Genomic DNA, 144179 nt, shown 5'->3' on the forward strand with positions numbered 1-144179 from the left:
TGGTCTGTGTTTCTGTTCCCTTTGTCACTTCTCGTTAACGTTTATGCTGAGTTTGGTTATGTTTTCCTTCTGTTAATAAAGTCTGTTTGCATTAATCTTCTTCATCTGTTCCTGCATACACCACGCTTTGCTAAACTGTTGTAACTAAAAGTAATCAAAAAGTAATCAATTATATTATTATATACCGGTAATATAATATACAGGCAGGGTATAGCTATTTAACAAATATAAATAGATATGAAATATTTATTGGTTTGTGAAACATTAACTTCTAACTACCTTTCTCCACAGTCTATTGACCTGCCTAAAGCCCAGTGTGTAACACTTATTCTCTTTTACAGCCAAAATCAGGTTAAAAACAATCCATAAACAAATTATGCGCTTGTACAAATAGAGTTATACGATCTGTTAGGGGCACATAAACAGATCGCTTCCAAAAGTGCTGTGTCATTTGCAACCTACCTAAGCCAATCACATGGATAAATGTGGACAGAGTACACCGGGATACTCCAGCGATGTTAAAACCCCTTAAAAAATGCAACCAAACAAGTAAAGGGATCACTGCAGGGGATATGGCACCAAAGAGGAATAAGACACTATAAAGTTATAAGAAAACTGTTTTAGGAATGCTTCCCAAGTCTCAAATCAATATCGAAAACCCAAATATGTGTTAATGAGTAATGGCAACATCTTGATACTTATCAGCAAAACCAATAGGCCAGTGAATTACTGCACTATAACTACAGTAAAGTAATATAAGGTAAATCCAAGTATGCTTATAGTTATGTGGAATTACACCTGAAGCTAGCATGCCTCAACTATGTGAATTTTTCTTCTGTAGTGTTGATGCCAAAACAAATATGACTTGCCCCTCAGATACTTGAGGAAGTGTTGAACCTTGCACAATTATAGGTGGAATTTGTAAACAGGATACAGATTAAATCTCAACAGATTCTTTCCAACACCACATTTCCAGTCCATCTTGCTGGGGGTTTATTTTTTATTTATTTTTATTTAATTTTTTTATTTAGAAATATCACATTACAGGTGTGAAATTGTATTGATTCAAGGTCAATTGCTGTATAATTTGTGCACTGTCAGAAACGTACCCAAACTTTCCTTTTAGTACATTAGATACCTTAGCTAAAGATGCTCAAGTGCCATTGAAGGAACTTGCAGCCATTCAAAACTGAATGGATGGGCACACAGACTGTCCTTCAGTCCCGTCATCATCAGGCTCTTTTCTGGTTTCACTGCACTCATGTTAAAAGTAGCCTGCAAATAGGCCAAATAGGATGAGTAGTGAGTTAGTATATTTACGAGCATAAAACAGACTATTATAAACACCAACCATTTGCAGTTCATTATACTTGAGTTGAGGCTCCTGTTGACACTTGAAAGGAAACAGATTAACTTGTTGGCTGGAAGCCTTAAATTTGCGCATGTACATAGTGTTCGGTTGTTTGGCTACCAAGTACCAAAAGCTGAAAGAATCCTCTGTGCTTATGTAGCTACAGATTTGGGTGCTATTTCAATTTGGGTTGAAAAGGTTTCAGGGCGGTCAACTTTTTGGTACCTCAAATGTTTTTTCCCCAGCTTTTCAAATTAAAGCTTTGCATTAACATATGGCTAGATCACATACTAATAAACAAGTAATAAAAACTCGTTGAGTGTTTTAGCGCAATTTTCTGACCTCATGGGATCACAACACTAAGAGATAGTAAATCTTTTCCCGGATTTTTTTTGTGCGTTCCCGAGATTAGACCTTCCTTAACATAATGCCGAAAACCCGAAGTCTCTAGGTGGTCTGGTTGAGGAGTAGATAGAAGTGCAAGATTGGTGCGCACAGACAGAACAGAAATCATGAGTTAACAATCGCAATTTTGTCCGGTGGAAAATTGTGCTAAAAAGTTAGAGACCGAGATAGAGGACTTGTAAAGAGGATAAATCTGACAGCATCTAACATGCCAAAAAATGCTGAACATTTTTCTTTTATGAATAGTATTACTAAGCAAATCTCTGATCTACCTGTGCTTTTTGGTATTGCAATCGAGTAAATGAACATTCCAATATTTTCAAGTGATATTAACTGGTAAATAAGTCCATATCTAATTTTATCAGAGTAAGAAAACTGAAGCGGGTGAAACAGGACACTGTATGTAATACGAGTAAGCTTATAAATTAAGTTTAGTTGACTACAATCATTTTGTTTGTTTGTTTACAGACATACACAGTTTTTACCATCTTCAAATTTGAGATGTCCTATTTGATTTGTTTGTTTGTTTTGCTAGCAGTCTAAAAAGAAGCAGCGTTGTTTCTGTGAAGGTGGATAAATAGTTGTTCTGTGAATCATATTCTTTTATAAAAGCTTGTACAATCCTGTCTGATATGTCATCCAGGTACCCAAGTGATAGCAGACAGCTTGTGATGGATGTTATTAATTATCAGATACTGTACCCGTTTGTGATCTATTTGTTCTCATATTTTTCAAATGCTTATTAGAAAATCTAATTTTAATGCCAGAAAGTCATGGAAGATCATTCATGTGTATCTGTCTGTTCTTAAAATATGTTTACATAGAACTTAGTTGATCTTATGTTTTTAAAATGACTGTTACCATTGGCTTAGCTGTATTTAATAAGCTTTGGCATCCTCTGAAAAAAAGAAAAAGAAAAAAAAAAAGCCTGCCGGGCCACCTTGGAGATTTCCATGGAAAGACAGCAAGAGGGCAAAGTTTTTTCGCAAAACCTTCTCAAAGGGAGTGGTGGAGGGAAAGAAATTTGTTCTCATAACACCAATGTTATGAACTATGAATGCATAGAAAAGGTCTGAATAGGCCTATCAGCATCAACAGCTCTACTGTAGGCCATGTCTTTTTCTTGTTTATCTTTTTAATTATGCTATTTTGTTGTGGTTTGTGTGTGTGTGTGCGCGCATCTGTGTTTTATTGCTGTTGTTCTTATTTAGTCAATACTTATTTAGTCAATACTTCAAAGTATTCTGATTGTTTTTTTAGTTCTTCTATGAAGAAAACATTATTAGAAGCACTATATACTTTAAATAATGGTGACTTGACTTGTTTGAGATTTCACTGCCAAATGGGACGACATTCAACAGAACACACAAAGAGCCAACTTTCGTTTCGCTGAGTAACACTCAATTCCAAGTGAGTTAGGGTGCAAATTCTCACTATATGTGAGGTAACCATTGCAACAACAGGCCACTTGAGCAATTTCTTAATAATAATAATAATAATAATAATAATAATAATAATAATAATAAACAATAATAATTAATATATCTTAATTATTTTATATACGATTACCACCAGAAAATGTAAAACCATATAAATATTGTCAGTATTTGACAAGTTAGCATATTACATTTGTTTAAAAAAAAATTTATAATTGGTGATGGTCAGAAATCTTGGAGTAACATTTGATGACCAGCTGACCTTCACAGATCACATTTCTAAGACAGCTCGATCATGCAGGTTTGCACTGCACAACATCAGGAAGATCAGGCCTTTCCTAACTGAGCATGCAACACAACTTCTCGACCAGGCCCTGGTCATTTCTAGGCTTGATTACTGCAATGCTCTTCTGGCTGGACTTCCATCATGTGCAACTAAACCTCTACAAATGATTCAGAATGCTGCAGCTCGTCTTGTCTTCAACGAGCCCAAAAGGGCCCACGTCACTCCTCTGTTCATCTCTCTGCACTGGCTACCACTCGCTGCTCGCATCAAGTTCAAGGCATTGACGCTTGCTTACAGATCTATCACAGGCTCAGCTCCCTCCTACTTTCACTCACTCCTACGAGTCTACATCCCTACCAGAAGCCTACGATCGGTCAATGAGCGACGTCACTTTCCAGAACATTCTCATTCACAGTTCCATGCTGGTGGAATGCTCTCCCCACCCTCATCCGGAATGCAGAATCCCTGGCAACATTCAAAAGACAACTGAAAACCCATCTCTTCTGTGAGCACTTAACCTCATAAAAAAAAAAAAAAAAAAAAAAACTTTCCTTTTCCTTTAAATCCTCGCTTATCGGGCTTATGCTACTCTGAACAATGCCTGAACTTCGTATTTTGAGCACTTCTTGGGTTGTTTTTTGCCTCTTCACGATGACTCGTAGCTTGGCTAACGTCAGACCTCTTCTCATTGAGATGTGGTCTGGGAACCACATGTTCATTTTATCGTATTTGAGGTGTGGTTTACGAATGCCCAGAGCCGTTTATTGGGCGCTACGAATGTCTATCAAATGCGCCTGCACGTAGCTCATAGCCAATCGTTTCAATTATACCAGATGACGTATGTAGAGCGACAGAAATTCGACGAGGAAGAAGACGAAATAAACTTGCGTTCTAAACTACTTAGAACACTACCTAATGGCGCTTATACACTACACAGTACCAGCTCGCCTTGGCTCAGCTCGGCTCGACTCGACCCACCTTTGTTTGGTTTTCCACTGTGTAAAAGTTGTACCTGTACCTGCTTCCAGGTACTTTTTTTCGTACCACCTCCGGCGAGGTTCTAAGCGAGCTGAGGCGATACTAAAATGTGACGTGAAAACACGGCAGACTGCTGATTGGTCAGAGAGAATTGCCACTATTCACTGCGTCATCATTGCACGCGCCAGACGGAGTATCCTGAATAAAAAACAGCAAAAACAAAAACATCCAAAAACAGCATACACTTGATTTCCTCCATTGTCCTGGGTGTTTGGGTAGCGTGCCTCGCGTAGAAGATTAAGTCACGGCAGTTTCCTGTGGCGTCGCTATGATGACCAGGTACTATTGTGGAGGTACTATCTGCAATGGAAAACGGAGCGAAAAGCGAGCCGAGCCAAGCTGGTACTGGTAATGGAAAAGCGCCATAAGGCTGCATCGAAAGGTAACTTCGCGTCTGATGCCATGTTGGATCCATAGATATAAACAAACTGCTTCGGTGTGTCGCATAGACGTCGTCATCGTCTTGCTGCTTCCTCCCCGTTCTGTGATTGGTTCCCTTTTTGAGGGGAAAATCTGGTCCATGGTATCCAGGCTGCCTAGCAGCGTGAATAAAATCGTGCTGCGCTTAAGGCAGCATGGGGAAACCCAGGCTAGATGACTCGCTTAATTTAGTCCTAATTTGTACAATAAGTTGCTTTGGACAAAAGTGTCTGTTAAATGACTAAATGTAAATATGAATAAAAAAGTTTTTTGCACATTTCCACTGGGATTTTAGACACTCCTCTTTTGCATTGATCTCCAGATCCTTGAGGTTGGAAGGCTTCCTTGCCATTACTCTGGTCTTCAGTTTTCTCCACAAATTCACAAATGAACTGGTTTGGCCACTCCAAAACATTCATGTCTTTGCCACTTTTGCTGTGCATTTTGGATCGTTTTCTTGTTGGAAGGTCCACTGCGTCCCCTGGCCAAGTTTTTCTGTTTTTGTGAAGTCATTTACTTTTACATGGTTGCCTGGCTCATTGGCTGAACCCTTTATGTTTCCACCACCATGAAGTTCTTGGGGTTGAATGCTTCTCTTTTTGTCCAAACAAAACCCACTAAACAGACCACACAATCAATTACCAGCTTTTCTGTGCCTGTCTTGAAGAAGTGGAGTCCTCCTTGGTCATTGTCCATGGAGGCCAGTCTTGTGCAGTGTCCGCTGGAGTGTCTGCCTTAAAATGTTGGCGCCAACATGTCTCAGATTATTCAGAATGGCTTTGCTGGTGATCCCTAGATTCTTCTTAGCCTCCCGCACTACCAGTCTTGCCAGCGCAGGGGTCACTTTTGGCTTCTTACAAGTTCCAGATATTTTACTGAGTGAAACTCATCTAATAATGCTTCACCACAGTGGCCACTGGTACTTGAAAACATTTGGAAATACATTTGTATCACCCTTTCTTGTGAGCAGCCACAATGCACAACCAGAGGTCTTCACTAAGCTCCTTTGTTTTAACCATGACTTGCAACTGACCAGAAACTGACTAGCAAAGGTGTATCAGCTGCTGAATTTATTTGATTAGAATGCTCTAGTAAAACATGTTAGAAGTTACCAGGAGCATTTAGAATGGTGCAGACGATTGCATTTCCTGAGAATTTTGTGATCAGATCTGGAATATGAATATTTTTGGACATGGAACATTGTCGAAATACACAAAAAACAGCTAATATTTTTCATTAATGTCTCTAACACAATGTCTTATATCTTTGCCTACTTTCTTGTGTCATTTCCAGTTAGAATATCCCTGTTCATCAAATAAAAATTAACTTTAACTCAAAATTTGGCCTGGGTATGAATAATTTTGGGCTTAACTAATTCTTATTAATATTTATATATATTTTTAAAGTTAATTAATGTTAAATACTAAATCAATTCTATTTTAATTTTCATTTTGACAATTTAGTTGAATAATTGAATAACTGATGACAGACAAAGCAGAATCCCAGTAAAAGAGATTTATCTGAAAAGTAAAATTATTCTAAGACTTGTGAATATTTATAGGCCTATTTATTTTGCCCATATTTTGCACCTTGCAATCAAATTTAATTTAAAATGAATTCATCTTTTTAGCGAAATTTAGCGAAAATTAATTTATATTTTTACCTCAAAATAAAGCCATCTCTGTTGCTCAGGCGACGTCATTTCCGCATCTGCCCCGCGCCTGCCTCGTCTTTGTTGCTGCCTGCAAATTACCTTAATTGATTATGCCTGGGGAAAGGACAACAGCAGTCTAAGCAGAGAAGCCGAAAAAAAAAAAAATAAGAAAAAAAAGAAGAGATGAATCCCGTGTACCACTGTCAGGTAGGCCTTTTCACAAACATGTGAAACATATATTTTGGCTATTAAAGTTAATGGGGATATATTAATTAAACGTCGTTAACCACCAACGCATTCCTGGTTTGATACTAATGCAATTTGTCATTTCCCAAACCTGTCCTGGAGTACCCCCAACACTGCACGTTTTCTTTGTCTCCCTAATCAAACACACCTGATTCAACTCATCAGCTCATTAAATGACATCAGCTCAGCTGCATAATAGCCTACAGATAAAATGTCACGCACTGTGCAAAGCAACAATTGAAACCTGCTAATTCACTGGCTTGTCATGACATGTTGCTGAAATAATGTAGGCTACTAGCAAACCTTATTTAGCATTACATATCGCTAGAATAATTACTTGCATACTGTAACGTTAGTTACCATTATATTATCTTACTAGCTATTTATAACTTATAGAAAGAGTGCAACGTTATAAAGTTGCATTACATGTATTGCAAAATACGTAATGATTGGAGGACCAAGTTTGTAGTCAAAGTATGGGCAGGCCATAGTCAATGTAAAGCATATTGTTGATGTTTCGTCCCTACCAGTGAATGTGCCATAACTGTTTATCCGCCGTCATCGGTGGCCCTGCAGACTCCATTGTGGGGGAGGAGCTGTGGAGGGAGGGCTGTAGCGCAGCAGAGAGCAAGGGGGAGTGACCTGTAAGCTGTGCTTGTTCAAATTTTCAGGCTAAGTCAACGTTTTCTAAAAACTCCCTACTGCAGCTTTAATTAATATAATATGGGCAGATATGCAGTGGTCTGATTTAACTTGTCCTCATTTGCCCAAAACTATTTTAGAGACTTTTTCAACGACATATGAAAGATACAGACGCAGAATTTGGTTAATTCAGTTCATTTACTATAGAGCACAAACAGCAAAAACAGTATGCAAACAGGTTTATTAACATTTAAATGAACAAGGTTTTCCCCAGAAGCTTGAACATCAAACTACTCTTCCACGTCTTCATTTTGGTGGCCCTAATAACAAAGCAATAATAATAAAAAATAAAAAAATAAAAAGAACAGGTGAGTGTTTTCCCATTTAACATTTAATACACAAATCAATTTGCACTGAAAGATAGAATCTGCATAAGCAGACAGTTTTGTTTAAAAATCGCTCATATATTTTTATAAACATTGTCACAAAGTTATGTTGTGGCAATGAATACGGGAATGGGTCAATGTGACGTGCATATTTTTGTGTCCAAGTGCATTATTTCCTTTTAAAATAATTTGATAAATTCATGACATGTATCACTATATTCTATAAAACCTTAGTTTGAATTCATTCGTGATTACAATGTCCATTTTTTTTTTTTTTTAAACTAGGAAATTAGCAGGCCTATTTATGATAATTCCTGAAGGCAGCATTAAACCCCCGAAATGTCAGGTGGTGGTGCAACTGTCCGAACACATGAACAGACTAAGAAAGTTCTTAATAACTTCCGTTAATTTTGTATATAATCATTTATAAGTGATATTTAATTGTTAATGAGGACACCTTTATTCAGGTGTGCATAATTAATAAGCAGGTTTTCTTTGACAGATAAAATGGGCCAAAAAAAGAGATTTATACTGAAAAGTCATTATTAAATGCCCATGAGAAGGATGAAATTAGAAAATTAAACTGACCGACCATTGGACAAAAAATTCTGATTGGTTCAACAGGGTCCAGCCCTTGTTAATTATTAAATATCACTTGATTATACAGTACAAGTCAGAAGTTTAGAAACTTTACAATTATTAATGTTTTTGAAAGAAGTCTTTTCTGTTCATCTGTATTTATTTGATCAAAAATATAGAAAAAACAGTAATATTGTGAAATTACAATTTAAAATAATAGTTTTCTATTTTAAAGGTGCCATTGCATGGATTATTTTATTATTTTAGAATGTTTCCTGGGGTGCCCTTATAATGTTAGTATGTTTTTTAGATCAAAATTTGTTATAATTTAGAAATAAAAGGCATTTTTCCTAGCCTGATTTTAGCCTCTGATTTGAACACTCTGTTTGAAGGGGCGTGTCTGTGTGAGACTTCAATGTAAACGCCCACTGCTGTGATTGGCTGCTGTGAGACTTCAGTGTAAGCCTGTTGATCACGTGAATGAAGATCTTATCATTGCAATGCAGTTTCTGCACTCTCACTAATGATTTCACCAATGCAAACATGATGTACATACAGTAAGAGCTTCGTTGTGCAGTGTAACAGCGTCATTGATTTCATAACAAGTTTTGGCAAGTGTCCAGATAAACTCGCGCTGTGTGATTGACAGCTTGGGCGACTGGAAAGGGATTGTTCTTTGATCGCTATCTGTATATTAATCACAGTTTAAGTAAGATTATTTTCATCCTACTAAGAGAAACGACGTGAAGTTGATCGTTTAGTCACTGGCTTGATTTACTGATGCATAAACAGTATTGAACGACTTTGAGAGAAAGATTATCTGTCTGAACTTGAACAATTACACATCAGACATTCACATAACCCACTGGTTCTTCAGAGGCTCGGATGAAGGAACTAAAAAAATACCTTTGTGTTCATTTGTACATCTAAACACTAAGCAACTGCCATGCTTCGCTCGTTCGCAAGCCATGATGTCTCTCGAGGAAAAACGATTCGGACGATGATTCGGCTGCGCAGTTCCGCCTGGCCTTGAACATGGGCTGGCATATGCAAATTTTTGGAGGCGTACATATTAATGATCCCGACTGTTTTTTGGACGTTTTTTGGACGTAACCTTGACGTTAGGTTAACACAGTCGGTGTTATGTGGTGATTCGCCTATTTTTCAGGGGTGTTTTTCAAAAACGAGATTTAAATAAGAAGGAGAAAACAATGGTGTTTGAGACTCACTGTATGTCATGTCCATGTACTGAACTCTTGTTATTTAACTATGCCAAGATAAATTCAATTTCAAATTCTAGGGCACCTTTAATATACTTTAAAATATAATTTAATCCTGTGATGCAAAGCTGAATTTTCTGCATCATTACTCCAGTCTTCAGTGTCACATGATATAATATTATACACAGGAATAAATTACACTTTACTATATATTCACATAGAAAACAGCTGTTTTACATTATAATAATTAGGGCTGTGAAAAGATTAATCGCGATTAATCGCATCCAAAATAAAAGTTTGTGTTTAAATAATATATGTGTGTGTACTGTGTATAATTAAATTTGTATATATAAATACACACACATGCATGTATATATTTAAGAAAAATGTGTTATTTATATATAAAAAAATTATATTTATATATAATATAAATTATATATAAATATATACAGTATATGTATGCAAATATTTCTTAAATATATACATGCATGTGTGTGTATTTATATATACACAAAATAATTATACACGGTACACACATATATATTATGTAAACACAAACTTTTATTTTGGATGCGATTAATCACGATTAATCTTTTTACAGCCCTAATAATAATATTTCACAATGTTTTTTTTTTGTTTTTTTTTATGTCTGTATTTTTTATCAAATAAATGCAAGCTTGATGAGCAGAAGAGACTTCTTTCAAAAAATATTGAAAATAGTAATGTTTCCAAACTTTTGACCGGTACTGTATATTGATTAAATACAATAAATAGTAGTTAATAAGATTGATGTGGTTTGGCATTGATAAATTGTGCTTGGAATATCGACTCAAATTATGCATACACTGTATTATATCTAGTATTATTGAAGCAAAACAAAGTCCCTATAACAGTGCAATTTGTAGATGTTAAGTCTTCGAGGAAATTTTTCCTTTCTCTCTCACAAACACAACACATCAGTTACACCTTTTTAAATTCTTCATTGCAGGTGCACAAATCCTATTCTATAAATTACTAAACTCATAGGGTCATATTTTTGTTAAGAACAGTAAGATTTTGGCCAATCATGCACATTTCTGTATGTATGATTTTGTGAATCATCTATACTGTTTGGCTATTCTCATGTGGTAACAAAAAAAATGAAGTGCTAGCTAGCACTTATTGTTTAATTACCATGGCTGCGTTTCCCGAAACCGTCTTAACACTACGTCGTTCTTAAGTTACACCTTAAGCTGTACCTTATCGTTCATACGTGTTTCCCGAAACGTTCTTAGTTAAGTATACCTTCTGTAAGTCATGCGTTCGGAAGGTTGGTCTGGACCACTCTTAGCTTTACCTTATCACTGTTGCAGGGCTATATGAATATAATTCTGAAGTTGTAATACAATAATTCTGATGTTTTCATGCAAAGAATAAAATGTAAGGTCAATAAGCAGCGAAAAAGAACTCAATTTAGAACTGAGAGGCGGCTTTATCTGCGATCACTTTAGGTGTGAACACAGAATCTTTTTACTTTTAAGGAGTAAAAAATAATGCACAATACACACCATCCCATGCCAAAATTCAAGCCCTGTAATGGCAACTATATTTATCTGGAGCAAATGAAACGAGTGAGTGAGGTGGGTTTGTGTGTCACAAGCTGTCGGAGAGATGAGAGCGCGAGAAAGCGGTATCATAAAAATTATATTTTTGTTGTAAAGTCAAGTAGATAGTATATTTTTTGAATATATTAAAAAAAAAAAAATATATATATATATATATATATATATATATATATATATATATGAAAATATTACTATTTGTTATATGTTGAATTCGTGTTTCTAAAAAAGACGCTGCAGAGCGTGACGTCATATGCTCAAACCCCTTGTGTGACCGCGCCTTAAATGTGAGCATATGAATTTCTTACTTTGTGATATGTAAAATAGTATTTTTGGACTTCCGGTTTGCAGTTGCATGGAGTAGAAGCAGCTTCGAGGGGCTCCAACAACTTTTCCCTTTTAAAACTCTTAGCTCATCTTAATGTAAATCAAAGTGTGACATATAGTGGCACATAAGATATTTTACTCCGCGATAGCATTAAAATGGCTGCTAAAGGCTCCAAAACGTCTAAAAAAGAAACTTTGGCCGGCTCTTTAGATGCAGAGAAAGCATTCGATCGGGTGGAGTGGACATACCTTTTTGCAGTTTTGGAAAAATTTAACTTTCCACCAAATTTTATCTCATGGATTAGATTACTGTATTCATGCCCCACTGCATCAGTACTTACCAATTCCCAGCTGTCCAGTCCATTTACCCTTCACAGAGGAACTCGCCAAGGGTGCCCTTTAAGTCCACTACTTTTTGATCTTGCTATAGAGCCACTGGCGGCTGCCTTTCGTGACTGCAAGGAGATCTCGGGAATGTGGAGGGGAGGAGAAGAACATAAGGTGGCCCTGTATGCTGATGACCTATTACTTTTTATATCAAAGCCTAATATCTCCCTGCCTCATGTACTGTCCCTGTTCAGAAATTTTGGCCAGTTTTCAGGATATAAGCTAAATTTAAGCAAAAGTGAACTTTTTCCAGTGAATGAACCAGCCCTTAAAGCACAATACAATAACTTCCCATTTAAAGTTGTGAAACACCACTTTACCTACCTGGGTATTAAAATCACAAGAAAGCATAAGAATCTTTTCCGAGAAAACTTCCTAACTTTGTTAAATAAGACAAGACATACCCTGACGCAGTGGTCACCCTTGTCGACTTCCCTAGTTGGCCGAATCAATTCCATTAAAATAAATATTCTCCCTAAATTCTTATATCTTTTTCAAACTGTGCCAATCTTCATACCTAAATCTTTTTTTGAGACGTTAGACTCAGTTATTACATCATATATCTGGAAAGGCAAGCACCCTCGATTGAATAAAGCCCAGCTTCAAAAATCCAAAAATAAGGGAGGACTGGCAATGCCCAACTTTCGGTTTTATTATTGGGCGGCTAACTTGCGGTGTCTAACCTTTTGGTTCCAAGATCATCAATCTGGCTACCCATCATGGGTTAAGATGGAGCTTAACTCCTCAGAAAACGTTTCTATCCCTGCACTACTTGGATCCCCACTCCCTTTACCACCAAATATTCCCATATCTAACTTGGTTGTTAAAAGCACTGTGAGAGTGTGGGCACAGTTTAGAAGACACTTTGGCCTCCTTGACTTTTCAATCCTCAGTCCCATCCATAAAAATATCTTGTTTCAGCCCTCTCTACAAGACACTGCTTTCGAAAAGTGGAAAAAAAAGGGCTTGGTGCGTTTTAAAGACCTCTTTATTAACAATTGGTTTCCCTCATTTGAACAACTCTCTGCACGGTACAATTTATCCAAAGATAATTTTTTCAGATACCTACAAATCAGACATTTTCTTGCCTCTCAGCTGCCCAGCTTCCCCAATGCAAATGATGCAAGCATGATCGATGATATTCTCTCTCTAAACCCAACACGCAAACGCTTCATATCCATCATCTATGATAAGCTGGTGGAAATCAGACAAGCCCCTCTTGATAAGATCAAAAAGGCCTGGGAACATGACCTAAACACCTCACTATCAAACAGTGAATGGGAATCTATTTTCAAACTAATCAACACATCATCTCTCTGCGCCTGCCACCGTTTGCTACAATTTAAGGTAGTACACAGAGCTCACTGGTCTAAGGTTAGACTCTCGAGTATATACCCAAATGTGGACCCCCACTGTGATAAATGTTTGAGCGATGAGGCTTCCCTCATTCATATGTTTTGGACATGTCCAAGCCTGGAAAATTTCTGGAAGGAGGTCTTCCGAACTTTATCTGTAATCCTTAAGATTGACTTAAAGCCCAACCCTCTGGTTGCCATTTTTGGTGCCACTGGGGGGGCTAGTACCCACTTCTCACCAACCCAACGTCGTGTTCTGTCTTTTACCTCTTTGTTGGCTCGGCGTGCTGTTCTGGTCAGATGGAGGGATGCTGCCCCGCCCACCCACACTCAATGGCTCAGAGATGTTATGTCTTGCCTTACTCTTGAGAAAATTCGCTACTCAATAAGTAACTCAGACAAGAAATTTCTTACTGTGTGGGGACCCTTTCTGAACTACTTCCATCACTTTCAATGGAGCTAAAGATATTTCTATGTCCTGCCTTCTCTTTAATGTTCAACTTGATTTCCAGCTGTTTAGTTTTTGTTTTAATCCAGGAATAGGGACTGGCTACACCATAATCACTCCGGCTGGTATGGGTTTGGGGCTGACAATGTTGTTATATCTTTTTTTTCTTCTTTTTTTTCTTTTTTTTCTGTACACTTCAGATGTTGATACATATACATTACACTGTACAATGTTTATTTGTAAATTTGTAATAAAAAGCTGTAACTGCTGTGTTTGTGAGAGAGAAAGAGAGAAAAAAGTTTGAAACTTCTATTAAAAAATAAATAATTCTCTCTGTGACTTTAAATTTACTGATGTGTGACTTTACACCTACAGATTCCACTATCACAGGTGCTCAGTTTTGCTTTAACCCTCTGGGGTCTGAGCTGTTTTCTGGCCCTGGAGGTGTTCTGACATGCTCTGACATTTGTGCTTATTTCTGTTTCTTGTGACATTTTCATGGCTAAAGTCTGATTACACTGTATTCAGCACAAACTCTGCTACAATAATATATCAGCAGCATGTATGTAAAAGTTTGTAGTTTTGAGATAATGACATTTATGCGTGGTTTGTGAAAATACAAAAAAAATTGTCAATGAAATAAGGCCATGAAACCCATACTGATTATTTCTTCACAAGAAAATTGTATGACGTAGCCTAGAATATTTGCTTCAAAATCATGTGAAAATCATCCTGACTGCTCATTCAGATAAGACAATATATTGATTTAAAATTTGTAAGACGTGTTTTGTGTAAGAACGCTTTATGCGGGAGGCGTAAACACATCATTAATATGTATGGCTTTCACACCTGAGAAAGACAAAGACCCTCCCTTAATGGCCCTATTAGGAGCTATCAGGCCCTGTCATTCTGAGCAACCTTGCACAAAGAATGAGGAGATTTAAAAAAGAATGGCTTTTAGATTGTTTGGATTTATTTACAACACAACATAATCCAAAGATACAAAACAAATGACAAAAAAGCACATTATTGAAAACAATGATCCAAAGACAGAGACCTTTACCCTCTAAATTATTTGTAGAGGAGTGAATCTGCATAGAAAATTATAAACAAATTACAAGCATAGAGAAAGAGAACTGAATTCGGCATTCACGTGCTGTCTGCGCGGCTCTGTGTGTGCGCGCGGGTCCTCTTGCGCTTGATGCCTGATTCGACTTCAGTTGAGTTTCAAAACAAGCTTCAATTTGTTCAAAACAAATGCAAATGATAAACTTTCACTCTATGATGGTTAAACTTTGCAATTAATCCGCGAATCCCCGAACCGATAACATCCGAGTCTAACATTATCGATACTGCGGTCTTCCATAATTTGGCCCCAGGGCCCGTTAAATACCGGGTTTCGGTACCCATTCCTACATATGGGTGAGTTCATATGGATGAAAACCTGTTGTGTTCTGTCTCTTGATTTGTGATAGTGGCAGCTATTGTGAAACACACCTTCTTCATCTGCTGAGTGTGGATGGCATCAAGGTCTTGTCCTGAAGAATCACAGGGCCAAACGCTAGGGATTTTATCTCATCTGGTAACAAGAGCATAGCCATAAGAACTCATTTAAGAACTCTAATGATATCTTTACCCCCTGATATTGCATTGGGGATATACATTCAAACATTTTAAAGGCTAAGAATATGAGCCACAGCTGGCCAGATATCTGTGAAAAATTACTTGCGTGCCTAAAGTTGTCGATTATATAAAAAAAATAATTTCAGTATTTATCAGTAAAATATACATACATATAAATAAATAAATAAATAAATAAATAAATAAATACCTTTGAGTTGGACAGTATGGTGTCTCATTGGCCAACATAATTCAAAACTGACCTAGAGAAATAAAATTAAATAAAATATACCAATAGACCTTGATATCCTGTTATCATAATAGTTAAATTAATTATTATTATAACTATGACCATTATAACATTAAATTTGTCTACAGGCTTCTCAAGGACAATCTGACCGAAAAAAACTGGAGTTAATGATTTTAAAATGTGAGACTTCTTTCAAAAGCATAAATCTTACAGAACTCAGACTTTTGAACACGGCACTGTATGTGTGAGGTTTTGCTTACTAGTCATATGGTTCATAGCCGTGGAGATTGTCTTGGACCCCGGGGTGCAGAAGGCCATCAGCATGATGATCTAGGAACATAACATGCAATTTGTCACAGAGCCAACAATATTACATAGGATTTACAATAGAACAGGGTTTATTATGAGGAACCAAGCTAGAGCAGAGGTGAAATGCAGAAATATATATATATATATATATATATATATATATATATATATATATAATATATATTTCTTATATATTTCATTCTTTTTGCCATTAATTGTAATAATCCAGTGAGATTTCTGTATGCACAAGGAGTCTGACAACAGCCGGTCTGATCTCACCATCATCGAGTCCGTCTGTGAGTGATTTCATGAAGAAACAGAAAAAACTGAGACAGACTAAATCCAGAAGAACTGCGGGAACGTCTCCAAGATGCTTAAAGAAACTTTCCTGCAAAGCTACCTGAAAAACTATGCGCAAGTGTACCTGGACAAAAGCCGTTTTAAACGCAAAGGGTTGTTACACCATATATTGATTTGAATTAGTTAATAGAAGTTAAATCATAAATAAATTCAATTTATGATTTTATTTTTGAAAGCATTCTCACTTTACAGCATTTTAACACAAGTGCCAGTACTTTTCACAGTACTGTAGCTTTGCAGGAAGGTTTCTTCAAGCATCTTGGAGACGTTCCCGCAGTTCTTCTGGATTTAGTTTGTCTCATTTTTTTCTGTTTCTTCATGTAATCACAGACGGACTCGATGATGGTGAGATCAGATCATACCGGCTGTTGTCAGATTCCTTGTGCATACAGAAATCTCACTGGATTATTACAATTAATGGCAAAAAGAATGTTTGGAAATTTAAACTGATATTTCCTTACTGACACACTACAGCAAAAGATATAAATAACTGACTTAATAACTGGGATATTAACATAGGGACGTAGCAAAAGATCCCGGGCCCTATGCATAGGCAGTCATCATGGGCCCCCATCAGTTACCAGTTGTTTCTTCTCATTTTGTTTTCTTTCCTTCTCCTGTCTTTTCTTTCTTTTTTGGTGGCCTGATTTGGCTTTCTTTGAGAAAGACATTTGTACAGCAGAAGTTTGCGCTCCACCAGATGCTCAACTAACTAACATAAACAAAATGCGTGCAGATGGACTAAACAATTTGGCCATTAGCAAGGGGTGGGACCGTGAGACCTTAGATAGTCTTTACTTTTTTGTATACAAAATCAATGATTGTCAGTCAATCAACCAAGTTATTCAGCCAATACACTAACTTTACATTTCATCTGACATTCATTAGGAAATTTAATTAGGAAATGAAAATATCCAGGTAAAATAAATTATATTCCAGACTTTTCAAGGGCCCTCTATCCCCTTGGCGCCCTGGTAATCAGTACTGGTTTTACCCCCAGTCCGACGCCCATGTATTAACATTTCTAAGACTTTTGCACAGTACTGTGCAAATATTATATATATATATACAGTACCAGTCAAAAGTTTGGAAACATTACTATTTTTAATGTTTTTGAAAGAAGTCTCTTATGCTCATCAAGCCTGCAGTTAAAAAAACAAACAAAAAAACAGTAATATTATGAAATATTATTACAATTTAAAATAATGGTTCTCTTTTTTAATATATTTTAAAATGTAATTTATTTTTGTGATGCAAAGCTGAATTTTCATCAGCAAGTACTCCAGTCTTTGGTGTCTTATGATCCTTCAGAAATCATTCTAATATGATGATTTGATACTCAGTTATTATCAATGATGGAAACAGTTGTGCTGTTTAATATATTTTTTTGGAATACTTTTTTCAGGATTCATTGATGAGTAAAACGTTAACAGCATTTATTCATAAAAACAGCATTTATTCAAAATAAAAACATTTCTAACAATATAAATCGTTACCATCACCTTTTATCAATTTAACGCATCCTTGTTGAATTAAAGTACTAATTTCTTTAAAAAAAAGAAGTTATTGTTCCCAAACTTTTGAACGTATATGTATATTGTTACAAAAGATTTCTATTCTAAATAAATACAGTTCTTTTTAACTTTTTATTCAGCAAATAATCATGAAAAAAGTATCTCAGGTTATAAAAAAAATATTAAGCAGCACAACTGTTTCCAAAATTGATCATAAATCAGCATATTAGAATGATTTCTGAAGGATCATAAGACACCAAAGACTGGAGTACTTGCTGATGAAAATTCAGCTTTGCATCACAAAAATAAATTACATTTTAAAGTATATTAAAAAAAGAGAACCATTATTTTAAATTGTAATAATATTTCATAATATTACTGTTTTTTTTTTTTTGTTTGTTTTTTTTACTGCAGGCTTGATGAGCATAAGAGACTTCTTTCAAAAACATTAAAAATAGTAATGTTTCCAAACTTTTGACTGGTACTATATATATATATATATATATATATATATATATATATATATATATATATATATATATACAAGCAGTAACATAGCCTACTTTACATTCTTATTTGATCACCACGTTTACTGTCATTTTCTGTATGTCTTGCACATCCACAGATGTACAAAAAAAAGAAAGAAAAAAAAAAAAACTCCAAGCTAGACGTAAATATTGAACTTCATATCTACATCCAAGAGGGGTAATTCAACGTCCAGATTTTACCGTCGTGTATGTCCTGGACTTTTTTTTGTACATTTAAACTTGCAATTGTCTTTCAAACGTACGGAATACTAAACAAACAATTGAAACAAATAAAATATTTCATAAAAATATTTCATGTTTAATGGTAATTTGATGGTAATGCAATTGCAGAAATGTGACGGCGAGACTAGCCTACGTTGTCAGTTGGTAAGTCATGAAATTACCAAAACATCACGAATATAGTAGCCTAGCCTACACAGGTGCTGTTGAAGAGATTATTGGCTGTGACTTGATGACAAATGACAAACTATAAGACACTCTTCTCCTCTCCTCAAACGCATAAAACACATTAGAAATCACCGCATTAGAATTAACACGGTTACATGTTTGTGGCGTTGCTGACGGTGTTTGCAAAGTCTGCGCCAGAATTGCAACTGAATTACCAAATGATTCCAATATTAACCAATAAATCACTGAAATGTAGGCTACCGAATACAAAAAAAATAACATAGTTGAAAACAACAACACTTTCCTAGAATTAGGATACTTTGGAAGGTAGGCTATGTTATTGATCCTGTGACGATCTTTTCTCCTTCCCAGCTAACACACTACGTAGGCTACCAGTTACGTAATTTATTCGTACTTTTTGGTAATTTCATGATACCAACTGACAACGTAGTCTCGACGTCTCATGTCTGTAATTTCATTGCCATCAGATTACCAACTGACAACGTCGTCAGTAGCCTACGGTCTCATAAGGTTACAAGATAACCAATACGTCCCAGTTACGCACTTCATCTGTAATAACATGAGATTTTGGCCAAATGACTGAAAAAAAAAAAAAAAACCTTCCCGCATACTAAACTTTATAACCTGTGCCTTACGTTGATGAAAACGTAATGCATGTAATTCATTCGTTATTTGCTGTTTTGTAACTTGAAACTGTGCTGCAGTTTTTTTGTTGTTGTTGTTTTTCTGATAATTTAACATGCAGTTTTATAAAAGCTACTGTCATAATTGAACAAAAGACCTAATCCTGGTTTAGTCTTGTCTGTAAAAAAGACCCACAAACCCCCACCCAGTCTAATCGATAAATCCATGAAACACCTTTCCATAATGGAATCTGTTTCAGAGGATTGCTAAATGAAAAAGCGCAGTCATCCTGCACCTGACAGTCAGGTGTTTTTGTTTGTTTGTTTTTTTGCGATAGGAGTGAACGGAATTTCTTAAACATGTGGTGCGCGATTAATTTTTTATTATTATTATTATTTTGGCATTATTGATAGATAATTACCACAGGCCTTGTGTTAGTCACGCACTTGACGTCTTCCTATATAATGCGATCAAACCAGAATGACTCTAGCTGTCACCAGCTGTCATGTGGAAACCGGGAAGGCCCCTCCTTTCGGTAACTCGCACTCTCCGCTCGGTCCGAACTCACACGGAGCATGGCTTGAAGAGGTATAGTCCAGTCATACAGAGAGAAAACGAAAGCGATGAGATCCACCAGTGACGGAAGTTTAATTCCCCTGGACTATGAGCGTTTTAATGACTGAGAGAAGAGGAAAGCATTCGATTCATTTAAACAACTGACCATCAAACAACTTGATTCACGTGGAAAATCAATAGGAAATGGGAAAACATGGATTTCCACCTGTCCATTTTGATACGAGTTTGCAGTGACGGCTTCGGTCTGAATGTGAATATGGCTCAAAAATGACCAATGGTAAGTTCACGCAAAGCAAAAGTTGACCAAAGTGTCCCAGTCCCGCCTCAGTGGAGCATGAGGACACGAGCAGAATATTAATGCATTACTCTTACCTTCATGCGCACCGAGTGTCTGCGGCTGGCGTTTGAGTCGGACTACAGGAAAACCTTGTATTTATAGCTATCGTTACTTGGGGATTCCCGATGATTATAGCCAACAATCAAAACGAAACTCGCAAGTGATTTACAAGAAAGCATGTTTATTACGAAAGTGAATGTTCACTGAGGGCGTATTAATGTGGGAATCCCGAAATTAAGTCCAAATGATGCTTCAGAAGTAATGACTGATTCGAGTGGCGCATACGATACGCATAATGTGGGCTTTAGAACAGTGTTGTGTAAATCCTTTATGACTCATACGGCTGAATGAAACTGTCTAACACTTAGCCTACATATTTTGTAGGGTTACCCATGTGCATTTTTGTATCCGCAGCATCGTCTTGGTACTTCTGTTTTGATGCTTATTATTCTACCTCTTGCGATTTCCTGCGAAAGTGGCCACAGTAAAAATCAAATCACCGAGGATTACCGCAATATCATTGAGACACAGTTGAAGCACGTTGTAAGTATGACCTACTATCAGATGTATGGCCTACCACCATGTGAATAGATTAAAACAGGTCATGTTATAGGCCTATTTCCACTTGTGTGCATATAGGCTACATACTGTAAAAAAAAAAAAAAAATAACAATAAAAAAATAAACTGTTAAAAAGGTGGTTTCAGGCATATACTTTATATTTTACAGTTCATAATCATACATTTCATTAATGGGGATCAGTTGATACATTGAACTTCAGCTACTTATCTGTTTTGTAATAATAATATGGGTGATAAAATACATGATAAATTAAAGTTAAAAATTGGCTTTTCCAAGAACCATAAACATACCCACAAAACATCATCATGGTAACACTAAAATAATGCTTTAAACATTAAAAAAGTAACAAAATGAACATAACTGACACAATGTAACTGACTACATATTTACATAATCATTTTAACAATATCCTGTGAAAATTCTTGTATTGTGTTGTGTTTTTACTACTAGTTATTTATTTATTTGTTTGTCGATTTTTCAGGTGGCCAGTATTGAACAACTATATTCAAACTGCACAATAAGAAATGTCTGGAAGTCGAAGGAGCCAAAAAATGTGAGTCTAATCTGTTTCCTCGTATGTAAATCTGGTTTCTCTCTCAAACTGACACACGTGACAGCGTCTTCTACGTGGCAGTAAAGTTACTTTCACTAAAATGTGACACTGATGTGTTTCTTTCACTTTAGTATTCTGTTTGTAAATGTTACGACCTGGCTTTTCCACTCATTCAGAAAATTCTCAATGTAAAGTTCAGGCATGTGGGTTCTCATTAGACACAGATGGAACTTGTTAGTTAAACAGCCATATTTAAAGTAGTTTCTCCTCCATACTGCATGTATGATCAATCATCTCTTGTCATTATTTTGAGTTCACTGATCTGCTGTTTTTCCTTAATTGGTCACAGGCACATAACATCCACAGAAGAATCTGCAGGGTTAACGGAAAACTGAGGAGATTTGGGAGCGAATCGGATAATAAAAATGGACAGCTGAAAGATGATTTATATAATCTTGTGGAAAACATAAATGGGTCCTTGAGATGTTGGTCCCATCGAAAGGTAGCTGAAACAACCTATTTCCTACGTTCAGTTTTCTTATGTATCATTTTAATTATTGAAACCTCCCTTTTGTCTCATTTGTGGATAAACAGAGAGAGGCGCCGACACAACAAATACGAAAGTGGAAGCCTTGCAAAGTGAAAGACATTCTTGCCAACTTACAGAGACACTTTGAACAATACAATGCTTACCACTCACTCAGCAATGACTCTTCAGAGCGTGGGAAGACTTCAGAGTAAACCGGTATATAATACTTGGCCTCCATTCATCTCATAGCTCTATTGCAACAATTGAATATACACAATATGAAGAACTGGATGCACCATGTGCCATTCACACTATTCAGTATTTGACTGAAGAAAAAAAAAAGCCTTCCAATACCATTTTTTATGGGAAAAGAATATGCTAAGCATAACCATGAACATACTACTTTGCGTGAAAATGTTTTAAAACTTGGACATTGCTTTTTTTTATGACCAGGAATGTTATATTTGTCACAGATTGCAGAGTTAAATTGCACATTTCTGTAACTAAGCAAAAATGAATTCTCTAGGCCTCAAGTTACAGACTTTATGGTCTTCTTGGGGGAGTGACACTATTCAGCCCACCCAACTCCAAATCTTTTATGCTTTCTCACAGCTTTCCAAAAAAGTCAAATATTAATTTCTCATAGAAACACTTGTGTTTTCTCATCAACTGACCAATATTCTATATTCTATAACTATATTCCAAAAACACCCACTATGGTTTTTGATGTAAACTCGTAGCACTTTATTAAACAGTTTAGCTATTAAAAAAAACAGCTTGTCAAACCATAAAAATATCTAGTTCAGTCATGAAACTCTAGAGGGTGCAGGCTAACAGGTCCTTTACATGCGATCTGCAAGCAATCACATTACCGCATGGCACAAGCTGATTGGCCTCTGCTTATCCTGCAGCCAATGAGATTATTTGCTCAACATTTAAATAGTCTGGGTCAGTGTTTGCTGTAGGGAATACCTAAAGTGCATTACTCAGAGAATACCTCACATTCAGAATATATTCATATTCAGAGAATACGTGTAGGGAATACCTCAGAGTTACTCTGAAACCCTACACCTTCCCCAGCTCCACCTGCCTAGATCATCAACAGCAGCTGCAGCGTTGCAGATCAAGTCCGCCAATACCAAATATATTAGCTTTGCCATATTCAATAACATGCTAAAACTGTTCAGAGAATTGTCATGATTGAAATATGCTTTTGTATAGATTGTTTTTTTCAGCACTTATTTAACAATCACCAAACACAAATAGTTTCAATTTCAACATGACTCTCTACCTTATTCTTAATAAAGTCATCAAATGTCTCTTTTCTTTGGTTGATCATCTTTCAGTACCCTCTTTCAGGTTCTTTCTATCAACTCCATGTATTATTCTTTGCCAAAGAAGCACGTGAGCCTTCCCCTATTTTTAGTAAGTAAATTTGATTTATATAGTACATTTTAACAAAGTGCTGAACAGAGTAAAGAAAATTAAATTGAAAACAGAATAAAACAAAATACAAGACAGGCAATAAAACAATACTAAAATTACAATAAAATGCCTGGGAGAAGAGATACGTTTTCAGACTCTTTTTAAAAATGATAATAGAAGGTGCAAGGCGGATGTCTAGTGGCAGTTGATTCCATAAACGAGGGGGCAGCGACTGAAAAAGCTCTATCACCCTTAGTTTTTAAAATAAACCTATCTGAAGATCTTAAAAATCTCCAATATGAATGTGGAGGAAGAAGATCTTTGAGATAAGAAGGAGCTTGATCATTAAGAGCTTTAAAAACAATCAACATATATTTAAACTGGATCCTCAAATGGACTTGGGAGCCAATGGAGCGATGCTAAAATTGGGGTGACATGTTCATATTTCTTTGCCCTAATAAGACCAGGCAGATAGAGGACTAGAACAACTATATGAATAAATAATATATACAACTATTAATAATAGTAATGTTAATAAAATGAAGATACTAATATAAATGAAAATAAATATTGTTGAAAAGTCCTAAATAGCACTTTCAAAGCATGGCTCTTTATGGAACCTTATAAAAAGGGTTCTATTTACCACCAAAAAGGGGTTCTGCTTGTTACAAATATAAGAACCCTAATTTGGTACTGTTTAGAACCAGTGAGTGATAGAAAACAGCCTTGCAGCTGCATTTTGAACCATCTGGAGGCGAGCAAGAGATGACTGAGGAGGACCTAAATACAGTGAATTACAGTAATTTAAACACAATGTGACGCCTCCCAAGTCCCAAGAGGCTCGCCAACTGTACGCACAGGGCCTCAGTCAGCAACTGTTGGGCCTGATACCAAAAAATATCAGGCATGAGCAGTTGCGATCGCTTTTCAGGTCCCCCTCTGTGGTAGCTAACTCTACCTTTGATTTTTACTCAGCATGCACAATTACCCATAATGAAAGTATTTGATGGGTGGGTAAAGTGCACGAACTGCATGTTCTAAACCGTAAATTCAGTTAATTGTTTTTGTATGAGGTTCCTTGTTTTGTGGGTTATTAATAGAGCAGGTCCTTGTAAACCCTCGATTTTAAAAGCTAATTTAAATTTGCTTTTAAATACCAAGCAAATCTTTTCAGGTTGCCTTTTATTTACCAATGTCTTTAAAAGTTATTTATATTTGAAAAAATATATATAACAGTAGGTGGGCTTATATGGTACATAATCTATTTAGGGTCACTTCCCCTATACAGGGCCGTCACTAGTGGGGTGGAAGGTGGTGACAACCCCGCTGCCCCACAAAATCCAGCAGTTATACTAAATAGGCTCCTGTTGTATGAATAATTCTAATATTTATATTAGTTGTATGCCTGAGATTTAAATGAAAACCACAAAAACATGCAATTTGGTTAAATATTTTTTCCAAATATCTGCTTCTCTTACCTCCCTAAAAAACGGTTTAGTCTGATCTAAAGTATTTATTAATTATTCAGTCAGTGACAAACATCAGATGGACCCTATAAAATTGTAAGTCCCACCCCAGCTCGTGAACAGAACCAATCAGAGTTGAGTCGGCAGCTGCCCGAAGTTAACGATGAACTTGGTGGAAGAGCAGGAGACTGACTGACTGAAAAATGTTGGGAAAAAGAAAACATAAATCAGGGTACCAGAAACGCCATGAAAAGGAGATGCATCCCAGAAAAGTCTTGTGTAATGTCTTTTAATACTATTATTTTGTTGATGCTGTGTATTTTACAATAGAATCAATGGTCACCTTTACCATGTTTGGTCTCTATAAATGTTTCCTATGCATGTATGTATGCATGTACGTGTATGTGTGTTTAGATTAGTTATGTTTGTGATTTAGTTGATAAAACTTGTGCACAATACGTATTTGGTTCTGATTCTCTGCTTGCAACAAAGTTTATTTTACGATCTTGATTTTGTTACATGCTCTAAGCGCTGTACAGGCTAAGAAATAATTAGTTTTCTGTGGCCATGAAAGATACGCTTTTCTTAGAATAAATGAATAATCAAAAGAGTTTGTTGGACGAACTGATTAATTGATTGTATTAATTTAGCTACATCAAGTTAATCCAATTACAGTTTTTCTCCATTGGTTTGACTCATTTCTTGAAACAGAAATGACATTCTCAAAACAACATGGACAAACCTCCAAACCACTTGGCAATTGTTCACAACAGAATTTCTCATTCATTTAATCAAATTGCAAATGTCTAAGTACATGTCTCAATGTCTCAGTACATCTTTGCAAATGATTAAGTACAGGTAGCCTACATTTAGCACAATTTCCAAGTGAATAGATCTTGTTAATCTAAACTGATTGTTGATTCTAAGTCTAATGGTTGTTCACTCCAAAACGTGTCAGCGTCATTTCATTGTATAAGTCATCACATGCACAATAGTCTGTTCAACTGTCAAAATTAGTCAAGAACATAATACCATGAATACCATATATATATATATATATATATATATATATATATATATATATATATATATATATATACAGTCGTGACCAGAATTAATCATACCCCTGGTAAATATGATCAAAAATGGCAGTAAAAAATAAATCTGCATCGTTTATCCTTTTGATCTTTCATTCAAAAAATTGGCAAAAATCTAACCTTTCATTGAAGTAAAAGAATTGAAAATGGGGGGGAAATCACATTATAAAATAAATGTTTTCTCCAAAACACGTTGGCCACAATTATTCATACCCCTAGAATTTTTTATGAATAAAATATCTCTGAAGTATATTCCCATTAATATTAACCTTTTTTAGCACACCAGGGTGACTAGGAACATGAAATTGTCCAGCTATGACTTCTTGTTTCACAGGAGTTTAAATATGAGGAAACACAAAGGCCAAATCCCCTTAATCATCCATCACAATGAGTAAAACCAAAGAATATAGTTCTGATGTGCAGCAAAAGATTGTTGAGCATCACAAAATAGAGAGTGACTGTAAGAAAATAGCTAAATAATTGACAGTTTTTCTCCATTGGTTTGGCTCATTTCTTGAAACAGAAATTACATTATCAAAACTCTAAGATCATTTGGCAAAACAGTCTTACAGTTCAGCACAGCACTATAGCTCACTTGCAAAAGCTCATATCTCTCCCAAAACTGTTCACCCATGCTTCAAAACTAAATTCCTTTCCCATATAATGTGTCAGTGCCACAAAAATGGCAAATATCCTTCTTTGGCTCATTTCTTGAAACAGACCGGACGTTCTCAACAATCTTGGTGCTTTTGCCAAAATAACGTGGATGGTTCGGCACAACACCATGGTTCACCTGCAAAAGCTCATACCTCTCCCAAAACAGTTCACTCATGTGTCAAAACTAAATTTCCTTCTCAAAACAGTCAGTGCCCCCAAAATGCTTCGTCCCTTTGGCATTGTGTAAGCACTGCAAGTCAAAATGTTTAGATGTTTTGTCGCTATGGCAGAGGACCATTGAAATATCCCTCATGTCCACCTTTCAGTCTTAGCCCAGTCCTTCATTGACAGTGGTTACTGTACTGTTTTTTGTCTAGCTAACAGAATACAATTGTGTATAAAACTGAAAAAAAAGAAATAGGATTTTAGGGTAAGAGTAGCCTCCAAGGTTTGACATCACACATTACACTCATACTGCCAAAGAAAATGTAACCATTATCATTCACACACATTAAGTAACTTCCATACATCAGAGTAAAAAGAAAATGTATACAGCATAATATACCCTAATATAAACACACAAACAAAAAACAATGAAAATTATATGCAGCCTACAGTGCTGTAAATAAAGCTGGAGTTTCACAACTAACAGTTCTTCACTGGTCGCTGTCCTCACCCTCCTGGCCATCCACACGCTGCTGTCTGTCTGGCCACAGATTCTCGTCCACATCACAGCGTATATTCTCCCTTGTGATGCAATGAGGGAAGAAACGGCGTGCATGTCGCAACCATCCCCTACACTGATCTCCTGTAATATCCGCACATGGAGCAGGGACCTCTGATCTTGAGCCTGATGCTCATACACTCTCCACCTCCAAGCGGAGAAATACTCCTCAATAGGATTGAGGAAAGGAGAGTAAGGTGGTAGGAACACCATGACCATCCTTGGATGAGTAGTGAACCCGGCCCTGATGAGCGGGCCACGGTGGAAATTCACATTGTCCCATACAATGACATATTGTGGTAGGTGAGGCCCTACGAGACCTCTCTCATTTTCAGGGATCAAATCAAAATGAAGGCGGTCCAAGAAGATGAGGAGCTTCTGTGTATTGTATGGGCCAAGACTGGGGATGTGAGTGGCCACACCATTCTCAGATATGGCAGCACACATAGTTATATTGCCCCCTCGCTAGCCTGGGACATCCACCGTGGCCCGGTGGCCAATAATATATATATATATATATATGTGTGTGTATTCAAGGTATTATGTTCTTGACTAATTTTGACAATTGAACAGACTATTGTGCATGTGATGACTTGTACAATGAAATGACGCTGACACGTTTTGGAGTGAACAACCATTAGACTGAGAATCAACAATCAGTTTAGATCAACAAGATCTATTCACTTGGAAATTGTGCTAAATGTAGGCTACCTGTACTTAATCATTTGCAAAGATGTACTGAGACATTGAGACATATACTTAGACATTAGCAATTTAATGAAATGAATGAGAAATTCAATTCTGTTGTGAACAATTGCCAAGTGGTTTGGAGGTTTGTCCATGTTGTTTTGAGAATGGAATTTCTGTTTCAAGAAATGAGCCAAACCAATGGAGAAAAACTGTAAAATCCCCATTTTGACCATCAGAGCAATAATTAAGAAGTTATAATCAACTAAAGATGTTACGAATCTGCCAGGAAGAGGACGTGTGTCTATATTGTATTACAGTTTTTCTCCATTGGTTTGGCTCATTTCTTGAAACAGAAATGACATTCTCAAAACAACAAACCTCCAAACCACTTGGCAATTGTTCACAACAGAATTGAATTTCTCATTCATTTCATCAAATTGCAAATGTCTAAGTACATGTCTCAATGTCTCAGTACATCTTTGCAAATGATTAAGTACAGGTAGCCTATATTTAGCACAATTTCCAAGTGAATAGATCTGATTGTTGATTCTCAGTCTAATGGTTGTTCGCTCCAAAACGTGTCAGCGTCATTTCATTGTATAAGTCATCACATGCACAATAGTCTGTTCAATTGTCAAAATTAGTCAAGAACATAATACCATGAATATTATGCTCAAACACTCTCCACCTCCAAGAGAGTGTATATAATCCAAGTCCAAGAAAGAATATATAATATTATTGGCCACCGGGCCACGGAGACCTCCTGCCTCCCCAATGGCCCGGAGGCCGTCCCCTCCGAGCAGCCCGCTGTCATCCCTGAGATCGTTTCCCTTTTTTATGCAGTGGCGGTACTGCAGGCGTGGAGGAAGCACAGGACGTCTGCCGATCCAGAGACTGTTCCTGAGCCTGTGTCTTTGGACAAGATGGTCGCTGCCGAGCCTGTTCACGTCACGCCTGCCGAGCCAGTGTCTTCGGACAAGATGGCCGCCGCCGAGCCTGTTCACGTCACGCCTGCCGAGCCTGGGTCTTCGGACAAGATGGCCGCCGCCGAGAGTGTTCACGTCACGTCTGCCGAGCCTGTGTCTTCGGACAAGATGGCCGCCGCCGAGAGTGTTCACGTCACGTCTGCCGAGCCTGTGTCTTCGGACAAGATGGCCGCCGCCGAGCCGGGAAAGTCTCCACCCTGGCTGTTAGATGGACTGACATTCCCGCCCTGGTCTGTCCCTCCCGTCCCGCCCTGGTCTTATGGAGCGTCTGGTAGCCGCTCCGTAGGGAGCGGGTAATGTCACATGCCTGTCCTGTCTTGTGCTGCACATAGGTGTTTTGTTATTTTGGGCCATGTGCTCATGTCATTGTCTGATCCCTCCCACTTGTTATCTGATTATTGTTTGAGTTCTTCCACCTGTTCCCTCCTGATTAGTTTCCCTTTATAAGTCCCCTCTTGTTTGCAGTCTGTGTCGGTACATTGTCTTATGTTTCCTGTTCCCCGTTATCCTCCAGTAAGTTCATGTTCTGGTTTTGTTTTGTATTTACTAGTTATGTTTCCCCCTCGTGGGTTTTGTTTTGTGTTTGTTTTTCTTTTTGTAATTAAACTATCATTCTCCTGCACTTGAGTCCTCGCACCTTTTTGTATTATATTCAGCCGTGACAGATATAAGCTTTTGCAAGTGAGCTATAGTGTTGTGCTGAACTGTAAGACTGTTTTACCAAATGATCTTAGAGTTTTGAGAATGTAATTTCGGTTTCAAGAAATGAGCCAAACCAATGGAGAAAAACTGTAACTGACCCAAATATTCATAATCATAAGTTATGAGTTATTAATATTTCCCCTTTGAGCTAACTCGTTACAATTATTTCGCTGGGAATAAAAAAACACGAATACAACACACTGCACTTGGATGAATACATTTATTAGCTTTATTTAATATTACCAATTCCATATTTTTATTAAAATAAGACAATGATTTTTATTTTATATATTTGACTGCATTCTTGTTAATTTCTAAATGTTTACTTCTTGATTTATGAATAACAGACTGATGATGGTTTTATTATTTAACAATTTCTTGCTTTTTGTTAGTTTTTATTAGTTGTAATTTTTATATAAACTTAACTTTTAAAATAAAGGTTTTTCAACATCATCTTCTGTTATATAGATATGCTCATCTATTGTACAGTATATGATATTGATGGTGGGCGTTGACAAACACATCAAACAGGACACAACCTGAGCTTTGTTTACCAGTTTATTTATTTAGGATCACTTCAACTCAGGAGCCATTTTTACCAGTCAATTAATGGTAAATTTTCTGTCCATATAGCATGTATTCATAAGCTGTGACGTGGTCAGAGCAGCAGTAGTACAAGCATAATAAGGTGCAGAGTGATGCTCAAGATACATGAGTTTGAGATCAGCACAAACACACACCAGCTCCTTGACTTCACTCACTCTGAACAGCAGTTCAGCACTCTGAGGCTATAAAATACCATAGTAAAGTCTTTTTTGAGTATTGTAGTATGGTGTGCACGCTCTGGTAGGATGTGACATGACATGACATTTCAGTTGCCTTTAAGTTTTGAATGTTGCGTTAATGTGTGAATATGTTAAAGAGATTAAATAAACCAAGGTTGAAAAGATGTGATGAATTGTATGTCTAATAAATATACAACAATGGCAATTTCTACAATATGTTTTCATGTTGAATACTGTTAAAAACACACGAAACAACACGTATAAAAACTAAGTGAAATACAAAACTGGATTGCACAGCAAAAGAACTGTAGTCAATGCATTTAACAGGAAACATTTAACCGAATTCTTTTTCTAATAAATAATTAACTCAATGACACTACAATAAGATATTGCCCTGTTAACATCAGAATGGTTGGATTTTGTGTTATGGTCCCATTTTAAGGCCTAGATCAATTAAAGTCAATTTAAACATTTAAATCATAACTTTAACTGTGATAATACTCATTTTGTAGCAGTAACCAATCATATTGCACTTTCATTAAAAAAAAAAAAAACTGAGCAGAAGGGTGAGATGGGGTTCAATCTATATAAACAGAAGCAGATTACAAGGGAAATTTTTGTACAGCACATGGATTTTGCCAAGTACACTAGTAGGTTGGAAAGGAACGCTCAGTTTTATGCAGCTACAGTGAGTCAGTCTTTCTATTATTTGTACTATTTAAATGTACATTCGTTTCACTCCGCACTCGCAGCAAAACTTGGCCCAGTCCACGGGGTACTTGGTCCCACACTCATGGCAAAACTTGGTACCAATTGTAGAGTAATTGTTTTCATGTACTTTCTTCACATCATTCCTATAAACAAGATCAAGATGTGAATGAGTCAATGTCGACTATTCAAAACAAAACTACAACCAAAAATGATTTAGGAAAACTGGCCTAAAACATGGACAACTATAGACCATTTGTAACTGATGCAGTGAACTCAAGTGTTGTGCTTGAATAGGGACCATTAAGGAGATGATGGACCAGTTAGTCCATTTCATTTGGATTCGTCATCAGTCCCAAGAATGTAGCAGTGCAGTACAGGAATACTTGTAACATCATACCTTGAATTATCTGCATTTTGGACTTTCTTCTTATTCATCCCTATACCAGAAGGTGGACTTCTCAGGGAGTTTTGCAAAACCATGCCCTTGGGTTTCACGTTCCCTCTGCAAACACAAGTGCAATGATGGTCTTAAAAGCCTAGAGATAATGTAAAAAAACAGGATTAGTCAGTGACTCTGTGCCTTACTCAGAGGGAGGGCTGTTCAAGTCGAATGAGTTGTTCTGTAACGGAGAATATCCTGATGATGAGCTCCTCACTGAGCCAGTGGATGAGGTTTTGCTGCTGGGAATCCCTGTGGAGGGAGAGGGGAAAAGGGGTTTTGATGTCCTTATTTTAATATGATTATATAGTATAATTTCTACATTTCATGTTCTGTATTGCAAGTCTACAGCAACCATAAAATTGCTTTGTGTTAGGAGCAGGTTCAGGCCCTTACATATGTCATTTTCTAGGAGCCAGTATTATTTTAGTATCACTGAGATACTGTAATAATTTATTTATTTTATATATCAGTACTTCAACTTTTTCATTTCAGTTAGTTGCCGAGGCAAGATTTCAAATCTTTGTTAGTTTTTCGAAAACATTCAAATAAAGAGACACGATCGTTTTATATGCTGAATAGATTGAATTTAGGCTTTTATTCACATATAAACCTTCATGAACCTACACATCAGATATGATAAACAGAAGCTCAATGCTAGCTTCAGGGTCCCCGCGGATCCTTAAAAAGTCTTAAAAGGTCTTAAATTTGATTTTTTAAATTTAAGGCCATAAAAAGTCTTAAATTATTATTTTTTTTAAATGTCTTATTTTTACTTATGAAAGGTCTTACATTTTAGATGACACTTTGACTTAGACTTATCTAAATGCTTTCGAAATTAAAACTATCTAATTAGCGTAGGCCTACGTATTTTTTTTAAATTCTATCTTTGTGGATTTGCTTGTTCACGTGACAATTCGCGTCACTTACGGCAGCATATTAGCCTACGTCTGTCTCCTGCACGCGAGAGGAGTGAAGAAAAAGAGTAAATGTCAGTTCAATTGTAAGTTCATTCTTTATGTGCTTAGGAGTGTGCGATAGTCTATGAACTATGATGATATTGTAATCATTGTTTTAACTATGTACGAGGCACTGCGAGTGCGAGCTGACATCGCGTTTGTCTCTCATGCTTGCTTTCACTACGTGATGTGTCAGTGCAGTTATAGATGTCCCCAAATGAGTTTTTGTCTTATATTTATATCATATTATGTTGTTATATTAGAACATCACATGAGCAAGAGTGCCGTTTTCCTTTGCACAATTGCAAATGTGCTATTTATTTTATACAACAGTTAAATTAACAATAAAGTTAACATTGTGAGTTACTTTTTGGACACAATATTGTCAATTTTCACTTTATGTCGCCGACAAGAATATCATAATGAAGTCGTGGTCCAACAGACAGCGATGATTTTTTTTTTTTTTTTACTGAAATCCGCGTTTTGAACGAATAATTTTAACGATTCAATGAACAATCACTTGTTTTTTGAATGAATCAGCCGTTTGAACAAATCGGTTGACTCCAACAACTCGCTTATTAAGACAATGACTTGCCGCCACCTACTGGTGGTTTTAGTTTCATATTTAAAGGTGCATTGCGCAACATTTCATGTTAAAAATATTTTTCTAACCCATACATGCTTAAATAATTGCCTGATGGGCTGAATGAGCCCTTCTCTGATCACTGCGATTGCCTCTATAATCCTGTACAGTAAAATAAATAAGAGGGATTCGGGACGGAATTTGAGACTGGGCGTGACGTCATGCGCGTTCACTCTCACCTGGCTATGTCCTATGGCTATGTCTGGCAGGTTTGTGTATTCGCCGCCATTCTCCGTATCAGCGAAGACAACTTGAGCGACAAAACTTTAGTCAACTTTCGACAAAAGTAGAAGATGGATTCAAAGAGACCGGCTTGTAGTTCATTTCAAACCCCAACGCAAACTCCACGTAAGACAAAGAAAATAAAAAATTTGTCTAGTGCCACAGGCGTCGGAATAAGACGAGAGTCAACATCGGGAAGGCTTTCAACAAATGGAGAGATCTCCGGTCTGCTGCACACACTAGGAAGCGCCCGCGCCCGCAGATCACTTGGACGTGGCTGTGTACAAAAGGTAAAAACGATATAAATACTGTTCGTTGGAATCTCCGGTCTGCTCTAGGGCTCAAACGGGATCCTCAGTTGGCTTTTTTTCTTTATAAAACGGTAACATATAGCCCAGTCTCTAATGTCTGATACGGCAAATCTATGACAACAAATGATGTAATAATCTATGAATATTACCTTGAGACATTTGAGTGTACTTTGTTGACCAACTGTGTATGATATGATTATTATTTTGAGCCCTTACAAAGTAATAACTTATATTGTTCATGAACGTGTTTCCATAATAATACAATCATAAGTGGATACAGTAAACACATAAAACAGTTCAACATGGAGATAGATGGAAACAAAAACCGAAGTTTTCTACTACCACATAAGTGTGTAATTTACTCAAATGCCTTTCCTTTCACATATTTAAAATTAATTGCAGATTTATAACTTTATTACCTCTGAAGACATTATGACTGTAAACAAAAGATTTGTGCAGCTGATGCTCCTTTGGTTATGAACAGCTCGTGCTCGTGCAAGCGGTCCATGAGCGTGCACACCTCTGGTTGCAGTTTTGCTTGTCGCCAGAGGGGGCATAGTTCTGCAAAAACCCAGAGACTTGCGCAATGCACCTTTAAAGTATCCTTTAATTAAAACGTTACAATTATAAATCATTTCATATTTAAATATTGAATAGCTTTACTTATGCAATTGTAAATGAAGTGTAAATATAGTAGGCTAATGCCAGTTTTGATGCCGCTTCTGTGTCACCTCTACACTGCAAGGATGGATTTTAATTTAATGATTTAATTTGACATTGGTACTGTGTTATTCTAATATGATTTAATTTGAATGTTAGAATTTGACATAAAAGGTGATGCATACCTCTAAATACATTTAGAAACAATGTCCATATATAGGTGAAAATGCCCCTGGAAATCAATTTAAAGTGGCAAATATTGCCCCTTAATAAAAATGTTAATTTCGGTCACTACTGTGAACTGACCACTGCATAGAATATAAAAAATATGAATATCTTTGTGGGTCTGCTGTCAACAACAGGCCTAAACCAGCCAGGATACCAGTACAAAAACACAATCAGTAAAATATCATTAATTATTATCATCAACAAAACTTTGGAAATATCTAGACATATTTTTGTCAATATTGCGCACCCCTAATGTACGGTATTAATTTTGATTTCTTCAGGTCTTAAAAAGCCTTAAAATTGACTTTAAAAATTGTGCAGATACCCTGTAGCTTGACATGCGAGAACCAATGAGGTTCATTCTTGTGTTACGCAGCACGTTTGAGCTTCCGCAAGAACCAATGAGGTTAATTCTTGTGTATTAGGCAGAACATTTGATATTTCATATGAAATTCATATGGATTAATTTTATGATCTCTTTATGAATGTCAAAGTGGTAGATGCGTAGCTGTTAATGGAGGAACAGAAATCTCTCAGATTTTATTTTAAAAAATCTTCATTCCTGTTCCAAAGATGAACGAAAGTCTTACGGCTTTGGAATGACATGAGGGTGAGTAAATGACGACAGAATTTCCATTCACTTTCATTCACTACAACTGAAATAATGTTAGGAAAACATTGAGGGATGCATACCTGTGCCAGCACCCTGCCCATAGGCTGAGCGCTGAGGTAGACGAGAGGACACAATAGGTACAGCGGGAGAGTTTGCCTTCTTTTGTGGTGGAGGTTTGTACTGCAGACACAGGAACATGCAATGTTTATATAAACCCACTCAAGGCACTGTTTATTTTCCCCACTAAATAAACTTAACAAATAAACCACTGGCTGATCACAAGGAATGTTCACAGTGAGTGAAACCTCACCGGAATCCTAGCAGGGGGTTTGGCTTTCTCACTTCCAGGAACCTTGCTCTTGTTGGAGATTCTGGACGCTTGCTCCTTACAGAATTTGATGTGGCGATCTGCTGCATTCTCACTGAAGCGTCGCTGGCAATATGGGCACTGGATATAATCTGAAGAAGTCAATAGCTGTTAATGTTTTTATTGATATTACTGTAACTATTTCAAGTGTCAATAAAAAGTTTTTTTTTTTTTTTTTTACCTGGATCATAGGATGGAGGAGGGGGTGGAGGAAGGGGTCCACCATCTTTTATGACTTGATCTAAGCCTTTGGCAGCGCGAATGGTGGCAATGAATTCTTCATGCTTTCGGCGCCAATTCGACTGTTTCTTGGGTGGTTCAGGCTGTTTAAAAGCAAACATTTAGTTTAAAAGGATAATATAAATTTCCTATATCACTTACTACATAACCTCCAAGGGGGCCATAAATTAACTAATTACTTACAATGTAGTTATGTACCATTTTTAAAATTAATAAAATATTTTCATGCTTTGAAAACGATATAGGGTCAATATGGTATTCTATACTTTTTGTAAATTGAAAATGGAAAACAAAAACACTTAAAACTAAAAAAACATAAGTGTAAAAATTAGATATACATTTTAAGATTGTGATTTATAATGCATTACATTATAAGTATTTAAAAAATTAAGTGTTAGATAATGGCAACAGTAACAGTAAAATGTAAGAATAGGGTAAAGGTGAATGAACAATAAATATCCAAATATTGGCTGATATGCATCCACTAATGACCATTAAATTCAAATAATAATAATAATAATATTGTCTGATAACTGATATGGTACCTATACATTGTGAATGCAAATTGAAATCAGTTAAAAGTGATAAAGTGATTAAAACTTTATTTCATTTATTTTATTGAAATCATAATGTACAACATGTAACCAACATTTCTCAATTTGTCCCCTCAACTGTTGGTTTTACAGAAGAACGTGTAGTTCTTGAAATATCTGGAATCACAAAATTAATCATGGTTAATTATTTTAATCTACTGAAATGCTTAGTTTCTAGTAATAAAGAACTTTGAAAGCAGGCAGCTTTTGTCATCATTACAACATGTAACGCCTCAGTTTACGACAGTAACCATGACTCCCTGAGAAGGGGAACGAGGTGCTGCGCAGGTGTTGTCACGATACCAAAACTTTGACTTCGATACAATACCTAACTTAAATAGCACGATACAGATACTTAAACGATATTATGGCAAAAACCTAAAATAGCAGGAAAAGTAAATAAATAATAGATAACATAACGTTTTGTTGTTGTTATTAATAAACAAAAAGCTTCTCAGTTTTTGATGTCAGCTACAGGGTCTAACAAAAAAATATTGTTGTTGCAACTGCTGAGATTTATAGCTATGTTTAATTAAACAAACATTGGTTCACAATATAAAGATTTTTGTCACTAGAAAAATGGATATGTGAAAACCTGAACCTTTGTTTCTGTCATATGGACTTCTGGACAGTTCTTTAGCCATTTCCAGGTTTTTAGCAAGGAAAACAAGAGTGCTCCCTCAGTCAGTCTAATGATAAAGTCTGATGTGCAGATAAAGCATGATGTGCTCAGTCTAATGATAAAGCCTGATGTGCTAAACACAGCTTGAGGCTGGACTGCACATGTACTTGCTGGCTAAATGTGCAAGACATGGACAGTTGGCAGTTGACATGGGGGCTGCATGGTTCTTCCACCAGCTAAGTGTGTATTCAGAAGCACTTATTCCTGCCATTTGTTTGTACAACAAGAATTCACTTGTAAATTGGTCAGCAGGGGAATCCCTCAGCCCCACCTGCTGCCAATAATGACTTCATATTTTCAAACTTGATGGTGGAGAGCAGTTTCTTTTGCCCCTCCTTGATCTTGTTTCTGTGCTTAGGCCTCATTCTTTTGCTGTAGTGAAGCTTCAACAGATTTCTGTAAAAGTACTGCTTTCACCTTTTCCTCCATGGTAAAAAAAACCTCTCCTTAAATCTTGGGTCTAGAACAGTGTCTATAAGTCTGCTTTCATATCTTGCTGTGAAGTTTTAAGTCTTATTTTTCTTCCATTTCACATGAAAGAGTGCTTTCTCCTTCCTTCACTGTCGGTAAGGAACGTAGTTTCCAATTGAGTGGCAACCCAGATGACAACATGGGGTCTTTCTCTCCACTTACAACATTTACAACATCGGTAAAGCTGCTTAGAAGCCAAGGACCTCTCTAACAAATTCTAGTGTTGCCATTTCAGAGTCTTTAGGCATCAGATGCTACTTCTTCCGATTTTCAGCCAAAATGGCACAGACGGCTTGTTGCGATATACAGAATCCTTCCACCATATCAAAGGTGGAGTTCCAGGAAGTAGGCTCATTGTGAATTAGCTTTTGCATAGGTAGATTTAAGGTATTCTGCTTGTCCATCAAGGTCCTACTGCTCTATTTAATCTTTTGAGTCTATATCATATTTGCACATACAGCTGTCACTCTTAAAGTACCAGTACTAATAAAATTAAGAATCATAACATTTTTAAAAGCAGGGTATCGTGATACCTTTCTATGGGGAACACCAGTGTAACCGGTGTCTGAAGCATGTGTGTAAACATGACTATTTCATTGGACGAAGACAGTCCATGACGTCATCACCGGACGAGACGCAGGAGGCTCCCTTTCCTGATGCGTAACTTGATGCGTTCCCTTTCTAAGTGGAACTCAACACTGCGTCTTGGGATTGATGCTATGGGAACAAATACACACTCCTCCATGCTGCACCAGGCGCCCCAGTGATGACATCATGGACTGTCGTCGGCTAATGAAATTGTTGTGTACACACGTGCTTCAGACACCGGTCACACTGGTGTTCCCCATAGCGTCAATCCAAGGCACAGTGTTGAGTTCCACTTCGAAAAGAAATGTCTTGGTTACGTATGGAAACCCATGTTCCCTGAAAGAGGGAACGGAGACGTTTGTTGGAGGGATCCAACAGAAATAGGATCTTCGCAGAGAGACCAATCTACTTCGAGAGAAACTAAACTAGCCAATGCACATTGGCATGCGATAATTGCGCCAGCTGCTTCTATCACACAGTGCGGGTATATAATGAGCAGAAGGTGCAACACATCTTTGGTTTTCGCTGAGGAGCTGAGCCTGGGACCCGGCCGTCTACAGCGATGGTACAACAACATGGCGACGGGACGAACGTCTCTGTTCCCTCTTTCAGGGAACGTGGGTTACCATACGAAACCGAGATGTTCCCTTTCATGTCGGTCACTCCAATGTTCGTCGAAGGGATCCAGAAATGGGATCCCTAACAACACGCCATGTTGTTGGCCCTTCCAGTGCCCTGCATGCTAGCTTATGCAGGGAGTCCTGGCCACTTATGTTCCGCAAAACCCACTCAGTGAGAACATTGGATAACACTGGAAAAGCGTGCCCTTCATAGGGGAAGGAGAACGCTGCGGAAGCCACGACCTGCCCGGAGGGAGGTAACGTGAAGAATACACATATGGACTAGCCAAGCATGGTATAGAGGGGGGACAAGATGGATTTAGTCTCCATGCCCCCCTCAGGAACCTGACTATCAGGTCATGCTTTACCAATGACTTACCTTCAACTGCATCGTGATGCGAGGCAATAGCGGCAACATACACTTTGAGGGTGGAGGGAGACAGCCTTCGCTCCAACCCATCTTGCAGGAAGGAAAGCTGGCATCTTTAACATCTAAAACTTTAACCGGGCAACTTCGGGGGTCTTCCCGTCAGGAAGAACACCACTCAACGAATAGGTTCCACTTCAATGCATAGAGGCACCTTGTAGACCGCTCAGCTCTACTGTGACGTTCCCTGTGAGGCTCAACATCACTGTAGAGCTGGCTGTGGCAGAGTCCCCCCTTTTTTTTTTTTTACAGGGGCGCCTTGGCCCTTGGCAACGATCAGACTGAGGGGCAGCCCACGAGTGCTCTTGAAGCACAAAGGGGCAAGCACTTGATTGCCTCAGCCTGCTTCTGAACTGCAGAGAACTGCTGGGCCCAGTCCTCGACAGTGTCGCCGAAAAGGCCACCTTGTGAGATGAGAGCATTGAGAAGGCACACTTGGCGATATCTCGCACCTCTGCAAGGTTTAGCCAGGGGGCGCTTCTGGACCACCAGGGTGGACATCGTCTGGCCGAGGGTCAACGCTCTGACTTAATCTCAGTCAACATGTGCAGCTCAACACCGGCTCAGAACTACCCTCCTGCATTATGAGTGTTTTGGCCTTTCATAGTTTCAGGGTGGCCATCACATGCAGGATGGAGGCGGCATGCGCTTAGCACTGCCACCCCGCCAACGAGGATAGTGAGAGAGAAAAAACTTTTTATGCAGACTTAGGCATGTTTGGCTTGCCATATTGGCGCCAATATGCTTCCATACTGCCAAAGTTCTTCACGCACATCCGGGAAAACAGCACGGAGGCTGTTGAAGCCTTAAATAGGCTTTAGAAGTAAGACTCCTGGAACAGAACATGAGTCAGCTCGCCTCCGAAGCGAAATGCAAAGATGCGTTGCACCTTCTGCTCATTATATACCTGCACTGCGTGATAGAAGCAGCTGGCGCAATTATCACATGTCAATGTGCATTGGCTTGTTTAGTTTCTCTCCAAGTAGATTGGTCTCTCTGCGAAGATCCCATTTCTGTCGGATCCCTCCGACGAACGTTGAAGTGACCGACATGAAAGGGAACCACTGTTTTTAACAAATATTAAACACTGACGCCTTAATATCAGAAGTGACATGTTGAGACACAAAATTCAGTTATGAGAAAAAAAATAAACAAAGTCAAACATTCAACTTACTTTATCAGACTTAGAGCTGCTGGAAGAACCTTGTAACTGAAACATAATCAAAAGGGGTTTCAGAATATTTTAGGACATCAGGGTAGATATGTGGGTAGCCGTGGAGGAAAAGTTTCTGAACAGAGGCTCTTTGTGAGACCGAGGTCTTTTTCACATTTGATATTCTTGCTTGAGGCCAAAACAGAGTTTGACTGTTCCGAACCAAGGCATGTTCACTTAACATTTCAAACAAGCAAGCTGAGAAACAACTGTCCTTTTTACACTGCCCAAACAAACATGAGGGTATGGGTGCAGTCATACATGATATTCCTTTAGACCAACTGATAAAGAATGACGCTAGCAATTCCCAGGAAACACACACACTGGCAAAAATCAGTAATAAGGAATCTTCACACCAAATCTATGGTAATAATACAAAAAATGAACAATTAATGGAGGACAAGAGGCTTGTAAATTGAGGTCTATGGTCACGGACGGTTTATATAATATAGAAAAATACCTTGAAAGTGCTGCAAGTCATTTTGGATAAAAGCATATGCCCAAAGCGTCAATATATTTCCTCCTGCCCTACCGATTAACGCTTACTCTGTCTAAATGCGCTTAAATCCACAATAAGGACGTTTCCTGTCACATATCACACATGCACACTTCAATAAGCCAATAGAATGCAGGTTAACGTGTTTACATTCCAGGCAAAATCGGGGTAAGAGGCAAAAATCTAGTTGTAAAACAGGAAATCGTTTACAACCATATGCATTGTCAGCTTATTAGGCAAAATCAGGTTAAGAATGTGCAACTAAACGCACTCTTTGTCAATGACTGACAATGACTGTCAATGACTCAATGGTTCACTATCAAATCTCATTATAGAAACTCATTATACCAGACCACCCAAGTTTCGAGAGACTCATTGGATGTTTGTGTGTTGGAGCAGTGTAAACTAGCCTTACAAAATACCTTTATTAGTAGTATTATTGTTAGATATTATTAACTAGTACTGGAAACTGCAATGAAATCCAGTAAAATGAATGCATTATTTGCCTTTTTACTTATGTTGTTCTAATAATACTAAGATGATGTGTAGGGAATGACACTTTTGCCATTGCAGACGGATTTTATGTTGACAGCAACTACACTATTCCTGAATGTGCATCAGTCTTAACTATATACTGCATGTAATCACTCACGGTTCACATCTCATCATCTGTGAACATAAGGGGGAACATGGTGTGGTTGTTTCCTCACCTTTGGTTTTATGGGTTTGACTGTAGAAATATCGGTCCCCTCTGCCCTTTGCCTGCTGGAGTCAAACACCTTCCTTCTCTTTGCCACTGTCTTCTGGCAGATCGGCACATGTTTTTTCTACAACAGGTAATAAGGTTCGCAGATATGAAATAACTGTAACAGCACTGCGTTGACAGGGTAATAATACTAGAATTTGTGTTTACATAGTGACCTGTGAGAAATTCATGCCTTGTTGCTAATCTTGATATAGCAACAGCACAACAATATAATTGGTTAGTATACTGCTAGGCAACACGTAATGGACACTAAGGTTTGGAGTCAGTAACAAAAATTTTTTTTTAATTAATAATACATTAAATTATTATTTTTTTTTTTAAAGACAGTGAAGACCTTTATAATGTTACAAAAGATTCATATTTCAAATAAATGCTGTTCTTTTGAACTTTCTATTCATTAAAGAATCCTGAAAAAAAAAAATCATTGTTTCTACAAAATATTAAGCAGCACAACTATTTTCAGTATTGACAATGTTGAGCATTGTCATTAACATTATCAAAATAACAGACATACTGTCTGACTGACAGACAGACAGACAGACGTTTCTGTAATTTATAGATATATATATATATATATATATATATATATATATATATTATTATTTTTTCCAGTACCAAATCAGCATATTAGAATGATTCCGGAAGGATCATGTGACAATGTAATGATGCTGAAAATTCTGCTTTACTGTCACAGGAATAAATACAAACTTGAAATATATTAAAACAGAAAAGAGTCGTTTTAAATTGTAATAATATTTCACAATATTAATATTTTTACTGTATTTTGATAAAATAATTGCAGCCTTGGTGAGTATAAAAGACTTTCTTAAAAACACTTTTGCGTACGTACTGTAGGGCAATTCCGCGCAAAACTGTCACATCCATAACGCCAACTAAATACAATGGCATTGTGTTGGCGTTATGGATGTGACAGTTTTGCGTGGAATTGCCCTGTAACATACTAGTACCTTGCTAGGCAACGCATAATAATGCACATATGATAACATATAGCAGAATATTATTTAATATATTATATCCTGTAGGGATTTTTTGAAATGTTTGCAAGCACATTTGAATGGCAAAATAATCTATATCAACCATCAGCTGTCAGTTCATCATCTATAAAGACATACTTACAATCACCCTCGAAAAAAAACTTCTTCCACATATTTTGCAGGGCACCAGGTCTTCAGAAACAGGAGGAGATTCTGAAGACAAAACAGAAAATATAAATAGAAACAGATCATCATGATAACACAGAAATAACAAACACAAAAATGATAGAACAAAGAGTTAGTATGTTTGGGTGTGTCTATGCAACCAGTTTACTCAGATACTGTGGCTTTGGATTAGCTAAACAAATGAGAATAGATCAAGCAGCTGTATGTGAAAATAGGTCAATCATGTCAGCCCATGCAAAACAACAGAGCGGCTAAAGGAAGGAACTGAAGAATGACAGTTTGTAGGGAGAAAGAAAAAAATGATCCTGAATGGTATGTAAAGCATTTGACCTTGTTTTCTCTTATGTTTAAACAGACCTAACGTTACACCAGAACAATTTAGTGAAATGGAATCAAGTTTGCTGAATCAAATGTCACAATATATATATATATATATATATATATATAAATAATGTGTGTGTGTGTGTGTGTGTGTGTACCCTATAGCCCCTAAAATAACAGTTAAACGTCATTATTTTCCTACAAACCGTCATTCTCTTCCGTGGTGATAACCCCAAACAACAGCGCTGAATAAACCAAAGCGGCTCTCCATTATACAAACACACGGACTGAGTGTTAGAGGTTAGATACACAAAATACAATATATTTACATATGAATCTTTTGCTTATTTAAAGCCTTACCTTCTATTTCCTCCATCTTTCCTGCTTGGTAAGACACTAAGGACGATGCCGTAGCAACTTGGCTCTTCTAGGTAGCCGGCCCCTCCACATGCTAGTATCCTTGTTTTTGATTGGTCTTTTCCCGTTTCCCCGTTTCCATGCAGAAATAAACGCTGTGTAGTACCTGCATCTAGCCGCTAGGTGGAACGTGGGAGGCGACCAGGCTGTGCATTACAATGTACATAAAGATTAATAATCTTCCACTAACATTTTATATTATATATGGCTTTTTTGAAAAATATTTTCTAAAGGTATAATTACTTAAGCATATATATATATTTTTTTTTTATATATATATATATATATAGGGCCTAAGTTATTTTTCTTCTTCTTATCTACTGGCAAACTTCCAGACCAAAACTACACTTTGCAAAAGCAAAAGATTCAATTGAGTCTATTGCAATTGAGATGCCATATTGCACCATATTCCTCTGTTTTTAAACTCTGTAAGTGTCTTATTCACAAGCCCCTGGGAAGCAACAATCAACATGTCTGGAAGAAATCTCGAACAATAGAGCCCTTTTAAATACTGAACTAGTTGGGTTAGAATCCCAGCACATCTGCTGTGTGTGATAGGAAATGCATGTCAAACAACAGCTGCACTGTCCAGAATTTACTCAATGAAATGTTTTATTTGAAATGACATGGTCTGCTCATAGGCGTAACACCACTTACTTTTTGCCAGGGTTGATATTGTCCCCACGCTATTTCAACATGGCGCTGTGTCAAATATTACGGTGACCGGGAGGGGACATGTTCGGTTCACTTATTTTTGTCGTGGCCACAACATATAAACTCGTGGGAACGTGATATTAAGTCGTGGCCACGAGATCATTTTGTTGAGGTAACGACATCATTAGGCCGGTGACACACTGGATGCGTGGCGTAAGCGTCTCAGCTGCGTGGCGTGTCCGTTTTTATTTCGGCTCCCATGTTAACAGGTTAGAGCTTGCACACTGCCTGCGTGACCACGCTCGAGCCGCGCGGAAAACGCGTGCATGCTAGAAATAGAACCGACGCCTATTTTTCACGCGACACGCAAGCGTCTTGGAAGCGTTTCCATGCAAAATTGAATAGGAAAAGATGTTTATATGACATTTTGACACGAATACATATTAATAAATGTCATTTTGATGTTTGAAAGTGTCTAGGGTTTGACATAAATGCAAATATAAATGCAATTTAAAAAAATATTATCGATTTTCAAATACTGCACCTGTCAATACAGAACGAAATATTATGTTGCCTATTTTGCCGTCAACACTGCCGACGTTGCCTTTGCTGCTATATATTTATGTTTAATATGAAGTATAGGCCTTCCACAACTCTCTCCCCATATGTCAAATATATCAATGAGTGTGGCCACGCGTGGCAAAGTCGTGGCCTCGAGATCATATGTTGAGGGAACGATATATTTTTTCTCGTGGCCACGACTTCATATTTTGAGAGAGCGACATATCTATTTGTCGTGGCCACGAGTTGAGGGAGCCACAGCGGCCAATACTGTAACCGTACCATAGCATAGACTGGGCTACAGCAGAGATAGAGATGACAGAAGAAATAATTATTTTACTTTAAATTAGGAATGTCATATAAAGATATAGTGCGGTCTTTGGCATTAAGACATGGGTACGTTTGTTATAAGTGAAAGACACATGAAGCGCATTCTTAAGACTTTTTTGTCGCACGCATATTTAGGGACCGTCTCAAAATTACATGCGACATTGGCATAAACGTTTCTAACTTCAATAGCATTTGAAGACAATGACTTACAGTCATAAAACCAACTGTACATTGTTCACCCAGGTCTCATGTATGATGCACACCTTTTAGATTTTTTATATTTATGACAATAAACTGCTAAATCATATGCAAATATTGGCCGTATTGGCCGCTGTGGCTCCCTCAACTCGTGGCCACGAGAAAAATATATCGTTCCCTTAACATATGATCTCGAGGCCACGACTTTGCATCGCGTGGCCACGACATAATGATGTCGTTACCTCAACAAAATGATCTCGTGGCCACGACTTAATATCACGTTCCCACGAGTTTATGTTGTGGCCACGACAAAAATAAGTGAACCGAACATGTCCCCTCCCGGTCACCGTAAAATAGCCTTTTGATTGTTTTTTCTTTTTTCTTTAATGTAGGCTACATTAAGAAAAGAAAAGAAAAAGTTAACAAATCTTTCTCGTTCACTTCTATACGATTAATCTCATTAAATAAATTCCCTTTTGACAGCGTGACTTCTCGAGAACTAGAATCAGTGAATCAGGCATGACATGAAAAGCAATTAGTTTCAACAAGGAGAGAAAGTTATTTATGTATGTAAATAAATAAATAAATAACCGATACACGTTTAAAAGTGAACGAGTTACAAAACAAGACTCACTGTCGTCACCTACTGGAGTAACCTAGTCTACGATGAAACCCAAAACAAAGAGTCATGTAAATCAGTGAACAGGTTCGAAAGATCCGAATCACTGAGATGAATCAAACTCCTCACCACTACTGAGCGTAAGCAGATATGATGGGCTTTGGATAATCCTCGCATATCATCAGCACTCAGGAACGCGCATACGTCATCCCTTTCTTCTCATGCAGACTCATGAACTGAGGCAGCAGCACCACTGACACTGACAGCACCGTCGCATCCCACTTAAGTATTAACAAGAACGACAAAACTGCACAGCTTTGACGAGAAGAAAAACGTCTAGCCTAAAACAGGTACGATTTTCGGATTCGCTCGGCTTTATAAGCTTTCTTAATCGCATTCTATGATAGATTTAGTCGCGCGACCCTGTTTTATTAGCATCTGTGCTGTAGCCTGTCAGATTTATATAACCGGTGCATTCATATAAGCTCAAACGCCGTATGTTGTGCTGTAAATGAAATAATTGCTCCACTGAGATTTGCACTTGTAGCTGTCATATTTGGATATGCCATGTTGATACTATGTTTTGATGTTATTGTCTAATGCACGTGACATGTCAAGGACGAGACGAGTTTCCCCACAAACGTTTATATTTCTGTATTTTCTAAAATCGTTTTTTATCATATAAACTAGTGCATTTTACGCTCTAATAATACATAAATCTGTCAAATTGTCATGAATAGATTGTGTGTTCCTTTAAACATTGGAAGAACTAGAATAGCCTATCACAACAATACATTTAGCCAGATATGTGTTTTAGTTTCAGTTTGGTTTCAATTAATAAGGTAATTTATATTCTGAGTTTAGGGCATTGAAAGGTATAGTTATGAATGAAGCAATTTTTAAGATTATCTCACCCTTATTATGTTGCACATTGTAACATTGTGCTCTTATAATTTATTAATATCATACTACTGTGTAGTTGGTTCATTTGAAGAGTGCTTGTTGGAGGACAAAACTGGATTTGTGGAGGCCTTAGTGGGACTGATTCCTGAGACATAGGAATAACAGGACAGGTCACGCAACTTGCCTTTAGTTTTGAAAACCGCAAAAAAAGTTTTCAAATTAATCCAAAATGATAACTACAATGTAAATGACTATTTCATATTGCATTATCACTCAGGTTTACCACCTGTTCTCAGATCATACCTCAATACTTCAATTAAAATGAGTTGCACTTTAAACTGAAATATAAAGAAATGCATATTTTACCATCAGATATTTTTGAAACCATTTATAAAATTGTGTGAAATCAAATTCGGTGTTCATCCTCAATAATTTATCTTGAACACTAATATATTTTATATATCAAGTTAATTCCTTGGTACATAAACTTTTATTTTCTAAGTTTTGCAACCTGTTCTATCCCAGGACTCAAGCATCAGTGGTGTGCACCTTATGCAAAAAAAGAGGCACACCCATCTCTGCTCCCGATCTTCTTCAGCTCTGTCTTGTTCTTTATGTACAATGTGTAGGGTTGCTGTACATGGCAACCTTTATTGCTATGTCGGTTAGTTTGGGCTGTTTTGTCCAAACTGTTGCACAAACTTTTTCAGAGGGTGGGTTGGTGGATTCCACAGAGGTCTCTGAGGCATAGGCAGGGAAAGTGTGTGACAACTCTTCTGCAAGGTTGTCAATGTTGCCTTGAGGAGCTGCTCACTCAAGTCCATATTGATTTTTTTGGACTTAGACCTGAACTCCCGTGCCAAGTGAGCTTTAAATGACATCTCTTTCCCATTAATACATAGACAATTCATTTGGTGTTTACAGACAGACACATTTTAATAGATATGGTTAGTGTAGTGGTGATAAAAAGTATGTGCACCCTTAATGTGCGCCTATTATGCTATTTTAAGGGTTCCTAGTTTTATTTTGGAGGACTCTTACAATAGAAAAATAAACACTTTCATTTTCTCAATATGGCAGCATTACCTTTTTTCTCACAGTGCCTGAAATGGTCCGATTAAAGGATTCAGTCTCTCTAAACCCCTCCTTTCTAAAAGACTACTCTACTCTGATTGGTCAGATGGCCTAGTCTGCTGTGATTGGTCTACCGCTTACGTTGTTGGAAACTAAACAGCCATTACCATATCTGAATTTCAGCTCTGGAAAGTTCTTCAGCACTTGTATGTAGTGAAATGAACAGTAACAATGGCGTCAGTTTTACCATTTCAGTTTGAGCCACTTCCATTTCAGTCCTCATCCTTTGGGAAGTGCATGCAAAGTGGATTTGCTTTCGCAGCGCAGAAAACAGCGTCTTCTCGACATTTTGACAACAAGAAACAAACTCTTCTAGGCCTCAGCTACAACTACAGTGTTTGCGGGCAGGTCAAAGTGGGCGTTGTTTGCAGGCAGCCAATGAAGAACATAGGCATAGAACATTATGCAGATGTGTTGCAAACATGTTTGTGCAGGAAGTAAGATTGGAATTACTGACAACTTGTTTCAGGCAGTTCAGAATCAGTTCTTTCTTTTGGGAAACAATAACTCCATTTATCAAGCACTTTGATATGTAAAAAATTGCAGACCTTTTCACAAACAGCTATATTACACACTACATGAAAGGTATAATATCTGAAAAAGCATAATAGGGGCACCATTTTCTGTATTTATGCATACAGTTAAAATAATACACATATTGTTTTATTATTATTTCACTTATTCAGCAGCCAAAATCTGGAGAATCAAAAAGTAAATATTTTAGTTGGAGAAATGGAGTATGTGAAAACCTGTGCTATTTTTTAGTACTGTGAAACAGCCCTGTAATGATGACCTCATTATGGGTGTTTCACCACACAGTTGCACCATTTTGAAGGCAACACCTGAGAATGACTGTACTGAGATGATAGCATGGGCTAAATATAACTCTGAGCTCAGGGAAGACTGTCCTTGCATCTCATGAATGATATTTAGTTCCACAAAATTCTAGATAATCTCGCAGATTTGTGCCACATCTGTTTTGACGTGTTTGACTCAGGGATCAGAGCATTTTATGGGACTTTTTCCCCAAGACAACATATAGAGGAGTCTCAGATAAGAAATCCAGAAGGACAATTTAGAAATGCATGAGATCGCAAATGTGTGACAGAATAAACAGTCCCTTATCCAAGCTTATCTTCTTATCTAGGACAGATTATGGCTCCTTGTATAGTCTTTACATCGTTGTTTGGGATTACTAATAGTTAGAACAGTCTTTGTTCAAACACTGATTAGTAATTAAATCTAAGGAGTAACACTTCCATTCAAAGGTTTCCAAAGGTCTCTTATGCTCACCAAGGCTGTATTTATTTGATCAAAATAGAGTACAAACAGATATATTGTGAAATATTATTACAATTTAAAATATATTTTTCTATCTGAACATATTTTAAAATGTAATGTATTCCTGTAATGGCAAAGCTAATTTTCAGTAGCTATTAGTTTACAGTGTCACATAATCCTTCAGAAATCATTATAATTTGGTGCTCAGGAAACATTTGTCCTGCTTAATATTTTTGTGGAAGCCATGATTAATTTTTCCAGGATTCTTTGATTAATAGAAAGTTCAAAAGAACAGCATTTATTAGAACATTTTAAAGTTATAACTGTTACTTTTGATCAATTTAATGCTGAATAATAGATTTAATTTCTTAAAAAAAAAAAAAGTATTAACTTTTAAATGATAGCGTACATTGTAGCTGTATAATTTCTAGATTGTTGCATATTTTCTTTTGGAATGAAGTGCAAAAATTTAGCAAAGAAATATTTTAAACATTTGAAAACAAGTAAAATATTTACAATTATAAATAAATTATTAAACATTTATATATACATTTCATAATTTACACTATATTTTAAATTATAACCAAATGTAAAAATGCATTGCTAAAATAAAAATGCATCATTGCATAAAGGCAAATAAAACATATTTTGAGAAACACAGGCCGAATATAGTATGCCAAGAAATAATTTTAATAATTATGTTATAATTAAAAAATCATTTTAAATCAGCACTGAGTGTTGTTTGTGTTCCTTGCGCTCAAGAAAAAAAACTAGATTCAGTTAAAGAGTTAGTTTACCCAAAAATGTCCCATACTTTACTCACTCTCAAGCCAGGTGTATTTGACTTTCTTCTTTCAGCCAAACACAATTGGAGTTATATTAAAAAATATCCTGGCTCTTGCAAGTTTTATAATGGGAGTGAATGGGACCTTCGATTTTGAAGCCAAAAAAACCCTGCATCCATCCATCATAAAAGTAATCCATATGGCTTTAGGGGGTTATTAAAGGCCTTCTGAAGCGAAGCAATGCGTTTTTGTAAGAAAAATATCCATATTTATTGCTTTATAAACTGTAATCTCTGGCTTCTGGTAATGGCCGAACGTGAGTCTATTTTCGGCAGAAGACCTCGACTCAATGACGTATTGAGAAGGCCCTGTCACCCTTTGATTTTTTTAGGAACATGAAGAATCATCTGACTAGAAGATCTCATATTTCTTGTATTTTGATAAGGTATCAAAAGGTCAACAATATATTTTGGGCCAATACCATGGAACACTTCAAAAACCATCAACAAAACCTTAAACTCAATTCTGAATTTTACAGGGAACCAGTGTAAAGAAACCAAAACTGGGGTATTTCTCTCTCTCTTCTTTGTACAAGTCAAAAGTCTGGCCGCAGCATTTTGCACTAATTGTAGACGAGATAATTGACCCTGTGATATACCTATATACTATATATAGAATTTGAGTAGTCAATTATTGATAATACGAATGCATGAATAACAGTCTCCAGGTCCTTAAAGGAGAGAATTGGTTTCAGTTTAGAAATAGTACGAGTTGATCAAACCCAGCCTTAACAACACTTGTAACCTGTTTATCTAAAACCAAACCCGAATTCATGATAACGCCCAAATTCTTGACATGATCCGAAACACTTATCGACATAGAGTCCAACCTACTTACAATTCCCTTAGAGACAGAAGAGAGTCCCAAGACAACACACTCAGGCTTATTAGTCTTAAGATGAAGAAAATTGCTCGCCAACCAGGCTTTAATCTCACCTAAGCGCTGTACAAGTGCATCAAAAGATTGAGAGCCTTTCGGATCTATTGGAATATACAACTGAATGTCGTCTGCTTATAAATGATACATAATATTGTATTTACGAAAAATTGAGCCTAAAGGGTAGCCTGACATCGTCATACTCAGATTCTAGTCAGAATATGAGTCTGATACTGCTCCATTGGGCTGTGATTAAGGGGCGTGTTTCAACCGAACCAGGAAACAAAATGCCTCTGCACTCAATTGGATAGACCTACAACCAATCAGAGCAACGGAGTAAGTGACGTATGTTCTTCATTCATCTTTCCGTTCGACAAATGCCTTGATCGCGGTTCTCTGTTCCTCTTTTAAAAATAATGCGCTGTCGATATCTTCTATAACAGACATGATGGCGGAATCTACACATGATGTTTCATAAACAAAGTCCGGGAGGAGCACGTTCAAATCAATCCAATCAACTTGTCATCAAACAATTGCCATGTCTACCCTATCAGCATGAGAGGAAGCATATATTTATAAACTCACCTAACATTCCTTGACAGTTTTCAGCATCCCTCCACTCACTCTTGGCTTGTTCTTCCACAGTTAGGAATACGGGGGGAGTACTTTGGGTTCGGGCCGAATACCAAGCACAGAGCCTCTCCTCAGACAGCACGCCAAATATGCTGACAATATCTGACTTATTTGTAAGTGTGAACTCGTGAAATCTCAATTCTCCAGCGGCAGTCATCTTTGTTGTAAACAAACTCAACCCAAACGCTCTTTGGTGACGTGGATGATTACGTTACTGTTGAACATCTGTCCATCATCGTATAAAGCCCGCCCTGACAATTTGATTGGTCCGAGCAGCTCTGGTTTGCTCCACAACGGATCAAGTCCAGACCTAACTTCCCGACCTAAAAATGTTGTGGGCGGGGCTAAGTTTGGCTGGCATCCAGGCTACCTAAAGGGCACATGTACAACGAAAATAAAATAGGCCAAAGTATGGAACCCTGTGGCACACCACTGTGCAATTTAGCTGATGTAGAACACAAATTTTCAATGCAAACCGAAAATGATCTTTCCTTCAAGTATGATTTAAACCAGTCTAAGGCTGTACCCTTAGTGTCAACATCTTCCAAACGCCGCACTAAAATTTCATAATCAATGGTATCAAAGGCAGCTTTGAGATCGAGATAACTACTTTTCCAGAATCAACTACTAATAAAATATCATTAAACACCTTAAAGGGATACTTCACCTCTGGAAAGATGAATGTGTATTTAAAATGAGTCATTTATGTAGAAGAAATGTGCAATTATTTTTGAATTTGGAGCTTTCTAGACTGAGAAAAGCCAGAAAATGTATTTTTGGCTTATGTGGATGAAAGACAACAACTCCCAGAATGCACTTGCTTCGCTGCCCTAGGAGGCCACTCCCAAGCCACACCTACCGGTAAGAGAGCGCAGCAGTTAAACAACAAGGCTAGCTACTAGTGAGTCTCCGTGACGACTCGAGTCTGCCCGGGATTTCGAGATCGCCCAAAATGTCCGGGATTCGGCTTTTGCGTTCTACAGTCGCCATTCATTATGTTTACTGTGGCGAGCAGGACGAGACTGAGGGCCGTGGGAGAACGGCGCGAGGCCGGTGGCGTGATTACCGATGAGCAGGACGCGCAGCAGTCAAAGACGCACCGTCTGTGAGACGCACCGGTCTCGTATCTCTCACGGAGGAGCGGGAATTTTCTTAGCAATGTTAAAACGCACATCAACACTGATCACTTGTTTAGCGTTCATGTAAACACTACATTCAGATTCACCAATCGGAATGAATTCAGTAGATTGAAACAAAAGGTGTGCATGTAAACAATGAATGGCGACTGCAGAAAGCAAAAGCCGAATCCCGGACATTTTGGACGATCTCGACAGCCGGACATGTCCGGAAAAAAGAGGATGGTAACCCCTACTACTCAGCTTTCTCCACAGAAGAAGAGCCTGCTAGCTTAGCTTCCAAAGAAAGACGGCTTACACTATGTGTACATTCTGTGAGTGAGATCCCACCCTCTATGGGCTGGTTGAAAACATGCGGAACAGCCCCTACTACTGGCTGTAGTCTTTAGCCTCTGGCCAAAAAATCCTCCGATGACGCAAAATTACGATTTTTGCGTCATTGGAGGATTTTTTCCAGACAAAAAATACATAAATCTCTCGTCTCAGGGGGATATGAGGGTAGAAAGCACAGTAATTCGAAAATACTACAGGTTTTCTACTAATACAAAGCTTAATGCTAAATCCTGAAGTATCCCTTTAAGGAGGGCAGATTCTGTACTTTGAAGGGACTTAAAATCTGACTGGAACATATCTATAACAGCATTCGCATATACGGAACAAGTTGGGATAAAACAACCTTCTCTAAAACTTTAGGTAATTTTGATATAGAAATGACCTAATATAAATATAAAAAAGGTAATTTCGTTATAGGTCTGTAATGACTGTACAATCTAAATTAGGTCCAGTATGCTGTCATATATACCTAGAATGGCTTGAGGGTGAGTAAATTATGGGATAATTTTCATTTTTGGGTGAACTAAGTGCACTTATTTCTTAAAGTCACTTGAGTTTTTTCTACTTAATGACTTGCAAGGCATCTGCATGCCACAGCAGATCTGTGTTTGACCGAATAAAACCATCTCTGTCTGTCACAGGCACTGCTATGTTGAAATGCATTAGATATGACTGATGTCGAGGTGACATATGAAGACTTCATCGCCTCTGCAAGGACCGGCAGACGCAATGCTGTGCACGAAATACTGGGAACCTCCGGCGGGCTGGATGCTAGTGGACTCTCCCAAACTCTGTCTGAGCTCAATATCAGCAAAGCAGGTGAGTAAAGTCCCCTTAACTTATCACTGCTCCTTCAGAAAGAACATGGAGTGTCATCAAAACACTGCAGTAATGTAATATGGCACTGAGAGGCAGGCTGGCCATGAATAATGTATCACACAAACCTGCGTTGGGCAAACTAGAGAGTTTAGAGGGCCTGTTAGTGGCTTCCCACTCCAGTTTTTAGCTCAAGATGGATGTGCTTTATCAAATATAGGCCTGTTAGCTGAGGGCATCCTTGAGAAAAAGCATTGCAGCAACTGCTAAACATCCTGCCCTGCCGTAGGGTGCCGAGTATCCGCTCTTGTTGGACAACAGCTCCCTAGTTTTAATTAAAGGGTAACTCTCGCCAAAATGCAACCTAGGGTCGGGTTTTAAAACGCCACTTTTAAGTTTGACCGTATTTTCATTTTCGGTCAAATTGCCTTTTGAATGGGAGTGCTTGAGGCACTTCTATGATAGCATAAAAAATCGCTATTTTTAAAACTAAGAAGGCTCAACACAACATGAAACTTTGCTCGAAGTATCACCAGGGGCTCTACACATGAACTCGAGCATTGAGAACATTGTTTGTGTACACAGAGTTTACTAAAAAGAAAGATTTTGAACAACTCACTGTAGCTGTGTCCGCCGCCATTTTGACAGTCAAAAATAGTTGATCTCCGAATGCAACGTAACAGGGAGGAGAGTAAAGATGGAAAGCCCCTAAAGCTTAGTTCCATATAAATTCACGGATAATTTGTTGTTTTGTCGTTAGTGAAAATTAATATTGACCTTGTATTTGAAAATGGATGCTCATATAAGAAACAATACTAAAATTCAGAGTCAGTTCATTCACATTCGGAGATCGACTATTTTAGACTGTCAAAATGCCGGCGGACACAGCTACAGTGAGTTCTCAATGCTCGAGTTCATGTGTAGAGCCCCTGGTGATACTTCGAGCAAAGGTTCATGTTGTGTCGAGCCTTCTTAGTGTTTTAAAAATGGCGATTTTTGATGCTATCATAGAAGTGCCTCAAGCAAGGCAATTTGACCGAAAACGAAAATATGGTCAATCTTAAAAGTGGCGTTTCCATTCTAATTATGCTTTTAAATGAAAGTTCGCCTTGAGTAGATTTACAAAAAGACCCTAGGTTGCATTTTGGCGAGAGTTACCCTTTTAAACCATCTGTCTTTTGTTTCTGTTTTTGCTTTCACTAACAAAACAATTTTTTCACTCTCAGAGTCAGGGAATGATGGAGAGAAGAGCCAGAGCTTTTCAGACACCGAACCGAAGCAGGAAGAGGGAAAAGGGGAAGAAACATAACAGACTTCAGTGAGAGAATTAGTAAAATACCCCCTCTAGTGGCTGATTTTTATAAGCATGGAGGGGTTGACACTGAAAATAGCACAGCATCCCTCTCTCTGAAGGATCCGGAAGGAGGAGACTTTGCTTTGAGGAAGCTACTGTGAAAGGCTGGGCCTTATGAATCATAGCGCTGCTGTTTTACCACAGCGATCGCTACTTTAGCTGATGTAGGTATGACTTTTACTTAGATATTCACTCTAGTTGGTTGGTACCTAGAGCGACTGGTGGGATTTGAGTCAGAAGTAATCACATTAGAATGATGAAGACACACTTGGGAAATGAACAACACCCACTGAACTTGTGATTTTCGATTCACCAAATAACTGCCAGTGTAGTGCAGCTATTACGCACTTAAAATTCAGTCATTTTATAGGTGTAGTGTTATAATAGTAATATCAGATTTTGATATTAAATTGTGCTTTATGTCTTTGATATCTTCAGTTTATGTTTTCACTGGGTACACATTGGTATATTTACATAATATAAGTGCTGCACTTTTTGTAAACACTCACTGAATTCTGATAAAATGTGTATGATGGTCTTGCATGACACTGCTCCTGACAGAGTCTGTATGTATAACTGTTCACATCCCACAAATTTGTGACCCAATCATTTGCAGTGTTGCGATGCTAATTTGTGTGTTTCATGATGAGAATTCTTATTATATTATAAAATTTGGCTCGATTTGAAGTCTTAATTACACTGCCTATTAATCCATTTGAAAATGTGTTCAATAGAGCTTGCCTTACCAAACCTTATTTTGTCCTAAATTTTGCATAAATATATTTGATATTTTCATCTGTGGTTACATACAAATGAAATTTGAATAAATTCAAGAAATCTTTGTGAAAAAGGTGATATATTTTTAAATGATTTATTTCGATTTCTGCATATATTTATTTATAATGTATTGTATATGTATTCATTTATTTATCGATGATTCATGAATCGATTATTATATTATATTGTATTAGTCAACAACCATATGTGTGCTCTGTACTAACTTAGACACTGATTAATACAGTGATACTGATATTCCACTGGATGGCACTGTTCACTCACTAATCTATTTTATTCTAAATGCAGCTCCACCTAATGAGTGATTGAAGTCAGTGAACATCATCCATTTTGGAGTTTTATATTATTTCCTTTTCTTATGTCAGTTATATGTAATTATATTATATATATTTAGGTCACTATAGCTGCACCATTTTTGCTACTTTTTCTACTTAAAGGGATAGTTCACCCAAAAATAAAAATTCGGTCATTATTTACTCACCCTCATGTTGTTCTAAACCTGCAGAAAATGATGTAGGAAGGAAACGAATGTTGGTTTTCCCAAAAGTTCACTTGCTAATAATCTCTTCCTGTCAGGTTCTGGTCCCCATTACCTTCCATAGTAAAAAAAATAAAAATACTATGGGAGTCAATGGGGACCAGAAATTCTTCAAAATATAGTATTTTGTGTTTAACAGAACATAGAAACTTGTATAGGTTTAGAACAATTTGAGGGTGAATAAACGATGACAGAATTTTCATTTTTGGGTGAACTATCCCTTTAATATATGGCAATATTTAGCAATGCAATTTCATTTCACATCATTAAAATTAATTTATTAAAATATAAATAACCGGAAGAAATGAATTGCAGGTGGGACAACCTTTGAGAAGACAACCTTTCCTTCCTTCCATTTGCCGTGTCATTTCTCAGTAATATTTTGAGACCTCTTACCCTTTGGCAGAGCCGCTGACCTTTTCTGTCTTTTAAGTGGCAGAGCTGCACATTAATCATTAATCAGCTTACAGCACACTGGAGTTATCAGCCAATTTTCACAACCAATGAATCCATGTGGCTTTTCTGAGAGATCAGTTATGTAATTGTGATCCCTGTGCATGAGCAATAGAGACATACGGTGGTTTAAAGGCAGACAGGACCACAGCCTTACAACTTTGATCACACACTCCAGTTGTAATTCCAAATCTGTCAAGCGTGTCCGTCCACTCAATCACACTCCATAGAGGTGGCATCTGGTGCCCCCTGTAGTTGGTGTTTGATTGGAAACCAAACAGCATTTGTGGATGTAATCATGGGCCGGCATTATTATAATATACAATCAATGTTGGGGGTAACGCATTACAAGTAACGCGAGTTACATACTGTAATCAGATTTTATGTGACAAGTAAAGCATTACTTTTAAATTCACAACTTTTTCAAATAAGTAATGCAAGTTCTTCTCATGTGGAGAGAAATCATGAGTAAGATGCAGAGGCGTTGTGTGCGACAATGACAAGAATACGTATTCTCTAACAACATAAAGGAAGACTCTGCAATGTTGGTCTAAAATGACTGAAAACATGTTAACCCCTTAAAATGAATTCTGAAGATCTTTTCTATGCAGTTACAATTGGAGCTGGACTCCTATGAACTTGCACATGCACACACTAACAAATGAGTTGTTTACATTTTAATATATTGTTGTGAGAGAAGGGGGATGTGTAAGAACAAAACTGTAAATGTTAGACTTGGACTATGGCCTTGCTCTGGAGTGCAGAGTGAAAATTCAAATCTATGCAGAGCTATTATTCAGATGGAAGGTGTCTGTACGTGTGGGCAGGGCTGAATGGCTCAAGGGAGTGAAATTGAATCTGTGGTCTTGGAGCTCTGCTACTCTTAGTCTGCTACCTCTGACAGTGATGGATTTTGTCCTGATGGGAGAGTGTCATACCATCATTTCTAATCTCTCTCATTCTTTTTCGCACACACACTCATACATTCGCACACAAGTACACTGTTGCTTCATCTGTGAAAACCTAACTACAAACCGCATTTAACAATGGATAGTTCAACCAAACATGAAAATTCTGTCATCATTTATTCACCGTAATTTAAAAATAAATAAATCCGTATGACATTCTGTGAAGCATAAAAGGTGAATTTTTACAAATTTCCTGCTGCTTTTTTCTCTTTCCATATAATAAAAGTGAATGGGGACTGGAGCTGTCAGGCACCAAAATTACCCCCCAAAAAAGGTCTTTTCAGGTTATACAAAAACTTTGTCCAAAGAACAAACTGAGACTTAAAATTGTATTTGCTAAAATCTCAGCTGCAGCTCTTAAATCAAATGTGGCACCATTGACGTCAATGACTTCTGGTCACATGACTCGCGAGAGCCAATGATTTTTTGGCAAAAAGATATTGGCTGTGTCCGAAATCGCATACTCTCTTGAGTAGGTACTTATTTTGAACAAGTAAATACTTCAGGGCCGCTAAAAAGTATGTTCCTTATAGTATGAGTGTGTAGTGTGAATGTAATCTGGACGTACTACACTCGCCATGTTGTCATTATCATGTGACCAGCGTCAGTTGCGTCGCGTCACTGCCATTCATAAATCCTCTCCCTTGGCCTCATGGGATAGTAAAGTGTCCATCGTATGCAAACTTTAGAATGAAGTATGTCATACTTTTAGCTTTATATTTACTGTGCATTTTGACATAGGCCTACTTCTTTTGTCATGTAGGCCTACTGTATATAGGTATGCGATTTTGGTGCAGCCATTATGGCTTCAAAAATGTTGAATATAGTTGTATGGACCACTTTTAAGCTGCTTTTTTTTGGGTCATTTTGGAGCTTAATGGACTCACTTCTATAATAAAAGAGCACCCAAGACATTCTTTAAATTTAATTTAATTTAATTTCATTTAGTTCCATAAATTAAAATGTATTGGGTGATATTTCAGTCACATGACTTTCATCTGGCTTACATAACTATAATTTTAAATATTAACAATAAATCAATGAACCTGACAAATTATAGATTGCATAGAACAAAAGCTATTAAAGAGGAAAAACACACCAAATTTTTAGTCACACGGCATTCATCAGGCTTACTTGACCTTAATATTAAATATGAAATAATTATTTAATGATAATTTTGGTGATTAATTCCTTTAAGATAAATAAATAATTAGTTTAACTATAATTTTGGTGTTAATAATTCCTTTAACAGTCTTAATGAAGAAAGCTAGAAGCATTTATACTCACAAAAACACATCACCCTCAAATACAAGCCTAAATATATTAATTTGCTGCGTAATTATGAATTGATTCCTTGAAAAACTTGGAGAAGCAGGCGATTTAGAGTTTTAAATCCGATGAACTTGTGCCCACCTGGCCTCGCGTTTCCTTTGCCACCCACGGCGTGTCACTCACACAGGAAGTGATATTGGCTGTCCTGTCTCTGCTTGTTAACAGCTGGTTCACTAATGATCCTCCGCCTGTCGGGAGAGCCGCGAGCGAAGCGTCGTCCTCATCAGTCCTGTCGGCCCGGCTCAGCACACCGCCTGCGGGGGAAAGACCCTCGGCACTGCACGCCAGTGAGCTGCAGGTCTCGCGTCATGATCGAGCAGATCAAGGGTGATTGTAATTAGACAGTGACATCGGGTGGCAGTGGGATGCTTGTAATGAGGGCCATTGGGTGGTCTTACAGAGTGAGTGAGTGTGTGAGAGAGAGAGAGAAGCGGAGATATCATGCATTTATGTTTTATAAGGATTACCGGCAAAGGTCAGGCCGGAGTCTTGCGGATGCTCAACAGATAGAGTACAGAGTGCTGAAAAAAAGGAAGACAGAGGAGACACAGAAACTCAGGAGGAGACAGCTTGACTCTGACAGGCAGGACTGGCTGCATATGGGTGAGTGAGTGGCCCATGCAGGGTGATTGGATGTACAGTAAGTAGGATGGCAAAACTTTGACATGTTGCGCTTTAATTGTAAAGCACTATCATCGCAAAATGTTTTCACTAAAAACAATTATATACAATATAAATTATTAAACAATATATAAATACATATATAAACCTTTCATCAAAGTTATACATGAATTTTGAACAATACCTGTTCTTGTCTATAAGGACAACTTTGATTAACTCTTTTTTAGGGGTGTGACGAGACGCTTACTCCACGAGACGAGACGAGACACGAGATTGGGTTCACGAGAACGAGACAAGACGAGATTTTTACACAATTTTTAAGACATTCTCAATGATGAAATATGAATGGAAAATAGTCTTTTATTCAACTGAAAATCACAAAATGCAAAACAATTTAGGTGCATTTTGAAATCAACTTGTAATGAATGTTATTTTACTTCTATTTTAATGAATTCTATGCAGTAAAGGACATGCAAACACTGCAAAAATGTTTTGCTATAAACTCTACCGTCTGGCTTCTCCCCTGTACGATTTCACATGAGAAATCGAACTCCTTTCCACAAATCGAACATAAAAAAATAAAACAGTATAAATAAAATAAATATAAATAACTGAAATAACACTTTAAATGCAAACAGTAAGTGTGTATCCATAATAAAAGTACTGCTCTCTCAAAACTACAAGTTCAAACAGAAACAAATTTTTTCTTCAAGCATGAAAAAGAGATAAATTAACTACACAGACTAAGATTATGGTCATGTTGTTTTTCAAGAATATAAGCATGTCGACGATTTCTGGCAGCAGTTGAGACCTTTGGGCAGTAACTAGGGCTGCACGATATGAGGAAAAGCTGCGATGTGCGATAATATGACTTGTGATATGTGAATGTTAGCTATACTGTTCCCATGTCTTAGTGCTTTAATAGGTTCTTTGCGTGATAGGTCAAATGTTTATTACCTGCCTGGTTCAGATTACACTATTTTAGCGCGATTTTGGCACGATCCGTTTCGTAGAGATTCGTAAAGGACAACGGGCGTCGGGATAGTGTAGTTTCATTTCGTATAGTGTGTCATAGTGGGCGACAACCTACGCGTCTGCGATGCTTCAGGACATCACGACAGAAAGACTAGCATGTTTAATTTTAACGGTCCTCCACGACGGGTTGAGTGTGAGCGAGAGTGAGTGTGCGCGAGTGAGTGAGAGTGCGAGCAACAGTGAGTGAGCGTGTGTGTGTGTGTGTGTGTGTGCGAGTGAGACAGTGAGTGTGTGTGTGATTGGCCCGGCACACAAATGATTTAAAAGTGGCAGGGGCATCTTCAATATTTCACCCTCACGCTCCATCACGCTGACATCACAACAACTCACGAGACAAGTTTCACCTCGACGAGAAATCTCGTCGCGTTTTAATCTCGCGAGATCTCGTCACACGAGATCTCGTCACACCCCTACTCTTTTTTGATCCACTTCAGATGTTGACAACTAATATATGTTTATTTGAAATGTTATCATAATCCCCAATTAATCAATTCAATATTTCAGTCATATTCTGTGGAAAGGAGACATAGGAGGATATGAGACCAACTTTCATTTAAAAAATGAAAATTCTGTTTACTCATCCTCATGACGTTCCAAATATGACCTTTTTTTACTTCTGTCTAACACAAAAGACAAAAAAACTTTTTTTTTCCTTCAATATAATGGAAGTCAATGAAGTCCAAAACAACACCGGACCCTATTCAATTTTATTGCATATAGACCAAATTTTCTCTTTTGTTTCCATTTTTATGTAATCAGTCCCTTTAAGTTCTATCCCACTCTCCCCTATACATCAGTCATAAACAATGAAAAACGGTGTCTATATAATTATCCAAATAATTTACTTCCATTGTTTATTTTTCACACACTTCCTGACTGAAACAGTTAAAGCGACCCGTTGGCTTGTACATAACGTCCAGTATTAAAGAGCAGAAACACAACAGGACTCAAACCTGTGTCTCAGCTGGCTGTGATATATCATTCTCTCCAAAGTACAGACCATGCTCTAGTCTACACTCACACAAATACATACATTGTTTAAGCCTTCCACCTCACAGATTACAATATTATTTCCTGGCAGATTGCAAAATGATTCATATTTATTACCGCTTAATATAACAATTTTTCTTATTTATCTGTCAGCTGGAGCCAAAATACATAAATCAAATATACAGGGATGCAGACTGTAACAATATGTAATTACCACAGTGTCTGGGCCCTCTCCCAATAAACACAATTACAGTGACGCATATTGCTCATATTGGGTCAGATTTTACAGGGCGGCAGACTTTTATGATTCTCACACAGTCTCCGTGTTTATGTGCCGCAGTGTCTCAGAGTGACCGGCTGTTGTTGTTGTACGCTTCTGTAACAGAATCCAGAACAGTGGATTCAAACAAACTAATGAACATCTCTAAGTCACTAAGTATTTTAATCGCGTGAATTATAAGTGTAATTTGCATCTGGAGACGACAAAGCGATCAACTTTAGCTTCTCTACCTTTATGCTAATGTCTTGTTTATTCATCAAGCACCATTCACTCTCAGAGTTTTTTTCTTCCCTCCTTGAGAAAATAAAAATGCCCAGAGGGAATTTCTGATCTTGTATATGTAAACATGTTATGCCTTGTCTCCAACTCTCTATTCACTGCATCCAATAACATATTTCACAACGTAAACGCGGTCTATTGACAGAGATAACACAATGCGGTTGCCTTTGGCCTCTTAAAACATAAAAATAAACATTTATATCAGGGGTCCTTCTGTGGAATTCCAAAGAATATGTTCCCTTGTTGAATTCTGAGCAACTCTGTGGTGTAATATGAGGCAGCGGGCGACCTATGAAACAGATATATTGCTGTAGCTCCAGTTTTCGCTTTCAGGAGACTGAAGGGCATTTCATGCTATTAACCTCCGGTCTGGGAGAAAATTCAGCTGGGTGCGTGATTGAAATGCTTCTCATGGCAAGGGCCTTGTAGTGAGGTCCCTGATTGTTTGCCTTGTTCATTTCTGTAATTCTCTTCATCACGGGGCTCTCAGAGAATCTATTAAAAGCACATGGCTATATTTTTTAAAGGTTAAGCTCAGCTTTTCAGACTCACCAATCAAGAAAGATGAGTTTTAGATGAAAAACCGCCATTATTTGGAGGTTAGCTGCTTCTCAGGGAAGTCGCTCCCTTTGAATTTTTATGTGCTGCTTCTGTCCTTTGGAAGATGGCTATATGGGCCTATTTAGGGCTTAACATTTGCCACTTAAATCATTTTGAAAACATTAAGTCTAAACACATTTCTATTAAAAACTATAATCAAATGTCTGCTTTGTAACTGTGAAATTTAACCCTTGGTGTCTCTTATTCAGTACTGTATATAGGCTATATAAATATAACTCGCATGAATCAAAATGCAGTATCATATAACAACAGTAGGGTGCGATGTTGCATAACTAAACTGGCACAAATGCTCATGATGTCACTTGATCAACATCTGCTCCCTCTTGTTGATGACATGAAATGTTTAGTTTTAAAAGTAACTATTTTTGCCTGGTTTTGCCCAAATGTTTTATTGCTAACATGAAAATTGATATAATATAATCTCATATAATTGTTTGGAATACACACAGTACCGGTCAAAAGTTTGGAAACGTTACTATTTTTAATATGCTCATCAAGCCTGCATTTGTTTGATAAAACCCAGTAATAGTGTGAAATATTATTACAATTTAAAATAATCTTTTTTTATTTTAAAATACTTTAAAATGTAATTTATTTATGATGCAAAGCTGAATTTTCATCAGCCACTTCTCCAGTCTCCAGTGTCACTTGATCCTTCAGAAATCATTAGGCATTTCAAACAATTATATAATATTATTATTATATCATATTATCATCATTGATTCAATTTAACCAGCATTGAATCTTTTTTCTTTCTTTGGACATGTCTCTTACTGTCTCTCTTTTCCTCTCACTTTTCTTGCTCTTAAGTTGTACCCTGCATATTTGTGAAGTTTGTGGTTATTTTTCCAGCATTAAACGTTTAATTAATGTCAGGGTGAAAGGGGTACGACGTCCATAAATTAAGCAAATGAAGAGTAAAATAATATGCAGTTAGGTCCAGGTTTACAAATCTTCAAGGCATTTAGTAAGAACACTAATAAAACGTTGATAGTGTCTAATTTTGACTATTTAAAGGTACATATTTTATATTTCTCATGTGACACATCTATAATTCTGATATTTTACTTTGCCAACCCTGACCAGACAAAGATTTCCAATAATACACTGCACCGCTCCTGATTGCTGCTGGAAAACTATTCGCGTTTATAAGGAAAATCCATCTCTTTTCAGGAATTTGTTTTCAACCACACACATTACAATAATTGGTTGCTTTTTAAAGAGAAACTTGATCCAGTGTGTGTGTGGATAATTATACAGCTTTTGGTTTCTCTCTAGAAGATTTTTCTTCCCCCCTCTTCCCTTCTCATGTACTCAGTCACAAACTCAGCGGCACACCCACATAAACACACAGACACAGAGCCACAAACTCACACACACTCAGCCAGAGACACTAATCAATGTAACCACAGTGAGGCTGATTGGTTTACAGACACACATTTAGAGACCAGCCTCCACACTTCACAGTATGTCTTATTGGCCAACAGTATTTAGTTTGTTTGGACAGCTAGCAGTCTTGGCTAACCACTGCTAATTAGGCCCCATAAAGCTGTACTGGAACAAACAGTGCATGCTAGCTGAGCTTTAAATCAACACTCGGCGTATGCTGAAAGGAAACGTAAATTACATTTTAATTGCTCCCTCTAATTCCACGAGGAACATGTTTGCTGAGATCAAAATGATCATAATTAAAAATGCTCCGTTTCATTTCATTTCTCATCCCCTTTTTTGTACCGTCATGCAGGGTAAATGAGAAATGATGAAATATCCCTCTCATTAAACCTTCTTTCTATGTTTCTTGATGAAGTGTAAGGTAAGATTAAATTGCTTTATAAGAATTATGAAATAAACCTACTTAGCCAAGTGTAGACCAATTTACAGCCACTGGCGCTATAAGATTATATGCAGTTATCTGAGAGCATACCATGACGGTTAGATCGACTAAATCTTAAAAGTTTGCAAAAAAACGAAAAAAACTAACTTATACAACAGCTGTTCATAGTGATCACATACGACAAGGATAAAAAAGCACCATTAATCCACCATAAATGAGTCTTTACAACTCATAAAGACTATATTAAAAATAATCAAAATAATGGCGTCAACCTCTCTGATACTAAAACAGCATTGATTCTCAAGTGTATATACAAGACTGATTTATGATGTGTTGGTAAATAATGACAGAATTTACAATTTGCATGAACTTTCCCTTTAAATTCTGCTCAAGCTCTTTAGGTCAAAAAAAAAAAAAAATGGAAACTCACAGCCTGGAAAATCTGATAAGCACAATGAGCATTCCAGATACTTTAAATGTCTTTATTGAAACACGTTATAACAGTGAATTTGTCTATTCTGTCTGGAGTCACTGCGAACCACATGGAACATGCTGGAACCATTACATATCTAAATTTACAGCACTTTCTTGTCCAAGGCCATATTTTGTAAGATATCTATCCGTAAAGCTGCCTACAGACCCAAAACACCCCCATAAACATACAGCATACATATACACAACCGACTGCATGTAGAGACTGCATCCACGCCAAGCTTTTTATTGACAACATATCCACACATAAACAAACAGCAATTCACACCACTTTACACAGACTTCACTGTTGTCTGAACATGTGCAGGCTATGATATCTCTCCTCTGCCAGTGGTATTCGTCTGTAACTAATATGGAGAGAAAAATTCTCTCCGCTGGCTGGCTCCCACAGCCAGTTGTTTTCCATTTGTAGAAATGGCAATGCGGTCTTTTTCGTTTTCCCCCCATTTGTCAACTTTTGAACGCACATCTCTCATCACAGTTTGTTAATTGTTCCACATGTTACGGCTGAGCCAGCGAAAGCACACCAGCCTATCCTGAGCCATGAATGCGGCTGCTGACTCTGTATATTTAGGTGGAGCGTAAGGCGGTACACATCTGGCTGAACGCACGGCGCTGGCGTGTAACGCAGGGAACGGTTGCAGCGGGTGATTGTGGGGAGTTTGAACATGATGGGAGGTCTGGGAAAGGTCAGGAGAGGAAGAGGCCGCTGTCGTATGCTGCCGTCAGCACTTATTTTTTATCAGTTTCACAGAGACTTGATCATAAGAATTGAGAAAAAGTGAAGAACGAAAGATGGATGGATGGATGGACGGACGGACGGTCAAAAAATTATAGATAGATAGACAGATGAATGAATATATAGAGACAGACAGATAGAAGGTTGAATTATTTAAAAGACTGGCAGATGGATGGACAGACAGACACATGAAAGTATGTATAGATATAGATGAGATAGATTGATAGATAGAAGGGTGAAGACAGATAGAAGGGTGAAGACAGTCATATGAAAGAAAGAAAGAAAGAAAGAAAGAAAGAAAGAAAGAAAGAAAGAAAGAAAGAAAGAAAGAAAGAAAGAAAGAAAGAAAAAGAGAAAGAAAGAAAGAAAGAAAGAAAGGTGAATTATTTAATAGACAGGCAAATGGATGGACAGACAGACACATGAAAGTATGGATAGATATAGATGAGATAGATTGATAGATAGAAGGGTGAAGACAGATAGAAGGGTGAAGACAGACATATAGAAAGAAAGAAAGAAAGAAAGAAAGAAAGAAAGAAGGGTGAATTATTTAATAGGCAAATGGATGGACAGACAGACATGAAAGTATGGATAGATATAGACAAGATAGATTGATAGATAGAAGGGTGAAGACAGATAGATAGAAGGGTGAAGACAGACATAAGAAAGAAAGAAAGAAAGAAAGAAAGAAAGAAAGAAAGAAAGAAAGAAAGAAAGAAAGAAAGAAAGAAAGAAAGAAAGAAAGAAAGAAGGGTGAACTATTTAATAGACAGGCAAATGGATAGACAGACAGACTGACATATGAAGGTATGGATGGATAGAGACAGATGGGCGGACTGATGAACTCAGATAGATAGATAGATAGATAGATAGATAGATAGATAGATAGATAGATAGATAGATAGATAGATAGATAGATAGATAGATAGATAGATAGATAGATAGATAGATAGATAGATAGATAGATAGATAGATAGATGAGTTAATAGACTGAAAGTTAGATGGGATGGACGGAGGGACAGACAGATGAGTTAATTGATGGAAAGATGGATGGATGGAGAGATAGATAGATAGCTGGATGGACAGACAGATGGTTGATAGAAGAATGAATGAAAGAAAGAAAGAGGGAGAGACAGAGCAATTAAACGAGAAAGGGCTCAGCTGTGTGCAGCTGTGTTCAGATGACAGTAAATTGAAGATAATACAGAATTGAAGTGGGTTTGACGGGTCTGGAATGACTTGCACAGACTGTCTGGGCTCACAGGCACAAGAACTGACGTGCGTCTTCACTCGCCCTGATCATCAGTCCTAATGACACACATCAGCATCTGATGCTCACGTGTGTTCAGGAGTCACACTTTCACCAAAACACACCAGGAATCCATGTCTGACAGGGTCCATGTCTCACCACAATCATATGTCTCGTATTTTTTTACATTTTATTTGGGTTAAAAAGCTAAACTGAGGCACAAGCTTAAGACCTAATTAATGCTCAGTGCAGAGATCATTAGCACACTGCATTCCAGAAGAGAAAAGTTCAGATTTCGGGTGCTCGTGTTTCACTAATTCCCTCTTGACAGCGCTGTGGCACTTGTGCTTAGGAATGTGGAGAAGATTACACATTGCTTTTAATTATGGCAGCTCGTTTGCATATCTTTCTAAATCATAATATATGGTAATGAGCATTTTCCTTGCATTGAGAGTCCCAGGCAGCAAATGTGCCCTAAAAATGTCTGTAAATATTAGTTTTCCTGTCAGCTCAAAGGAATTATCTTGAAAGGTTTTTAAATAGCATCACTTCTATTTATTTTCCAGAAGAAATTTAAATGCATTGCAATTAAAATTAACATTAATTAGTGAGTGTGGTCTTAAATATCCTGAAACTTTAGTTAGAGAGGCAAACAAATGAGTTAGAGTTCTGAAATTTGACACAGGGTTTTTAAAGAAGGCTGCCCTGCTCTCCTGTAAAAAAATCCTGTCAAATTAGACAATATTTCACTACAAATTATATTACGATTAATAATAAAAAAACACAATAATGACTCATAGTAAACTAAATAATAAAATGTTTAAAAATATTAAATTAAAAATGAAGAACAAGAAACTTAAAGTTGGACTTCCTAACAAATAAAACTAATATTTTTGTAATGTTTGTATATAACAATAAAAAGACAGACAGACACGTATATATTAAGTGTATATATATATATATATATATATATATATATATAATACACACACACACACACACACACATATACATACATATATATATATAAATATATATATATATATATATATATATATATATATATATATATATATATATATGTATATATATATATGTATATATATATATATATATATATATATATATATATATATGTATATATATATATGTATATATATATATATGTATATATGTATATATTTAGAATGACAATTTATAATGGAATCTATTATTAATTTGTACAACTCTGTTGTGAACAGGCTATGCATCATTATATAAACATTAGACCTATGCACTGTAAGTTCCTGGTTCGTTTCAAATCAGACACAACAGAAAAATAACTAACAGTTCATTTGATTCAGTTATGAACTCAGCAGTGGCTCTGAACAATTCACAGATTATTCAAATTGCTTTTTTGGCTAACGTATGAAAAAGAACTGGTTCAAAAGAGACATTTTTCAGGAATCAGACGTCACTCTTCACGCTGTGTTTGTTGTCGTGTGCATTAAACTTTCATCAAACACGAGCAGGAGACAATGGCCATCTGACAATACCGCTTTGAACACAAGCTTTAAAGGAACCAGACTTTAAAGGCAGGGTAGGTGATTTGTTTCAGAATTTGTTTTGTTACCCTGGTTATAAACACTCTTCACATCCTGATAGCAAACACTAAGTTAAGTGGTCTAAATGTTCCTAAATGTATTTATAGCATCTGTGGAAGGCGTAGGACCATAAAATGTTCGTCCAATCATTGAATTCGGTCCGAATGCAATGATACAATGCCCTATACCTGCCTGTCAATGTATGTATTTCCAAACTTGGCTTTGGAGACGCTCTGAAGAGAGGGTGGGATCTTGAGCTTTCAAAGCTAGCTCGCTATTGCTAGCCTCTCAGAAAGTTGCCTACCCTGCGCATTTTCATTAATAGTCAAGCATTTATTCATTTTTGTACTTAATTTCTCTTAAAAATTTAGGCTATATAAAATCTCTTGTTTCTAAATGTAATTTAAACTTAAAATGCATGATCCGTGCGTGCATTCGGTCTTAGTGTTTGTGTTCATTTAAGACATAACTGGCTATGTTTACTAGGATACTGACATAATTTTGAGTGAGTTTGTCCATTGAACCGCAGGAAGGCATGAAAGAGAGCTCTACTTGTCTAAGAGACGCGGCTTTCAGGTCGTGCGCTTCGGATGTTAAACTTTCCACACAGCATGTGAGTAACAAATTCCCTTTCGCGTGTTCCAGCGTTTGAATATTTACATTGGAAAGGCTGAAACTTTCGTGATGATGAAGCACTGACCCGTCGACTGTACAGAGCCTCGTTCAGGTTTGTTCACTTTCATGTTGTCACAACATTGCACTCGCCGATGCCGATTTTTACTCGCATTTGGCGCTTAGAGTGTCAATGAGGTTTAGTTGGTGGACCAGCATATAGTCATGCTGTTCTCAAGCAAAACTGAGCTGGTGTAGCTGGTCCACCAGCACTCTCACTTCTTCCCATGCTGGGAACCAGCAAACCAGCAACCAGCAGTCCATGCTGGTCTCAGCATGAAAAACACATTATGCTGGTGACTAGCAATGCTAGATTTTTCAGCAGAAAACATCTTGTAGGTATTGAAATCACTTTGTGTCTCTCCACTGAGTGCACGTCTTTCATTGAGCCCTAACATGCAAAGATCATTTGATCCTTTCAATGAGTCCAGCATCAGAAAACATACTTACGCCCTCATAAATTATTTGATTCTCTAAAAGGTCTAAGAGCTGAGAAAGCATTGGTTGAGGTACAATTCAAAGAAGCCAGGCGATCGGCAGAAAGATGCTTTTTATTATGCGTATCAAGTGCGTCAATCTTTAGAAGACACTCTCAGGCTGGAGATGGAGCTGAAGACATTTGTGCTCTGCGGGCAAGACAATGAGTTGACCCATAAACAAAGCAAGTGATCAGACTGAAGCACTTGTGTGGAGAAATAGCAGGGCTTTTAAACAGAGCTGTAATCTGTATCTGACTGAAGGGAAGAGTGAGGGAGGTTTTAATATACACCGGTACATGAGAGGAGGAAGCTGCTCGGGCACATCAGAATGTGATTTTACACTCAAGTCCACTCTAGACTCCTGCTTTTTACATGTTTTTTCTGATGTGATAGGGCAGAGTGACCCTCTTGTTTTCTGTGGCGCTGTGGATCTTCTGATCCATCTGTTCAGCCATTGTAAGTAAAAGCACTGAAGGCTGGGGAGGAAAAGTGGAGAGGAAAAGTGGAGAGGCCTGGTTAATTCACCCCCCCCCCCCCCCCCCCCAAAAAAAACAAACATTCATTTTAAACCATACACAAGGTAACAAGGGTTAAACCAGTATGTGAAGCAATAATGATAGATGAAGTAGATTTATGAATTTATTTTAAAATATTCATACATAGAATGACCCAAATACACATCTTCTATGATGACCATGTCTTCAATTTCCAAATTATAATTTATTTAATATTTTTTTGCTGAGGTGGCAGGTGATACAACTGTCCTGATATCATAATAAATAGAAAAGCCTCTTTAAAAGAATGACATTTTTATTTATTTTTGCAAACCAGTTTTATTGCTTATTGAAAAACTTTAAAATATCTGTTTGCCAAATCAAAGTCATGTGGTACAACAAAAAAAAAAAAAAAAAAAACCCCACATAAACAGGAAAATAGGTTAGGTTACTTTATTTTGATGGTCCTCTAGATATTCTACTATATATAAGTAACTTTGCAACTACATGTCAACTAACTCTCATTAGAGTATTAGTAGACTGTTAGGTTAGGTGTTAAAGCTCGGGTTAGTAGAATAAGTTGCCATGTAGTTATATAATTGTAATCAGTTACTACCCAGCACTGACTATATCATCTGGATTACGTAATCAGATTCCAAAAATTAAGTACTTGTAATTAGATTATAATACATTTTAAAACACTCATTATCAGACTACAGTTACTTTTTTATTGATTACATGATTACATGATTGTTATTCTCACAGTGGCAGCAAATTAATCATAATTCATTCATCTCCCGCCTACTTCTTTTTTATCTTTTAAGTTTTCCTATCTAAAAACGCCTACTGTTTATGTTCGTTGAGAAGGTCTTCCAGGTTTGTGGAATTGCACACACAGACCAGCCACTAGTCATGTGACTAACTAAAAACTGAGACCCACATGGCATTTGATCACTAGATTTATAGGAATTATTTTAAGAAGTGTTTTCTCAACTTTGCAACAAAACTGCATCAGCTCCTCACGAACACATTAATTATTATTTTAATTATCATCCAGTAAGTCATTTAACCATGTATTACTTTGGAAGGCTTTTGTCTTTCAAATACATAAATACAAATTCACGTAATTCCAGACCAGATCCGGTTGGGCCAGAAAGGCGACTACAATCTGTAAATTCCATTGTTTTTCTCAGAGCTCCCACTTAATTCTCCATTCAAGGCCGTATGAAAAACACTGTTTACATTTTCTTGAAAAACCTGGGAGGATCTAGTAACTGTTGGAGTTGCATTAATGAATTCATGAGTTTCTGTAGGGCCTTAATAGAAGCACAGTTTGGAATGAAATACAGTAATTGTGGAAAATATCAGCTTATAGCGCTTCATCATTACCAGGGCCCTCACCTCATTTCAGCTCCTGTGGTCTTGCACGTTTGATTGGACGGCACATATTACCTCACCCATCCACCGTTTCAGTGCTGGCCCCTCACACATCTTTAAAACGATTACACAAGAGCTCATACAAGCTAAAGAATCATCTGGTGGTGAACACAGATAGGTTGTCAAGTTAGCAGTGCTATGTAAGGAAGGACCCATAAGTGAAGAGCCCTGTTGTTTATTTCACACACTCAGAGCCTGTTGAGCCCCTACTGTAGTGTAGAGGAGAACATTGATTTTACTGTCAGGGAAAAGCACTTACTTCCAGTGCCAGGTAGATCTATAAACCGGAGTAAGAGAAGTAATCTGCTCTGAAGCTGTTGGTCTAGGGCAGAATGAACAAAGTCCCAGCTAACAGGAAACGTTCTCAGAACTTTAAGGTTCTCTCAAAGTTATGAACAAACAATCTTCAGTAACGTTAATAAAGTGTTTGGTCAAAAGTTATCTCTTTAATGATGTTGTTGACACGTTATTTACAATATACGTCGTTCATGGAACACTTTTTTTCCTGAAATGTCCTAATTTTTTAAGTAACATTCCCCTTATGTTTGCAAAACTATAAAATGAAAAGTTTCCTCGACATTCGCATAACTAACAATAGAAAATAGAAACTTAGAAAACTGGCAGCACCAGTAGTAAGATGTAAAGATTTATCTTGAACTCTGTCATAAACACTATATATAAACCTTAATTGAACAATTTAATAATCAATCAAAAAGGAATTTATAGCTGTATGATATTACGCTGTAGCCACATTGGACCAGTGGTTTGTAAAATGGATGGATGATTCAGCTGCGGACGGTATCTTCTGGCGAGACGTGGGACTTCTTTCGGCGCGTGCCTCACAGTGCATTATGGGTATTCTCTAGCCATTAAAATGAGTGCACTTGAAGGTTGGGGAATCAACTGATAAAAAGTATACCTTGGATGCAATATGACACTTTGGATGAAAGCGTTTGCTAAATTTATATCAAATATATTTTGTGAAATTCCAACACCTGTATCAAGTGCTTCAAAGCTTTGGCCAAATAGTAATACTTTATAATGAAGCTAGAGAGAGATGAAGGCCAGTTTACACGTAGGCCTATGTGTGTGCGTGCATGTATCTGTGTGCGTCAAGGCCAAGCTCATTAAGGGCCTGCAAGCCTGTGTTGTAAAGGTCTGGTCACAGCTTGGCCATGCACTGCTATCTCTCAACAGATTGTGTGTGCTAGACCACACTTAAAAAAAAAAAATGGATCTGTTAATAAGCCAAGCACTTCATCAGCCCGCCTGAGGCAATAATGGTGTCCCACCAACACACTCCTTTCATTTTCGCCTTTCATCAAACATGCTTTCCTTCCCCTTTTCGGCTTCTCTCCCTCCTCCCACTATACTTTCCATTTCAAATGGGCAAAGAAACAAACCTTGGACCCTTTTGTTCTGAAAACCATGCAGCAATTTTTAAAAACACCTCAAATCATCACAACAGCAAATGAAATCTATAGTCTGGGAATTCAGTAAAGTGCAAAGAAATGAATAAAAGTGTAATATATATATATATATATATATATATATATATATATATATATATATATATATACTGTGTATATATACTGTATATATATATATATATATATATATACACACACACACACACACACACACACACACACACACAGTAGTAGTGTAATGTATTTCAATTAAATGTACATTTTTTTTATATATTATGTATTAATAATACTGTTGTAGTGTTTACCGTTTATTTTGTATCCAGAAATTTCAACTAAATCTAAGTAGGACATAAAAAATGCAAAATAATATTTCCAAGTATTATCTGGTATACAACATTTATATAACATGTTTTTATATTATTTATTGGGATTAATTTTGCCAACTGTACATTCTTTCCACAGACAGACAGATAGATGTTGTGACGCTAAATAGAGTGAAGCGCACTCATTCTCAGCTATATCAAAAGAATTTGTCTCCCCAGTGAAATTGACCATGCATTAACAAACACAGGTATGTTGGAAACCCTGATCCCATCTTGAATAGAGCTGGTTAAGTGGCTACAGGAGAGAAAGGCAAAATCACTTCTTTCCTTTACCCCCTCCATTTTCAAAAAAAGAATGTGGTGAGGGAAGCTCAGAGGTCAGAAAACAGCCCAGATAAACCACACCTTGAGCACCAAATAAACTCCAGCACATTTTAGCAATCATTTCTTAAGTTTTCACACTGCTAGGTGTTTTTATATTTGTTTATCAGACAGCTGTGGTTACACATTTTGCCAGTGAGCTGGCTTAAAGAATAAAATGATAAAGGCAGTCATGACATATCCGAAACAACACAAATAAATACATTGAATTTAAATGCTTTTGCTAAATCAATGTTTTTGAACAAATTGGTTGAGTTTGTGATTCAATGACTCACTCATAAAGGTGGTCACTTCACCACCTACTGGGGCTTCAATGAAACTTGCAAAAAATTAAATAAAGGCTTGTAACGAACTATACAAGTAAAATAGTGTAATGTGAAATACATCTCTGTGAAACAACTGGACTAAATGGTGAAAAAAAAGCTACCAAATGGCATTTCACGCATAAATAAATAATGAAAAACATTTTCTGCAGCTGTGGAACATCATTCTATGCGAGTTATTTATTTATTTGTCAGTGTCACATTTTTGATGATTTGCCACAATGTCTCAGAAGGTTAAAGATTAAGATCCCTCTCCACTTGTGATTAGACTATATAATTATTTTTAATTTGTACTTCCATTTGGGAGTCCAAAGAGACCCTGTCAGTCCCTCTAATGCAGCACTCGATCAGAGGCCAAACACCGCATCAACATTCAGTTTGTCTGTGAGTGAGTGAGTGTGTTTATGTGTGTAACCTCAATCATTGCATTAATTAGTTCAAAAGAGAGCTACAAAATATAATAACTGAGCCAGTGGGCCTGGAGGATCACAAGGCTCTTATCACTCTACATTTAGACTTAATTATTAATGTTATACACCATCTAAGTGAAACAATTAAAATAATACGGCCACAAAATGGGTTGGCTGGCAGGCATAATGAAAACATTATGCTTATAAGGGGTGGCATGGATGGCCAATTCCAGAGACAAGAAAATCGTCTAATGAAAAAGAGAACCTCTAAAGCTCATTAATTGTGCCAGAATATGATGTTTAATTGAGAACAAGGCAGGGCTGGACAGAAAAGCCATTATGAAGGTTTTATGGACAACATTGCTTTGATGGATAATTTTAAAAGGCTACATGGATGTTAAACAAGAAGGCACACTGGGACTTCTGTGATCAAGAATGTAGTTAAAAAAAAGAAGAAGCACCAAAAATTAAATGTTAGTGTTTTATAGATACTACATTTAATTTTGCTCAATCCGTATTGTAACGAATGTAACGAGTGGCTATTTGAGTTACTGTCGCCTTTCTATCAGCTTGAACCAGTTTGGCCAATCTCTTCTGACCTCTGGCTCATGGTTGTGAGTGAAAATCCCAGTAGATCAGCAGTTTATGAAAGACTTAAATTAACTTTCTTCCCCATTCTGATGCTCAGTTTGAACTTCAGCAGATTGTCTTGACCATGCATGCCCTAATGCATTGAGGTACTGCCATGTGATTGGCTGATTAAATATTTGTTGCAGTTTAACAGGTGTTTAATACACATTGAACTATACAATACAATACATACATACATACATTAAATATTTTACTTATAACTATATATTTGAACTAACACATATACAAAAAGCATACACTACTCTTCAGCATCCATGTTCTTGTTATAAAACTAGATAAATAAAAAATAAGATATATTATTATTAAGCTAAGACATAATAAAAGTGAACATACATAACAGTGAGAAAAGTGGCTGTTTATACAGTATACTCTAGCATTGTGATTGACAGGAGTAATCTTTTAAAACTCCATTATATACCAATCTACATATAGGACATGGATAATTACACAGCTAGGGGGTCAAAGGGCATGAATACAGAGCACCAAAAAAAGAGCTTCTAACTGATGCACAACTCCAAAATAAAGTGAGTCTTTAACAGTCAATGCTCCCAAGTAGAGAATAAGGTCAAGTTAAGTTTAAGTGTGTCATGCTTAACCGGTTGCTCCCTTGAAGCTGAGTCAGTGTGAGTAAGCACCGAATTGAGTCAGTGTGACTCCCGGGGCTCCCCAAGGGCCCGGGTCAGACCTGAGCACTGAAGCACAGCCGTCTACACAAAGCTAATATCAGCCTCAGTTAAGGACCTGTGAGAGCCGGTTTCATTACAGCTTGACTTGGTTGGTGTTTAGAGGCCTCCTGCTCTTTGTCAGGTATTATTGGAGAAGGCAGCCCACACTGCATGGAAGACACTCAATGAATAGATCATTATTGATTTTACCTAAAAGGCACGTTGAATGAAATCAGTCTCTCTAGCATCTCCACTTGCCCCCACCTCTCCACTTCGTTCAGCCTTCAGGCCGGCGAGAACTCCCTCCAGCCCGAGAGCCGGCCGTCTCTTCGCAGGCCTGCAACTGAACGCACAAAATATCCACGTATCGATCACTGGCCCCAAAGGTCAACTCTTGAGCATTCACTGCAAACGCTTCAACAATCCAGTTAGGCGGTGTGCTCTCAGGCTTGTGAAGCACAGAGAACGGCCATTTTGTTTCGAGTGTGGTAATCCCTCACACACACACACGGACACATACAAAAAAGGATGGGTGTGAAAGGTTGAATGTCTTTCTCGTTACCTGGCCCAACTTTGAACTGGTTTGTCTTTGTCCTCTCTCTGAGGGGTCCGCTCGACTCTATTTTCATGGATGTGCACTTTTCTTCAACAACAAAGAGCCGAATTTGATGGGGGCGGCACAGCTGGAGAATTGCAATCTAAAAATCACAGCTGGCTCACAGTGGGCGACTGGCCATCCTAGCATCCCTTATACATTTACTGTGTGTTGTGGCTAAACAGCCTTGGATACCCGGTCTGCCAGTCACGGAATCAGAAATAACACTGAATCTGAAGGCACAATGGTAATAAGTCCTCGAGCTACGGAAGCGGACAGCTGCGAGGACACTTGTGGGGGGTGCGGTGATTGTTTCCATGCATACATATTTTCATTTTCATGTTTATGTATTTGTGCCGACACCTCGGATTTTTTCAAAGCTTTGTATGAGTCGCCCACACTTGGACGTCGAGGAGATGGCATGGATAATAAAAGAAAATGACTCTCAAAAAAATAAAACGAGACACCAAAACATGTCCTTCCTTCTGTTTCATCATCACACGACCGTTGTTTGCTGAAATTCCCATCTGCTCGTGACGCCCCGCTGTCTTTGCTTATGCCGGCAAGCAGCAGCACAGCCCTTCTTTCTCCCCGTACAGTTTCTAAATCACCGACTTGACTATTTGTCAACCTCAGTACGACATGCTGTGGTTTTAAAAAAATTCATGCAGTCTAATTTATGCTAATATGCTGCCTATTTAAGTACCAGTAACTGGCTGTTGGAGCTAAAGAGAGAAAGCTGGAGGAGGGAGTGGTTTGTCTGCATTCTCCAGGTTTAGATGATCAAAGCGTATAATGATCAGGCCACGACCGAGCCAAAACCACATGGAGCGATCTGTGTTTACGTTCCTGTTGATGTAGCATTGCTGGGTGGTTCAAACCATCGAAAGCAGCCAAGCTTTGGTTTTGTGTGCACTGAACTGATCTAGTTCTGAGAAAGAAAAAACCCTATTTAATGCAATGTTTTGCAATACAGTTCTTTACTTTCGTTTAAATTGTAATATGGCCTTCTTTTGTAATTGGGACTGACTCATGACATGCAATTTCATGTTGACGGAACAAGGCCCTTTTGCATTGTACACATAAGAGGAGCTGAAGCTTCACTGCAAAAGCAGGCTCAAGTGGTGTGTTAACACAGCGTTTCTGTCGCTCTATACAGAAAATAGAGTGATAGAAAGGACTTTGTCAACAAACGTCCATGAGTCATTGAGTACCATAAGAGATTTGATGGCCACTGAATCTAATGTGTGTGAGCAAGTACAACATTCAATTCTCAATGGTAATTGATTTTTAATACATTGCCATTATTTAATGTTGTTTCATAAAAGCCTATTTTGCAAAATACCAAAAGGTTTATAGCGTATTTGCAACATGTTTTTCTGCTGTGTTTGACAAGCTAAGTATGGCACTGAAACAACTTATATGTGCACAATATGAACGCTGTAATTAATGTGTTGCTTATATGTTGTGTACATTTGCATTGTGAAAACAAGCCTAAAATGTGCAATAAGTTTTGCATATTTAGACTTAATCTAACCAAGAACTGCCTGTTTTAACATGTAGTTTTTAGTAATTCAAATTACTAAACTACAATTAAAAATGTTGCCTTGGCATATTCAAATAAATAAATAAATAAAAAATAAATATTATTTAAAAAAAAAAAAAAAACATTACAAAAAACTAAATTACTCAAATTAATATGAAAATATAAAAATAAAAGCTAATTTAAACTATTTAAAAAAAACATTATAGTAAATAAATAAAACCGCCTAAAGTTTAAGGGATGGTAAATCGAATATAACTGAGATCAAAGCAGAACATCAAAAAAAAAAAAATTCTGTCCACATACTGTAGTGTCTCAAACTAAATATTAAAATATCTTTCAAAGATCTATTAGCATGAAACTCACAAACTTTGGTAAATCAGGAGACTATATTTTCCTTAGAAAATACTCATTGTACCAACTTGTTACCTTGTAAACTTGATAAAACAGTTCTGTTTTTCCTGTAAATTGTGTGCCAGCCAGTCAGCGCAGAACTGCTGATTTCGGCTAGTGGTTTCTATGTTTGCACGCAGTATGGATCTGTGTATGGCTTGCCCTTGGGTATCCCATCTGAGGCTGAGACAGCTGGTTGAAACATCTTTGAACACATGCTTGCTGAAAAACAGACATAATGACACTCCATTTACTACTTTAATATGTTAAATGATCTGCCTGCCTTAAACTAAATCCCACCTAACACTGGCAATATAAGTCTTCCCAAATTGAACTTCCCAAACAGACCCTCAATCTGAAAGTTATTTGATTTAAACGCTTTTAGCTCAGACCTCTAAATCACATTCCCTAAATATTGAGGTAATAAAGAAGATGTCGTCTGACTTTTCCTATAGAGGCCACATACACATCCTCCGTACCAGCTTACAGTAAGTTGGAAAAAAGATTCCTTCTCGTTTGACGTTTCCATGCAATCAGGCTTCTGGTTTGAATCACTTCATTCCACCGCCTCTGCAACTGCACCGTCCACATGCCAAGAAAATGAAATCGACATGCAGGGGAAATGTACAGTGCGAGCAAAAATCCTGACTCAAGTTCTGTGTGGACAGCAAGGGGCTTTCCTCCTGCTCATTGTCCCTCCCTCAGGTCTATTTTCCTCTCCAACAGCATCTCATGAGCTTCATTAGAGGGTTTTACAATGAATCTGCACATTCCTGCAGCTCAAATGTATTGTACAAAAGCCGAACCAACTGTCTCCACAAAGAGACATTTGACCCCTGATTGGTGGAACTGTTGAGCCAGTGCTCCAAATAAGGTTATCCTTAACACACAACCCCTTTCAGGCCTGAGCTTAGACTGGTAACACGAGTGTATTGATTCTCAATTCCTCCAGCAGTACGGGAAAAGCATTATTCCAGTTCTGCTTGACTGTGCCTATAAGACAGGGGGTAAACAGGGACTCTCCTTTAGCCAGAGACCAACAGTAATGTGCTGATTAAGATGAGGGGGGTCCCGCTAAGGCCAGACAGTGACATTTGACCATGGCCTCCATCTGAGACTAATCAATCACGTCATTATAATGGGAATTTTCCAGCATGGTTGAAGGTTTTGGTGGTTTCCTCCTGTGAAGATTACTTTTATTATATCGCCATATACAGTAGAAAGACCGACATTATCTTCTTGAGCAAACTCTAACCACAGCTGAGTTTGATGTCAGGTTAATTATTGTATGCTGAATATAGCAATTACAACAGAATTCATTATGATTTCTGTGTCACATGAATTAGGCAAATGAGCTAAAAGAGTACAATAAAACCGATTTTATTAAAGCAAATTTAACTGTGTAGATGCTGATTTAGCACAGATTGTATTACCTTACATTATATAAGCTAAATAATATGCTTTACAAGAATGACTACAATTGTCACATCTGATTTCTGATTCATTGATTCTTGATTTTCTAATATGTTGATTTGGTGCTCAAGTTACATTTCTTATTATTATCAAATTAGTTGAAAACGGATGTGCTGCTTAATATTTTTGTGGAAACTGTGATACATTTTTTCAGGATTCTTTGATGAATAGAAAGTTCAAAAGAACACTTATTTGAAATAGAAATCCTTTGTAACATTATGTATTAACTGTTACTCTTGATCAATTTAATACATTCTTAATAAATAAAGCTATTAACAAAAGTCCCCAAACTTTGTTTACGGCAGTAGATCTTTGTTTACATGTTTCAAAATTCTGATTAATGCAGCCAAATTGCATTAATCAGATCTTCAATGGTTCACATCTTGTGCAAGTAAAGGCAGTCAGTGATGTTATCTTATATCTCATTTAAACCCTCAGCTAAAACAATGATTGTCAATAGACCCCTTTTGCGCCGACGTCACAGTTACGTCACTAGCTGGAGGCAAAACAAATGGAAAACTGGAGGCGGCCAATACAAACCAGCACAGATTTGGCTACATAATAAGGAGCTTAAATTATTATTTTTATTATTAAATGTCATCTTGTTGTGTTGTTGGGTGCAAGAATCGATGAAAAATGAGTATGCTGTATCTGGAATTTTTATTTCTAGAAAATATTCATATCATTAAAATTGCACCGTAGTGTCACTATTCACATTGTCGTCTTCTTGGCGCTGGCTAGGCAGAACTGCGGATCGTAGCACACAAGTCTTTACATGACCATTCAGCACATAGTTATAGGCATCTAAATATATATATATATATATATATGCCCTCAGTTTCTCTTTACCCTCGGTTTCTCTATCGGGTAAGTTAGGTGTAACGTTAGAAGTCAGGCCACTCAACCGGAGGTAACGTTAACGTTAATCCTGTCAGATCGTCCATTGACTGAGCGTGTACTACGGTCATCTGGTTCCGTCTGTTAAAATTAACTTTTGCAAATAACAATCGCGGTCCTGGACAGTGAGTGACCTTGCACATTAAGACAAAATCGGATTTTCTCCAGTCATTGTTAAAAACAAGCTAACAAAACTTGCAAACTAGCGTTAGTGAAGCGGCCAGAGGGATCTTTCTGCCTCCAGCTAAGCCCCGCCCACACAAATACGTCACCATGTTTACCAACTGTAAAAGGGTCTATAGATGTGCATGTTCTTATGTTCTGCTTATGTTATTAACAGAACATTATTTGTAATACACAATTCTGGTGGTATCTCCAGTCCAGAAGTCTCATTGGTCCAAAATCCTCATGTACTGTATTATGCAAAAATCAATTGCATCCTGATTAACTGTAACTCAATGTTTGCTTTCAGTAAGGAGAAAAAAATAACTTATGCTGGAATCTTGTTGCATTGCACCAGGTTAGGAAACGTAAAAATATATTAAATTTACAGCTAATAAAATGTGGCCAGTTTCACAATATTACTTTGTCGATAAAAACACAATCGTCTCTTAACCCTCCCAGAGGTAAACAGTAGTTGTTCGTGTTGGTTCCCTGAAAATACACCAAACGCAAAAGTCAATAATCAAGTTTATCTCCAAGCTGATGGGTTCAAATGAGCACTTAAAGAACGTCTCTTCATTTTGTGGATTCAGTCGCCTTATTAATTCAAATCTGACTTTGAATGCCTGCGTGTAGCCAGGATAATTATTAGCAGGGGAAGATCAAAGGAAGCATATTATGGGCCTTCTTCAATTTTTTTTTTTTCTTTTTTGCTGATGTGTGTGATGTGCCTCCACTTTGATGTTGTAAGCTGTTTCATTTAATGTAGAGAGGATAAAAATACTACACCATGTAATCTGGCATTTATCCTGGGAGAGCAGAATCCCAATATGTGACACATGTCAAGAGGCAGAAAAAAAGGAACAAGAGGGGAAAGAACTTAAAAAGAATGAGTGTGTTTCTACCCAAAGAACTGACCCCCCCCACACACACCTTTGAACACATCACACATCATCAAAAACACAGTGCTTTTAAAAGCAGGGGGATTCAGCTTTTCATTAAAATGATAAATAAGCAAATGCTCTTCTGACCTGGTGAAGATAATAATTAGACTGAGACGATGGGCCAGCTGCATAGCCAATATAAATTTTTAGCCTTTGAAAATTAAACTACCATTTACTAGTGTGTACTAGTACTAATCTATTATCAGTTGTGATCAATTGTAATCGATTGTATTGTATTAACTGTATCTTGTACATCTTTTTCTTAACTAATTATTAAGTTAAGTGAGTCATTGTTCAGCGAGTCACTGAACCATTAATTCTAACCATTCTTTAAAAAAAAAAAAAAAAAAACTGATTCATTTATGAACGAAACAAGTGACAGGCTGCATCTGAATATGCATACTTCCCTACTTTAAAGTACACAGCAAAAACTCCGGTGTTAAATTAACTCTCCTGGGAGTTTATCTGACTCCACACTCAAGAGTGTTAAAGTGTTAAGATATGAGTTTTAAATGAACACTGAAGAGTGTTAAATTAACACCGAAGCAGTATTGAAGTTAATGAGATGAATGATTAATTGAATGATGATTGAATCACTGAAGGAGAAAAGTCACCATTATGGTGGTCAGTATTTTCTTTAGTTGGGCTCTTGACCCTTAAACTATTACCATTAGATTTTGTTTGACTGCTGTAATTGAGTTATAACTGCCAGATGAACAAAGGGAACAGGTGATCAGGTGTTGTTGGTGATGTTTTGTAATCATCATTTGACCTGAATCACTGAACTCATTCATAGCCTTATTTCTGACTTAGATTTATGTTGTTGATTACTGTGATTCAACAGCATAAGATCCATAATTTTCAATATAATCCAAAGGATTTCATAAAAAAAACTTCCTTTTAGGCACACACACATCAATAATTAGTGTATGAATAGTGTACAATTGTGACAAAAATGATATTCAATTAGGAAATTACTAAGACAATTCAGATCATAATTTATTCATACTGCAATGCATGATGGGAGCCATTAATGAGTTTTGATTTGTGGCACCCAGATTGCACTGCAAGATGCTTTATTATTGTCACCATTGTTGAGATTCACAGGCTTATTATTGATGTATGTGTGTCTAAATAATAGAGGGCTTTGGCTTTTTTTTTTGTTAAAGTTTTCTATCAGAACAATTTTGAAAATGTTGATAATCTTATGCTTTACAAACACAGTGCTGATGTAACCAATAAAGTAAATCTAACTCAGGTATTAGGCTCTAAATGAGTTCTTTCAGGCCAAATAATGATTATGTCAAATCATAACAAACACCACCTGATAATCTTTTCTCTTTGATCATTCTGGCATCATAACTCACAAAAAAGTTACAACAGAAAAAAAAAAAAAAAAAAAATCTAAAGTCATAAATGTAACGTGAGCCCAACTAAAGCAAACACTGATCACCACAATGGTGACTTGATTTTCTCCTTCAGAAATTCTGCTTGTTAACATCAGGTGTCTTCAATAATGGTAAGTCATCATTCAATTAATCACTTAATTATCTCATTAACCTTAACACTGCTTCAGTGTTAATTTAACACTCTTGAGTGTGGACTCAAATAATCTCCCAGGAGAGTTAATTTAACACTGGAATTTTTGCTGTGTAGTTGGAAAAAACAAAACAATATGTGAAAAGAGCAGTATGTCCGAATTCACAAAATTCATAAAACAGTAGGCGAAATGCACCTGGATGACCTAGTCCAAACACCACTAAAATTCAAATTTCACGTCTTTAAAAAATAGTAGTAGTGGTATAGAGTGTGTGCTGAGCACAGTGTGCAGTTTGCAGCAAGCTGAGTGTGTCTGTGATGAAGCGAGAGAGAAAAAGGAATACAGATGAGTCCTTATATGTTGATATGAACCCCCTCTCTGACAAAAGTATTGATTTTTCTTGTGTAAAAGGAGCTAGAATGTGTGTGTGAGAGAGTGTGAGTGAGTGAGAACAGAGAGAAAATTTAGAAAAATGACTCCCAATATGAATATAAATTGGGGGGAAAAAATAGGTGTTAAAAACAGAGTGTTACTGATTTTGTATATATCCTAGAAAGATACATTTGTTCAATTATGAACTTGTGCATGTGTGCTCTGCAGACAGATAGAGGGATATACTGCGTGTGTATAAAGCATGTGTGTGTTAATGATATATCTTCCTTGGTCGGGCCTGTGCTTCCAATTTGGAGGCTGTCAGAGTTCAGGGTGATGGAGTGTCAGAGCTGGAAGCTTGATGCACGTGGAAAGGGCAGGTTCTATAGGGGCCCGGCGGTGCCTCTGTCATCAGACACACACACAAACACACACGCGGGGAAATGTCACGCACAAATATGCGCTCAACCCCACACACTGTCAGGGCACAGCGCGCGCACGCAGAGGGGCCCACACGCGCATGACCCCCTCCCTCCGTTTCATGTATTTCACACATGTCTGAAACGAGAAAGCGAAGAGCATCAGAAATGACTGGGAATTATTATCCACCAAACCTTCCACGAAATAGAATAAAACAGCAGCAGCGGCCCAGCTAGAGCTGAATTCAAACCGTCAGAAGCGGCTCTGTGTACCTGCTCAACCACCATGAGGAGCCTCATTAACAACATGCAAAGTGAACTCATTCAGAGGCTGAGGAGACGAACCCAGCTGTCACTGAAGATGACTGCTTTAATTGTCTAGGGAGGGGGGACGGCGAAGGGGAATGAAAACGGAATGAAGTGTTGTTCGCTAATTGAAAGATTTCTCCTCATATTCCAGGTTCCTCGTGACAGATGCCCGAGGAGCCATTGAGGGAGCCGATTTCATTGTGAGCTGATGAAAGAGACAGACCTTGGCCTCCCAGAAGGAATTCTACTCCGGCGTCCTCTGAGGGGACTTGAAGAGGGGTTTTACCACACAGGTGTGTGACAGCCCATCAGAAACACAGCGCATATGTTAACCGTATACATACAAATACACAAATGAGAGACACAACTGGCAAAGGACGGACTTGCACTGGGCATCTGTGGCGCTTTGATCGCTCTGCCTGGGAAAAGTGTGGGAGATGTTTGGAACATCTTAAGGGTTCCTCAAAACACAGTTGTGTTCGGATACTGTGAACACAACTGCGGTTGTGTTTTTCTGAAGTCTCAGAGTAAAAGTGCTACTCTGAACTTCGGGAGCATCCTTTTTGTTTTTCATACCCTGATGGCCCTTATCATAAAGTACTGTGGTGGTGCAGTTATGATGTCAGATGTTATGTATATGGGTGTTCCCTTTCAGTCAAAACGGTTACGTCACGTCAAAACGGTAACGGTAACAGTTAGCGTTCTGATGTTACGTCTCCGTTCCCTCCTTCAGGGAAGGGGGGTTACATACGCAACCTAGACGTTCCCTTTCAGTCAGTCACATTCGATATTACGCCAGAACCGTTCTGTCGTAACGCCTCCGTTCTCTTCTTCTAGGAACGGGGGTCACATATATAACCATGGCCACTTTTAGTTCTGTGGACTTTTTTAAATAAGCTCTGTTAAAACACACTCTCATTACTTTAATTTCTCTCTTTTAACAACAGTGAATGTGCATATATCTTCTGAGAATTTATTAATATGTCTTTAATTCGGTCGGTGATGAATTAATTTTAATTTATAATTAATAATTAATAAAAAATTCCAACCACAGCATCATTTCCATCACTTGTCAAATTATCAATTGCATTTGATAACATTCTGTGCTGGAAATGACATTATAATATGACAAAAAAAATTATATGGGGAAAATGTGTAATTTATAATTTATACATCCTTTTCAAACAAAGAAACAAATGGAAAAATTGTTCATATTTTTTTTAAGATTGAAAAAAAACTATATTAAAGGCTTAAAATGTAACAAAAATAAAGTTTTAAAGTCAGTTTTAATGTAGTGTTTTTGAAAGAAATTAATAATGTGATTAAGCAGACACATTAAATTGATTAAAAGTGACTAAAACACTTATGTTACAAAATATTTCTATTACAACTAAATGCTGTTCTTTTGAACTTTCTATTCATCAAAAAATCCTGATTATTTTTTTATTTATTTTTTACCATGGCTTCCACAAAAATATTAAGAATCACAACTGTTTTCAGCATTAATGATAATAAATGTTTATTGAGCAGCGAATCAGCATATTAGAATGATTTCTGGAGGATCATGTGACACTGAAGACTAGATTAATGATGCGTTAACGAAAAGTTTGAACTAAAAAAAAAAATCTCATGAAATTGAATGCTTAGTTGACTGGAGACCCTCCATCAAAAAACAAATATCATACATAGACTTAACTAATTCACGTTCAAAAATAAAAATACACCTCCAATATCAGTTTCACCATACAGCTTAAAAATAAACAACAGCCTGCTCGCATTACCATAACATCCCTCCCATTCATCCCACCGGTGTCACAAACAATGAAACGTCCCCATATGAACCCAATGAAGTTGCAGCATTATTCCTATTGGCTGAAGTCCACAATCCTATAAAAGCCCCCACCCCACCTTCACATGCAGCTCGGGCATTTTACTTTTAATACAGTGTGTGCAGTCAGGAGGAGGAGAGGGGTACAACGGCAACTTTGTAAATGTCAGAGATTTCAAAGTTTGACGTAATGAAAGGAAACAAGCATCATCCTCCCCCTGCTCCCATTAAAACCAGCCCGCAACACATCCCCCTGTTTATCAATTAGCTCTCCTGTATTTTCAGACGGCCAGAGGAGAGCAGGAGAAAACAAAACACAGAAGAAGGGAGGGAGGTAATGAAGAGGGGATGGTAAGGGAGGGGAGGCTAGAGCTGGTCTCTCTCTCTCTCTCTCTCTGTCTGCTAGGGCCCAGCAGTGCCCTTAGGCGGTGGAGACAATAACTGACACATTTCTTAACCTAGTGTAGTGATGCCCCATATCCTGTAGCCTGGACCTTCCCTGTTCTCCCAGCATCCCGAGCTTTCCTTTTATCCCCATCCATCAGAGAGAGCTGACAGCCTGCCACAGGGGCACTAACAACACACACACACACACACACACACACACACACACATGCAAAAAAACCTCTGAAACTCCTTTCACACCAGGCACCCTGACAACTCGGTGATAAACACAATATGCAGAAAACTGCATATTAAAGAACACAAATGATTATTATGTCCACGGGGCAGCGGTTACAATACTAACCAATATGATAGATGACGGCGCTGGAAGGTTTTATGGGTGCCGAACAGCCAGAAACAAAAAGGAGATGAAATTGCAAAGCAGGGGAAGGGAAATCACTTTTGGGTTATACAAATCATTCGGCGCTAGTGCCGAGATGAGGGGAATAATAGAGGTAACAGCACCGGATACAATTATTTAATTGAAAAACGTTGGGAAACCGTATATATTTATGCAGAATTATCGCCCATCCACGGGGAATTTTAATATTTCAAAGTATTGGGACATTGACTGTAATTGCAACTTTTTTTTTTTTTTTGAGTATGAGGAGCACATGGATGTCTGGTTGGGCTTTGCTGTTGTTGTTGGGAATGTTGAGCTGGAAACAGACAGGAACATGTTGACAGACCTGAGAGCAGTTTTGTCATCTGATCAAATTTTCATGGTCAAGCACTGCTGCTTATGTCTGCAACTGAGTGAGCCTTGTGATAGGACAATATTGGTATGAGGACAGTTTCATCCATCCATCCATCCATCCATCCATCCATCCATCTGTAATTTTCCCTACTTTCTACTTTCTTTCCTTCCTTCCTTTCATCCATGATCCGTGTTTTTTTCTCTTTCTTAATTTTCTACTTTAAAACCTCCATCCATCCATCCTTCTTTCTCTCTTTTCTTCTTTCATCCCTTCACTATTCCTTTTCTATTCTTTTCACCCACTCATCATTCATCTTTCTCCTTTCTTTCTTCATCCATCCATCCATCCATCCATCCATCTGAATTTACCCCTTCTACTTTCTTTCCTTCCTTCCTTCCTTTCAACCATGATTTTTTTCTCCTACCTTCATTTTTTCTACTTTTACTCCATCCATCCATCCATCCATCCATCCATCCATCCATCCATTGTTTCGACTTCTTTCTCTCTTTCATTCTGTCCATCCATCTTTCTCTTCTTTCTTCTTTTATCCCTTCCCTATTTTTTCTATTCTTTTTCTCCTTCCTTTTCCCTCCCTCCCTTCATCCATCCTTACATTTTTCCTGTTTCTTCCTCACCCCCCTCATAGTTTCTTCATTCTTTCGTTCTTTCCTTCCATCTGTCCTTCTTTATCTCCTTCCTTCCTACTTTCTTTCATTCCTTCCCTCTTTTATTCCATTCTTCCTTTCACCCACCAATCATTCTTGTTTCTCCTTCCTTTTTTCCATCCATCCATCCACCCATCCATCCATGCTTTTCCCCTCCATCTATTTCCCTTTTCTTCCTTTCTTCTATGCTTTTTCTCCTTCCATCCTTTTCCCCCTTCCTCCCTCCTCCCTTACATTTTTTCCTGTTCATTCCTCCCTCCCTCCCTCAGAACTTTCTGAATGTTTCTTCCCCATTCCTCCTTTCATCCACCTATCATCCATCCTTCTGCTTCCTTCTTTTTAATCTCCCCTCCATCCATCCTTCCTTTCATCAATCTTTTTCTAATTTCTTCCTTTTCCTCCATCTATCCATCCTTACTTCACTTCCTCTTTTCTTCCTTACACCCATCCATCCTTCCTTCCTTCCTCCCTCCCTCCTTTCTTACTTTCTTCTTTCCCTCCGTACTTCCATCTATCCTTTCTTCTTTCCTTAATTTGTTCCTACTCTCCCTACCTTCCTTCAGTTTTCATTCTTTCATTTTAAAAGTCCCTTTCTGGCAGTTGCTACAGTTGAACCCTGAAACAAAAGGAGAACAGACTGAGAATGATTAACAAGGACAATTTACTAACAAAGCTACAAATTCTGTCCTGGCTGTTGTGTTTTTGTTCTCAGCTGATCTTATCAACGTAAAGAAGGACATGGTGTAAGAGTGCATCCACAGGTCTTATTTAATGTCTCCATTTGCCCTTTCATGAGACCGCCTGTGTTATCGTGAATATTTAAACGTGGTTATATCGTATCCATGCCACTGCTTGCTTTTAAACAGAGCTCCTTCTTTTAATGATCTTAATGATGAGGAAGGTGAACATCCTCGCAAAGTCCGCTCAGCCAACGCACCTCTGAGGCCTTGCCGCTACACTTTATGATGATGTTCTGTGCAATTAATCAAAGTGGCGTTTATTGCTTGTGCCAGACATATTAAATTGCTCCCTTGTCCTTAGGGCTCCGGGGCTACTGGGTGTCATTACGGCCCCGCAATCACTAAAACTCATTTCCTGTTTTTGCTACAGGTCACATATAATCTAAAAAGGTGCCCGGTCTCCTATCCGATTGTAACATAAACTATATTGGAAATGGGGGTAAATTATAGAAAATCCCAAGCCTAGAACGTATTTGCGTAATGCGTTCACAACAAATGTCTGCTTTGCCCCGTGCTGATTTGAGAGGCAATAGGTTTTATAATATAGCCATGCAAAGAATATGAACACAAGAGTTATACACTGTCTTTCCTCTTAGTTTGTTCGAACTTGTGTATGGAAACAAGCTTTTTTGTCGCCTTTGTCTTAAGTGGAAAACATCTCTCGTATGGCCACAATAAACAGCTCATTAACAAGCAGAGCCTGTTCCTGTCTGGTGTGCGGTAATACAGGCCACTAGCTAAGAAACACAGATAATGTATAATCACACTCACAAACGTGTGAACAAATGTGACGAGTTGCATTAAAGAAGTGATACTGGGTTAGAAGGCCACCCTTCCTTCTCTGAAAAAACTGATTAACTCACATGCTCTTGCCCAAAACCTAGTGTGCTGCCTAAAGAGGGATCATTTAAGGTGTAATAAGTGCTCTCCTTGTTCTGAAAGCCATTATTAATGTCACCCCTTAAGATACCTAATTTTGAATAAATTCCAAGCCAGCATTGTCTTCGGATGAATAGATAGAAATTATAAATAAACATAACATAAATAAACTTGTATTACTGAAAACACACACACACACACACACACACACACACACACACACACACACACACACACACACTCTACCGTTCAAGGTTAAAACCAATTCTAATTTTATTACTTAATAAAAGAACAGCGTTTATTTGAAATAGAAATCTTTTGTTACATTGTAAATGTCTTTATTTTCAATTAATGCAGCCTCGCTGAATAACATTATTATTATTTTTTCTTTTTCTTTTTTTTACTGGCCCATACTTTTGAATGGTAGCCTACTGTAAATATACATACATAAATACATATTTTTATTTATTTTATAAATTAATTTATTCTGTCTAATATTTGTGCCTATAGTATTATGAATATTTATGCTTAGTAGGCTACTGTTTCATGTCATTAGCATTAGCAACATGCTAACACCAAAATGTATTGAAATCAACTTTTGCAGTCTGTAGAAGTTGCTGCCTTATGTAGAGCATTCCAAATCAGTCACTTATTGAGTTTCCATGATTGTTAGGACACTGTCTAAGAAGTCAGTAGCCTGAGAAGGAAGCACACAAGGGTTTGGAACAGAGCTACAAGCAAACGCACCGAGACATCGAAAACGATATACAAACCCTGTCTATTTCTAAAACCTTAATGTCTGTCATTTCTTGGCAGCGAGTTTTTGGATGACTTATCAGATAGCGTCCCTGGCTCTTCGATGTTAAAATTAATCAGACCCATCCCTAGGTCTCTCTTTAGATACCTCGTGAGCCCTGATCCGACGGGTCAGTCTTCATGAGATAATTTGCAGCTGCAGTCGGAACGGGAGGGTGGGGGAGGACAGTTATTTCAGTGGGACAGGCAGTTAGTTAGCCTTGCCATCAGGGTGGCATCTGTCATCCCACTGTGCTACTGCTTGTGTCCTATGATGGATGTCACAATTTGGACCATCAAAATAGGAGCCCCCCGCTGCTTTTAATTGCCAAAGCTGGGCTCTGGCACATTTGTTATTACCGAGCGCTTGTTACGTCACACCAAATGAATTAACAGGTGAAGATAATAGATGTGCACCCGGGCGACCTGGCCTACAGCCTGTATGAGGGCCCAGAGTAATTATGGGATAATAAATGTTCTGTATTGAAGCAGTGGGGGGCAGCATTAGACAGGCAAAAAAAACCTCCCTGACAGGCTGTATGGAAATACACTCCACCGCCAGCAATGACACACACTCATCAGCTGTCTGACAGACGCTTGTATAATTAGACCTGTAATACATGCAATTAGAAAAATAGTGAAAAGTGTGCAGTTTTACAGGTATAAATATATTCCATCGATTCCATCGTTTCATTAAAATCGTTAAAACTTGGCACTGCTATAAGTGCAATGGTGGCAGCTTCTTGAGGACAGAATATCTATAACAGAAAGTAATGTGTGCTCAACAGTCGAGTACAGAACTTCTAAAAATGCTCATAAAATCCTCAAAAGACAGTCATGATGTCTGCTGAACCTTTGTGGCAGTTACACGCCACCATCCAGACCGACCTATGCTTATTGGAAATACATGCCTATATACATACAAGGTGCTTAAAGTGACTTGCATTTGAGTTTTTGAAATTGAAGTCCTGGAAAACCCTTGAAAACAGCTAAATGAAAAGGTACTTTAAAAAGTGTTTGAATTATTGAAAGACAAAATATGTGAAATTAGTATTTATTTTTATTGATTGAAAAATCTTTTCACGCAAATTTAAAATTGCAGCCCGTCTGATATAGATAGAGCCATTTCGCATGGCTATGAGCATGATATTGCTCATATAAATATCAAAGTATATAATACAGCTTTCATTCTTCAGGAGGAAAGCGATAAGGAAAGCGATATCTTTATCATAGTATCCTTTCAATGGTTAAAATAACCACAGTCATTGCATGTGCTGGACTTTATTTGTACCGTTTTGTTCTATTTTCATAGCCTGGTTAAAACCAGACCATTCTCAGTAGTAACTGAATTATGGTCTGGCAAAGCTTCATTAATAACTCATTTCCAAAGGGGCGTCACCAACGGACGTCGCTCAAATGCCTCTGGGCGTATTGGATAGACCTAAAACCAATCAGAGCGATCGTCATCGTATAAAGCCATATGCTGCGTCCCAATTCGCCTAAGTTACACTACGCCATAAAAGTATGTACTCTTTTTGTGAAGAAAAGGTATTTACTTTTGAATGTGTAGCAAAAAAGTAGGCAAGCTTTGGGACATACTACTTCGTCATCTTTATCGGACGAATCTGTCGCGTGCATCCTGTCACTTAAACTGTCCTGTCAATCATCTTGTCACAGTTAAAATCCTCTATTAAATCTAATTTAATTTCCTACCGTTTCGGAGAGAAATGTAGTAGCACATTCATCTGCCAGTAGGTCTTTCATGGAGACTGTCCTCATGTGTTTGCAATTTGAATATAATAATGCATTTAAAAGTTGGTGCGCTTCACCAACGGACGTCGCTCAAATGCCTCTGGGCGCAATTGGATAGACCTAAAACCAATCAGAGCGATCGTCATCGTGTAAAGCCCGCCTCAACGTTTCTGATTGGTGCCTCAATTTGGACGGATTAGAAATCGGCTTGAATGGGCTCTTTGCCAGACTACTTGCAGAGCAAATCTAACTTTGCCGGAAGTTTGTCTGGGTTTTCCCAGGCTACTATTTTCATTTATCTATATATCTTTTATAGAATATGAAAGATGATAAAGATACTGTTAGATAAGTGAGATCTCTGATTGTAGTCCTTGAAAACCAAAAAAAGTAATGCTTTAAAAGACCTTGAAAGTCCTGGAATTTCATTTTTTCAGTATGTGTACAAACCTTGTATACCTACATTAAATTTTTCAAAAACGTATACTAAACATACAATGCACTGCAGTTTCCAGCTAAAATGAACACTAGAGGCAGTAAAAGGCCAACAATTTTTATTCCTTTTCACACAAATTATGATAACAGCCAGATTATCAGTTGATAAAGACTTATTTTTGTGCGGATCCTAACATTACCACATTACCATAGCAATTTGTAAACTAATACATTTTGATGTTTGCATTACACAACCAGCTCCATATGTATGGCATTTCTAACATAATAAACTTGCTCAGTAGCTCACCTGGTACAGCACTGACCTTGCCATGTGGTGCGCTCAGGTATGTAAAAACGTGAGCCACAATGAAAAAGCTAAAAGAATTGTAGAAGGAAGCTAAAATGTCATGCTTGCTTCAGCGAATGCACTTTATGTTATTTTTCAAGCTTTTAGCGCCACTCGCTGAACATTTAGTTTCCAAACTGTTTCGATACTTACAACTACATAGTACCTTGTCTAATGGACACTAGCAGCGCAACGTGTACGCGACAAAAGCAAATAGATAAATTATAAATAAAAGTTATTTAGTCCACACTGGATTACAGACATACTCCACGTGTTTGCGCAACTTCCGACAACAGTACAAATGGATTCAGAACTCTTGTTTTAACTCGTTTAGTTTAGACATCCTCAATATGTTGCGACGCTATCACAACACAAGCGTTTGTGCCCGGGGTAGACACGGTGTAATAAAATGTTGCCAGATTCATGTTCATATGCCACTCACTGGACTTTTCACATTGAAATTGTCATGAAACGTGCAAGAAGCAACGCAATTTTGCAGAAATGTCGGCACAGGCACATATTTCCAATGAGTAAATATAACCGTCTAAACCAGAGGCAGTGGGAGTCAACGCGTTCAGTACAGCGTCAGCCAGAGATGGCTAGATATAAATAAGCCCAGAATGTCTTAAGCAAACAGAAATTATACAAAATTAATTAGCGAGCCCTGGATGATAATTACCAGTGGTGAGCGGCTGGGCCTTTGCGTGGGGCTGGAAAGAGCCCAGGCACAACAGAATTTGGGAGGATGTGGCGCAAGTCCGCGTTTCAGCCTGCCACCGCCTCCGCACAAACCTCTGTAATTACTAACTTACATTTCTCTCCTTTGCCTTCACCTTTCATTTCGCAGTCATTTGGGAGAGCCAAGGTAAACCAGAGGACTAATTGGCAATAGACGTTTCCACTGGTGAGGCGTAATGCATTAAAGATGTGGGGCTCTGGCTAGTTATGAGCAGCCAAATAAACATTAGCCTTTAGCTATGAGGCTAAAATTCAGTATCCTGCCCCCTACACACAATTCCCTCCCTTCTGTTTCTCTCTCTCAACATGTGTCTGTCTCTCTATCTCTGACTCTCTTTCTTCCTTTGCATGTCTCTCTCTCCATCTCAGTACTTTATTGCCAAAGCATCAATACACACAATAAAAGCAGTGACACAAACCAATAAAAAACTAAAACAAAACAAATGAATGAAATAATGAATTAATGAATAAATAAATAAATAAATAAAGTGTCTCTGCCTATATCTCACCCTCTTTCTGTCTGTATCCTGTATGTACAATATTGACAAATCATTAATACACACAAAATAAGTCACAACAAATAAAATAAATGCATTAGTGATTGGGGATTTAATAAATAAATGAATTACTGGTGGGAATAGATGGATGGATGGATGGATGGATGGATGGATGGATGGATGGATAGAGAGATAGATATTTTAAAAATATCCTTACATAAATAATATATACAGTACATATATTTCACCTGTCCCTTTATCTATCGCTCTTCCTCTGCCTGGTTCTCTCTCTACAAGTGTTCCTCCCACTCCTTCTATGTTCTCAGGCATGATGAGTAGCTCATGTAGAATGATGGTTGAATGACAGAATAACCTTCTTCAAAGTGAGGGCTGAGGTCTAGTGTATGACAACAGGATTCCCAACTGTCAAAACAGTGAGGTGTGTATGCATGTGTGTCTATACTACATGTTAACGAAAGGCAACTGCGCTCTCTGTCACAAACATGCCCTGTGCAATGGGCTGGAAATCATGGCAGCACCTCATATGTGGTCTGTACTGTATGTATTCCAGAAGCCGCTAAGGCAGGAATTATATATTTGGCAGAGTTCTCAGTAAAGCATCCATGCCTTAATGTACAATGATATGTAAAGTAATCTGCCATTTAAGAAAAACGGCCTGGTGGGAAGATCCTATTCAACTGTAAAAACTCTCCATGTTACCACAGGAAAGCTTTGCATATAAATGTCTGGCAATACGGAATATAGCAGTGAAAATAATCAAACCCGAATTATAAGTTATCTTGCTTACAGTATGTATGGCTAATTTGAAGAAGCTTATATTTGGTGTTTTTCATCAAGATAGAGCCTTTAGGAACAATGGGTTCAATTAGCATTACTGTGTCCATATTACATGAACACTTCAAATTATTTTAAAATGATAAACATTCTTTGAAATAATTACAATGCATGTGAATTTATGAGGCCTATGTCCGCTGCATCTAATTCAAATGAGCATCTCAGAGTAATACCCTATCAAATGGAATACATGAATTATGACCTGCTAATTATTCCAATCTTGCAAATGATCTATTTAAATATTAATCTACAACACTTTGCATAGATTGCTGTGAGTCATTCTGTGAGTGTGAACAATGCATATTCAGATGTTATGTACACAGATTAGGTAATAGTGCTGTCAAATCGATTAATTGCGATTAATCACATCTAACATAAAAGTTTGTGTTTACATAATATGTGTGTGTGTGTATATATTTTATTATATTTATATACATTATATGTCTGTGTGTGTGTGTGTGTGTGTTTATATGTATGTATATATACACAGAGACACGCACACACACACTTATATATAATATACAGTATATAAATACACACGCACACATACATTGTAATATTATGTATTTTATTATGTAAAATATTATGTAAACAACCTTTTATGTTAGATGCGATTAATCACAATTAATTGATTTGGTAGAACTAATATATATACCTTTTATTTATACTAATATATATACCTATATATATATATATATATATATATATATATATATATATATTGTTAATGTAGTGGTAAATATAAATAAAATATTTTAAAAATAAACCATTACCTTAAATCAAGCCAAACCTCCTGAGATTTTGAAATAAGCCCTTTGGCAGTCAGGACTCACAGATTTGGGAAACTGCTGTAGAGAGTAATGGATAAAGTTCAGATATTTATGTTTCTTTAAAATTTCATAGCAAGATCACAAACATAAGGGGTTATCTTCAGATTCAGGCACATCTGGTGAACGACAGTTTTAGAGTGGGACTTATATGGGTATTCTGTGAATAAAACATGCAGAGAGCAGAATGTAAATGGTTCTGCTTGTCATATTGGCAATGATTGATGGGCACTCCAGTGCACTGAACAGAGGGACACCAGCTATTTGGCCATGCCTGACTGTGTGCAGTTCACTGAATGGACTGGGTCCTCCTGACTGTCATGAGAAATGCTGCTTAATGCTGCTGTGTTTTTTGTTTTTTTTTACTTTGGAGACAGTTTATGGGTCCTTCCTATAATGTGTATATAGTCATAGAAAATGTAGATCCTAACTGCATTGATATAAAAAATAAAAAAAAAGAATTGTATAAATACAGATTATTGTTATTTTATCTGAAGTTTAGGCAGTAAATAAATAAATGGTTACAGACAATTTTCCTCTAAATAATTTAATTGTAGTCAGCAACTGTTTGTTAATCAAGAGATAGTTCACCCAGAAATGAAACTTCAGTCATCATTTACTCGCCCTGATATCATTCCCCTTTTCCCACGAAACAGAAATTTTAACGACTATTTCCCATGCAATCACACAGAACAAGGACTGAAGCTTTAAAGCTTCAAAAAGGATGCAAAAGCACTATAGAAGTTTCATAAAAGTGGTCTATGTGGCTATAGTTCACATCTTCAGTAGCCAGCAATAGCTTTGTGTGAGAAACAGAGTGAAATCTAAATCTTAGGAATTTCTCCTTTTGTGTTTCACAAAAAAAAAAAAAAAAAGGTTTTATGGGAGCGACATAAGGGCGAGTAAATGATGACAGAGTTTTCACTTTTGTTTGAACTATCCTTTTAAATTATTGTAGCTTCCCCAAGACAGCCTTGTTTGTAACTGAAGGTTGAGATAAAGGAAAAAATAAAGATTTTTTTTATGAATATGTGCTCACACTCACATTACTGTGTAATGAAACTGGACACTGGGGTTGAATGTGTGTGTTGGATGGGGGAGGTGTGAATATTGAACGTGTTTGCGGTCAGTACCTCCATGCTTACAGGCCAATACATCAAAAAAATAAAAATATTCAGCATCAAAAAAGCAAAGGGTACATGCCTGATGATCTTAATTGCCCCATATTTTTGATGTCAAGCAATCATAACAACTTCAAAGTGACACAAATTGATTTGTACGTCGACAGCCGTGTGCTTGTAAAAAAAAGATGCCCATGCGGTTAATAGAATGAGTCTGTCTTAGAGGCTTCGGACGCCTTTTTAAACTAAAGAGAAATGCAAATGCGTTCATACTTGAGTAGCTCAGACATCTGCGGGGTTAATGGAGGTCTGAATATTGCTGTCCACCGCAATGTTAATCCTTTAAAGACAGAATCAATCATAAACAACGACTCAAGGAAACGCTTGCCTTTAGAGTCAATTAAAAGTAGAGTGACATAACACAAAAATACTCCCAGCATAAATTAAGTGGCCCGCCATCATTGTTTTCTTGTTTACCATGTTATGAAGCCGATGTTTGATGTACACGCAGACCGCTCTGGGCGATGGTTTATGATCATTATTATTTAAATGAGCTGTTGTGTTTGAAGGTCTTAAATCACTGAACAGGAATTTTTGAAGTCCGGAATTATAAATGGCTTTCCATGCAAATGGGGGAACGCTGCTTTCTTGACTGGTTTCATTTCGTGGCACAACCGTATTCATGTTCGCTATTTAGAATAACATTAGTCGCAATGCAAAGTTTGGTATTTACGCTTAAACTATTCACAAGTTTATGAAGTCTGTGTTTTTTTCCCTCTATGGACCCTGATGTGAGCGACATGATTGCTTGTTGCTAAACATACTTCCCAGAGAATGATTAATGACATACTTTTAATGAGGGACAGAACTGAACCCCTGCCACGCCGTAGCTAAACACGCCACAAATGAGTGACTCACCGGGGCGTAGTGGACTGAAGTTTTGGCGTCATTATCAATAGAACTTATGCTCTCATAAACAGCTTGCAGGCTTCAATTCTCCTGACACTAAGTGAAAAGCTACAATGCGGTACCATATTACACAGATTCACAGGATGATGATGCTCTTGAAGTTGATGCTGAATGGTCAAATTGATAGAAAACTACTCAAACTGTTTCACAAACGGCCATCATCTCCCTAAATCTACGAAGAACCGGGGTTGCTGCTTGTTTATGCCAGGAAATAAAGATGCCAAAGGGAGCCTCTGGGAGCACAAATGAAAAAAAATAATAATAATTTTAAGTGTAAGGAACTTTTAAAAGCATTTTGTCAATGAATCATACAATTGAATATGATACAGCAGGACTCCATGAAGGTGCCCTATAAATGGGCCTCATGCTGTAATTCAGTTTGAAAGCCCATTGCAATGGGAAGTTCAATACAAGATGAGTGGCCCCATCAACTCTTAGTGCCCAAACCACTTTGTCGAGTTTTGCGCTGAGTGATATAGATATTTCAGGAAAAAAAAAAAAGCACTTTGGACATTTATACAGTTTCTCGTTAACTAGAACATGACCACTTGAAAGTGTTAATGACATAAAAACATTTATACAGGCTCTTCTGTGAAGTTTGCTGGGTGAGAAGGTTAAACTGTTCGGTTCATCAAATAGATCATTTCTATTGGAAAAGCAGTATTTTTTCTTCATTAAAAAGTTTAAACTACTTAAGAAATTATGAGTACTTTTGAAAACGTGAAAAATATTTTGAAATGTTTAAATCATAAGATGAACATAAGATGAAAAAATTGGTGTAGGATAATCTAGAATTTTAATCAGAAATTGTAGAAATTGTCATAACTAATTACAAAGAAATGGCAAGTAACACATTGAATTAAATATGCAATATTGAAGTACTGTAAAAAATATTTTTCTAAGTTGTAAATAACACGATTTTGGAGTATGATATTTGTAATTGTTTGTGAAATTTACTTTTTTTTTCAGTGTAGAAAGACTCAAATAGTATTTTCTTGTAAAACGTAGCACTCCAATAATCTACTTGAACTGAAAATTTATGTACAGATAATTTTCACTCATAAGTACGAAGAAATTGCAAGTTGTCACAGTTCTGTTCAGTTAGTTTCATTTTCATGGACTTTTAGTTTGTTTTTCTCAGTAACGTGTGGTCCTTTGTTCAGTTTTCCCGCCACACTTTAGTTGTCATGGTAACAGATATGATTAGTTTTCAGTTCACCTGTGTGTCATTAATTACCCTCATTTGCCTCGCTTTTTAAGTTACTGTGTTTGTATCACCCATTGTCTGGTTACGTTTCCGAATAATGGTTGGTTTCTTTTGTATCTTGGTTGTATTGCCTTCTGAGTGGATTATTAGACAAGACGTTGTTCCTGATCTTCATCTTCATTGTGTGTTCCTTGCAACTGTTGGTGACACAAGTATAGTGCATTTTCCCTTTTTAGTGTATCAAATAACTTTTATTTTACACAGCTGAATACAACACACTTTATCTCAGTAACCCCCCTATTATCAAACACTTTAACTCACAGAATATATAAATGATGTCTAATTGCAAATAGCGTATTTCTACAGCATCATTGGTAACAAAAACATGCTTTTGCATGATGTTACTGTACATCCACACCACTAGGTGTCAGTAATCCAAGATGACAGCACATCATAAACAGACAATTACTTCAGTAGCTGCACCTTTTAACATTCATTTACAGCACTGAGACTAAATGGAAGTATTTTTTAAAGCAACCACAGGTTTGCTACAGAAGGTCAGGCACCCATTACTTTTAATAAGGAAGAGTCCAGCGAGATATTTAAGCCTGTGCAGATGCGCTCACATTCAGCTCGTTCTCTGGTTTAGTCTGTCAGTCCCAATCTTTCCATTTCCCAGCTCTCCCCACTCCTGGAGGTGATTCATCTAACAGGGGCAGATTAACACATTACCGCTGTACCTTCCTCGGCTCTTGAAATTATGCCTCGCTTAAACATTCCTTTCATTTGCTGCTTATTTGCTGCTTAAAGCCTCTGTGATCAAGAGAGGGGAATGAGCAATTGTCTGGGACGCCGGCCTGTTTGCATATGTAAAAAGAAAGAAGGGAACTGACTCGGGCGTGAAGAGCTCAAGCATTCAGGTAAAAGATGAATCTCGCACAGACACTGGGGATTTGCCCAGTGGACAATTCCATCATGGACGCAGACAGCAAAGTAATTTGGAATAGATCTTGATTGGTTTCTCATTGTGTGTCCAGAAAATCCCTTGTGTGTGGGAAAGCTTTAATTGAGTTTGACATCTCAGGATTATGAATCCTATGGCTATGTTAAATGGCCAATTTAAATCTTAATTTGAAATTCCACATGGGTAAAAAGATATTAATTACATTATGCAGGGAATGAAATTCAAGTTGTTGTTTTTTTTTATTATTATTTTAATTTCATCCGCAGGGCATTCAAAAGAGAACTGTTTATTTGAATCAGCAGTAAGAAACCAGGCCAGTACACTTCACTGATCGCACCAAACACACCAGTCGGTTCCACTTCAGATTATGACTGTGAACTCACAGCAGCAGTTTGATTCTGAAAGTTTGCAAAATGAATGAGAATATTCTTTCATGTGACAAATCAAATATTAATGGGCAGAAACAGAAGACGTCTTAAAAATAGCATACAACAAAAAATCACATTAATTACATAATGTGTTGATTGATTAATCTTAGTTAATATTCTAACAATAAACATAGTTTAAGATTATATTGTTATGACAAAATGATGCTAAAAACATTTATAATGTTTCAAAAGATTTCCATTTCAAATAAATGCTGTTCATTTGAACTGTCTATTCATTAAAAATATTGCGGTTTCCCCCAAAATTCCCCCGCTTTCAACATTGATAATAATAAGAATTGTTTCTTGAGCAGCAAATCGGCATATTAGAATGATTTCTGAAGGATCATGTGACACTGAAGACTGGACTAATAGTTTTATGCTTGCTGATCAATTTATGTAATGTAATATTATGTATAAAACTGTAAATTAATTAAAGTGACTACATTTAAAGTTGGTTGATTTAGACCAAGTACTTTAAGCAAGGTGGATTGTGGTATCTTCAAAGTGGCCATTCCTGCTTTCCTGATAGTAAAAAATAACAAAAACATATCAGTCAAAAGACAGCCTGGTTTTGACACATGAAACAAACAAAGCAGTGTTTGTCATTGAGATTAGAGCCGATCAAAGGCTGTGGTGACCATAAAATGCATCGCCTTATGAACCTTAGAAAGAAGAAGAAGAGAGAATAAAAATCAAAAAGTGAATTGTATCTTCCCGAGGAGGTGGAAAAATACAATTTTATGTAATAAAAAAAAGCGTGTGAGGGAACTATTGCATTATAGACTGCTCTCTCAATGAGAATGTAAAAGGTAATTTCACATATAAAAAGAACTCTAATGCATGGTAGTAATGTCGTGAGGATGGAACAAAGGCAAACTTTCATCTCTTTAAGCTTGGATGGAGAAAACCTTTGATGCTTTGAAAATGATAATAAAAATCTCAGACTGAACCAGTGAATACCATGCAGGCCCCCCAGCACTTAATGCAGACACATGGGCTATCTCAGGGAGAAAAAAGCCTTCAAATTGTGACACTTAGGGCGGCCAAATTATACCCTGAACAAACACAAAAGTGCGGGGAATAAAAATCCTATTATATCAAAGATTAGTTGAAATCTCAGCATGCTAAGAGACAGAATTTATGTTCAAATGACGTTCTACATTTTGCAAAGCAATATTAATATATATAACCGTGATATATTAAAAAGAGAGCCGGGAAAGATTTAAAGATGGCTTTAAGCACAATAAGGCAAAATGCAAAAGTTTGATTGGATAGAAAGAAGTTATTTCTCTTTCTAAACTAAAAGGCCCCTTTGTAAGTGATGGGTGGGGGGAAGACACAAGGTCTGTTCAGTGCTCTTTAGAAGAGGAAATTAGGCGTGAAAATTAGACTTTCCACCACCATAAGGGACAGTCCAGCAGCCCCATGCCTGGGGTCCGTCCAGCAGGACAGATGATCGGAAAAGTCTGCCCGTCCTCACTAAGCGCATCCCCCACCACCACCACCCCCCCGAACCCCTGACCCTGGTGTGCATTGAAATAACCCATTAGCTGCGTAATGTATTTAGACCAATGTCTTACACTCCACCCCCTCCTTCTCAGAAAAACATTTTGACTCCACATTTCCAATTATTCAAACCATTTCCTGTGACTGGCCTCGTCCCTGTGCTCTGAGAGTCGGGTGTTCATCATCACTTCCTGTAGCTGTTTTCCAGAACTAGCATACATTATCATTGGAAGATAACCTAACATGAATAACACTGAAAAACATGGCACATTTTTTCTCTATTTTCTCAGCCTCATGTTGTGCGAATAATGTGGTTGCTCTTTTCCACATGATTAATGTAAATGGGGACGGGAACTATCAAGCTTCAAAAGGAATATCATAAAATGTTTCTAAAAATATTCTATAACAACAGTGCATTGTATTTTAGGTCTTCTGAAGTCAATGTTTGCAATGTTTAGTACTATTTATATGCTATTATTGCATTCATTAATATTTAGAATTAGCTTTTATTTTATATTTCAATTTTAATTTTAAATGTGGTGGTTGTAGTATTTTTGTTATTTTGCTTCTTTCAATTATGTTTCTTTCGCTTTTGTAAGTTTTATTATTTTGTTTATATCTGTATTTAGCTTTAATTTATTTTATTTCAGTTTTAGTTTTTAAACTTAATTTGTTTACATTTAAGTACAATTTTTCATCAGATATTTATATTTTATTTCATATTTTACTTCATTATTTATTATTATTATAGTATTTTAGTTCACAGTTGACAATAACATCACTGTTTGTGTGATGAACATACAGAAAAATAAGTTACTGAAATGATCAAAAACAAGATTGATGTCTGATTCATGAGCAAATTATTTTGACTCGTTTCAATCTTTTCAATGAACCAAGTTGATCCAGTTTACAAAATGAGTCTCAATGGTTTGCTCACAAACTCGTACAGTTCTCAAATTCAATTCACTGACTCAGTGATTCAGTCACAGAAGGTCATTGTGAATCACAGTCTGTTCGCACAAAACACTTCAGAAATAGATAACTAGTTGTATATTTATGTATGGAAATACATTTTTGCATCCTTTTTACAGCGATTGGGAATAATTGGTTGAAAAAAACCCTGCATGTTCCTTTGTGTTTCACGGAAGAATTGAAGTAAAAGTTTTGGAACAACATGATGGTGAGTAAATAATGAAAGACTATTAATTTCTGAGTGAACTATCCCTTTAATGACTGGTTTTGGAATTTAAATGAGGCTGCATGTACTTGCCGAACCATGTATCCAGAAGATAACTGAATTAATATTTTACATATCAACTAAATTCGCCAGAGGAAAGTTGAAGTTAGAGAATCAAGCTTTGAGCTCTCTAATGTTATTCAAATATACTGACCCAAGTGCAGAAAAAAATCCTCTCTTGTTCCAGTCAAGGACATTATCAGGTCTTTCATTTTTACATTCAATGCAATTTTGAGGTTGAATGATATTTTGCATGGGTATTGAAGGCAGACTAAAGGAACGCTTTAAGATAAGTGTTATTGGAGTCAGACTGAATTTGAATGGACTTCTGTTCTTCTGAAATGCTTATGGTTGACTCCTTAAAAAAACCCAAAACGGATCGGATCACAGTATCAGTCATCTGTCCAATCAAATCCATTATAAAAGTGCCTTCATTTTAAATAAAAATAAAACGAACTCTCCATAATGATGTCTCCCTGACAAGCTTAAGGCCTCTGAGTGGAATGAACTGCCAATATTCAAACACAGATAGGAATTGAAACAGGAACATTTCTTCAAATCAATGCCAGAGCCCTTTGAAACATGGAGGCTTTTTTTGTGTGTGTGCAAAAAAGACTGAAAGAAATAAGAAAAACAGCACTGCTTATCTTTTAGTTTTGATTTAGGCTGAAACTCTCTGGAGGTGTAGTCAATCCCCATGATAACCAAGTATGAATCCTGATCTTCACAGCATAATTGCAGCTTTTGAGGAGTGAAACATGAGAGAATACAACGCTAACACCAACTTTTTATTTCTAACTTTTCCTACAGTGTACGAATCCCTGGATCTCTTATGAGTAAAGAAAGCTAAGCTATAATTATTGAAAAGCTAAGCTTGAAGTTACAGCTATTTTCGGGCACAGCTTTTTTGCTGATGCCTAACTTGGCGGCGCTCGTTTTGAAAAGGGCGTGTTTGGTTAAAAATGAAAACGGTGCCTTTTCCTTCTCATGAACTTGGGATAAAAAGGAAATTGTCATTTAATTAAAACTCCTAAAATGGTCTATAAAAGCAACCATTAAACTGACCGTCACCTCATTTTGCTGCACATTATGTCATATACAAAGTATGCGACCATAATTATGTGAGAAAGCCCTTTTTGGACTAACAAGTAGAGATATTTCCAAGCACACACCCCCTCTATGAAAACGAGATGGTGCCCAAAATTGAGCCCGATAGCTCCTGCAGGGCTCTCAATGGTAAATAGCTAAAATCAGCTACCCCTCCCTCAGCGCCTGGCACAGAGCAGAAAAACCCAACAAGCGTGCCCCCACGGGGATAAACAAGTCTTTAGGTCAAGACTAAAGCGGCTCGGATGCATTCCTGCCTGTTATTAATAAGGTCTTGGAGGATACCGCTACAACTCGCGAATACTCAACCGAAGTGCCTGGCCTTCCACGTGCCATAGCTGTGCGGCGGAGGCACTCTAACCCCTTTTAATTGCCCTAGAGGTGGGACGGGTTACAGAGGGCCTTGCCTGGTGAAAATAATGCATTATTTATTCCGATCTGCCTGCTCCTCTATGAGCATGCATCAGGGCTAATAGATTAATGAGGTCACATTAACATTTCTCTCACAGCCCGGAACAAGATGGCTGTTGATGGAAATTAGATTAAGCCGGCCTAGATTAAGCACATTTACTTCAATACAATCTCAGGTACTTTCTACTAACACTATATAATGGCATCGCTGCACGCTTATAATGCGTATCCCATTACAAGCTGCATTTAAAAAATCAAATAAAACTATGTAATTTTTGGGCAAAACGTAAGAAACACTCACCAAATGCATCATTACAGGCCCGAACGTCCGTTGTTTAAGGCATTAAGGTAATTTAACAATGTCAAGAGGAAAGTGTAATGGCCATGATGGATTTTTGTTTTTCTCATGGTCTATGGCTGATAATATTTTTGTAGTCTTTTTCTTGTGTACTTAAGCCATTAAAGACTCCAAATGTAAGAAAATTGTCTGTCAATTTGTCAGTTATTTGCTCACTAAATGTTGTAGCACTTACTGTCATTTGTGGTGATCAATACTTAATAAATTAGGATGTTCACCTCAGTTTAAGACACGGATGTACAGCACCTTCTCGGCCCCCGAGGGGCCCGGACTGATGGAAGCTTCTCACTAATGTAGCCAAAGTGAGCCCTTTCTGTAAATTGCTTTTGTAAATTCAGTTGAGCTGAAATACAACTCAACCTCGACTTTCATTAAACGGGATGTTGAAAGTCAGAGAAAGCAAGAAAAAGAGAGAGGCGGAGGAAGAGCCTTTAAGACGTTTACATGCCGCCACCAAGTACAGTAATGCATGAAGATTGTATTCTCTCCAAAACAATCCCATTTACAATATTGAATTATCAGGCAGAACATCAATGATCGTTGTCACTGAGAAACACACTCCCTCTGTCCAATCCAATTAAATACGTTTGTTAAATAATGTAATGATTGCTTTAACCATTCTCTCACTTACAGTCCATTCATTATGAATACTAAAAATGCCATTGTACAGTACTTGGGGAAAAGGTTATGTGGACCGATAGAATTAATTGTCCCGCTGAAGAAAAATGTCATGGGAACAATTAGATTTTTGTGATGCCCGATTCCTCCTCCCCAGCCAGTTAGTGGCATGGCGTTTTAATTTGTAACCCGACATGATAATATGCTGTTAGTGGGTAAAAGCGGCAAATATATTTCATATTGATTAAAAGAGATGAGCTAATGTTTCTCTGTGAGGAAATAGCTGCTTTGTGCAGGTGTAGGTGCAACTGTGATTCATAATTACCCCAAATACCATCAGGTATAAATGCAGAACGATTAGACCCGCCACTTTAACAGGCCAGTGTGCCTCGGGTCATTGAAATGCTAGATGGTTGTTATATATATATATACACATATACATATACATACATATATATATACACATATACATATACATACATATATATATATATATATATACATACATACATACATACATACATATATATATATATATATATATATATATATATATATATATATATATATATATATAATATACATACATACATTCATTCATTCATTCATTCATTCATTCATTCATTCATTCATTCATTCATTCATTCATTCATTCATTCATTCATTCATTCATTCATTCATTCATTCATTCATTCGTTCATTCATTCATTCATTCATTCATACATACATACATACATACATACATACATACATACATACATACATATATAAAATAGGTCACATTTTAGATTAGGGTCCAATTCTCACTATCACTAACTACAAATTTTGCCTCAATAAACTCTTAATTACTGCTTATTAATAGTTAATAAGGCAGTTGTAACTTTTAGGTATGGGGAAGGATTGGGGATGTAGAATATTGTCATGCAGAATAAGGCAGTAACATGCTTTATAAGTAATAATAAACGGCCAATATCCTAGTAATAATCAACTAATTTATAGTGAGAATTGGACCCTAAAGTAAATGACTAAAGCCTTACCAGATGGATGGAAAGATGGATGAATGCTTTCGGGCATGCAAGGCCAACTCTTAGCTACCTGAATGGGGAAATATGTCATCTCAAAAACTGCTTGCCAAACTCACATTAAATAACAAAATTGGACATAAAGTGTCCGATAAATGTTAATTCTTATGCTCAAATATCGTTTAAAAATGCATATATTTCAGGTTGGTCCAGTCAATGAGCATGTGCACGTCTCAGGACTGTTTCTATGGCAACTGGAGCTTCAAACAGCAACTGCAGTGACGCGATGACTTTACCAATTTGCAATTGGCTCTTTTATTTAGAACATGGGACTTATTTCACCATATTGTGGATTGCATTTTCTCCCATTCAGTCTTCGCTTGTATGAATTACTACATGTTGATACCAGAGTGTGTTGACATACTTTTGGCCCAGTCTATGTGGAATCCCTAACAAAAATACTGCAAGTTAAAATTAATGGTTTAGATAAAGTGTGACAGTTCTATTTTCTGCATGAATTTAATACACCATAAATTTATGGCCAACTATAGTCATGCTGAACAGTTAATACAAACATTTAAAAGATTTAAGCAGTTTACTATTACAGTGAACCATTTATGTACGATTAAAAACAAATGATAGTACAAGGCCAAGGACATATATTTAAACAAAGATGGTTCAATCCAATCAAATCAACCCATACACAAAAGAAATATATTTGAAATATATTTTCAGGATATATTTTGGAATATATGCAAATATTTGAAATTGGCCCAATAAATATATTTCATACTTATATTTCATATATTTTTGTTATATTTCAGAATATATTTCAATGTATTTGGAATATATGCCACATATATTTTTGACACTTTTGGGGACCCATACAGAAAAATATACATTGAAATATATTCTGAAATATAACAAAAAATATATGAAATATAAGTATGAATTTCCAATTTCAAATATTTGCATATATTCCAAAATATATCCTGAAAATATATTTCAAATATATTTATTTTGTGTATGGGAAATCATATCGGTGTGGCTTATCACGTTGTGATATTCAGAGCTTCAGTGAACTGATCTCTACACGTCCTACTTAAGAAAAGTGTGTGTCTTGCGGTACTTTGTATTTTACAGACATGCCTACTAAGCCACAAAATCATAACGCTTAATTAAATGGTGTTAAAGTTAAATTCGATAATGGTGCAGAGATACACCAAACAACATGAAAGTCACAAGATGCTCTACAGGTCAAAGTTTACAATTTTCATCGTAACACCATTTGGAAGTAATCAGAAGCCTACGTTGTCACATAACCCTGTGAATAAGGTGTCAGCGAGCTCCTTCTCTAAAAAAATAAAAAAAATAAAGCGTTACTCCAGCAGATAAAAAGTGTTCAAATTACAAAGGGAAAGGATGGAAAAATAACTCCAATTTACACTCATTTTCACCCTTTGTTGCGAGTTTTCTGTCGTGGGATTGGCGCGGCCGGGGAGAGGAGGCTATTCTGTGCGGCAGGACAATGGACCGAGGCGCACACCAGGCCCGGCGCGTCACACCTGCTGAGAGAATAAATGACACACTTCGTTCTCTGCCGTTGTCTGCCTGGCATTTCACACACGCTCCAAATTCATCACCTTTGTCTTCAAAACAAAGGCAAAAGAAGAAAAAAAAAGGAGAAATTGCCTGGTCTGAGGTGAGCTTAAGGAAATATTTCCAGAGCCGAAGAGGGACAATAACCTTTTGTGTGCTTTGTGCTTGTACATAGACAAAAAAGCCTCAAATACAGACTCGCCTTTCTCTGTTTGATGGAAGGAGAGAAGATCTAACTCCATCAGAGATGTTTTATGGAGGTTTGTATTAGAGATGGCTCGCAAAGGCCTAGCGATACTGGATGGCAGGTCTATTAATACTCTTCCAAGTTGTGATTGGAAATTAAGCTGGATGGACATTTCCCAAAGGTCTTGTAGGAAACAGACAGCAGGTTGGATAGCATCTCATGAATCTGTGTACGTATCCGCTGGCTGCAATAATCAGACAGTGAGAAGTGTGGGCTTTATGTGTGGAAGACAGTCAATTAAATGGGAAGCAGGACTAAAGAGGAGTGATTATGACCTGACCTTTAGCAGTGCATTAAAAACCCCAGCAGCTGAGATCTTGAGAATGAGGTGTCATCTCTGAGTAAGCCAATGAATGCAGACCAATAAAACTGGCTCGCTTGTATGAGGAGCAAAAATTATGTCCAAATATACACAGCCAGCTAGATTTATGTACAAACAATCCTACTAACTGCTTTAGGCAAACAAAACCGAGCTGTACACGAAAATGTCAGGCTTTAAGACGCTCCTCATTTACCCTGCAGTCACATCTTGTATCTCAAGAATCATTTGTTACTCAAGCTACAAATTTATTGCCTTTAATTCTTGCTTATATCCTTTTTGCCAGCTGTAATTGTAGGGATTACAGAATTAAAAGTGTCAAACCTCTATGTTTTCAGCCTGTCTAACTTGTGCTAATACATAATTACCCACAATTCTCTGCAGTGATTCACTAAAGTAGATATTTTGAAGTCATTCAAAAGTGACTAAATTTTATTATGAATTGTTGATAACTCATATTATAATCAGCTATTTTTGCCCAAATATATGCTAAATATATGTTGTAAATAGCGTGGCTTTTTTTTAATTTATATTATATTTTGTTTAAACCCTCCAATGCCAAAACTTTAACTTCGGCCAATAAAAAACATTCAATACAGTTTGAGCAAATAAATAAATAGATTTACATAATAAATAAATGCACTAAATAATATATAAGAATAAATATAAATAACTAGCCTGGCTAACGTCAGACCTCTTTCTCATTGAGACGTGGTCTGAGAACCACATGTTTATTTTCTTGTATTTGAGGCTGGTTTACGAATGCCCAGAGCCGTTTATTGGGCGCTACGAATGTCTATCAAATGCGCCTGTACGTAGCTCATAGCCAATCGTTTCAATTATACCAGATGACGTATGTAGAGCGACAGCAATTCGACGAGGAAGAAGATGATGGCTGAAGAAGACTAAACTACTTAGAACACTATCTAAGGCTGCATCGAAAGGTAACTTCGCGTCTGCTGCCATGTTGGATCCATAGATATAAACAAACTGCTTCGGTGTGTCGCATAGACGTCGTCATTGTCTTGCTGCTCCCTCCCCGTTCTGTGATTGGTTCCCTCGCTGAGGCGAAAATCTGGTCCGTGGTGTCCAGGCTGCCTAGCAGCGTGAATAAAATCGCGCTGCGCTCAAGGCAGCATGGGGAAACCCAGGCTAATAAATAACTACAATTTATCAAAAATAAAATTATTTTTATATACAAAAACATTATAAATTATATTGTATTATAATATACTTTTCTTAAGGGCTCATGAAACTTATGTTTTCAGTCACATGTCATTTACAGCTCAGATCAGTCCTCAAAATAAAATGGCCATGTACCAGTGCAACTTTAACTGCCATTGAGAATGTGAATGCTAACAGATGCTTTGTGTTTTAGACCCCATTGGGTACAATAACTGTAAATTCAATAAAATGGCTTATTTGGGCTTGAATACTTGAGACAAAACATTAATTCATGAAACAAAAACTTTCATAGACTATTAACAAAGCAAACCCTTTAAAAGTCGTCAATAACGTCTGCAAAATCCAAATGTTGTGTCTGGCTTTGTAATAAGAACATTTGCACTGAGGAGTAATGGCTCCATCTGTTAACACGTTGCAATTTTGTTGATTCATGAGCATATTCAGGTTAAAGCAAGTGATTAAGAGACCATGAATAATTTAGGATAGATCAACTTTTGCATTGCCATATATTTGAATTTAAAAGTGCAGATTTCTTTTTTTTAAGTATCAGTTTATCGCTCCCTCTGGTTCTTAAGATGTATAAATGAACTGTTTTTCATTTCAAGTAACGTTTTAAACTGCTTTTGTTCTCCATCCCTCTGTATTTTTATTTTTTTTTGGGAACTCCTGCATTGCACAGAGAAGCTTCCTCACCCGCTGCCTCAAACAGGAGGTTTAAGACCAGCCTAATCCCTCAAAATGGTGCTCTAATTTCATAATCCCCCATAGGAAAGTAATTTGGAGCTGGCTCCAAATTTACAGAAATAAAAATGGGAAATTAATGCTCCAATGCATGGGTGGCTCTTACATTTTCTTCTTCTTTTTCTAAAAAATTAAATTGAAGCAGAATTCTCGGTGATCCTCAGGAGACGTCCTCTCCTATCTCAAAAAGAGCTGATTAGCAGGATATTGTAATGCAGATAACAGCCTCTTCTCTGGTATGAAGCCAGAGGGTGTGTAGCTGGGGTTCTGTCTGTGAGTGGTTCCCCAGTGTATGTATACACTTCTGGTTTCATCTGATCTCAGTGCATATTGCTAAACTCAGAGGATGGTGGCGATGGTTTGCAGTCTATTTTGTGGGAGCTTCTGGGAAGTGGTCTGTCTTTGTGTTGCAACTACCTGCAACTGGTTGAGGATGTTTAGGGTTTGTGCAGAATTCAGAATTCAAGAAATGGCTTGCTTTCAATTTGGAGTTGGAATTTGAATTAAACTGGCCACAACTCACAGGAAGTTGCATTGGAATAATTTCTGGGTAATGGTGTTTACCTCCACACCCTGCCACAAAAAAGTTAATTCCTTTCATCCATCCAGTTTTTGAGTTCTGTAACTTATGGAAAAAAATTGCTGTCTCAACCTTTTATTAAACATAATATAATACTATAGTAAATAATATAATACATAATAAGTTCTTTTAACATTGCAATTAACATTACATTAAAATGACAACCACCAAATGTGCAAGATCTTGCCATTTTTAGTTGCTCCGGCCTTAAAGTTGACTTTATTTATTTTATATGTAATGCCAACATTTTCTATAAATTTGATAGTTCAGTAAACCTTTAAACTCTTTAAAATCTGTCTGACAAAATGGATTTTATTTATAGTGCATCATTCTAGCAGTAATTATTCTTTAAACTTCAAAGTTTTAAACTTGTTTTCAGAAGTTCAATCAAGGCTTTATCAAGGCAAAATGTAGAACTTTGCTTTTCTAGTTAAAAATTAGAATATTTTCTGAATTTCAATTTTATTCCCAAATGAACCATTTTATTCAATTGCACTTACAAGACTTGTGGTTGTACTATCCTGTTTGCTATACCTCAATTCAAATTAAATTTAATGTTGCAAATTGAATTAAATTTAAAAGACTCACTTAATTCAATTCTGAATGGCACACAAACTTGTTGAGGGGGAGAGGTTGTTGGAGTTCACAGTGGTTTGGTGGTTGAGACCAGTGATTCACAACTGGATGAAGAACAAGTAAATGCAAAAGAGAAAACTGAAAAGAATGTCTATATGTTCTCTATCTCCATTGCAAATCTAGAGCTACAGTTGAGGTTTCGCTCTACCACCAATTGTTGCGTGTCTGATTGGTGAATGTTGTGAAGTCCTGTCTTGATAGAGGAGGTAATCAATGGCGTAGTCACTTGCCTTACTATGTGGAATAATGGAGCTAAACGTCTGTATTAACACCTCACATCGCTCTCTCGCCATCACAGCAGTCAATGATATATAAAAACCATTTATAATTATCCCCCTGCAATGAACTGTCATCAGCCCGTTTGGTATGAAGAGGAAATCTCATTTCCCTCAAATCACATTCATAGGCAGGGACTGGCAGGTAGCAGAGGAAATGCTGAGTGGGTTTTCCACAGGGGGAAAAAGACAAGGTCCAGGAGACCCAGCACAGGGAAGATAGCAAAAATATTATGCTAATGCCTCCACAGTGGGCTAATCACCACGACCCTGAATTAAAAGGCCAGATAATTAATTCCAGAGTACTAGGTTATCTACTTGGGCTATTGTCTCCACAAGAGAAAAGGAGAAAGGATTCATCCCTTTGTCTGTGTTTAACAAGACAGATAAGGTAGGCCTGAACTCGCCTGGCTTGGGCTGCTGGAAATTAGAGCATGGATGTGTAAAAAGAGGTTCTTCTTTATTGCAAAGATGAAAAAAAAAGAAAAGGCAAACTTGACCTCCTTACGATGTCCTTCTACTTCCAGAAAAGAAAATGCGTCTGACTTGTTTGGGCAGGAAGGGCGGATGAAGTCCTTTGTGGTAGTCCTGAGAAGTGTGATATTGTGTAGTACTTTATTTATCTTGTCCTTTTGGCTTGACACAGCTTCTACTTTTCCAGGACAGATCTCATTTAAAGGATACGCAAAGGTCTTTTCACTGGCCCGTAGGTGAATAATGTGAAATATTGGTAGCCAGACAGAATCATGTGTGACCATGGCAAAATAACTAATGTGATTTACTGAGCTCATTCTCTTCTTTTTGGCCATATTTGAGGGGGAAAAAAAGAAGAGAAATTACAGGAAACAACATGGGAAAATCTCTTGCATGACCACCACAACTCAATATATCTGAAGTATGTGTGCTAAATGCTAGGCTGTGGCTCTAACTCAGCCTCTGGTTTAACATCATAATCATTCCTTAGCAACTTTTCAAGATTTTTAAGAACTTTTCAGATAACTTAGCAGATATGGATATAACTGCTTCTACAAAGGCATTATGAGATTGATGAAGGCTTATAAAGTAGTCATCTTAAAGGAATAGTTCACTTAAAAATGAAAATCCTGTCATCATTTACTCACCCTCAAGTTGTTTTAAACCTGCATGAATTTCTTTCTTCTGCTGAACACAAAGGACGATATTTTGAAGAATGTCGGTAACCAGACAGTTGATGTACCCCATTGACTTCCATAGTAGGAAAAAAAAATTAAGTGGGGTACATCAACTGTTTGGTGACCGACATTCTTCAAAATATCTTCTTTTGTGTTCAGCAGAAGAAAAAAAAATCATAAAGGTTGAGGTAAATGATAGAATTTTCATTTTTAAGTGAACTATCCCTTTAAGTATATGCTTGCTTTTTTTTTTTTTTTTTACTTCCGGAACCGTTCCAGGACTGCTGAGCTCTACAGTTGTATCCCAAATGACATACTGTGACATCCATAGTGTACCATACTTATACTATGCACTATATGTACTCTATACTGTCTTGTGCATACATTTTATATGGTTATTTTGTCATCCAAAATCTGAGTCTGATAGCCTCTCCCCTTCTGCTATCTAGGAGGCCATTAAGTGTCCAAAATTCCACAATTAGTTTTTTCCAGTTAAATAAGTGCGTCATTCGGGCAGTTTAAGTGCACTTTTTCCTCTTAGACTTTTCAGTGTGAACACACTTCTCTCACTATTTATACTACAAACTGGCACAGCATAGTGCATAAGTACACAAATTGTGATGCATCTTATTAGAGTACAGCTCTGTTAGCGTAACATGCTAATATCAATCTCTAATGAAATCGATTGAAACTTTTTATGGCATGTGGAACTGCTACCTATGTAGAGTGTTCGAAATCAACTTATGAGTTTCCATGACAGTTAAGATGCCACCCTAGAAGTAAGCTGAGACAGCTTGCAAGGTTTTCCCCACCGAACTAACATTACACAGTGTTCATAAGTGTGTAGCAGACTAACTGGATCAGTCGCTGTGACTTTTATGTCTATGTTATCAATGTGACAACATCTAGAGGTGCGTCTTGATACAAAAAGAGCATCACACGACTTTTATAGTACTGCGATCCGCTTTTTTCCATACACAATCCATGCTATAGTACCAGCTGCATTGTTTCTACCAAAGCCGGGCTTCAACACACCCAGCTGCAGTTTGAAGTCCTCTTTCTTGGACAGGCTGGGAGTGGAGAACCTCTGCGCAATCCCATAATCCACTGTCCACGCTCTGTCAAATGCAAACCTGCCTGCGCCTCCCCAGCAGTGCAGCGGCAAGGTGAATAATTCATCTGTGCCACGGGGTGAGGAGTCAAATAAGCCCATTTTGTCAGCAATGGCCAGTGGAGTTGATGAGAGCAGAAGCAGAGGCTGCTGGGAAAGGGGTGACCATCTCTGCCTGAGCTGTCGCTTCTGTTACCTCAACCAACAGGATGAGAGGGAGAGAGGGAGAAAGAAATGTAATGAGAGCAAGTCTCATGCATTATTCAGCAGTAGGACGTCTCACAAAGAAATATAGAAACACTGGGCAGATTTTTGACAAGGCAGGTCTGCAATCATGCACACCGCACTCCCAGAGGAAATGTGATAACTCTGGTCAGGAGCAGAGGGAGAAAGAGAGAAGGAAGAGTGAGGGGTGGAGGGGCATGTGAATGCTGGCCTCTACTGAGAAAAGCTGAAGGCTTTTCAAATGAAGTGGAATTTACCTAAGCGTCGTGCAAAGCTTAGCAGCATCAGACTCACTGTTTACACCTGTTAATGTTGCTTAGCAGGCATTTACTTTGAAGTATCAGGCCCTGTATCCTGTAGTGGGAGAAATCCTGGGTTCAGAGTGTTTTTAACAGGTATAAAAACATAATATGTCAGGCGGGATGTGTATTACCTGCCAAATTTACATATGTTAAGTGTAGCAAATGTAGGGCGATACATCTGCCTAAAGTAAAGCGGATTAAAGGCTGAAGTGTTTGGCATCATAAACGCTCAACTAAATGTAATTTGCTGAAAACTTAATGCGTTCATTATAAAAGGTTGACTGTCAGAGAGAGGAAAACTGGGAGAGGAAAAGAAAACTGACACATGAAAAAAACTGTCGGGATGGAAGGGAAACGGAACGAAGAAAAGGAATGAGATAATAAGTGCAAATTTTATAAATAGAACAAAGCAGGTAAAAATTTAGAGACTGCCGTAATCACATCTGGAGTTCTGTTGCTCTTCTTTTGGAAACCGATATCCATTTCACATAATATTTAAATGTTTAATCACAGACATCACCAGGGACAGTGAATATACAGTACATTTATTGACAATTTAAAGCATTTATTAGACCCTGCAAACTACCGCAGGGTCTACTTTGAAATTGTAACTTGACAATACTCATAATTTGAAGTAGTCAGTAGAAGTAGTCAACAAAGTAGCAAGGCGATATGCTACTAAAAAAAATATAAATAAAATATTGTATATAACCATAAATACACAAAACAATGGACCTCAATGGTGTTTAGTTTTTATTTATTTTATTTAACTCATAACTTACACAACTGAGTTAAAAACATAATTTAACCAAAATTATCATTTAGAACAAAATTACTGTAATAATTATAATATTTCACAATAATATCACCAAAAAAGGCATAAAATGTAGTGCATAATACTGTTACTCAAATAAATCGGTGAATCCTTTTTGAACAGATCATTTAAAGGGACCATCTGAATGAATTGATTTAGCGAGCATGTGGATTATTACTTCAGTTCTCATGGTTATAAAGATAAGCTTGCAATACAGCTGAAATGGTAAATAAAATAGCATTTTGACTACTAGAAACCCTTTTGTTTTAAAAACATTTGAGCCAATTCATTTAGGTTGTAGCATCGCTACTTCAGAGATAGCTACTCACCAACTTTAGGTAAAAAGAAGTGTAGGCTTGGCTTGAGCACTGTTCTGATCGGCTTACACTGATAGTTTTTTCACAGGTTACACAGTCAAAGAAGAGAAGGGAGCAACATGCTTTGATAAAAATGGGAACACTTAAAATTCATAGTCCCTGTTATATCCTCCCACGGATGACTATGAATGTGATTTAAGCTCAGACGTAATGAAAATGTCAGCATTTTGCTCGCTTTTTCCCCCTCCAATGTTGACAAATAATACAAACATATCACCTGTTTCTCTAATGCAAAAAACCCCCAAAACAACCCAATGCATCAAAGTGCCATTAGGATTTTCATATTGCTTGGATTATTTAAAGCGCCTCACAGAACAGAACCATTCACTCTGTACAACACTGTAACCTCACACACTGACAAACCGAATGCTCACAAACCTTAACCAAAAAAATTCTCGGTTCTTGCGCATTTTTTACCCTTCTGTCTTGCTATCAATCCTCCCTGCTGGATTGTGTTGACTGAATGGAATTCTCTCTCTCTCTCTCTCTCTCTCTCTCTCTCTCTCTCGCTCTCGCTCTCTCTCTCGCTCTCTCTCTCTCTCTCAGGCAGTGATATATGGCTGTAGGCAAGGGCTGAGATGAAGTGGAGAAAAGTAAATACTAATGCAGTTATTCCAGCCAAAGTGTCTTATTGATATATAGGCTGCTTTAATCCTCTTTATATCTGTGCTTTCTATATTACAGAAACAGTGTGAATGTAGTAATAAACATAGGAGCATTTTAAACATCTCTGCTTCCTCATTTATTTGCTATTATAGTGAAGAGATATGTTACATTTAATTATATCCGTTTTCTAGTCCACCTTGTCGAATCCAAGCCCTTAACCAATGGAGTTTGAGTGGGAGACATTTATTAATGTATTATCTTAATTTTATGTTGTTACTTATTTTTGTATATTTCATGTTACACGTGAGGTGGATTGTCAGAGAAGAAATGATAGAGTCCGTGTCAAGTTCGAGTACAAGTCCACCCGAATACGTCCAAGTCAGAGTTCATTCATAATTGCAGTCCAAGTCTGAGTCCAAGTCCAAGTACCCCAACTCTAATCTTAAGGGTATATATTACTATACTCTAATAATGTGTACCTTTTATGTGTACAAAGTTAGCTGGTACAAAGTACCTTTAATGGTACTTCCCAATTGACAAGATGTTGCACCCCAAAAGATGCAAGATTTTTCTAAAAGTGTAAGAAAAAAAAAAGGACTTCATGAATAAGAGAAAACAGTTTCAGGTGTACTCATACATATCATTCCTGAAGCAACTAATGTGAAACAGATTTCAGCTGGTTCTCATTTGAAGGACACAAATATAGACTTAAGAGAGCCTACTTCTTATGAAGTCACAGATGCACTAAAACAACAACAACAAAAAAAAAAAAAAACGGAGCAGAGTGCAGTTTTAATAGTCAGTTCATAATTAGCAATCATAACATTGAACATTAGATGCTTTTAGAGACCGTCTTCAGGTCAAGCTCTGTTGTTTTCTTTAAGAACACGGCTATGAAGCGAATTAAATTAGATTGAATAAATGATGAACTGAAAGTAGGTCAAGGGCTCTTCAGTAAACAAAACTGTAACTGAGTTATGGTGGAGGCGACTAGTCTTGCAAAACCCCACATCCTCCATTTTTTAATAATCTATACTTCCATCTTTCTAAACACGTTTAAGAGCCCCTGAGAAGATCAAATCATAGGCAGGTCAAATACTGTTGTTACATGTATGTGTGTATCTAAAGGAAGACAAGATGGATCCTTGATTAAGTACATGCTGCTTTTCAAAGAGGCCTCATCGGTATATCTGGTGAGAAAAAAACTCCACATGTAAGAGCAAAAAAAGTTCAGTGATCCATAAAACTTCTCCTCTTTAGGTTTGCTCACTCTCTTTTTTTGAGCGAAGGGAATGTAATCTTAATGAAATGACCCTTTAAAGTGAGCGTGTGCCCTCACCTGATAAGTTATTCCTGACTCGCTTTTAAGCTGCTGTCAAACAATTTCCCTTGAAACTCTGCTTTGTTTTTTGGGGGGGCTTTGAGTGAACTCCCACCGGAGGAGGTAAGGAGTGTGCTGACACTGTACGGGAGGTGCGGGGAGACATCACGCAGCTGACAGAGCTTTAATTGAAATGACAGATTATTTTAATGTGTAGGAAAGTCATTAAAACTTGCACAGCATAGCAGCATCCATTATCCTTGCTGAAAATAGCTCAGCTTCTCAAACAGCTCGGTAAATATGCTAAAGTTATAAAATAAGACCGGATCAGGCCGCTTTGTCAGTCACTCTTGCGTATCTGGGTAAATCAGCAGAGGGTGATGCTAAGAAATTCCCTCATAAAGTCCAGAGTTAGATCAACAACTGATTCAAATGATGGTGGCAAGAGCTTGATAAACTCTGTTATGCATATAAGGTCATAAAAAGCCTTATGTGGCAGTTTAAAGATTAGTGGTCGACCAAAATAGAGTTTTCAATGGCAGATATAATTATACCAAGAGACAAAGGTGGTGATGACTGATATTGTTGATAGACCTATATAAATAAACAATTTAACATTTCAATTATCAAATATATAGCGTTCAAAAGTTTAGTTTTTGTAAATCAATCAGTTTCTACAAAAATATTAAGTAGCACAACTGATTTCAACATTAAAAGTAATAAGAAATGTTTCTTTCATTCTGAAGATCGGAGTAACTGCTGCTAAAAATTCAGCCTTCACACAATCGTATTTGTCAGCATTTTTTGCCAAAGCACCATGAAGGATGTCCAAATAATGTATCTAGAAATCTCTAAGGGTGTGTTCACCCCTGTAGTTCAGTTTCATTTGGTTTTTCTTTGGTCCGGACCAAAAAAAAAATTTAGTCCTGATCTGCTTAGCGTTCACATTGGCATTTTTAACACTGAACCTAAAAATACCGAACCTGAAGGCATAGGGATATGTTCACAACCTGTTTGGTCGCTTGTTGTATGTGCGTAGCCTACATATGATGGAATTTTGACCAGCTGAGAACTCATGAAGAGCTTATAAAATGTGTAAAGAAGTCAAAACAGCAGCATGAATCCCTCCGTCACACACACATAAAGATCATGCAAAAAGATGCAACATCGTGACTATGAAGAGAAAAACAGATATGCGTGAGCATTCTGTCCTTTTTAGAGTCTCATCTTCCCGTTTTTGTTTCGATTACATGTCTTTGGTCCCTGTTGCGTTCATATTTCATTCGAACCGCACCAGAGTTCATTTGGAAGCGGACCAAGATCCATCTTTTCAGCGGCCTCTGTCCACTTGTTTGTTGCACACCAGGGTTCAGATGGCAGAGTTCACACTTGAATGAACCGCACTAACAGAGCAATCACACCAGGGTTTGTTTAAATCAAACCAAACATGCCAAGTGTGAACACACCCTAAAATGTGAGCTGACAATTGATTCGCTTTAATATGGGACTAATTGTAGCAGACATACGTAAATCAAAGTTTTAAGTGCAATCGGAGGCTGTTAGACAGGCAGCACCATAAAGCAGTTTGTGTTTCCAACCTGAGGACAAATGAATAGTAGATTAGAATTCAGCAGAAGCCCTAAACGCCAAAGCTCATTTAAATGATCTACTGGGAAACATTAAGTGTGATGACTGCAGTAACAATTGATCTAAACGAGCGAGGAAATGCCTTTGATTTATTTCAGTTGTTACCTGTTACTGGCGCTGGGGCTCTAATTTTTGTTTAGTTGTACCACACGTTTCTAACCGAGAGGTATGTATTTCTCAGGCGTGTTGATTTGTCTTTTATTATCGGGCACCAATGCATTACGAAAAGGCGACATGCTTAGAATTGAACCACCATGCCAGCATTTCGCCCACCGTCCTTCCACCTTGTGATCTGATGGACATTCAGGGCAGATTTTTGATCGGGGAATTGCCTTCCCGACAGCATCTCAATCTCTCTCTTAATTTAGGATTCCTTAAACAATCCCGCGGTGCAGCCTGGTGAATTATAGACACACGGCGGCTGCGGCTGCATTTTGATCAACTGATAGGAAATTCCATTTTCTGCTGCGCAGTGTCTCTAAGCTCTCCACGCGGCTGCTTAAGACTATAAGCACCAGTGAGGGACTCACAATTTGGAGCTTATTTTCCTAGACTCCCATTGTCATTCAGCGGAGGTAAATATTTAAAGAGGGTATTGAGCAGAGCACGGCGTACTCTGGGACATGGCAGCAATGTATATGGAGGAGAGCGTTTTATTAAGAGCAATGGCAGTCATATTAAAGTAAAGAATGTCTGACATGGGCAGGAAATTGCCAGTATATGACACAATTCCTCAATATACGGCAGTCAGCTGTACTGTAATTTTCTAGGACAGATGACAGAGGCAGAAAAATCCATCTAAAACAGCTGATTATAGTCTGCAGGCACATTCGACTTGATAATTATGCCGACCGCGAGGATTCTGACAGGGCTTGGGATATTTTCATTACGATTTCCAAATTTGCGAATATTTGCGCGGAACTTGTGGTGTATAATAAAGAGAACAAATGCTATTTAAGGCAGCCATTTTCACTTTTAAGAGCTTTTGCTATTCAACCTCTACTCGAAGGTCTATTTACCTGTCGACAACATGTAATCAAACAGGCACTGACATTAGCAACGACCTTAATGTAAGTTAAAAGGCTGATCTGCCTCGGTTCACACAGGCGTATGTTAGTCTGTACTTCAAATGGTGGTTGATGCACTTGCCCTGTTTATATAGTGTTCTCAAAGCAGCGGTCCAATAAAAACAAACTGTATCCTGTACACTCGCCCAGGTTTTGCTGCTATTGGCATAATTCTTATCTTGGTACGATCATTTCAGCTATAAACTTGCATTCTCTTCCTATTTTTTTCTATGCATCTCTTCCTGCCCCTGCTGTTCCCTTCCTCAGGGCTTTGACTGTAACTATTTTATATGTTTTAAAATCAATTTTGTTCCAATAGTTCCTTGACTTACAACCAATGACTTATAATGGCACACATCATCACAGTCTTTTAAAAGAAAATTCTAATAATCTATTTTTCAGGCTTAAAGACTGAAAGACCGAAAAACTTTCCAAATATTTCCAGGCCCTATTGATTCTTGAAGGGTTTTGTGCCACATATGGTTCATCTAATACACATTTAATAGAATGTAATTTAAGACGTTTCCACATTAAGGATTCAATTCAGCAGTCATATTCTGATAAAGAATGCATAATTGAAATATTACAGTTTTTAAAATACAAATTAATGGCCCTGCATGTTCACTAGATTCCCAGTGTCGTCTTACGCCATTACAGATAAAAAAAAAAAAGTAGCAGGAAATAATGTATTTAATTAATATTCAAGCTGAGATAAACACATCCATGAGACTTAAATCACCAGAGCTGTAATGATCATTTCAGTTCATAGTCTGAAGCAAAATGGGATATAATTACAAACACTCATGATCCACTCTCATTCCCCAATGCAACACACTTAACCAGCGTCACAGTTTCAGACAATGGCTGTTCAAACCTATCTTGATGTAAATGATCACAAATGATTTACATCTGTAAAACACTAAATGCAATAACATATTTTGTTTCATGAATAAACAATGTGGATTTGAAAGGGAACAGTGAACTATTATGGTGAATAGCTGTAATATGTCAGAGAGAGGTTGAGGCTGTGATTGAGAATGATTTTAATGGAACTATTATCCCTCTGCACATGCAATAATATGAGAGCTGCCATACCTTTTATCAAGATACTCTAGTAAACAAACAACATTTCTCATGTTTAATCTATTTACAGTAATGCGCTTTTTATCAGGATGTTTAATGTTTACCATGTCTTATGACCAAATCAGTCTGGAGAGTAATAAAGAAAATGAAATGCGTTTAATCTGAGATATGAAATGTGTTTAATTCAAATGCAAAAAAATGCTGTCCATACACACCGAATTCATGCAGAGCTCTTTGTACCAGTTCCCCCTTGTATTTGTATGCCAATAGAGGGCAGCAGATGAGAGAGAGACAGAGATGACAGACAGAGACAGCTGAGAAACCTATACTTCGCGTTTGGGTTTTGACATGAACGCTCTATTGTTACAGTAAGATAATACATCCCAACATGCAAATCCCTGTGCATTAACCAGCAATAAAAATGTCAGATTAGGATGTTTTGTGGCATATTCAGGATCCACTCCTCTGCTCTCATGCCAGTACCTCAGAACACCTAAGCCTGTGTTTATATCCTGTGTTTGAATATTATATTATATTCATATCGTCTTTTAAGTCATCAATCAATAAACAAAATTGATTACATATTATGCAGATCAATTAAACATCCTAATGAGCACATTACTGTAAATAATTGTATGTTGAGAATCTTAATAAAAGGTATGACAGCCCTCATATTATTGCATGTGCAATGGAATAACCATTACCATATATATGATATATGTATAAGCAGTGTAACTATTTAAATTACTTTATTAAATGTAATGTAACTGATTACATTTGATTACTTTTTGATTACGTTTCTCAATTTCTAACGAATATTTTCAGCTGTTAATTATTTTCAAACATTTAAACCAGACAGGGTTAACCTTACAGTTGTACTCAACACTGAATACTGTCAGATTTTATTAAGATTATAATATATTTTTTTTTAAAGCACAGCCACCACAAAATCAGACTTTATCACCTCGTTTTACTTTCTGAGGTTAAATACAGATTTAAAATCATAACAAGAAATAATTTTAATAGCTATGATACTGTTTTTGAAATCAAATATTTGCATAGCTATGACAGGAAACACTGGCATCTAACAATATATATTTTCTGTCAAAGGGTTCATAAATAGATGAGTGGCTGGTAAAGATTTCTTGAGCTAGCTAGCAGACTAGCTAATTTGTTATGAATGGACATTAACATTGTTAAGGTTCGACATTGAAAGCTTCAGTGCCGATTGCATTTTAATATTTGGCAAACATATTTTGCTCTGAACTGTTATATTTGCGCCATTTTCTGATTTCTGGAAGAAATTATTTTTCCAGCACTGCAATACATTTTTATCACTCACCACGGTGACAACTTTCAGACAGGTTGTAGCCTAAAGCTTTCAGCGGCAATGTGGATTGATGTAATTGTCAGACGTGGTGAGCTGCAAATTCAAACAAGAGAACCAATCAAAAGCATCAGAATAGCACCGCTTTACTAAACGGCTTTTAAAAGGCAGCAGGCATCGTGTATGTCAAAAACAGGCAAAACAACAAATTAGTATTGTTCAATATATAGCTTTTAACATAAAATATTCCGATGTAACCCCCTTTGTAATCGTTTACATTTTCATAAGTAACAGTAAAACAAATTCTCAGTAACTGTAACTAATTACAGTTACATCGGAGAACTCATACTGACCACCGGCTACTACACTGTGAATTGGCAGCCCTACATTAAGCAAATGCAGAAAATAAACATCCACACTGAAAATTAACAACAGCGCCTCTCAGTGAACTGAAAATTCAGAGGGTGTGACATTATCAAACACAATTCTGCTCTCTTTGATCAAATTCCAAAATGGACGCCTCTTCCCTTGCATCCCGAGCACGCTGTGACGGAGGCCATTTGTTAAAATGAAGTGAAACGTCCAAATCGAGATAATGACACGAGACAGACGGGCAGCGAGGAAGCCGTCTGAGAACATTATGGATTCAACCCCCACCCATTGGCGTGCTCTTCCTAGAAAAATGATAAAAACAAACAGGAAATTACTTGGTGTGAGTATTTTGACTGAAGAATGCACTTGTGTACGTAGGTGCTGTCTGTACAACGACAACATGATGATCCCACTCTATTTTTGAGAGAAAAAGTCACCAGTTGTCGCTCCTATCTGAATCCCGGCGATCTGTCAGAAATCCCAAAGTATAGCTGCAAGTCTTTTTCCACCCCACTTACATCATTTACATAATTTCATGCATATTTTATACCAATGCATTACATCTTTTAGTATTGGTCACATTTCATTTGAGGCCTTTGTAATAATGCAGAATTTGTTTTAATGAATTATTCCGTTGCTACACAACCAGAGAGGCGTTTCAAGTGTGTGTTAAGCAAATGCTACATCTAAGAATTATTCTGAGGAAAAAAAGTGAGCATGCACATGATGTTCTTTATTAAAAATTCAATATTACATGCATGTGTTGCCATTATCATAATTACTATTTCATAAAGTGCTGTAATTAAGTCTTAAAGGCAGACGGACTATGATGATATGCTTTAGCCCCTGCCCTGCCAACTCTACCTGCCCCACTTTAGGCAGTGAAAGCTGACCTACAGTAACGCACACACATACGGTATGAACAAAAGCACCACCCTAGCTTATATTAGAACAGCTTGCACTAATCCCCAATGGAAAATGATTCCTACCGAGCCAATTAAAATTAGCAGAAACACTGGGTGCATCCTCTTGAAATCTGACAGTTGCACTGGGTTTGGAGAAGAAGAAAAAAGAAGGTGAAGAAAAAAAGGAAGGCAAAATACTAGAAAATGATGTTAAAAGTCATAGAAGCCCGAGGCTAACAAACTTTTCATTGCCCCCCTCTCTTCTTTTGGCACTTATCTCTCCTCCAATACTTTGCCCATCTAAATAGCTAACGATCTCTCCTGGCACGCTCGCATTTGCGCTTAACGCAGCCCATGTTAAGGATGACAGGGAGGGGGAGATGGGGGTGTTGGTGGTGGTGGGGTGGGGGACAATTGCAGCGTCTGTGGTCAGGCGCCCTGCCAGCGCAAACCGCTATTCCCCCATTCGACTGGCGGCACAAGTGCACCTTATTCAGAACCTACATATCCCCGGCTATTACAGCCTGGAACCCCGCCAAGCCAAACTTCTCAAGCATGCCAGAATCTAATGCCCTTTTTGATATGTGGCTTAAAAAACCACCGAGGGCTTCTGCAGGGTCCACTAAATTCTTATCATTCGCCCTTCTTCGCGCCCTATACCCGCCTACATTCATATGGAGATGTCTATACTGCTGCTATCATGAACCTTAAACATGCAGGAAGCATACATTACCAAACAACACGCTGGAAATGGAGGGAAAAGTATGCTGGCTTGATGAAATGGAAATGGATGAGGGACCTGATTGGCCCTCAGATAACTTCTGTCTGCTCCAGATGGAGTTCTCAGTTAGGCTCTGTCATCTCTTGTTTTTGATGGAGCTGTCTAAATGAACTCATTTATTTTTTTCACCTGAATGCTCTAGTCGCTACTACAACGGGAAGACATGTACTGAGGGGGGGGGGTCACAGTCAATTTGACTGCAGACCACTCTAATAGTCTACATAGATGAACTTAGGCATTCTAAAAGGTGGGAGCTTCTGTGCGCACACTGGGGAAAATCTGTTTGATATTCGGTTTGACTGAGCGCAGAGAGCCCGAGTGTTAGCTATCATCTCCTGTGAGCATCTGATAGAGAGATCGAGGAGATGAGATGGTTATCGGACTGTTTTCTCGCCCAGGAAGCAAGGGAGAGCAAGATTATCCCAGATATGGTTTTAAACGGCAATGCAACCAAACGGTGAATTCATTTAATGCTAAAGTACATTTACTTGCTGTAATGCATGCATTATGGGGCCATGCATAAATAATGCAAATGCACAGAGATCACAGATAGGTTATAGGACTTTGACGACAAACATTAATTAATATACAGTTTTTCTTAAACTGGCAGTACAGAGCGGAGAAAAGTAAAGGGATTTGTGGACATGGTTAGTTTCTTTTCATAATCTGCCTATTAGCACTAAACTGTGAAATTCACAAACCCATGACAGGGCCACTGTTACTGGCAAACTCACAGGGCTGTGGTTTGACTTCCCTAGAGAACTCTCTCTCTAACTGTCTCTTTTTCTTGTCTGATAAATCCATTTGAATGTCCCCAGCCACATTACAACGATAGAGCGGGAGAGTACGCACAAATATTGCGTTAATAGGTGTGACATTTTTATTGCCAGAGCAGGATATGCTTTTATTGGTCCAAACTTTCAAAGATACATGTTTGATTTTAATTCTGCACACTGTCATTCTGGATTGCGTTGCTTGTCATTTAATGGAGAGGGGATGCTAGGGCCTGTAATTACATTTGTAAATACATGACACTTTGACAGCACAACTTTGGTGATTTTATTGCCCTAATTTGGCCAGAGTTTCATCAGCTTGTGCTGATCTTCATAATAGACATAATAGAGAAAGTGTGAGAGAGAAACAGTGACAGAGAGTGTTTATGGAGGTGACTGCACTACAAAATTAGCTTAATTTACTGAAAAGGATGATAATCAATAAATAAACTAAATGGAAGAATTAAATTAATTTTTCACCATTTTCTCAACAAAAATAATAAAAAATTTCAGAATTGTCCAGGAAAAAAAAAAATCTAATAAAAATCTATTGTCTCTAATCATAATAAGGCCTCATACATTACCATTCAAAAGTTTGGGGTCAGTAAATTATTTTTTATTTTGTGCTAATTTTATTCTGCAAGGATTCAGTAAATGGATCTAAACTGACAGTAAAGATATTTATAATGTTAGAATAAAAAATAAAATTATATTTTCCGCAAAAATATTTGAAAGCACAACCGTTTTTATTACTGATAATAATTTCTGGAGCATTAAATCAGCATATTAGAATGATTTCTGAAGGATCATGTAACTGAAGACTGGAGTAGCCATGCTGAAAATTCAGATTTGGAACAAATTAAATTTTAAATTGTAATGATATTTCACATTCTAAAAATGTTACCAACCTAACTTTTGAGTGCGAGTGTCTACAGTATTTAAATATAAATCACAAACTGTGACTTAAAGCAATCTTTGTGATACATTTTTTGAATATAGCACAGTATATGCTTCTTAGCGGTACTATAAACAGCCATTTTTAGTAATCTTGGTCAAAAAATATTATTGAGGTCAAATTGCCCATACATTAAGCTTTTGTTGCTGTTTTAAATACATTCCAGATTCAGTGTGGCTGAGTGATGCTGCTGTTATTGTGAGCCTGTCAGATAGTATTTTAGCATTTTGCTTAGATATGTCATCCTCCATTACGGATCAGCTTGATTCATCATGTAAGCGCACAAGCTCTCTCACTGTTGTCAAATTCTGACACCACACACATCAGCTTGCCATTGGGAGCTTCTGACCTCATGTGACACCTTCATTTTGTCATTCACTGGAAAAGATTAGATTGCCGTTGATTTCTTTTACTATATATGCTAATGTCTCTGGTTTCGCAAAAACAATGGCACACAGTCAGCTTCACATGTAACACTCACTATACAGCAAGGGTTGAACGGAGGCATTATAAAGTGGATCTGTGCTGTTTCATGTCTCAAATGGAGCTTGTGACATGCTTAAATACTCACATATTGTCTTTGTCAAAGCCTCAGTTCTGGCCTTTTCTGATCTCGTCCTCTCTCCTCTCCCACTGCTCCTTAAACTCTCCTGTCCAAAAAAAGACACACATACACACACACACACACACACACACACACACGCATGCACGCGCACACACACACACACACACACACACACTCTTAAACACACTTTTTTTAAACCGTTTTTGAAAGAAGTCTCTTATGCTCACCATAAATACAGTAAAATAATACAATAAAAAGTAAAATTGTGAAATACTATTATAAAATAATAATAATATAAATAATAATAATTCTTCAGTGTCACATGATCCTTCAAAAATCTGAAAAAAATCAGCTCAAGAAACATTTCTTATTATTATCAATGTTGCAAACACTTGCGATGCGTAACATTTTTGTGGAAACATGCGCAATCATTTTTCTCAGGATTTGTTGGTGAATAAAAAGTTAAAAAGAACAGCATTTATTTGAAATAGAAATCTTTTGTAACAGATCAATTTAATGCATCCTTCCTGAATATTTGTACATTGTAAGGGGAGGACATGGACCACTTGGAAAAACAACAACAACAAAAAACAAATTGTAAATGCTAAATATGGCGCTTACAGTTGAAAGAGCCAGTTGCATAGACAGAGGCATAAATATAGATTTGAAGTCACACCTTATAATAAAAGAGTACACTGCATGTTACTATAAGCTAGTGTTTCTGCATGAATTCAGGTATATAAACTCAGCAACAAAAAATAGTCCCTTTTTTTGGCATACTGTTTTTCATGCCTGGACAATGAACCATAAACAATTATTGCACATGCAACAGTGGAACAGTCCTCAAAACCCTACAAGTTTACAGGGAGTAGACAATTAAGGTTACAGTTACAATAACTTAGGACACTAATGGCGCTTTTCCATTACCAGTAGCAGCTACCAGCTCAACTCGACTCGACTCGACTCGGCTCGCTTTTCGCTCCGTTTTCCATTGCAGATAGTACCTCCACAATAGTACCTGGTCGTCATAGCGACGCCGCAGGAAACTGCCGTGACTTAATCTTTTACGCGAGACACACCCGCTACCCACACACACAGGACAATGGAGGAAGTCGAGTGTATGCTGTTTTTGGATGTTTTTGTTTTTGTTTTTGCTGTTTTTTTATTCAGGATACTCCGTCTGGCGCGTGCAATGATGACGCAGTGAATAGTGACGATTCTCTCTGACCAATCAGCAGTCTGCCGTGTTTTCACGTCACATTTTAGTATCGCCTCAGCTCGCCTCAGCTCGTTTAGAACCTCGCCGGAGGTGGTACGAAAAAAAGTACTTGGAAGCAGGTACAGGTACAACTTTTACACAGTGGAAAACCAAACAGAGCCGAGTCGAGTCGAGGCGAGCTGGTACTGTGTAGTGGAAAAGCGCCATAAAGAGACCTTTCTACTGACTCATCAAATGCCCAGGGTCCCTGTTCACCTGCATGAACATGCCATAGATCTACTGCAGGGAGACATGAGGACTGCAGATGTGAACAGAGCAATAAACTGCAATGTTCATTATGTAAGATGCCTAAGATACAGTGCTACAGAAAGACGTCCCCCAGACGTGTGCGAGAACTTGTTAGTGCCTTGGTGGAAGAGTGGTGTAACATCTCACAGCAAGAACTGGCAAATATGGTGCAGTCCATGAAGATAATATGCACTGTAGTTCTTAAAGCAGTTGGTGGACACACAAGATCCTGACTGCTACTTTTGATATTGATCCCCGCTCTGTTCAGGTACTCATTCCATTTCTGTTCATCAAATGTCTGTGGAATTTGCTCAGTTTATGTCCCAGTTGTTGAATATTTTTGTTCATACAAATATTTACGGATTACGAAATTTGCTGAGGGGCAAAAAAAAACAGTTGAAAGTGAGAGGACATTTATTTCTTTTTTCTGAATATATATATATATATATATATATATATATATATATATATATATATATATATATATATACACAGTATACATATATCACAATCTTGCCCAACATTTTTGGAGAGTTTGGTCTTTGTCAAATAGAAGAACTGCACTGCATAACTAGCATTCGTTTTTTAAAATCTGTACTTTTGCACATCCCTACCACATATGCATGAATATATCCTCACATTTCCCCTCCTTTAAGCAAAGCAATTAGACTACAGTCAGCACATGGACTCAAGGCTAGATTAATTTCTCCACACTGATAACAAAACACCCCTGTCCTAAGATGTCATTAGCTAAAAAATTGAATTATATGATTTTTCTAATATGGAGAATGAAGTGCTCACTGATCTTCATTCGTCAGGTTCCATCTCCAATGAGTGGGCTCGGGGGAGATTTCCCTCATTCAGTGGGAATCTTTCAAGGTTGAATAAAAGAAATGGTGGTGGGTCCCTGAGAGAGGGAAGTGATCATCATTTTCACCTTCAACTTCTCTTTGATGTGGCAGAGTCAATTTTTAATCAGCTACCATCGGGCCTGGCTTCATTTCTCCTTACAAAGTCCTATTACTCCCCACTTTCTGGGAGGAGGTGATAAGGACAATGCTCTCCTCTCTCCCTCCGTAGAGCCTCACGTATGATGAGTCCCTTTGGAGAGGCTTGATAAAAAAGAGGGGACTGAGCTGGGAAGGATAAAGGTCACCTCTCTTTCAGGATTAACCCTTCGCGTCCCACTTCGGCTAACAGGGGCGAAGAGGATCTTGTAGGAGCCTGGGGAACTCAGGGGTTAACGCGCTCTCAATGGGCCGCGACCAACGGCGGAGTCCGTTTCTGCCTTGATCGCAGATGCTGATTGTCAGACGTTGTTTAAATGGGCTTGATCTTGACACGTGATCATGCTGAGCGTTCAGGTTCAACTGCGTGAGAGAAGGTGAAAAGAGCCCACCAATCCCCTGCCCCCAGAGGGCAGCTGTGACCTAGGCAGGGTCATGGAGTGGTTTTACATTTCTCCCCTGCCTCTCTTCACTAATCAGGACTAGTTAGGCTTCTCCATGCATGATTCTTTGTCTGGAAATGAGCGCAGACCATGACCCTGCATACAAGTTCACATTCAGATACCATAAAGATGCAGTTGGTAATCAGCATAGAGTGGCCCAATCTAAGCTCAGCGTGGCCCAGACAGACATCTCTCCACCCTCATTTACAGTCCAATCAGGTGCATATGCCCTGCATCTGTCTGCCTTTTCTCCTTTCAATCTTAAAAAGCCAATTTATCGAGTGCTGCTCAGGTTTGGCTCGCCAATACCTATAATGTTCCTTTAACAGACAAGTTTGTTTTTAACGTCTGTTATTTCCTACATAGGCGTATTGCCACTAGTTCGACTATACTCTTTACGAACATTTTCTGTCCTGTGTCGACATTTTTATTTCTATTGAAACAGGAAGTTTGGGCTTGATTTGCTACTTCTAATCATAGCAGGTGATATTATGAGGATTATTATGAAGACATTCAGATTCTAAAGAGCATTTGATTGAACAAAACCTGTGTCCTGTGTGTCAGATACACAGTACATTTTTAATGCATATATCTGCTAAAATTGAATTTGCCCATCATTCAGGCACATCATATGCACTAGCATATAACAGAGCTAAAAAAAAAAAAAAAAATTACATCACAGTATATATCACATCAAAGTAGTCAAAAAACAGCAAGTCTGTTAGACAGACAGAGAGATGGAGAGCAAGAGATAGATCAAATCAAAAAAGGGTGAAAATAAAAGTGTACAGGGTGTTCTTGAATGCAACACAGTGCTATAATCTGTCATGATGGATTCAGACTCCTACGACTGTGGAAATATCTCTCACACGTGCACACAGCTGGTTTGATGATTCTCCTAAATGTCTGTCAGTGGAAAGAGACTATATGGTTACTTTGCTAAAACAGAGCAGAAATGTAAGGCCAAGCTGGTGTGCCCATCGCCCATGTGCCTCGTCTTAACGTCATTTGAAACAGCCGAGTTCAAGGTGAGAAAATGAACACATGTGTATGCATTTGCGTGTGCGTATGGCATGAAGGCCCCGGAGTTATTTTCATTTCCAATGGTGAAATAAAATAATGCACCATAATCTCATGGGTAATTGTCAACATCCCTGGCTGGAGAGGGCTCCCACAGTTTGCGTAGAGAGAAAAAAAAACTAATTTTGGGAGGGACGAAAGTACTGCATGGCAATATTTTCACGGTACCATCATTTTCCAGAGGACCACACGCACTACGACCACATCTTCATTAACTCAAATTATAGCAGGAAGTCAGGGAGGAGACGATACTGGTTTCATTTTTTTCTTTTAATAAAAAGCGCTCGCTATGTTGAAAATGAGAACTTATGTTCAAGAGCGGTTTTTTGAGGCGGGACGGGGGCAAAATTAATCCCCCTGCTAGGCTAAAATGAGTTAAAAACACATCAAATGCCAGCTTAACCTTAGAAACCCTCATCGGGTTTTAAACAACAACAAATGATGATTCCACACCATTGTTTCCAAGAGACTCTTTCTTCCCGGTACTTTTGGCTTTGGTTTGGAATCTTAAAAGCCTGTGGTTTTATTTTTAATGACTATGCCATGGATGTGAGGCTGAGATCTGTGTGCATGCATTAAAAAGGAGTATTTTTAACTGTGACATTGCAAATGACTAATACCACTAACAAGCCATGTCTTCCCTCATTAAAATGTATAATCCTTGGGTTAAAAAAAAAAATCAGTTGGTTAATGTTGCTTCGCCTCTTGCGGATGAGGGTGAATGCCACACTAAGAGTCCTGCATCTCCAAACAGTCCCTCATTAACACAGTGAAACGGCTACTTTTCTTCACAGAAGGGCCATTTCAAAGAGCAGTCTTAAAAGTCTATTTGTTTAGCCAACAGATCCTGGTCTTTTTTTATTTTTTGCCTATTTATTCCATGGCATTCATTAACATTCAAGACATATTTATACTTAAGGGTGTCTATATGCACATATGTGAGTGAGTGACAGTGAAAGAGAAAAAGAGAGATTGTGGAGTCTAGCAGTTCATTTAATGATCAGAAGAGCAATCAACTGTTTTTAAAATCACAATGTTTGATTTTTATGCTGCTGTAAATACAGCAAGGTTTTTAAATAATGACAACAACTACAAGCTATACATTTTTTTGTGGTGCTTGCTACAACAAACATCATTACTGTTGCATGTTCTTACAGTTTTTATTCTATAGTTTTTATTTGTTCAAGTCCATCATTTTGTGTTAAAGCCCCCCTGCAGTCAATAATTGTATCCCTTAAAACTCATCTTTGATCATCAAAATGGCATTAAATGTTTGTTTTTTTTCTGTGAAACTGAAAATAATTTCTTCATGCCTTATAGCATGAATGCAACTCTACTCCATTGCTTAATTTAGTATACGTGAGCCCATGAATATGCAAATTAGTCCCCAACTCCACTCAATCTCACCAACTCGGACAACCTGATCCACTCGGTCAAGAGTGATACTGATTTACAATACTGATTTAATTCAGCCATATATGTTTGAACCAGAAACTGATTCAGAAAAAAAAGAAGAAGAACAGCAAATTATACAGGGTCGTCTACAAGTCGATATATCAGAATGCTAATACGTTTTATGTATCGCTCTCTACAACGTCAGACACATAATGGTAATTGATATGATGATTAGCCTTTGGCTTGACTATGTTATCAAACAGCTAATAATGTGTTGCTAATGTTACATAAACCATGTTCCCATTCACCAATTTAGAGCCAGACAGCTGCCTTCTAAAAATCAGCGTCCTTAGAAACGTTTTGAACATCATAGGAAGTCAGTGGAGAAAGGCATATATTTCATCATAACATCCTAATATACATCATTCACTCACTAAATTGGTATACTCTATGTACCCGATTTTCCTGTCCCTTCTTAAAGGTGTTTAAGGAAAAGCCCCGCCCCACGCATTGACGGGATTGGTTACATGTTTGTGGCAGTAGGAAACAGGGCCGGTTTCAAACCACATTTTTGAGGCCGTCTTTGGTGCACTGCAGTTTAAGGAGAAAATACTGATGAACAAGACAAAAAAGCCTTGCACCATGTCTACACCGGACGCGACCGTTAATGCATCGCGCCACAACAGCTAGCAGTTGTCTACAATGGACGCGACAAAGCCACCGTTGCAAATTCATTTGTCCTGATCAATGAGAATTATCGCGAGTGCTTGGAGTACCGCGCCGCGCCGCGTAGACAACATCACTGATTATAATGGGTTCTACTGTCTTTCGTCACGTCGCATAGCGCCGCTCGCGTCTGGTGTAGACACTGTTTTATGGTGTGTGCACACCAAAAGCGAATTTAATTAATTGCGCGAGTAGATTACATACAAAGTCAATGTAAAGAAGCGCCGGGCGACGCGAATGACGCAAATTTTACTTGGGGGTGTGCTCTTTTAACTTGGGCAGTAAGCAAACACCTGAGATACCACTCAGAACACTATAGCAGCTGCACAGCAATGTGACTAAACCTTTAGAACAACTGCATACTGTAGCAAACACCCAGAAAACTTAAGAGGCTGCATAGCAAGTACTTGGCAATGTGATAAAAACCATGCAGAACTACTGAATATCAACTACCTAAAAAACATTAAAAAACCTAGCAAACACCTAGAACATCCAAGTAACTGCTTGGAAATTTGCTAAAAACAACTCCGAACACATTAGCAACACCCTGGCCAACCACCTTATCTGCATAGCAATACCCTAGCATTACAGCAGAGAGTTTTGCACCTGAGGCAAGCACCTGAAGAAAACATAAAATATCAAATTTGTTTTATCATCTCATGTTTTGAGAGAAATTCACAAGATGCCAAAGGCAACACATTAATAATATAACAGCATTTGTGAACAAAGGCAAAATAAAGTCTTGCCAAACAACACTGCAAACTAAATGGTCTTCACACACAGCACATGGCATAATTGTAAATGATCATATCTATGCTAATCAACCGCTGTCATCTTCATTAAACAGGAAAGGCTGTTCTAAGCAAAAGAAAAGAAATTGGCCAGCCACGGTGGAAACAAACTGGCCCGAAATAACAATGTATTATTAACATGCACAGTGCAGGCAAAGGGTGAATCATCCCTTTGCTTATTTATGAGTAGAATCACTAGGCACAGATGAGACGAGAGCTCATTTTCTCAGTAAAATATATGGCCTCAGACCCCTAACTGCAATGCACACAAGCATCCACACATACAGGACCTTTAACAAATACTAAAACTTCAACATGAACAAAAACCTCAGATGGAAGAGATTTAAAGCTTAAAATAAGCAATAAAAAAATCTTTGAATTCACATAGGAACCTGTATGATTTTCTATCTTATAGGGGGTAGCCTGATAAGTGTGGGGGGGGAAGTTTGAATTCTAGACCTGGAAAAGTCATGTAAATTAATAAAATCTTGTAACTCCACAGGTATGTAGGCTATATACTTTTTTTTTTCTTTTTTTTTTAAACGAATAAACATTTCTAAAACAAACTCTAAAACCATTGCATCAGGTAGAATTGGTCAGTATAACAGACTTTTAAAAAATCCTTATAAAATCACAAACAACTGGAAAATTATTAAATTATTAATTATTAAAATTAAATTATTGTTGCTGACAAAAAGGTTAAGAATGACTGCTTTTACATTGTTTCACTGTATACATTGTCTCAACATCCTTTTTTGTTCTTTCTTCTTTCCTACTGCTACTACGGCATATAATCATTTTCTCCATGTCATAAGGGTGCTCTTAAATGCACAATACTTGAATCAGGTTCTGAATCATTCGGGTCACTTCGTGGACAGGTCACATCACACTCTGCATGTCTGAGAGCTTTCTCACAGGTGTGTCAACCGCTCGTTTCTGCGACCAGATGAGGTGCAACGTTTCTCTCTCTTCTTATACGTGGCGGCAGGTCATAGCCGAGTGTAACTGGGGTGGGTGTGAAGGCTCATGGGAAAAGAGAGAGAAGGGTGAGATAGAGAGTTGTGCACTGCCTGCTAACAGCTCTTTTGTAGACTTCTCTGCTTTTCCAGCTTCTTGTTCTTCTGGTTACTTTTGCTGCACAGCTGCATGGATACGCACCGGCTCCTCATTACCTACACTGTTTATGGAATTATAGCACATTTGGTCTAATTAAGCACACAGTGTGTGTTTATGCATGTCAGAATCCACTAAAGGGAACAAGGCAATATTTATACAAGCCTCTGCCTGCCTGGAGCACAGCGGCTCGCCTGTGAATATTTGGGGCACGTGTTGATCGTGTTCCACAAAATTGCACGGGGCACATAATGAAAATTGCAACACTGTTGCTTTGCTTCATCGATTTGTTGATCAACCTCCGACAGAACTTGACATTCATAGCTAGACAGAGTGTTTGGAGGGGGCAACGCCAACGGTTCCAAACATGTTGGAGTAAACATGCATGGCATTTAGGAGCCATTAATCGGCAACCATTACTCCACGGGTACATTTCTCACGGCTGGTTTCACGCATAAGGCTTTGGAAATGCAAATGGGATATATAATCTGTTTTCTTGGTCGTGTTTTGTTTGGTATGAATGCATAGACATGATATAATGTGCAATTTTCACATGAAAATGACCAATTTAAGAGATTAGAGCTGTTAATTTACAGCCGATTTTCAGCGTGAACCATGAAACAAAACAAATAATAGCCTCCAAACGTGATTAGACAATCACTTCATAGAAAACACTGACAAGCCTTTGATATAAGGTCTTCTGAGGATAAACCATACTAATAGAACAAGTTATAAGACGAAGATGTGACAACAATACAAAGCAGTGACACTGAACTCACGATTCAGACTCTGTCTTCTAAATTAATGAATTTGAAATCTTTTTTAAATGTAAACTTATTTTTCAAACTTATTTTTGAGCTTAAATGCTAATTAAAGAATCTTCTGGGCTTCATTCAGGGTAAACTCTATTGGTGTCAATTACCAATATTTTACATGTCCTTCAGCTTTCTTTTTCTTTTTCTTTTTTATAGGTTTTTACTACTTTTCAACAGCCAGTCTACTCCAGTCTTCAGCGTCAGTTTTATTAAAACTTGTTTCAATAACTAAAAACACAACCAAAATCAAATTACATAATAAATGATCCATGATACAAGAATGCAATCGCCAATGCGCAGAGAGCAGTGTTGGGGAAAGTTACTTTTAAAAGTAATGTGTTACAATATTGCGTTACTCCCTAAAAAACTAATTGTGGTACTTAGTTACTTTTTATTGAAAGTAGTGTGTTACGTTACTTTTGTGATACTTTTTTGCACCTGGGTTGTTATATTTTTTTGTAAATGTAAAGGCCAAGAGAGCTATCAGTCAATAAATGGGAAAACAAAGTAACTTGCATTACTTATTTGAAAAAGTAACTCAAATATTTTGTAAATTTAAAAGTAATCCATTAAAAGTAATCCTTTACTAGTAAAACTTGGAAAATAGTCATCTGATTACGTAACTCGCGTTATTTGTAATATGTTACCCCGAACACTGGCAGAGAGCATGGGGACGTCCCAGACTATTTGAAGGCAAAAAACAAAACAAAAACAGGCTGCCAAAGCTAAATCAACAAACTAGACTCTTCCACTTTTTTTCTGTAAATGATTCTTCAAGCATGATTATAGCTATAAATACAGGACGAGAGAAGAGCCATGTAGAGACATAGAGATTTCATCTCTTCTAATCAAAGATCTGAGACAATAATCTGTTGATACTGCAGGTGCATTATTCTCATACTGCGATTATGCCCATCAAATTATGGCCTCTCATCACAAACCTCATTTGCACTCCAGAGGTTATCTATCCAATCAAATATCCTGGGGATGCTGTGATTACAAGCCTATCTAAGAGTGGCCACCGGTGGATGGTTGACAGTTTGTGAAGTATAATCATACGCAGGTCTCATCTGCATAATTCCTCTCAGTCTGGACATGGTCTGAACAGCTCGCACTTTTTTATTACATGCTAAACAACTGATTATACATTACAGTTTCTCCCACAAGGAATGTTAATTTATTAACTTGATGACCCATCTTAAGGAATATCTAATTAACTGTGCATTCAAGTGTTTCCATTTTCACATAATTATACAACAGCTAATGACATTCTCAAATATTAACCCAGGTCTATTAAGAGGTAGAGGTCTTTCCCCTGATTAACTAACCTTGTTAGGTGTCATTTTCCACATCAAGGTTGAAATAAGCGATGAAAAAAGACAAGATTGGCTTTGGGTACCACAGGGAATGTCTGACATGTATGACACCATCCACTCGCAAAATAAAATAAAATAAAAAACTAGCCAATTCTAATTTCTTCGTTGAGTAGAAAAAAAATCAAGGTGACATTCAATTACTCATGATTTTTTGACAGGCTGTGCTCAATTAAAAATGACAAGTTAACAAGATATAGATTTGTATGAACTTTGGTTCTCAGGAAGGGAAGCTCCCCATGCCAGTGCTGTCATAGCAAATACACTATTAATTTAATTCCAGGCCTAATCACTGAAGTATAAACAGGGGAAAAAAACACTGATGGATCATAGTCAGTCAACAGTATGATGTTTTTTTTTGGCCGTAACTGCATTCAATCTAGCTCATTTCATTCATAAAAGGATGTGAATTATGGGCTGTTATGAATAGAGAGTGCAGAAATTAGAAATCAAATCCTGTCTGACTTTATTCTTGCCCTGCAATCTATGCAGATTAGACAGGGGCAATTTAGTCGCAGCTGCCATGCTCATTTTCCTGCCATTACACTTGAATGAAAGCAAGACATTCCATTATTATTTAGAGCAGGAATGACGGCTAGGGGAAGTTGCTGAAAATTACAAATTTTCTTCTTTTTTTTTGCCCTGACTTAGTGCGGTCATTACTTCAAACATCTTAGTTTAAATCAATATCAGTAATGATTCATTCTTATGATTAAGAGGCAACTCCATCTGTAGGTGTCAGGTAATTACCGCGATGACCTGTAATGAGAATATTTCACAAGACTCCCACTTCCACTTTTCCTTTCTATCTACTCTCTCTCTCTCTTTTTCGCTGCTGTAATTACCTCCTGTTCTGTTGAGAGCTGTCCACAGTTATCAGTCACTGACACCGGACTCGGGGCAGGGCTGCTGTGGTGAGAGATGTGGGGTCCTACTGTACCTGATCTACCTCACATACCTCATTAGACACATCAACTGATGCTGAGACAGTGGATCAGACAACAAGCAGGGGGATTTTAAAGCCCTTAGGGAGAAGGGGAAATTCAGGTGATCCCTTACATCAACTTCCAATAAGGGGGTTTCATTAAAAGAATAACCAAACTTAGACCACCAACAGATGAACCCAGTTCTCTTTGCATTCACACTATTCCTGGTCTAAAAAGTGAGCTCCGATCTTTTGCTTCATTCTGTTTGTATTAAAGAATGTATTATAGTATTTTTTTTATGTATTCATTTATTTTAATTAAAATAATAATAATAATAATATAAATAATAATAAATATTATTATAAATAAATTCTTATAAATAAGTCATAAACACATAATAATGATGATAATAGTAGCTTAATATTTCATTTATAAATTATTATTTATAAAGATCAGTTTATCAGTTCAGTTCAGAGATCAGTTCAGTTTTAAATGAATTCTTATAAATAAATCATAAACACATAATAATAGAAACGTAATATTTAACTTATAAACTATTTATAGTATTATATTATTATTAAAAACATAATGCTCTGAGATCAGTTTTTGCATTCACTCTATTCCTGGACTTGGGCTCAAATATCATTTTGTTCCATTCTTCATTCACTGTATTGTTTTTTTTAAACCCCGATTTTTTAAATATTTTATATGTATTTTTTATTAATTAATTAAATAACAACAATTATATAAATAAATAAATAATGGTTATAATAAATAATAAATAAAATAAATAAATTAAATAAATAAATAAATTGTTAAAAATAAGTCATTGTTTGAAAAAAAAAGAAGTATTTATTCTACTTTATCAGCAATCCATAAGCATAAATGACTAATCTACATGGCCTGTTTAGATAAGAAGGCGTAGTATAATTTAACGTATTTATTGCAGCATTGTGAAATATTTTCCCCTTCTTTTTCAAAATCTCAGCATCATGGTGAACATAAACATTTTTATCTCTATCAAAAGGGAAACCTAAAAGGGAAATGTCACACTTTTACTTACTCCTGATAAGATTCCTTCCTTTTTTCTTTTAGGGCTTTTGCCATTTATCTGAGGAAATGAAACAGCTTTTAACTCTTTTTTTCTGAAGTGGATGTCTTTCATGGATTTGAAATCAGACAGCAGGGTGGACTCATGGCGGGCCGAGCGACTTCACCTGCTAGTTAAGACAGGAACAGCTCTCACGCTGGGTCGTGTGGGCTTTGTCAGGAAGACCGAGAGAGTTTCTTTGTGAAAAAGTTGATTCATCTACTGCCTTTAAAGGTTTCTGAACTGCAGTTTGGCATTAAGGGCGAAATGGCATTGCTAAAGTGCTCAGCTGTGCTATCAACTGTTCGCAAGGGAAATGGATTTAGTTACATGCGCACCAGAGCAACCTACACATCAGTGTTACCATCATCATCATAAAGAGCTCCGAGGCCTTTCCAACATACCTGTCTGCAAACTTTAACGGCCTCCATATTGGATTTCAGCTTTGATGGAACCTCTTCAACTTGACTGAAGTTACAGGCAACCAGATTATCATGCTGACTCCTGAACATGAGAGAAGAATGAACACAACGGGGCCATCAAATGCATCGCCGAGGAGGAAAACACAGCTTTGTTAAGGCTTTCAGACAAAAAGCATTATTCTGATAACAAGACCCCGTTTAGGACAAGTAGACATGATTGGTGGAAAATAGCTTCTTTTAATCAAAATGCAACAAGATCACTCTTTCAAGAAAATGTGAGGGGCGTTTGCTTGTGTAAAATCTGTTACTAGGGAAATCCACACATCCCAATAGCAAAAACCACGCAAAAACTCTGGAATTTCGCCTGAGGACAAAAGATTTCCACACGAAGATGAATACAAATTGCTGCTTAGTTTGAAAGTGACTTTTGTGTGAGCTACAGTATGTACCTATTTACATACAAATTTGTATACTTTTTTATGAACTATGTACATTTTTGCCATTAAATTTGGCCAAAATTTTGCTAACATCAGTCCAATAAGTGCCCATTGGCCTTATATGGCTTGGCTTCTGAGATTCTTCTTTAGTTTTGTTGTCCACCAGGTGAAAATCGCATGTTTGATCACTCAACAAACCACATTATTTGAGATAGCATTCAAGTCCACAAAACAAAAATATATATATATATTATGCCCAAAGTGTAATACGGGGTTCATTTAAATCTGTAACCTTTAGTATGAGTAATAATAATGATTATGCTCGCCTAAGAAAGCACCGCTAATAAACATGGGCATGGACATTTCATAAGAGGCCTAATAACACTGAAACATGTTGGGGCTTGAGAGTCTCCAAAAATGTACTATCCATTAAAATGTTTTAAACATGACATCTCTTCTGTTGTCTCTGAATCTTTTGAAAGGAGTTGGCCATCTAATTAATCGTCTACAGCACACTGAGCATAACATAACCTTCTCTTCCAGACTTCCAAACAGACCATTTTATTGCTCAAATGATCATGTACAGAGGAGGGCCGCATTAGCATGCAACTTTTTAAATACTTTTGTGTTTCATGAACGCCGTCGTAAAGCTCTGCCTATTAAAGTATTTCTAATCTTAATTTCCTTGTACTGTGTAACCCAAGTCTTTCATCTTATCTTAGTAAAGAGCAATGAACAGGAAGAGGACCATCATGCTTGAGTTGCATATTCATCTCTAATGAATTCCATATCCCCCCACACAAACTTTATATCCTATTAGTGATGGAGAACGAGAAGGAGGAAAAGAAGAAAGCCAAGATGCAACATGCCAATTATGTAGATTTTTTTTTTAAAGAACAAGATTCTGTTTGACAAGTCATAACGGTCCTCTTCAATATATGTTATCTGGTAATTTTCATCAGACTGCATCTAATCAATTGATATTAAAGAGCATGTTTTGCACGGCCATGGAACGAAACAACAAGATCAACTAGAGCTTTTCTTAATAAATACTGTAATAACACAGGCCTCGCCATGTCCCACAGTAATGAGAACCCATTTCCTTGCAAACCAATTGCATGTCTAAAGAACAAAAAAAAAAGAACAAAAAAGGAAAAGATGGCAAAAAATATGAAAAAAAAAAGCCTTGTGCTTGATTTTCAGACAAAAATTAGAAGACCAGGACTATATGCTGCTCCAAGTTTTCACCAGCCAAATGTTTAATATCTGCAATCTTTCTGCCAGATATATTTTGTGAAGTTTCAGCTAATAAAGCACTAATTGTACCTTCTCTGCTTTCTGTCTTTGGCATTCTGGAACGGGAAAGATTTTGCGTTAATTCTGATGTATCACAGCTGTACGTCTGTGCTGTTTTTTAGGACAGCGAAGCATTTTGAGAGCCAAGTTAGTCATCGTCTTCCTGGCTTTGCGTGCCAGCCATTAATAAACAAAGTTGAGCCTGAAAAATCCCTCTGGTCTATCTTGTCACATAGCTTTTTAATTTAAAACCTTTCTCCCTTTGTGCAAAATGGGAAAGTACAGTAATTCATGGAGATAAAAAAAATAACTAGAAACAGACATGGGGCATCTTTTGTGAGTAATCGCATACACATTAGATTTTAATACCATTCTTAATTCATAAACGTGGTCTGCTATATGTTTGCCAAGACTGAAATATATGATAGTTGTTTTGTTTAGCACTTTTTACTCAAATGAAAATTTCTCAGGGTAGATTTTTTTTAAATGTCAAAAAAAAAAAAAAAACAGAAAAAAAAAAACTATTGAATATGTTAAATGATACAATAAAACTGAATGTGTCCTTGCTGCTTTGCTGAAACCAAAAAGTGTTTATTTAGTATTTATGTAAATATAAAGATTATATATAATTTTTATTCACTTGTACCATTTAACATATTCTATATATATATATATATATATATATATATATATAAAATCAAATATAAAATTACTTTATTTTATAAAATAAAAAAAATAAAAAAAATAAATGTATGGAGAAAAAAAAACTATGGAAGTCAATCAACTGTTTGGTTACTGATATTCTTCAAAATATCTTCTTTTGTGTTCAGCTAAAGAAAGAAATTAATACAGGTTTGGAACAACTTGAGGGTGAGTAAATGATGACAGAATTTTCATTTTTGGATGAACTGTCCCTTTAAGGAAAAGCAATTACACTTAAAACACACAAATCTCGGAAGGCGTTAAAATTAAAGGCTAAAATTCAGTAGACTTGTATGCAAACCATGTTTATTCAAGATATAAAACACTACATTTGACACTTCTCATCCGGGATGATAGCTCATCCTGACCGAAGCCACTAAACCTCACCACATGCCTCTCCATTTCCAAATCCCAATCAGGGGCCCTGTAATTTCGCTAATTAGCCTGTGATCTGTTGACAACTTGACTGGATTATGGGGCGGCTGATGCTTTCTGGTGTCTGAGCGTCTGGTGTTGTGTTTGTGCTAATCCACGCTTGTAATCGTTTTCCGTTTGCTAATTAAG

General features: G+C 37.4%; 2 protein-coding genes and 2 long non-coding RNA genes across 6 annotated transcripts; 2 read left to right on the forward strand and 2 right to left on the reverse strand.

The window, feature by feature from the left end:
- Positions 1-14732: 14732 nt before the first annotated feature.
- On the reverse strand, positions 14733-20480 carry LOC311075086. Its single transcript, XR_014604418.1, has 4 exons — positions 20363-20480; positions 15912-15981; positions 15613-15664; positions 14733-15360 (listed from the first exon to the last, which is right to left on the reverse strand). It is a non-coding gene; the product is annotated as an uncharacterized lncRNA (long non-coding RNA).
- LOC311075085 lies at positions 19936-23309 on the forward strand. Its single transcript, XR_014604417.1, has 5 exons — positions 19936-20267; positions 20742-20870; positions 21390-21461; positions 21811-21963; positions 22056-23309. It is a non-coding gene; the product is annotated as an uncharacterized lncRNA (long non-coding RNA).
- A 6630-nt stretch (positions 23310-29939) lies between these two features.
- On the reverse strand, positions 29940-43836 carry zc2hc1a (zinc finger, C2HC-type containing 1A). Of its 2 annotated transcripts, XM_084102802.1 has the most exons (10): positions 43634-43836; positions 42909-42979; positions 41716-41832; positions 40471-40506; positions 35857-35998; positions 35619-35767; positions 35389-35488; positions 31819-31924; positions 31631-31735; positions 29940-31376 (listed from the first exon to the last, which is right to left on the reverse strand). In XM_084102802.1, exons 1-10 carry the CDS (start codon positions 43647-43649, stop codon positions 31241-31243), a joined length of 978 nt encoding a protein of 325 aa, XP_083958928.1. In that variant the 5' UTR covers positions 43650-43836; the 3' UTR covers positions 29940-31240. The 2 variants fall into 2 exon arrangements, with proteins under 2 accessions (XP_083958928.1, XP_083958929.1); XM_084102803.1 differs by lacking the exon at positions 40471-40506 and having other exon boundaries at positions 29946-31376; positions 43634-43763.
- Positions 43837-46159: 2323 nt separating this feature from the next.
- On the forward strand, positions 46160-56218 carry pkia (cAMP-dependent protein kinase inhibitor alpha). 2 transcript variants are annotated; one of them, XM_084102805.1, is made up of 4 exons: positions 46160-46402; positions 51737-51837; positions 53835-54012; positions 55236-56218. In XM_084102805.1, the coding sequence occupies exons 3-4, from the start codon at positions 53862-53864 to the stop codon at positions 55316-55318; spliced, it is 234 nt and encodes a 77-aa protein (XP_083958931.1). In that variant the 5' UTR covers positions 46160-46402; positions 51737-51837; positions 53835-53861; the 3' UTR covers positions 55319-56218. The 2 variants fall into 2 exon arrangements, with proteins under 2 accessions (XP_083958931.1, XP_083958930.1); XM_084102804.1 differs by lacking the exon at positions 51737-51837 and having other exon boundaries at positions 46169-46402.
- Positions 56219-144179: the final 87961 nt, after the last annotated feature.

Source organism: Abramis brama (genome assembly GCF_963993115.1).
Source record: "Abramis brama genome assembly, chromosome: 24".
In the NCBI taxonomy this organism is placed as follows: Eukaryota; Metazoa; Chordata; class Actinopteri; order Cypriniformes; family Leuciscidae; genus Abramis; species Abramis brama.

Excerpts from the sequence above, each read along its gene's own strand:
- pkia (XM_084102805.1), top strand. The coding sequence starts at position 53,862 with ATGACTGATGTCGAGGTGACATATGAAGACTTCATCGCCTCTGCAAGG. Across the intron at positions 54,013-55,235 it reads GCTCAATATCAGCAAAGCAG|AGTCAGGGAATGATGGAGAG; the intron begins GTGAGTAAAGTC and ends TTTCACTCTCAG.
- zc2hc1a (XM_084102802.1), bottom strand. Across the intron at positions 41,833-42,908 it reads GTTTTTTTTCGAGGGTGATT|AAAAAACATGTGCCGATCTG; the intron begins GTAAGTATGTCT and ends TACCTGTTGTAG. Across the intron at positions 35,999-40,470 it reads GCAGCTCTAAGTCTGATAAA|CCTGAACCACCCAAGAAACA; the intron begins GTAAGTTGAATG and ends GCTTTTAAACAG.